The 144179-nt window shown below is 42.1% G+C and overlaps 1 protein-coding gene across 1 annotated transcript; it reads left to right on the top strand.

Annotated features, from left to right (window-relative positions):
* Positions 1-26316: 26316 nt before the first annotated feature.
* Positions 26317-122696, top strand: LOC127427228 (serine-rich coiled-coil domain-containing protein 2-like). Its single transcript, XM_051674689.1, has 5 exons — positions 26317-26391; positions 48075-49245; positions 50019-50121; positions 50621-50831; positions 122439-122696. Exons 1-5 carry the CDS (start codon positions 26317-26319, stop codon positions 122523-122525), a joined length of 1647 nt encoding a protein of 548 aa, XP_051530649.1. The 3' UTR covers positions 122526-122696.
* The last annotated feature ends 21483 nt before the right edge of the window (positions 122697-144179 follow it).

Here is a 144179-nt window from a genome sequence, read left to right as displayed (position 1 = left end):
ATTTAATTATATAAATATATAGTCTGCATGTGCTGCACGCTTCAAGTTTAATGTGCGCTCTGCTGTCTGTCATCTATTATAAACACAGAGCACACATGATGCTTTTGATGAGGTGTTATCAGTGTATGAGCTCCATTATACACACACTTTAAAGCATGCAGCACATTCAGACTGTACATTTATTTAATTAAATATGAGCCTTTTGTGGTTTAATCATCACACTAGAAGATATCACAATTTAAATCTGATTAATTGTGCATTCTTACATTCAATTTATTCATATGTCAAATTCCGTGACATTAGTGTTTTATATTTAATTCCATTTTTATGATTGGATTCTGTTTTTTCCACATCGTAGAAATCATAGTAGCCTTATTACTATGATTTTACTACAAATACCATGGCTAAACAATGGTTACTGTAGTAAAACATGGTTCATTTTTATTAAGGAATGTCACCCTAATTAAATATGTAACATCAGGTGATACTGAATTATATTGAATTCTGCAATCAGAACTGACTGAAATATCTTCTTTAAATAGGTACAATATACAGGGATGTGATTCTTCCGGATTAATCCGGAATTAAGTTTTTCCGACCTAAAAATTTGAAAATGTGGTTTATTTTAATTCATCAAGAGAAATAAAGTGGTTGGATATAAAATGGGTTTTAAATGTTGCCACTGTTTCTGACAGGTTAAAAATCGCTAGCTGCAATTCCAGTGTTACTGACGTGATATTTGCTGTGAAATCCTGAAATGTATCTTCACGTATATTGAACCCGGTACGGCTGTTCACACTGTGCATACCATGAGCGCTCCGACTGACCTGAGAAACATTTACTCTCAGAATATTTTATCAGTCATGAAATATGTCCCGTATTTCTGTTGACAAATGAATAATTATTTTGAGTTGATTCTTTTCAGTGAATTGGCCAAACGAGCTTTCAAAGCAGTCTGAATTGTCGTATTTCACTACAATTAGTTCAGAGTGCTCTCTCACTGAATCATTTTGAGTAGTTTCTCACACAGTAAAACAGTATCGGGATATTTACGAACACAGAACAAACAGCGCTGAATACAGTGTAAATTTACCTACAATCAACTGAAACAAAAGGCTGTCTTTTTGAGCGGTAACTTTGAGAAACTTCAGCTAGTGCTGTGTCATGTGAACAAGGGGGTGTTCAAACTGAACGCGTTTTTGCACCTGCTCATGCTGTTTTTCAGTTTTTTATCATGTAAACATTCGCTAGACGGATTTGTCAACTGCGTCATGTTTCACTGTGATTTAGGATCTCTCATGGGAGCGCTGCATTTTTAGAAGCCGATTTAAGTTAAAAAGAACTTCAACTGATAAAAAACGCGTCTTGAGACAATTGTGTTTTGCACTATTCGTTGTGGTGTGTTTCGCTTTTTTAGCACTGTCTGAATGGTTACTGGAAGAAATGCTTGAGCCAACAGTTGCAAAAATGCTTCTCTCAAAGACACCAGAATTGATATTTGGTTCTATTAGGCAGATTTCCGTGCATACTGCAGGTGCCCATGGCCAAGGCAATAAAAAAAAAAGTCAAATAGGCCTAATTTTCATCTTTCTCATCTTTTTCTGTTAATTGTCACTGCAACGTAAGGCTATATGTCTATTTTTCTTAAATGCTCCAACTCAGACTGCCTAATGTTAATTTGATTGCTTGTGTGACGTGAGCAAATAAATTTTTTTTTGTCTACCTGATGTAGATTTATTTTAATGAGCGTGCAGTTCAGATCACTGTCTTCATGTTAAACGGGTCAGGTTGGGTACGGGTGTTTTGTTAAAGCTACACTATGTAACTTTTGGCCCTCTAGCGGTTAAAAAATAAAACTGCGGGGAGTCACGTGACACCATGCGAGGATTGGATGTGTGAACGGCAAGCTTTGCGCACTTTGTTAGTTTTAATACTTTTAATGAAATAAACCGGTCAGATTCGATACACTCTGTTCCATAACTGTTCTAAGAGGACAATTTGTCAAAGAATTCAAAATCCTCAGGCTCTGGAGACATTAAAAGACACTTACGTGCTCAAGCTGATGCCCCTGAGCAGGCCGCAAGCCTGGGAGTCAACTTAGTCCGGGAGGTGTGGGAAATGCTGCGAGAGATGCTGAACATGTTGGCAATGCTGATGAAGGATCTTGCTGTGATGCGTCGATCAATCACTGCCATGGAGGCGAAGTTCACTGATGTGAATACAAGAGTGGGGGATGTCGAGAAATGGATCAATTACCTGGAGTCATCGAAGAGGGAATTATCTGCTAATCCGCTAGTGTGTCTGGGAGAAGTTGGAGGACATGGAGAACCATAGCTGGCGGAATAACGTCCGTATTGTTGGAGTTCCTGAGGAAGCAGAGGGACAGGATATGTTGAAGTTCCTGGATGGGCTCTTTCGGAATCTGCTCAACATAGAATGCCGTAAGCTGGAAATCGATCAAGCTCACAGGGTTCCTGCTCGGCGATCCGTGGAGGGAGACAGGCCCCGATCAATTCTGGTCAAATTTCTGAGATCATCCGATAAAGATCTTGTGTTATGCGAGGCGAGGAGTAAAGGCAGGCTTTCTTGGAAAAATCACAGCATTTTCTTGTTCCCAGACTTTGCGAATTCGATGAGAGAAACAAGATCAATTTAAGGAATGCAAGAAACTTTTACATCAACGGAAGATCGCTTTTGCACTGATATTCCCGGCCAAATTGAGAATAGATGCTAAGGATGGCTGTAAAACATTCACGTGCCCACAGCAAGCAATGTCCTTCATAAAGTCAATGGAGTATGTCATTTTGTTGCACTCACGTTGCAGCCAAGTGGACCGGCTCACTGAACATTTGCTTGACTGTTTGAGGAATCTGTGCGCTTTTCGGCTGGAGTTTATATTGTAGAGTAACACACCTTCAGGACCGTTTTATGGATGAATCTATATGCTCTGTGCTTATTCCGCCTAATGGCTGGAGTTTGTTTTGTGGATAATTTCTTGCAAGTCATTGGAGTAAATAATTTGTATGCACTCATGTTGCAGCCGAGTGAACCGGCTCACTGAACATTTGTTTGACTGTTTGAGGAATCTGCACGCTTTTTTTGCTGGTTCCGCCTATCGGCTGGAGTTTATTTTGAAGAGTAACACACCATCAGGACAGTTCTATGGATGAATCTACATGCTGTTGTGCTTATTCCACCTATTGGCTGGAGTTTGTTTTATAGATTATCTTTTGCTGTGCAATTTTGTCTCACAAAATATGTATAGAAACACCGGACTTGAGCATTCCGACGGCAAGGCTGTTGCGGGGGTTCTCATAGGCGTGCATGGACTGTTTGTGTTTGGAGGGATGGACGCCAGTTGGCGCTGTCGTGCGCGGGGTTATGTGCACATTTTTATTTTTTCTGTTTTTTTTATTTTTTTTTATTCTACTGGACTCCTCAGCTGGCTGGCACACTGCTCCAGCACCACCGAGTCGAGCACTGCCTCATGTCGTGATCCTCCGTCAGCGGCGAGGGCTCTCTGACGCCGTGTCTACCTCCAACTCCCGGGTTTTAGCACCACTGTGGCAGACCTCTGCCTTCCCTATCGAAAAAGGGAGTGGGAACCCGGTGAACACTTCAGTGAAGACTTTTAATGTCGGCACACACACACATACACAGCTCTGTGTGAAGCTCACACTGTTGGCTGTCCTGGCCCAACGTAGAATGCACACGTTTAGACAGCTGTGTGCACCTCTATGTCTCTCTGGCTCTCCTGCTCTCTCTTTCTCCCTCTGCTGGCTGATTGAGGCAACTCAGCGGCAGGCGTCCATACTTATGGCCCGGTCAAAATGTGACCAAAATGATGAAAAAGTAATAAAATATAATTAGTATAAATTAATATATTCCTAATGAACCTAGTTTAAAGATCCCCTGTATAATTAACAGCATTAGCTGGGAGATCATTTCTTTTACATGTAAGAAAAAGTGACATTATAACTGAAATAAACCCATATAAATCGATATTTAATTTAATTGAAATATAATCGAATCATGGATAAACAGTGCGACATCAAACGGCAATCGTGAGTACACAGCTGTCTACTGCCGGGAGAGAGCTGGCGAGTCGTGACTGCACGATCACAGTATACAGCACGCAACAACGCACAAGTTATTTTGGATTAAATCCAAGAATGTTCATATTAATTCAGATGTGTTTAGTATGAGACAGAGAAACACACAGACTAAAAGTAACAAAACAGAAGATAGATAAACATCTTCAGTGTGAAACAGCAGCACTTAATAAACAAACTTCAGTTTCCAGGACAACAGGTGTCGGTGTAGAGTCCAAAACCACAAGTACTACTGGGACTGACGGGACGAGTGAGAGCCAGCTAAAATCTTACTGAGTGCACCTTTAAGCCAGACGTGGCATTATTCAGGTGGCTATAAACAAATCCAAAGTTTAACTATCTTTAACTATCTTTAACTAGTTTACTCTGTGTGAAATTGAGCTTATGCAACTGGACATGTTTGCATTCTTGTGCTTGTGTTGAGAACATTTCAGGTCTTATTCTGAGTTCAGACTGGTGGTGGGAGGTCGTACCTGTGACCCTGTGTGCTCCCGACCATCTTTTTGCACAGAAGACCCCATCACAGGTGATCATTAGGTCGTGCTCATGTTCAGTAAGTTCCTTTTCTTGTAATATTCCTCACCATTACTGTAGCATGCCTTAAGCTAACCTGTAACCTTTGAACTTGTAATTGTAGAGCAACTGTTTGTGACAGCAGGACTTGTAACTTTATATGTCTCTTTGCACTGATTAATATCGATGTTCGTTTTACCTCAGATCCTTAGACAATGACCATTTATCCAAACATCACCTATAAGAGCATGAAGAGGAAATGGTGGCAGACATCCCTCCTTGACTTTGTTTATATCGCAGGTGCTTGACAGAGTATGGACTATAATAGGACACAAACAGTGGAAATCCCTGAGGGGAACCTTAGAATTCAGTTGGAATTCGTTGAGCAGGCGATTTTGTCAAACCCACTTGCGCCTAGACTTGGCGCACGCTTGTTCGAGAATACCAAAATTCCATGGCCATGCCCACTGACTTTTCGCTTATGACTCATGGCAGAGCGCTGTGCTTAATAATAATCTAAACAAATAGCACACAACTTCACAGAATTTCCTATTAAGTTTGAACAATTTCCTGTCCATTTTTGTGTGTTAGATACAGACTTTCAGTCAGACAGCACATTCATAAGAAGTTGTTGTGTAAATGGACTGTATGCAATGAATTAGAAGATTAAAAAATATGCATTAACTGCATCCTTGATGAATGTCAGGCATATTTTATTACAGTGACTCGCTCCTTTTATATGCATATCAAATGTGATTCTCTTCAGGATTTGGATGTACGCTCAGTTAAATTATAGAGAAGTAAGTATTATTAATCATTTTCATCTACTGACACACAGATCATGGCTTGTATAAACGGTGATTGTATCAGAATGCACTTGACGTCTAACAGTCGATTTTGATTATAAAATATTAAATTCACGTATTCAAACATGAAAAAAATATACCAAAAATATTTCTAAATTCAAATTACACTTTAAACAAAATGAAAATATAATCAAAATAACAAAGAGCTACAAAAATCGTACCCAATCCAAACATTTTAGTCTCTCTTTTTTCCACCGGCCCCTTTTGAGTGACTTAAAAATCAATCTCAACAACAGGTGGAAAATTACTAGTAGGGTACAAATTAAACCATAAATACAATAATAATAATACATACTAGTGTTGTCACGGTACCAAAATTTCAGTAAATTTAAAAACCAGTGAAATTCCATCGTTCTCGATACCAGTTTCGATACTGCAGCAAAAATATGCTAATATTATAATGTGCTATTGAACACACCAGTTTAGTTATTTTTATATGTAATAATTATTTTAATAATTATAGTTTAATAATTATTATTATTTTCCAGAACTTTCCAGACATTTTTTTATAACGTTTAATTTAATTTCATCATCAAAATTGTGTCTAATCAATAAATTCTTAAAACGTTTAACAAGTGAAAATAGAACTTTTCAACAAGTCATTGCATTTTTTTGCCAAACTTTTATTCAGCAGCTGTCTTGCTTGTGATATTTTGATTAATTAATTTTATTACAGTGAATATTCCATTTTACTATATTTACTATATTTTTATTGAATTTCAGGTATCTAGATTTTATTTTGAATCGAGCTTTTATAATGATGTGTGTTTTTTGCCGGATGCTTCACTTTCCCGGATAAACAGTTCGTGACAGGCCCAGTGTGATCATTGAAAACTAGGGATGGGCGATACCACTTATTTTCTTTTCGATCCGATACCAAGTACTTTTAGGCCAGTATTGCCGATATCGATACCAATAACGATACCTCTAATAAATTAAATTTTTATATGGTTTATATGGTTACTATTGCTAAAACCAAGTTACCATATGGATACTACAGAAATGCTGTAGTAAAACCATGGTTAATTGTATCAAAACCTTGGTTACTGCCAAAAAGAAAAAGAAATATATGGTTACTACCATCGTGGTTATTACAATATATAATATTACTACAGTAAATCCATGGTACGTTTTCATAAGTGTATCATTTATTAACGAGGATTACAGATAATTATCAATGTTTTAACTACTCTGAATTTAAATAAACCTGTAAAAATTGTCAAACATGTCCATTATAATACATGTCACGTCTAGGTTTCATAACTTAGTGTGAATAACTCCAGATGCTGTTTTTCTGTCATTACACAGGAAAGCACTGCTCCCTCTTTGAACGAGTGCTATGACTGAAAGTGTGAGCATTGTCTGTATGGAGCTAGAATGATCTCAGAAATAATATATATACAAAATAAAATTCATAAATGCACAGCACAATTCACATTCTCAAAATCAGATTCATAAATTCAAAATACAATTCATAAATACACAAGTGATGGCACAGATATTTCCCCGATTGCCCACACAAATACATCTTACTTTAATCAATTAAAAATGCATAAAATTAGTGATAGTGTATTTTAACATTTCTGTGCATCAAGATGAGCAGAAGAAAAAATAGTTCCGGTGCCATGCAACTATTCGCTCATATAATCTTTTTTTCCACTTTAAAGCTTATGAGATGCATTAATATTCATGTAATCTAAATAATAAGATCACTTATTAAAAAACTTCAGAATCGATAAACTATATGTGAGGATCGATATTCTTCATACCACAACAGTATAGGAAGTATTGATACTTTAGTATCGATCCGCCCATCCCTGTTGAAGACTTACAAGTCACGTCTGAAATCTCATTTCTTTACACTGGCCTTTGAGTCTGACAAATAAAACAAAATCTATGTTGACTTTTAAAGACAATTTTTGTATTGTCTGTATGTCATGTATTTTAATTATCTGAATTAGGTTATATATTATTACATATTACTAGTCAAAAGTTGGACACACCAGCTCTTTTTTATTAGCCTTCTATTTTCCACATTTTAGAAAAATAGAAAAGCTATGGAAGCCTGATTATGTATAGTGACTATGTAAAAAATGTTAAACAAATAAAAACTATCCTACATTTGAGTGGCTTCAAAGCAGCCACACCTCGATGACAGATTTTGCACCCACTGGGCACCTCTCAACCAACTTCATGAGCTCCAATTCAACCACTTAAAAAGGGAAAATACAAAGTAAAAGTGTGGTTTTGTGAAGAATTTCCTACATAGAGACAATTTATATTTGTCTACAAAACTAATGACATAGACAACAAAGGGCTCTATTTTCGTGAGTGCATAAAGCTCTAACAAGGACAGAAAGAGATGTGGAAGGCCCAGATGTACAACTAAACAAGAGGATAAGTACATCAGAGCCTCTAGTTTGAGAAATAGATGCCTCGCATGTCCTCAGCTGACAGCTTCATTGAATTCTACCCGCTCAACACCGGTTTCATGTACAACAGTAAAGAGAAGACTCAGGGGTGCAGGTCTTATGAGAAGAATTGCAAAGAAAAAGCCACTTTTGAAACAGAAAAACAAAAAGAAAATGTTAGAGTGGGCAAAGAAACACAGACATTGGACAACAGATAATTTGAAAAGAGTGTTATGGATCTTAACCCCATTGAGCTTTTTTGGGATCAGCTAGACTGTAAGGTGTGTGAGAAGTGCCCGACAAGACAGCCACATCTATGGCAAGTGCTACAGGAAGCGTGGGGTGAAATGTCACCTGAGTATCTGGACAAACTGACAACTAGAATGCCAAGGATCTGTAAAGCTGTCATTGCTGCACATGGAGGATTTTTTGATGAGAACTCTTTGAAATAGTTTAAGAAGTTCTGAACATTTTTTAAAATTGTAATAGTAATTTAATGCCCTGAATATACATTGTGATCAGTTAAATGCCACTTTGGAGAATAAAAGTAATAATTTCTTTCCTAAAGAGCAAAATCTGCACATTATTCCAAACTTTTGGCCGCCAGTGTATATTTGAGATTACTGGTGTTTGTGTATGTGTTAATTTTTGAAACGTTATGCTTTATATTGTATTATTGTGAAGCACTTTGGTCAGCTCTGTTGTTTTAAATGCTGTATAAATATAGTTGAGTTGAGATTAAAGTGAAAATGCTGTGAATTAATTATATAAATATATAGTCTATATGTAATACGCTGTGGAGTTTCCATTTGTATGAGCGGTCAGATTTATAGATTTATTTAAAGTATGCAGCTCATCCACACTAAGGGTGCTTTCACACTGGGCACGTCTGCTGCGTGATTCCGAGTGCGATTGTTCCCGGTGCCCCCTGCATCTTTGGTGTGGTTTCACACTCACTTGATTCTGTCGAACCCCGGTCCATTTACGTTCATCTTACGTCATCACAAACACACATGGAGAACACAACGCGACTCATCATACTTTTTGTTTTTTTGTTATTTTGGTGCCATTATGCACAGCAGAGTGAACGACAACTGTGTATTTGTGCGCTTCATGGTGTAACTCTTCAGATGTCCAGGGGAAGGTGGCTTGCTGCTGCTCGCAAATGGCGTTTTTTGAGGAGACAGCTTTTTGCAAGGAATTCATTTGCATCTTTGTTTACACTGCATGCTTACTCACGCTCGTGTCCAAGGTGAAGTTATCGCCACTGTCATCTCCTATTATACCCTATATTTATAACCTATAATAGTATTTATATATAGTATTTATAAGGTGTATAGATAGATAGATAGATGTCGTCATCGGCTAAAATGCATGCGCAGGTTACTTTACTTCCTGAACGAGTGCGCACCCGAGTCCGAGTTGCTTTCACATTCACGCAAATTGCACTACAGTTCCATTGCAACCGAACTCAGACCACCTCTCAGGTTCAGTACCATGGTGCGCTCCACGGTCCGCATGACAGCTTTCACATTACCAATTTTTCATGTGAACCATGCTGTGTTTGAACTAGACTGCCAGTGTGAAAGCACCCTAAGATTGCAGCCTTTAGCAGTTTAATAAATCACACTAGGACATGTCATGATTTTAATTTGATTAATTGTCCATTTCAGTGTAAGGAGTAACAGAGCACATGCTCAAAATGAGCATTTTAAAGCTGTTGTGTGTCAGTCATACTTCGCGCTGGTACCAGATAGTGTTGATGCTCGGTACTACCGGTACTGCAGAAACACTGGTATCTTACATCTTTTTTATTGTAGGATCGACTTGGTACCGAAGTACCAGTACTTTTGACATCACTAATACATACTGTAAACTTGACATATAGACAGTTTAACACAAATCTCATGAATATTTGTTTCATTAAACGGCTACAACTGTGATTGTCAGGGACATAATTTGATGTTCCACTATATTTTCAGAGTTTGGACATGAACTTTATTAACACCTGCTGGTGGAATCTCCAAACTGTAAATGAAGGAACTGAGTTTAGACTTTGCACTGAAAACAGACATGGTTTTCAAACGTCTTAATGCAACGCCCTATTTCTCAGAAAAATAGCAAATTGCCCTTTGTGCCACTTCATTCAATTACAGTACACACACAGCCACTTGTGCTTTGCACTGGCATGAAAATTGGACTTGGAATTAGTGCTCTCACGAAAATTGGATAAGACGTTGCACACGGTTGTAGCGCGTAGCGCTGTGCTTTATGCACTCACGAAAATAGAGCCCTTTGTTGTCTATGTCATTAGTTTTGTAGACAGATATAAATTGTCTCTATGTAGGAAATTCTTCACAAAACCACACTTTTACTTTGTATTTTCCCTTTTTATGTGGTTGAATTGGAGCTCATGAAGTTGGTTGAGAGGTGCCCAGTGGGTGCAAAATCTGTCATCGAGGTGTGGCTGCTTTGAAGCCACTCAAATGTAGGATAGTTTTTATTTGTTTAACATTTTTTACATAGTCACTATACATAATCAGGCTTCCATAGCTTTTCTATTTTTCTAAAATGTGGAAAATAGAAGGCTAATAAAAAAGATCTGGTGTGTCCAACTTTTGACTAGTGATATGTAATAATATATAACCTAATTCAGATCATTAAAATACATGACATCATACACATTGTGGCAACAGGCAAGCATACAGACAATATAAAAATTGTCTTTAAAAGTCAACATAGATTTTGTTTTATTTCCAAATCATTGAACAAAGCTCTATTATTGGCTTACATCCCTTTGTGCTATTCTTAATTATTGGTTTATGTACTCATGCTTCTCACAAGTCTCACTAGTTTTCAATGTCTCTAGTCAGAAATGCTACCTGTGCTGTGTCAATTAAACATGGTTTGAAACTTTGAAAAGTGCATATAAAGATCCCTGCATTCTGTTGCTCGGACTTTGAGTGAAGAAGCGTGTCTGTGGAAGACTGTGTTGCATGTAGTCTGTACAGCTGGAGTTGCGCTGGCTTCCCCCTGCTGCCACAGATTGGCAAAAACATCAATGTGCTTCATCAAGCTCAAATTGCTGTGAGGAACATTCCTTATTATGGAGATTCCCTACAAAAGGTCTATATGGGTGACACTATCGTGATATGATATTATCACCTAAATTAACATGTTTAATCGACTGCCCTAATAATAAACAATGAATAATTAAATCTATTTAAACTAAAAAAGATGTTTGAGGAAATGTTTTGAAAAAGAAGTGTTCATTTCTGACCAGCAATGTTATTTGCTGTCATTAAATTATTATATAATAGTTATTGGGGAGACCAGGGCTAGTTGTCAAAGAGAAGGTCAATTTCTGAAAGTCAGTTCTGCATATCCAAAAACCTTGAAGTCTTGGCTACAAATGTTGCAAAAAAAAAAAAAAAAAAAAAAAAAACTACAAATAAACACCAGTATTGCTTAGGAAAAAACATACAGTTCACTGAACACACGTTTACCTTTTGTCACAACATGCCCCAATAGCAATGCATGTTGTCACACTATGTGGGGTAAGTTGTCACAGCGGAACCTGTAAGTTTCATTTGAACATTGGTGGGGACACGTTCCACCTTCACCCCACCATCATCACCACCAAAACAAATCTACACCTCTCTTTGACGCTACACTTGTGTTAAACGTCCTGTTATAGGCTTTTCAGCTAAATGTAAATTAAAACAATTATGAGGCACAAATTTATTCATAAAACAACATAAATGGAAAAGGTAATGTACATTGCCAACAAATTTAGTAATTAATAAATTGTATAAATACTGTTTATGACATTTAAAACACATGTGACAACCTGCCCCAATAAAATATGACAACATGCCCTGACTAAAATTGCCTTTGTCCAAAGAACACATGTAAACGTTTTGATCAAAATATGCCTTCAGAATATAGTTGAGCCTTATCTTAATGTATGCCAGTGTGGTTTGATTATGTTCGCTTGTTTCCCCAAGAGCTACAACAGAAAATATTATGAAAATGTTTTATTTTATAAAAGTGAAAATGTAGGGTAGAATTCACAAATGTTGTTCTAAGTTAAGGTTTTGAACGAAACATACAAAACCATTACTAGAGAAAAGACATTTGCACAATGGGACTTCTGACTTTAAATATTATCGTTACTGAGAAATAGCACTTGTGACAACTAGCCCCGGCAGTCTCCCCTATATAACAACAGCCACCTGCTCTCTAGATTTCCACTGAAAACCCATATTTCTGTCCAGATATCGTTAGTGTTCAGTGAGTGTGTTTGTCCTTCCTGTTTTCACCCGATGTCTGTCAGTCACACACACATGCGCACTCACACATACACACAGTGGGGTCTAAAAGTCCTTTCAAATACTTCCTTTACATGCACATCAGTATTCCTTTATTAGGCTTCCCTCTGTTTTTGCTGATGCATCAAGTAAATGCCTGATTCATTTTAAGCCTGTTTTCTGATTCCCAAAAGATTCCCACCTCTGACTTATGCCTGTAATAATCAGAATTATGGATCATGTATTCAGGAAATCCACCAGATCTAAGCATACATCTGCACATGTCCAAACTAAGTTAATTCTGGGTGTTGTTAGATAATTCTAGTGCAAAGTCAAGATTTTGAAGAAACAAATTTTTTGGAGCAAGGAGGAGACTAATTTGAACTGTTTACAAACATTAAAAGTAACTTCATGGTCTACATTTTGAAATTCATCAAACTTTTGTTGACATGAATGAGAATTAAAGAGTTTGTTATTGTCCAAGATTATTAAAATTCATCATAATAAATGGAAAGAGCATCTCTAGTATTTCCTGAAAAGAACAGACATGTCTTAGTTTATTCAGAAAGTGATGATTATTCCAATAGCTTTGGAGCATGTAAGCATATTTTTTTCCCAGAATAAAGGCTTACCAGATCATGGACCTTATTCAGAAAATGATGTGCATGCAAACATAGTCACTGTTTCAAAGAGCTTGTGTGCTTTAACGGAATCCAGGAAATCTGACGTTTTGTAAGCATATGGATGTTAATCTGAAATCCTTGATATAAAGTTGTTTGTGTGTGTCTGAGTAACCTCACGGTCATCACTGTAATTAAGGGCAACTTCCTCAAATCCATTAAGTACTGGAGAAATGACATGGTTTTTGAAAGTAGGTCCAGCATACAACCCCCCCCCCCCAAAAAAAAAAAACTCCTCTAGGGCATCTGTGAGGGGCAGCCACAAATAATGCATTACCATGGAGACATGAATGAATGAATGTTACATTTATATAGTGCTTTTCTGACACTATATTCAAAACACTTTACACAGTGAACTCTCCTCAACCACCACCAGTGTGCAGCCTCCACCTGGATGATGCAACAGCAGCCATAGTGCACCAGTACACTCACCACACATTGGTGGAGAGGAGAGATAGAGCCAATTAAATGGATGGAGATTATTAGGAAGCCATGATTGATAAGGACCAATGGGGGGAATTTGGCCAGGACACCAGGGTTACACCTCTACTCTTTTCAAGAAGTGGCCTGGGATTTTTAATGACCACAGAAAGCCAGAATATCAGTTTAACATCTTATCCAAAGGATGGTGCCTTTTTACAGTATAGTGTCCCCACTCACATTAGGACCTATGCAGTCCACAGGGTGAGCACCCCCTGCTGGATACCTCTTCCAACAGCAACCTTAGTTTTTCCAGGAGGTCTCCCATCCAGGTACTGACCAGGCTCAGTCCTGCTTCGCTTCGGTAGGCAATCAGTTTTGAGCTACAGGGTGATATGGCTGCTGACATGTATGATGTGCTGGAAATGCGGGTCTTGGGTTGGGCTTGGTTATAATGATGGCTTTGATAGTTTTGTGCTGTGTTCAGGTGCGGCCATAACCTTCTTTGATGTAATTGCATGTGACATAACAAATGCAGTAGGATTGCTAAAGGTTTGGTTCAATAGGAAGGGGAGATTTTGAAAGGATTTTCATTGCCATCGACTTTATTGAACCTGACCGCCGGTGCTCTCGGTGAAACCACAGAAAAAAAAGAAAAAAAAATTATCTCTGAGTCACGCTGTCCTTTGATCTTCGTTATCTAACTAATAGTGGTGTTTGCTAAGGCAAGAAAACTGCTTTTGCTCATATTATTATAAACCCTCTAATCCTACGCATTACATTTGTAAGTCATCCTGCACTATTTATGCTGCAGAAATGAATGATACGTGTCCTGCAGATTGTTGAGGAGATGTGTGCTTTTACTTTTATAAGCGATCATACTGCAAAAAATCTTTTTCTTAATCACAGTTTTTGTCTTGTTTTCCATTAAAGATGTCTGAACATGCTACAAACAAGATATATTGAGGCCTATTTGATAAACAAAAGTACATAGTACATGTCTTGTTTTCAGAGAAATCTAACAAAAGTTTGAGAACTTTATGCTTAAATGTGCTGTAAGCGATTATAGCTGTTCTAGAATTTCCACGAGAATGAGCCGTTGAATATGCCATGCCCCTCTTTCTAAAACCCCGCCCTCCAAAGATACCAAATGAGATTTATTGAGAGCAGAAACAGTTTTTAAAAACAACAGCAGCAAAATATCGCCCTCAACTGACAACTTTTATGAACAACATGGCATAAAAATGGCATTTAAGCCTCAATAATTCGCTGCAACTACAATACTAACCCTAACCCCGTTTTAAAATATAAATGAGACGTTAAAAAAGACAACCTTATATTATCAATGCCTAAATCTAACCATTAGTGTTGAAGTCAGAAGTTTACATACACCTTAGCCAAATACATGTAAACTCAGTTTTTCACAATTACTGACATTTAATCGTAGAAAACACTCCCTGTCTTAGGTCAGTTAGGATCACTGCTTTATTTTAAGAATGTGAAATGTCAGAATAATAGTAGAGAGAATGATTTATTTCAGCTTTTATTTCTTTCATCACATTCCCAGTGGGTCACAAGTTTACATACACTTTGTTAGTATTTGGTAGCATTGCCTTTAAATTGTTTAACTTGGGTCAAACATTTTGAGTAGCCTTCCACAAGTTTCTCACATTAAGTTTCTGGAATTTTGGCCCATTCCTTCAGACAGAACTGGTGTAACTGAGTCAGGTTTGTAGGCCTCCTTGCTCGCACATGCTTTTTCAGTTCTGCCTACAAATTTTGTATCGGATTGAGGTCAGGGCTTTGTGATGGCCACTCTTACCTTGACTTTGTCATCTTTAAGCTATTTTGCCACAATTTTGGAGGTATGCTTGGGGTCATTGTTCATTTGGAAGACCCATTAGCGACCGAGCTTTAACTTCCTGGCTGATGTTGCTTCAATATATCCACATAATTGTCCTTCCTCATGATGCCATCTATTTTGTGAAGTGCACCAGTCCCTCCTGCAGCAAAGCACCCCCACAACATGATGCTGCCACCCCTATGCTTCATGGTTGGGATGGTGTTCTTCGGCTTGCAAGCCTCACCCTTTTTCCTCCAAACATAACAATGGTCATTATAGCCAAACATTTTTAGACAAAAATATATTGTTCATAGGTGGTGCAATACAATCGGGTGTTGACTGCTGAAGACCAAAGCTACAGGTAGAGAGTTTTGATAGTTTATTTTTCAAGATTGGTAGAAAATAGATAGATATTTGATTTGCACATGTGGGTGGGCATGAAACGGGCCAACCCGCATCATCATCAGTTCCTCAGTGCCGTGCAACAGAATAATTATCCACCACTGCTCGATTTTTAATGCAACTACATATTATCTCTCTCTCATTAAGAAACCGGACCAAGAAATGCCTGTCACACAAACCGTACTAGTTAGGGAAGGGTCTATAGACACAAAGCCCTGTCTATAGAGAGGGCTTTGTGCTAACATTCTTCTGCGTATGCATGGGTTCTGCAACCTACGTGTGCCAGAGAAATATTAGTTGTCTGTTTTAGATATAGCCTATTGATGTCCCTCGCATCTGCACTCAAAATTACTTAGCCTACTTCTTAGACACACAGTCTGTTTTATTTAGCTGTCAGCTATCAAAATCTCTATCAAAAGGTGTGGTGAAGGATGCATTTATGCTCTAGTGAAGCGCAGACCAGTATGTGGAATGCATTGGCTTTTAAAAATGTTTTATAAAAAGATTGTCGATACATTGCCCAGGTTCTTACATAACTCTGATGTTTGAAGTGCTGATTGTTGGTAGGCATTATAATGTAGTAGGCTTATAAATCAACCAGTCACTAAACTGTAAGTTTTTTGTTGTTGTCTCATTTCATTTGTCCATGGCTGGGTTTCCCGAGGCACTATAAACATTAGTACCACTAAAGTAGTAGCCTACTTAATCTCTACAGCTTGTTTCCCAAAAAGCATTGCTATAATAACGAAAACTTTTTGCGAGGGCTTTGAACCGCTCTAAAATCATAAGTGCAACTTAAATGTATCTCTCGCATTTTTCACAGTTTATCAGAGAATAAGGAACATTTAATAACTTGTAATAATATATTTGGGTCATTGGAAAGCCATAGCCAGAAACAAGGCTTTGGGTCTGCCAAGGGAAAACTGTGTGCAAGGACTGAAGCACAAAAAATAGTGACATTTTTTGTAACTTTAACAACAATTGCCATTCAAAAATGTAACCATTTTTAGTGCTAAATTTCTTTTCTATTTAGCCCTGTGTTACATTATAATGAATTTATTAGCCTAAACAAATTAATGACACTTTTATCATTGGAGTTGGTAGGCCTGTTAATATATCCAAATATTAGGCTTAATAGTAATAAAATTTGATTCAATTATTTTAGAACATTACCCATTTATTTTCCAAAATCCAGAAGACAAATGCACAGGTAAATGAAGGGACAATTTGCACTAACTGACAAAAAGTACTACACCAGGTTCACTGATTCAACACTGATTCAAGAACTTAGTTTCAGCAAAAGAAACAAACTTTTGACAACATTAGAGACCCTCATCATGATTCACATTGACATCACATACATACATTGCTATCATTAATCTCTATAAAGTTGAGCATCAATCTGAAGCCCCATCTTACCAAAGTCATCATTATTTATTTAATTGCTGTGATCGTCATTGACTTTCGGCGTCTGGACAAGGTTACATATCATTTCCATGCTTGTCAGTATTTCTGCATTATTGTCATGTTGAGAAGACAAACTCCTGGACACGTTCAGTGTTTAAGCGTTGGACTGGACAGCTCCCGTAATGAAGCATTTAAGTTCTACTTTATAACAAGCAATCTAAGTGCTGTTTTGGGAAACAGGCGTTACTCTTTGTTGTTACAATTTTTTCCTGTCTAGGGGCTGGGGAGAGAGTAACAAGGTAAAAATACATTTAAATAAATCAATAAATGGAGTAAGAAATTAATTTCTAGTCTCCGGCCCCAGCACAATACACACAAATAAACAACGGTCAGCTCAAATATTGAGTTATTTTGTATAGCAATAATGGGAATATCATAAACTTCAGGAGGGGATATAAGCCAAAACAACAAATATAAAGAATGTTCTCGAGGGAAAATAGTAACTTACCTAAAAAGAAACAAAAGAAAAACACACTTCCCTGTCTCCCTCTCTATGAATAAACAGGAGAAAACATTTATTTATTAAACCTGCACCCGCCTCCCCACAGAATTTCCCAATATAATAAATCTTCTAACAAAAGTTTACTTAGATAAACGAGATAATTCGAATATCGTTTGTCAACAACAGACTAACACCAGCACAGCTGAAAAACACATCATCTGGGTCAGGAGAGACAAAACTCTCATATGAAGGATAAATGCTCAACTCTACTCTTGCGGTCGCTCGCAATGCAACCTCTGCAGCTCACAACCGATGCTGCCAACGCGCGCCTCTCTTCTCTCCTTCTGCCTTCCTTTTTATGTGAGCCACAGTCCTCTTAGCGGCCAATCACAGCAGGCAGGACTGTGCGATGGTAACGGGAAACAGTTGGCAGTAATTAGTACCTGCTCAGAGGAAAGTGGGAGAGACAAAAGGAAAAACTGACAGGTAGAACACACCCAAATAGTGACAATTCACACACCACAAACACTGATGTAAATAAATACATCCAGGGATGTAGAAGTGTAAAATAACGAGCAGCGTTATTTAAGATGATCATAAAAGTTGAAGTTGCAGCTTGTTATCGGGAAACTCAGCCTATATTATTTTTATTGTTGTAAAAAAAAAAAAATAATTACACATTAATTTATTCCCACTTATCCTATGTTAGGTTGCGAAGGTACTGGAGCCTATCCCAGGAACATGTATTTTTTTTTATCTAACATTAGAAAAGCTGAAAATGAGCTTTGACTTTTACAAATGAAGATAGGCAAATATCTCTGCTAGTAATACGTTAGCCTAGAGAAGATTATCTGAATGTTTATTAAGCTTATGTTGGTCAATTCATTTCAGATTTTAAAACTCCTCGACTGTGTTGAAGTCTTTTTTTTTTTTTTATTTACTTCAGCACCAGACATTAATACGCAGATATTGACGTAGTTCAGGAAACACAATCAATAAATAAACAAATGAATTAATAAATAAAGGTTGTTTTCACCATGGTACAATGTTAAATAAAAAAAAAATATATGTTCCAGCAAATCATAATAGAATAATTGCATCTTACATATTAATTTAATAAACTGTGGTCTGTCTACCTACACAGCAACCGTGATTCAGGGCCGGTTCTAGACATTGAGAGGCCCTAGGCAGAATTTCTTTTGGCGGCCCCACAAATATTAGTTTTTTTATTTTATTTTATTATTTTTTGCTTTTTATTATTTAATGTGGCATGACATACAACAAACTGGTAGCTCGTTCAAATAATCACTTTAACAATCTGTTTAAAGCAGTACTTTTGTTTTGTTTTTTTGCAAGCTTTGGCAAATCTAATCAAAAGTCAAGTAGTTTTCGACTATAGTTCTTCAACAGAGGTGCTCATTGTTTTAGCCTGGTAACTTCTAAACAACACTTTGTTATCTGATAAAGTGATAAAAACCTGTGCACCTCATTAGAGCTGCCAGCCAATCAGAATGGATTTTCTGACAGCCCTTGCAGATTTCATGCTGTCCGAGACTGAGACTAACCCTTAGCATTGACCAAATTAAATTCACCTTCCAATATTAACTTAATTTTTTAGTGTTTTATAAGAACAGAAACTAAAATATAGAGAGTGCAAAATAATCAATCCCATATCCATACCACGCTTTGAAATAATAATGACATACTTGTAATATTAATATTCATGTTCAAATAAATTCTAACCATTTCTGAAAATCAAACACAAAAAATATGCATTTTTCTATTTCCTGTTTGTAGTAACACTACAAGAATAAATACAACCATTTGAATACATAGTTTTATTAACAGGATACATTATATTCATTATAATGTTATTATATTAATTACATGATCTTTCAACTACTAATATGGGTGCGTTTCCCGAACAACGACGTAACTCCCTGCTTAACCACCATAGTAAGATGCATCGTTAGAGAAATTAACTAGCTAGTCACGACTGTTTCCCGAAACCCTAGTAACTATGTCTCACATCCATCGTTCATACCACGTTGGTTCAACAATATGTCATTAATGACGTTACGCAGGGGCTGGAGTAATAACTTCAGGGGAAATTAAATTATAATAGCTCGTTTACATGTACACCAGAAAGACGTTTAATGCGAGAAAGCTGCTGAAGACACGAAATCGCCGTCCACCGTGTGATGAGAGATGCATTGCGCTGCAATAGATGTATTTCTCTCTACATCAGACTTCGGGGTTCTCCCGATGCACTTGAGCACAAAGGCACGTACGCGCTCTTTAAATGGGCGCATTCTATTCAGAAGGACATTCCCTATGCCCTACTCCCTTCAAAGTCTTTACCATCCACTGTGACAGCAGTGTAGGGTGGAAAGATGTGGGGCTCCAAAGTAACAGCCATTTGGAAGTCACTTAAGCCATTTTTATTGAAAATTGGGATGCAGCCAAAACTGCCACATGTGCGTTAACATGGACACAGACTTTTTTTAAATGCATGTAAACGTGATTAAAGTCATCACAGAATGAAACATATATATGAAATAAAATATATAGAAGCCTCAGCGAAGTCAAATGATGTCCACCAAGCAAAATAACTACCACATGTAAAGAGCTGTGAAACTATGTAGTTTCAACCACAATTTTGCGATGCTGTTTGTGAATGTTCGTTTGAACTACGGTTTCAAGAAACACCAAATCGTTTAACCATGTTGGTAACGATGGAACTTACGACCATGATGCTTTTGGGAAACGCACCCCATTGAATAGTCTAGACACATGGCATGGGGTTTCTACAAGAAACATGTTGAATTCGTTAGGCTACTGTCAAAGTTCAACATCTTTAAGCTTGTTCTCTTCAAGTCAAGCTTAAAAGACTCACACGCATGATTTGTCGGGCAAACAGAATAATATTTTGCATTTTATTTGATCGCCTCTAAATGTCTCCTGCTCTTGTTTTTGCGTAGGCTACAGCTCATTAAATTATGGATTTCGTCTGAGTGCGGCTGCGTGATTCAGCGCAGAGGGAACATTACCTCCACCCAAAAGACGTGTCTGAAATGTTGCGATGGCAAAGTGACATCAGATGCAGTTTTTTGTTGCAACGCTGTCAATATGCTACACTTTGATTTTCCCAAGATAGAAACAAAGATTATCGCTCACATGTGAATGGGTTCAAATTTGTAATCGCAAGTTTTTATTTGTAGATGTGAGAACACTGCGTAATGAGCCTTGTTTCCCAAAAGCATCGTAAGCCAGGTAACGTGAATGTACGCAATGTGAATCATAAGGGGCTCTCATGTAGGCTAAAGTTTTTTTGTCTGGAAACTGAACAAATGCACACAGAACAGGATATTCAAATGACGGACATCAGTATTGAACTACTCAAAGACCGGTCTAAATATTAATAAATCATCTGGTTAAGAGTTCAGTGTACTTGTAGCCTTGCTGCCATTATGCATCATGCAGTTTGTTACTGCCTTGTAAAAGACTATATGTGAGCAGATTTGAACCAGCCAATGGAGGAAGAAAGAGGAGGAGGATGAAGAGAGAGAAGGATTCTCTCATTGCACACACTCACTCCAATCTCCTCTGTTAACCATATTTTAATGATTTATTAAGGCATATTTGAGTATTAAACTGCGTGGTCACATTACTCACAATGTCTAAATCAGTTTAATAATAATAGATGTTATTCATAATAAAACAACAACAACAACAACAACAACAGGCTTAATAATAATAATACATAAAATAGATATATATCTGGATGAATAGATAAAATAAAATCAGAGAGAGCAGAAAAATGTCAATGGCTGGGTTTCCCGATAACGTTGCAACTTAAGCTTTTACGATCATCTTAACTAATGCCCTGGAGAGAATGTGATCACAAATAACCCACTTCACACAGTGAAAAGGTCAGCGTCAAGTTAAACTCGTTCAGATAGATATTACAAATTCAATAATTTAAAACACACAATTACAAAATTCCCACACACACTCATTCTTACAACAAATAATGCATTTTAAGATACCTCCCCTTATGCAGACGAACAAGACCCCACTACGGGGTCTGAAGGGAGAGGATGACTGTGTCGATGCCCTCCCGTGGGAACTGGTTGTTCTTTCTCCACGGTGTTCGTGTTGTGTTTTTTATTATTTTTTTTATCCTCTTTTCTCCCCAATTCAGAATGCCCGATTCCCACTACTTAGTAGGTCCTCATGGTGGCACGGTTATTCACCTCAGTCCGGCTTCTGAGACAGTCAATCCGTGCATTTTATTACGTGGCTCGTTGTGCATGACACCACGGAGACTCCGCATGTGGAGGCTCATGCTACTCTCTGCGATTCACACGAAAATTACCACATGCCCTGTTGTAAATTCTCCTGTCATAGATGTCCCAATGCGTGGAGTTTGCTCTCAGGTCAAGAACGCATTGAATATTATTTTCACTCTGTGAAGGTCCCTCCTTCCCCCGAGAACCACTAATCGCCCGAGAACCACTAATCGCGACCACAATGAGGTTACCCCAAGTGACTCTACCCTCCCTAGCAACCGGGCCAATTCGGTTGCTTAGGAGACCTGGCAGGAGTCACTCAGCACACCCTGGATTCGAACTTGCGACTCAAGGGGTGGTAGTCAGCGTCAATACTCGCTGAGCTACCCAGGCCCCCCGGATGTGGACGGTGGAATTTCCAACCAAATTTGAACCACTGAATTTGAGGAAGCGAATTTTGTTAAGTGAAATAAAATGGGCTGAATTTTACCTGTCAAAAAATCTAGATGGTATTTTCAAACGAACTGAATATTTTGGAAATTATCTTTGGAAGGTGAATATTTATTATTTAATTTTTAATAATGAAATTAGTTGTGAAATGATTCCAAATGAAATATTCAATGCTTAAAAATACAACTTTGTTAAAATTCAGCCTCCCAAAATGTAAGCACTATAAATACAATGGATTTAAATGCAAACATTGTAAATTCAAAACATTTAAATGCAAGCACTGATAATACAATGCATTTATTTTTTCAATTAGAGCAATTCAACATGCTTTTATGCTCCACAAGTTGTTACACCTGCGGCAGCTGCTACCTCTCCTGTATGCCGCCAGAGGTCACCATCCCCAGAGTACTACCTTCTCATTAACTACATTTCCCATAATCCTTCGTTCAGACTGATTACTCTCACACTTGTTTCAGATTTAATCCTGTTATTTAATTAATTAAATTTGCATTCAGTGCGAAGTCTTGTTTGCCTTGTCAACATTTCTGAGCGTTATTTACCTATCCTGTTTTCCCTGTGTTTTGACTCCTGCCTGTTCCTCGTATTTCCCAGCCTGCTTGTGAGTTTTGTGGATGTATTGCCTGTTTATTGGATTACCCCTCTGCCTATTGGATTTACTTGGTTTGCCTTTCTGGACTGTCAGCCTGTGTACCGAACCCTTGCCTGCCTTTTTGTTTACTATTGCCTGCCTTTCTGTTTTTCCTTATATTGCTACTTTGTTTTACTATTTATACTGTTATTAAAACTGCACATCTTAACACACCTGCCTCGGCATCCTCGCTACATTAGTCATGATTTTAGCTTCATACCTGAAGCAGCAACTGCTCCACATTAAACTGTATGCTTATTATGATCTTCTTTTAAGTGTTTATAAAGTGCTCTCGTGCACTGGAAAACTTGGGTCATGTTTGTCCCACTTCAGATTGTCTTTGTCGTTTTTCAAACGAGTTTCAGCATGCAACACATTTTCTCTGGGCTGTAAAGTGACGTAACTGGTGGAGCTTCTCCGTGCTCATGACATATATTCAACTAATCGATAATGAAATTCATCATTGATGATTTCCATTATCGATAATTATCAATGTTATCAAATAGTTGTTGCAGCCATACATCAACTGTGCTGCCGTCTTGGAGAGCATAAGGAGAGCTGATTGAATGTAAGTCAATGGAGGAGATGCATAAACTGCTTTAGTGTGGAAACAGTTCATTTTATAATAAATTAACTGCATGGGTGCTAATTTGTTTGTCATTTATTTATTTGTAGAGAACTTTATTTTAAGTTTGCTACAAAAAATAGCTGTTTTAGAATCAAAGTTGAGGTATTTTTGTAGGAATTATTTACGGACTATGGTTTTAATTCACAGAATTAAAAGACTGGCTAACTGTAAGGGGGTTCAGTGGAAAGGAGGAGGCGAGAACCGGCTTGACAACTTAAATAATAATTTAATAAACAATTTAAACAAAACACACAACCAAAAACACACAGTACAGCTGCCTGCAATTCTCTCTCTCTCGAACTGTCATCCCCGGCCGCCTTTATCCCTCGCACGCCCCATCAGGCTGATTGGGGACCGGGTGTGTCTCATTCCAGCCCGGCCCCGCCCTCCTCGACTCTACACTCCTCCCGGCGTTGCCTCAGGCTGGGGAGCCCCCGGCATGATGTACATCCCCCCACCCTTCCTCTTCAGGGGGGGAGTGCCTTATGCCCCGACTGCCGGCGGGTCATCCCCGCCTTCCTCGACCTGGGAGGAGATAGGAGGGGAAAAACAAAACAAAATGGTGAGGGAAAGGCCAACACGGAGCGACAGAGAGAGAGAGGAGAGAGAGAAATAGAAACTCACCGGTTCTCTGATGCGCCGTCGCGTGGTCCTCGATCATTACTCCACCCTCTCAGGCGGACTGCAGCCGCTCCTCCCCGGGTGGACCGGAGTCAGACCTCCGACCCCCAGTGGACAGAACGCCCCTCCGCGTTCCCGGCGTCCCGTGGGGACACTCCTCCGCCCCTGGCAGCGGCCCTACCACTCCAGGCGGTCGGGGAGTCGCTTCCCTCCTCCCCCCGTAGACGGCGGTCTTCTCTCGACCCCTCCGCGTTCCCGGGGGACGGCAGGGCACTCCTCCGCCCCCGGCAGCGGCTCCCTCGCTCCAGGCGGTCGGGGAGTCCCGTCCCCACTCACCTCACGGACGGCGGCCGTTCCCCGCGTCCGGGTGGTCGGGCTACTCTGTCCCCCGTCGGACGGCAGCGGCGCTTCCCTGGGTGGACGGCAGTGTCAAGGACTCTGCGACGGGAATCCCTCCTTCCCGGGTTTCGGCACCAGTGTAAGGGGGTTCAGTGGAAAGGAGGAGGCGAGAACCGGCTTGACAACTTAAATAATAATTGGGGACCGGGTGTGTCTCATTCCAGCCCAGCCCCGCCCTCCTCGGCTCTACACTAACTTAATGTAAATTATGAATACTGCACTGTAATTATTTAATATCTGTGTAATACAAGCACATTTTATGGTAATATAGATGTACTTGTAAATTGTAAATTATGAATTGCACTGCGTCTAAGTTTAATTAATAATTTAGTTTCATAGATTAATAGGCCAGTTTATGGTTTATACTATATGAATATAACTTACCATACTCTATGTATGATTGGTGCTATGTGATTTAATAACAAATATGATATTTGAATAAATACTGTATATTATGGATAGTTTGGAAGCTAGATTCATTTATGTTTATGATTTATCCATCACTAGTCCCACCACTTTTATTAGAAGCTTAAAACATCAGGTAGCGCTCAGATTATCAACATTATAATTTTTATACCAGCGTTTTACTAATGCTTTGTTTAATTGGAAATTTTATATAATCTACAATACTGTCCAATGTGTTGTGGAGGCGAGGGCGTGGTCGAGTGTTCGTCTGGGGAGAGAGGAAGCGGAAAGGGTTTTCACTTGAGATTAATTGCTGGTAATTGCTGTTTCTATGTTCGCATTGAGAGACGGGGAAATAAAAGGAGCCCAGTCCATAGAGTGAGAGAGAGAGAAACAGATGCCGCAAATCTGTGTGTGTCGCAAACCGTTACACCTTATGCGAACGTGTTTGTTTATGAGAATAAAGAGTGACATACCTGAGTTGGAATCACCGTCTCCTGCTTCCCCGTTCATTGAACCTTGTTACACTGGTGACAAAACCCGGGAAAAGAGGAAGAAAGATACTTTGCCACTGGAGGAAGTCTTCCGGTCCCTCACCAGCATCCACCAGGGCCAACACCAGGCCCTCATGAATCTTCAGAGAGAGTAGCAACAATGTTTCGAGATGCTCCTTCAGGCCCAGGAGGATGACCGGCAGGTGCTGCAGAGATTAGTACCCCAGGAGCAGCACACCCCCACGTGTTGCTTATCAAGATGGGGTCTCAAGATGATCCGGAGGCATACCTTGAGCTCTTCGAGCACATTGCCATTGGTCTAGTGGCCACAGGAGCAGTGGGCAGTGCATCTTCTACCACTGCTGATTGGGGAAGCCCAGATCACTGCGCAACAGCTTCCGGTTGCCAACATTCTGGACTACTCGGTGCTGAAAAAGTCCATCTTACAACAGGTCGGCCGCAGCCCAGAAGAACACCGCCAGCACTTCCACTCTTTGACGCTGGATGAGGTCGGCCGACCGTTTGCATTTTCCCAGCAGCTCTGTGAAGCTTGCCGATGATGGGTGCTGGCTAAGGTGGACAGCGACGCCGATGATGTCATCAACCTGGTGGTGCTGGAGCAGTTCGTCTCCCAGTTGCCGAAGGGGACAGCAGAGTGGGTCCAGTGCCACTGACCGGCGTCGCTGGATGAAGCGGTCCAGCTGGCGGAAGACCATCTGGTAGCGTATCTAAGGGCCTCCGTGCCCCACGTCCTTTCTCCAGCTAATGTCTCCTCCCCTGTTCTCTCCCCCCCATTCCTTCTGCCCTATTCCGTTCCCCCAGAAATGGGGGAACATTCCCTCGAAACCGGCTTGGGGGTTTGCTAACCCTGTCTCTCCCCTCTCTTCATCTCAGGTGAAGGAGTCCGTTGCCATGATTGTGGGCGGGAGGCTTGGGCCTGTCTGCTGGAGTTATGGGGAGCCGGATCATGTCCGAGAGCAGTGCCAGGTAATAGAGGTGGGGGCCTTGATCCGGATCCCCAACACCCCACAGACTACTTCCGATCAAGCAGGGACGTAAAAGATACCCGTGAGTATTAAGGGTGTATATACCAAGCCTTGGTGGATTCAGGTTGTAATCAAACCTCCATTCATCAATACTTTGTACAAAATTGGGCACTGGAGGCGAATAATCGGGTGAAGGTGAGGTGTGTGCAATGATTATCCTGTAGTGACTGTCACGGCAATGTTCCAGGGATAAAAGCATAATATTGAGGCGGTTAGTCCTCGCCTCACCCATACGCTAATTTTGGGAACTAATTGGCCGGATTTTCGATCATTATTGAAGGGGTTGTGTGTGTTTGGTTCCTGTGAGAAAGTGAATCGGTGTGGGATGTACGAAGCGCTGGCTGGGGAGGTGTGGCCTGGACTGTCTGCGGCTGCTCCACATCAGGCTGATTCTGACCTCGTTGGGCCATTAGAACAGACAGCATGCAGGCATCTCTTTGCATTAGTCCTGGTGGATTACGCAAAGCGATATCCAGAAGCAGTGCCACTGGGCGATATCACGTAGTGTTGCGGAGGCACTCTTCAAAATTATCTCCCAAATGGGGACTCTGAAAGAAATCCTCACTGATCAAGGCACTACTTTAATGTCACGTACACTTTGCAAACTTTACGAATTACTGGGGGTGAAGTCGATTCGGACAAGTGTATACCACCCACAAACAGACGGCATGGTCGAACGATTTAATCAGATCATAGAAAATATGATACGTAAGTTCGTTCACGAAGATGCTCGGAATTGGGATAAGTGGCTCGAACCCCTGTTATTTGCAGTATGAGAGGTCCCACAAGTCTCCACGGGATATTCTCCGTTTGAATTGTTGTTTGGGCACAAGCCCTGTGGCGTGTTTGATGTCATGAAGGAAAACTGTGAGGCGGGACCTTCACAGAGTAAAAATAATATTCAATGCGTTCTTGACCTGAGAGCAAACTCCACGCATTGGGACATCTATGACAGGAGAATTTACTACAGGCGCAAGAACGTCAGTCCCAGCTGTATAACAGGAGAGCTCAGCTATGGGAATTTGCATGGGCAGATAAGGTCCTTGTATTGCTGCCCACATCGAGCTCGAAATTATTTGCAAAGTGGGAAGGGCCCTTTGAGGTCACACGGCGAGTTGGGGAAGTCAACTATGAGGTAGTCCGTATGGATGAAAGACCGTCAGATTTACCACCTCAACCTCCTAAAACCATGGAGAGAGGCCGTCCCCGTGTCATTGGCAATGGTAGTTCCGGAGAGGGAGGAGCTCAGACCGGAGGTGAATCTAAAAGCCAATCACTTCACCCCGGTCTCTTGTGGAGACCAGCTCTCGCAGTCGCAACATAGGGAGGTTGCCAGGTTGCAAAATAATAATGTTCTCACCTCTCCCTGGCCGCACTGATCTCATAAAACACCACATCAAGACAACCCCAGGGGTAGTGGTACGTAGTCGTCCCTACCGCTTACCCAAACACAGGAAACGGGTAGTGTGGGAAGAATTAAAGGCCATGCTTGATATGGGGTTAATAGAAAAATCCTACAGTGATTGGGCCATCCCAGTGTTTCTGGTACCTAAGAGCGATGGCTCGGTCCAGTTCTGTATGGATTATAGGAAAGTTAACGAGGTGTCAATTTTATGCTTATCCAATGCCTCGTATTGATGAACTGCTCGATCGGTTGGGTGCGGCTTGCTTTTATTCGACACTGGATTTGACAGGGATATTGGCAGATCCCCTTAAGGCCGATGTCCTGTGAAAAAATGGCCTTCTCCACACTGTTTGGTTTATGCCAATTTGTGACCCTTCCGTTCTGTTTGTATGGGGCCCTGGCTAAGTTTCAGAGTCTTATGGACAGGGTCCTCAGGCCGCGCGCTGTGTATGCCGCACATGCAGCATCTAGGGGCCATTCTGAGGTCGCTGCAATGAGCGGGGCTCACAGCAAACCTGAAGAAGTGCGCAATTGGGCAGGTGGAGGTACGGTATCTGGGGTTCCACTTGGGTCATGGTCAGGTGTGGCCCCAAATTGATAAAACTGCAACAATTGTGACCTGCCCAAGACCCCAAACCAGACGGATCCCCCGGCCCGAGTTGGGCGGGCGAGGGAGGTGAGGGCGTGGTTGAGCATTCTTCTGGGGAGACAGGAAGCGGTAAGGGTTTTCATCTGAAATGAATTGCTGTTTCTGTGTTCCCAGTGAGAGATGGGGGGAAATAAAAAGTGCCCAGTCCATAGAGTGAGAGAGAGAGAGAAACAGGTGCCGCAAAGCTGTGCGTGTGAGTGAGAGAGACACCTGAAGCTATTTTGTGTGTTGGCCATTGCCGTATTTGACTTGCCTTTGAAGATTCACTATTGTGCTTTATGCGTAATGTGTTTATGAGAATAATTGCAGTAGGAATAGCAGTCTTCTGCTTCCTCATTCATTGAACCTTGTTGCATGTGTATAGCAAATCAGATATTTTGAAAATTGTCTGGAAATTTTCTTCTGTCATTTCGCTTCCATGTTGCTGATGTATCACGGCCCATAGGAACAGCTGCTAATGCGGCATCTACATAAATATATTTATAGTTCTGAGTTGTCCTAGGTTGTTTGTCAGGTGATTGGATGGTTGCTAGGTGGTTGTCAAATGAGCACACCCCCAAGTCTCTCTGAGCTCTGGTAAGGAATTATCATCTGAACTTTCATGTGGTGTCATAGTGCTCCCTCACACAATACTAGCAATAGACAGCAAATATTAGCTTAATGATTCACAAGAGACATGAATTGTATGTCACAACACAACACAGACAAATGAGTTTTAAGAATATAAAACATCTGAAACATGCACGCGTTTCCACCCATTTTTACCCATCCTCATAATGTAGAAAGCTTGTCTGGACAGGAGCTAGAGCTCCAAATGCACACTCAAGAGGAAACTGACTGAGTCTGAATTGCACCTACTGATAGTGGCATTTATTTGTACACATTGTCTGCATTGTTTTAGCACACCGATTCACTTCTGAAATCATGCCATAAGGTAAAGGCGTGAACATATCCACAAAGTTATGATAAAGATTGATGAACTTCAAGCAAGCGTGAGTCATCTTCATGAGTATAGGGATGCTTGTGTGTTGGCATTTATAGAAACCTGGCTCTCTGATTCAGATGCAGGCTCTACTCTGGAAATCGACGGATTTGGAGCTTAGCCAGCACTTTCTGACTCCTCCTCCATGTGACGCATGACCTTACCAATGAGCTTACGTCATCCCTCTCATGAGCGCGAGTCACAGAGATATATGGAAGCGAACATTTGTAGTTAAAAATATATAAGTATTTTGTTTCTAAAAATAATCAATTGTTTGGGTTCAGAAGAACTTTATTTGTTGACTGGAGTCGTGTGGATTATTTTGATGCACCCTAAATATGCATTTTGGACCGTCAAAAAATGGAGTACATTCACTTGCATTGTTTAAAGGAGGAGACCTGAAATGAAATCCAAAATGTCTTAAATTCTGTTTTGATGAAGAAAGAAACTCAGATACATCTTGGATGGCCTGAGGGTGAGTAAATTATCAGCAAATTTTCATTTTTGGGTGAACTATTCCTTTAAATTGCAGAAGGAACCAGGAAACCATTGTTCCGGTAGCTAAGAATCATCCGAGTGAGTTGAATGACTTTAGACCAGTAGCGTTAGCATCCTTGGTAATGAAGACATTTGAGAAGCTGGTTAAGAAAACTATTACTACTCAAGTGGAAAGTGCTTTAAACCCCCTACAGTTTGCCGAGTGGATGATGCACTTAACATTGCTTCATTTTATGTATAGATATCTAGAGGGGGCCCAGTCCCATGTTAGGCTTTTTTTTGTTGACTTCTCTTCTGCTTTTAACTGTATTCAATCATTTAAACTAGCTGAGAAGTTACTGAATAATTTTAATGTGGATTTGAATATTGTGGGGTGGATAGTAGATTTTTTAATTGTTAGGTCCCAGAGGGTTATTGTTAATGGTACCCTGTCAGAGTCATTGGTATCTTCCACAGGCTCACCACAAGGCTGTTTACTATCCCCACTTTTGTATATATTGTATACAAATGATTGCAGCAGCATGGATGAAAATAGACACATTGTTAAGCTTGCAGATGATTGTGTCATTGTTAGTCTGTTAAGAGAAGAGGAAGATGACCATGGCATTATTTTGGATGATTTTGTGTCCTGGTGTGGAACAAACTATCTTGAACTGAATGTTTCTAAAACCAAGGATATGGTGATTGATTTTAGAAAACATCCATGGTACCTAAGCTTACCACCATTAGAGGGAATGATGTTGATCTGGTAGATAACTACAAATATTTGGGCACCATCATTGATTCCCGGTTATGTTTTGAGGAAAGTACTAATGTTATTTGTAAGAAGGTCCAACAGCGGTTGTTTTATTTATTTATTTATTTTAATTAAAAAAAAAATGTTTTTTTTTTATCCCCTTTACTCCCAATTTGGAATGCCCAATTCCCACTACTTAGTAGGTCCTTGTGGTGGTGTGGTTACTCACCTCAATCTGGGTGGTGGAGGACAAGTCTCAGTTGCCTCCGCTTCTGAGACCATCAGTCTGCACATCTTATCACGTGGCTCATTGTGCATGACACCTTGGAGACTCACAGCATGTGGAGGCTCATGCTACTCTCCGCGATCCATGCACAACTTACCATGTGCTCCATTGAGAGTGAGAACCAGTAATAGCGACCACGAGGAGGTTACCCCATGTAACTCTACCCTCCCTAGCAACCAGGCCAATTGGGCTGGAGTCACTCAGCACACCCTGGATTCGAACTCCAGGGGTGGTAGTCAGCGTCAATACTCTCTGAGCTACCCAGGCCCCAGTGGTTGTTTTATTTGAGAAAAATGAACTCCTTTAACAATTGTAGAAAATGTATGTCAATGTTTTATCAGAGTATAATTGAATCGGTCTTATTCCTCTGTATGGCAGCATGGTTTGATCAATTGAATCTTTGCAACCAACTCTGACTTGAGAAACTGGTTAAAATAGCCAGTAAAATTACTGGGGTGAGTCAGACAAAGCTGATAAACATTTTTGAGAAGCAGGTTATCAGGAAGGCGAGTACCATTGTCATTTAACCTGTACACCCCCTATCAGGAGAGTTTGAACTTATGCCCTCTGGTCACCGTTTAAGTTCACTAAAGTTAAGGACCAGGAGGGTAGGAGATACTTTTTTCTCTGCACCTTGTTATTTTGTTTTGGGGCTGATTTTAATCATCTGCTGGAAGTAACGATGGCATTTCCCATATTCTGTTTGTTTCATGAGGCAATAAATGAAATGCGACAAATATGTACACTGGTAGCCAAAAGTTTGGAATAATGTGCAGATTTTGCTTGTATGGAAAGAAATTGGTACTTTTATTCACCAAAGTGGCATTCAACTGATCACAATGTATAGTCAGGATATTAATAACTTGAAAAATTACTATTACAATTTGAAAAATGAACTTAAACTTAACTACTTAAACTACTTCAAAGAGTTCTCATCAAAAAAATATTCCATGACAGCTCTGCAGATCCTTGGCATTCTAGCTGTCAGTTTGTCCAGATACACAGGTGACATTTCACGCAACGCTTCCTGTTGGACTTGCCATAGATGTGGCTGTCTTGTCAGGCACTTCTCACACACCTTACAGTCTAGCTGATCCCACAAAAGCTCAATGGGGTTAAGATCCATAACACTCTTTTCCAATTATCTGTGTTTCTTTGCCCACTCTAACCTTTTCTTTTTTCTGTTTCAAAAGTGGCTTTTTCTTTGCAATTCTTCCCATAAGGCCTTCTCTTTACTGTTGTACATGAAACTGGTGTTGAGTGGGTAGAATTCAATGAAGCTGTTAGCTGAGGCATCTGTTTCTCAAACTAGAGACTCTCATATTTATATTTATGCATTTGGCTGACGCTTTTATCCAAAGCGACTTACAGTGCCCTGATTACAGGGACAATCCCCCTGGAGCAACCTGGAGTTAAGTGTCTTGCTCAAGGACACAATGGTGTTGGCTGTGGGGATTGAACCAACAACCTTCCACTTACCAGTTCAGTGCTTTAGTCCACTACACTCCACTCTGATGTACTTATCCTCTTGTTTAGTTGTACATCTGGCCTTCCACATCTCTTTCTGTCCTTGTTAGAGCCAGTTGTCCTTTGTCTTTGAAGACTGTAGTGTACACCTTTGTATGAAATCTTCATTTGTTTGTCAATTTCAAGCATTGTATAGCCTTCATTCCTCAAAACAATGATTGACTGAGTCTCTAGAGAAAACGGTTTCTTTTTTTTGCCATTTTTGACCTAATATTGACCTTAAGACATGTCAGTCTATTGCATACTGTGGCAATTCAAAAACAAACACAAAGACAATGTTAAGCTTCATTTAATGAACCAAATAGCTTTCAGCTGTGTTTGATATAATGGCAAGTGATTTTCTGGTACCAAATAATCAATTTAGCATGATTACTCAAGGATGAAGTGTTGGAGTGATGGCTGCTGGAAATAGGGTCTGTCTAGATTTGATCAAAAATGACTTTTTTCAAATAGTGATGGTGCTGTTTTTTACATCAGTAATGTCCTGACTATACATTGTGATCAGTTGAATGCCACTTTGGTGAATAAAAGTACCAATTTCCTTCAGAAACAGCAAAATCGGTACATTATTCCAAACTTTTGGCCACCAGTGTATGCATGTTACATGAGGGCTATCGTTTTCACTTACTACTTCATGAAACAAACAGAATGTGGGAAATAGCACATTGTTACTTACATCACATCATAGGGATTTAAACAAGTTCAAGCACAACCTAAAACAACACATTTCAAATCAAATCAAATCAAATCACTTTATTGTCACACAGCCATATACACAAGTGCAATGGTGTGTGAAATTCTTGGGTGCAGTTCCGATCAACATAGCAGTCGTGACAGTGATGAGACATATACCAATTTACAATAACATCAAATTAACACAACGCAATTTAAACATCTGTTATACACATAATTACACTCAACTTAAAACATCAAATTAACACAACACAATTTAAACATCTGTTATACATAATTACACAACTGAAAACATCAAATTAACACAACACAATTTAAACATCTGTTATACACATAATTACACTCAACAATATACAAATAATAACATACACTGTACAGTATACAATATGCTGTTTTTGTTTTTTTGTTTTTTACTATATAGATACTATATAGATACACATTATTCAATAAAAATTAAAAATTAAAATATATATAAAAAAAGTATATATATATATATATATATATATATATATAGAATGTACAGTATTGTACTGTATTGACATTCAGGCTGTCGGTTGATAGTCAGTTGTTAAGAGAGACATAATATAATAACAGTAATATAATTTATGACAGTCCGGTGTGAGATAAAATAGTAATAAAGTGCAGGGCTGATGTATTTTGATCGTGGGAGATCAAGAGTTCAGAAGTCTGATTGCTTGGGGGAAGAAGCTATCATGGAGTCGGCTGGTGCGGGTCCTGATGCTGCGATACCGCCTACCTAATGGTAGCAGTGAGAGCAGCCCATGGCTCGGGTGGCTGGAGTCTCTGATGATCCTCCGAGCTTTTTTCACACACCGCCTTGTATATATTTCCTGGAGGGAGGGAAGCTCACCTCCGATGATGTGTCTGGCAGTTCGCACCACCCTTTGCAGTGCTTTGCGGTTGTGGGCGGTGCTATTGCCGTACCAGGCGGAGATACAGCCAGTCAGGATGCTCTCCACAGTGCAGGTGTAGAACCGTGTGAGGATGTGGTGGTTCATTCCAAACTTCCTCAGCCGTCTCAGGAAGAAGAGGCGCTGATGAGCCTTCTTCACAACGACTTCAGTGTGGACGGACCATGTGAGTTCCTCAGTGATGTGGACACCCAGGAACTTGAAGCTGCTGACTCTCTCCACTGGTGCTCCATTGATGGTGATTGGACTGTGTTCTCTGTCTTTTCTTCTGAAGTCCACCACAAGCTCCTTTGTCTTACTGATGTTGAGGGAGAGGTTGTGCTCCTGACACCAGTGTGTCAGAGTGTGCACCTCCTCTCTGTAGGCTGTTTCATCATTGTCAGTGATCAGACCTACCACCGTCGTGTCATCAGCAAACTTAATGATGGCATTGGAGTTATGTGTTGCCACACAGTCATGTGTGTACAGGGAATACAGTAGTGGGCTGAGAACACAGCCCTGCGGGGCTCCAGTGTTGAGGGTCAGTGATGAGGAGATGTTGCTGCCTATTCTAACCACCTGGAGTCTGCTTGACAGGAAGTCCAGGATCCAGCTGCACAGCGAGCTGTTTAAGCCCAGAGCCTGGAGTTTCTCATCTAGCTTGGAGGGCACTATGGTGTTGAATGCTGAGCTGTAGTCTACAAACAACATTCTCACATAAGTGTTCTTTTTTTCCAGGTGGGAGAGAGCAGTGTGTATTGTAGATGCAATGGCATCATCAGTGGAGCGGCAGTTTGCATACCGCAACAACAGCGGGTCAAGATTGAGTGGTAATACAGAGCAGATGTAATTTCTGATTAGTCTCTCAAAACATTTGCTGATGATGGGGGTCAGAGCAACAGGACGCCAGTCATTTAAACAAGTTATTTTTGATTGTTTTGGAACAGGCACAATGGTGGATGTTTTAAAGCATGTGGGGACTACAGACAAAGAGAGGGAAAGGTTGAAAATGTCCGTAAAAACACCAGCCAGCTGGTTCGCGCACGCTCTGATGACGCGGCCCGGAATGCCGTCTGGACCCGCGGCTTTGCGGATATTCACCCGTCGGAAGGATCGGGTTACATCCGCTACAGAGACGGAGAGTGAACTAACCTCTGTAGCTTCGGCCGTGAGAGCTCTCTCCGCGAGGGCGGTGTTATTTCCCTCGAAACGAGCATAAAAAGTATTTAGCTCATCCGGTAGAGAGGCAGCGGTGTTCATGGCGGAGTTTTTATTCCCTTTAAAGTCCGTGATGATGTTAATTCCCTGCCACATGCTTCTAGAGTTGGTGGTGTTAAACTGTCCTTCAATCTTGCTCCTGTACTGGCGTTTTGCTGTTTTGATAGTTTTTCGGAGGGCATAACTGGCTTGTTTATGCTCCTCCGCGTTCCCGGAATTAAAAGCGGAGGTCCGCACATTAAGTGCCGCGCGAACATTGCTATTGATCCACGGCTTCTGATTCGGATAGATTCGCACAGTTCTGGTCGGAATCACTTCCTCTACGCACGTTCTGATGAAACACATTACGCTATCAGCGTAAAGCTCGATGTCGTCATCAGAGGCGGACCGGAACATCTCCCAGTCCGTGCGATCAAAACAGTCTTGTAGCGTAGAGTCTGATTGGTCCGACCAGCACTGGATCGTTCTGAGGGTGGGTGCTTCCTGTTTCAATTTCTGCCTGTAAGCGGGCAGAAGCAGAATGGAAGAGTGGTCCGATTTGCCAAATGGTGGGCGGGGGAGGGATTTGTAGCCATCCCGGAACGGAGAGTAGCAATGGTCCAAAACCCGGTCCCCTCGTGTGTTGAAACTAATGTGCTGGTGATATTTTGGTGCGACTGATTTTAAACTGGCTTTATTAAAGTCCCCGGTCACAATGAACGCGGCCTCAGGGTGCGCGGTTTCCTGCTCACTTATACTCCCATACAGTTCCTTGAGTGCCCGGTCTGTGTCGGCTTGTGGGGGAATGTACACAGCAATGATAATGACCGCTATGAATTCCCTCGGTAGCCAGAATGGTCGACACAGAAGCATAAGAAATTCCAGATCAGGAGAACAGAAAGACTTGATGGAATGTAAGTTCCTCTGATCACACCAGGATTTGTTGATCATAAAACATACACCACCTCCTCTAGTTTTACCTGAGAGGTCTTTCGCTCTGTCCGCTCGGAGCATGGAGAACCCTGCGGGTTCAATGGCTGAGTCTGGAATCTCCGCAGACATCCAAGTTTCCGTAAGGCAGATAATGCAGCAGTCCCTCGTCTCTCGTTGGAAAGAGATCCACGCTTTCAGCTCGCAGAGCTTGTTATCCAGAGACTGAACATTTGCCAGTAGAATAGTGGGTAGCGGGGGTCGATTTGCGCGGCGTCTTACTCTGATGAGAACGCCGGCTCTGTTTCCCCTTTTCCTCCTGCATTTCCGCGGCCGTGCTGCCCAGACAAAGGGCTCCGCTTGCGTGTTTGTAAACAGCGGGTCGGCATTGAGGAATGTGAAGTCCGGTTTTCGGTGTGAGATCGCTGAACCAATGTCCAAAAGTGTTTGTCTGTCGTAGACAATAAGGCAGACAACATCCAAGACAAAAAACATAAGAATTGTAAACAAAACAAACAAACCATTGCTATGTTGTGTCGGAGCTCGCAACGCAGCAGCCATACTCGGCGCCATCTTGAGTCCGTCTTTTTTAATAAGTTATACAGTGGAACTGTCACAGATGAGCGCTGTAACAAGCATCTGTGAATGAGATGCGCATAAGCACAAGCACACACATTTATAACACACACAAACCACCGCTGCACTCGCAGTCCGGCTGCTGACACTAATAATACACCATGAATACAGAGATTAGGGTTTGTTTTGTAGTTTAATATTCGTTACATGCAGTTTATCGCCTCATTTTGGTTTAATGGATTACAGCTGTTTGAAGTTCATTATTCACTCTCTGTCACCAGGATTACCATGAACACATAATAAAATTAATGACATGATATAAGAAATATTTAAGATTCCACACAATTATGTGATCAGTAATCAAACAAGCAGATTTGTGACATTAACTGTGTTAACTCATTTCTACAAAAGGACAGGTTTTCTTTCATTAAAGCACTTTCACAAGATGCTATGTGAAAATTCACAGGCAGGATCATGATTATACCATAATCATCTGGTTTTGCACACATTTTTCAGTCAAACTGTTATGCTGATAATATAAATTTGTAATGAAAAATAAATAATTAAATTAGAAAAATGCAAAATAGAAAAATTTTCACAAGTGGACAGCCATTGACCAGGAAAATAAAAAAATGGCACTCCATGTCAAAAAGGTTGCTGACCCCTGCCTTAGAACACGAGGTCAGGACTTACTGTGTATGTTGATAATTATTTACTATTAACAAACTTAAAGACTGATCCCTTTCTACATGTAGTCGGCTTGGCTTGTGTCAACACTCGAAGTGGTGTTTAGGCCTATTTGTTTTTTTTTTATTTTGCTTTCCAAGGCCACACTAAATCTGGAGCTAATGGCTGGTTTCATACCAGTACTTAAAGCTTTCTCACTCCCTTTTATAAATAGAGCTGGGTGGTGTACTCATCCAGCCAGACAGGATTACATAATAGCAGATGGCAAATCTGTTTTCTAAGCTCCATCATCTCACATATTCTACTCACAAATGTTCCCTTTTTCAGTTATGTTGAGTTTCACCTTTAGTGGTCATGCTTTATCCTTCCAGTGCATTGATTAATACGAAGCACGCTTTTGAACATTCATCATCTCTTGAAGAATAATGCCTTGTGTCCCTGCATCAGGATACAGCACAATACCCATGTGGTGCTGTTTGTGTAGCAGGGTATTAGTTTTCTCTTTTTTTGGCCCTCGGGTGTTGTGCTAACCTCCCTTAATCAGAGAATTTTTTAGAGTTGGGGTACTCGAGTTCGGACTCAAGTCCGAGACACGAGTCCAAATTTAATGGACTTGGACTTGTCACGGACTCGGATGCATTTTTACTCGGACTCGAGCCTTTCAGATTTTTTTCAGAGTCCAGCCAAGTCCATGGCATTTGTGATGCAATGAAAAACAAGCAAACAAACAAAAAATAATAACGTAACATAGGGTAACCATACGTCCTCTTTTCCCCAGACATGTCCTCTTTTTCAGACCTGAAAAAAGCATCCAGCCGGGATTTCCAAATTGCCTCTAAATGTCCGGGATTTGTCTTTGTCTTCATAATGATGTGCTCTCTACAATTAGTACTATCATACATTCTGTGTAGTTGGTACTGCACATCAGTTTTCATGCTTATATGTCCTTATGTGCGATTATTCTGGCTGAGAGCAGCAGCGTGCACTCTTTCAAAGTACTTTTTTAACTGTCTCGCCTGCGCGCCCATGCTGTATTTGTGTGCGGGAAAGAGATCGGCATTCACCAGACGTACTCTGCCGCACTCATACTGAAATATTAATAGCGTAAATACAAAGTACATTCCCCAACTCTGTTATTAAATAGAACACATTTTACCAGACTCATGCTTACTACGCAAAGTCATTTCTAACTGAAAATGTTGACTATATAGAGACAAAATCAAATTTACTACATATCAGAGACATTAAAACTAATATGACAGATGAAATAGACCATGATGGAAATTGTACAACTCAGTCCATCACATATTTGTAGTGCAACCTCGGTGTGTTACCTGTAAAGCTGGCACTTGCATTTCAATGGCAAAAAAGTCAGAAAATACAATGAAGAACGCAAGTGAGGGGGGAAGTCTCTATTCACATATTAACATACTAAATATGTGAAAAGAACAAAACTTCAGTCCAAGATGAGTTTGATCTTGACTTTAGGGAAGTAGACTACACCTGGACACAGTAGGAGGACTGAAAAGTGTGAAGTGTAGTACTGTAGTATATAAATGTTTTTTTAATGGTATCTGATGTTTTCTGTTTTTATTTTATGTTGTTGTATTTAATTTTATGGGCATTATTAAATGTTTTAATATTACCATTTATTAAACATTAAATTTATTTAATCTATCATTTTAGATAAAACTAAACTAAATTGAATGGACAAATTGAAAATGAAGTAGAAATAAAAACTAAATTAAAATTCAAAATAATAATAACTCTGGTTGTAATGACTAACGCAGCTTTCGCTTTCTTTAGTCTATGTTTGAGTGGAGGGGAAAAAGGAACAAATAATTGAAATGTCAACAGAACGCAATAAGAAGTGTGTTGAACGTCATGGTTACTGGTGTAACCTCCGTTCCCTGATGGAGGGAACGAGACGTTGGTGTTGATGTAGTGACACTAGGGGTCACTCTTGGGAGCCCGAGACACCTCTGGTCTTTGATAAAAGGCCAATGAAAATTGGCGAGTGGTATTTGCATGCCACTCCCCCGAACATACGGGTATAAAAGGAGCTGGTATGCAACCACTCATTCAGGTTTTACGCTGAGGAGCCGATATAAGGTCCGGCCATTTCAGCGGGTAGTTCAGCGTTGTGGCAGGAGGGACCAACGTCTCGTTCCCTCCATCAGGGAACGGAGGTTACACCAGTAACCATGACGTTCCCTATCTGTCACTCACTCGACGTTGGTGTCGATGTAGTGACACTAGGGGTCCCTATACAAAACGCCACAAGGCTGAACTGTGTTACGTGAACTGGCGGTGTGTGGTGGGCAGACTTGCTGTGTGCCTCATAGCCAGCACACCAGGTCGACACGTAACCTCCCCCAACACAGTTATGAGTGTCGAACGGCCCTTTTTGGGGACAAGTCGACTACCCAGAGATAGAGACAGGCTTAACCCAGTCATGGCCTCTTTCCCCTTCTCTTTTTCCACTCCCTAAAAAAGAAGGGGGATTATCCGACTGGGCCGCCAGGTCTAGTCGGGGGGTGTCCCTCCCAAGGGGAGGGACCACACCTCGCCCCAAGAAAGGGGGGGATATTTAAGTGGAAGAATACATCACATGGTCTTTCCAACCATGTGGAGAGCCTTCAAGGTAGATCCTACCCAATGGGGGAGGAGTTACTACAACATGGAGACTGAGGGGCTCTGCCCAAGGAAGACGCAGTTTGCCAGTAGGGAAACGAACTAGCGGAAGATATAGATCGCATGGGGTTAGCCTTACAGGGAACCGCCACATGCGGAGCACCTACCCCAGAACCGGGCTCTTAGTTAGCGCGTGTACTGGGCCGGCAGCGAGTCTCTCCGAAAACTCGACTGCCACAGGGCTCGGAGGAAGTCAACCAGGGAACAACTTTTGTGAACACTACTGGGAATTAACAGCGCACGTCTTCAGCTCAAAAGGAGGTGGAAGGCGCTATGTGCAAGCGATACACCCGGCCGGCTATCCCGGGCTTATCCGCTTGTGTTGCGTGCCACTACCTAGGACGAAACTGGTTCCACCCGGAGGTTGTAGAACCTTGCAAAGGTGTTGGGTGTTGCCCAGCCCGCTGCTCTGCAATGTCTGTTAGAGAGGCACCTCTGGCCAGGGCCCAAGAAGCCGCTACACCACGGATAGAATGGGCTCGTAGCCCTACCGGGGGCGGCATGTTTTGGGCGAGACATGCCATAGTTATGGTGTCAATGAGCCAGTGGGCGATCCTCTGCTTGGAGACAGCGCTTCCTTTCCGCTGTACACCAAAGCAGACAAAGAGCTGCTCAGAGATTCTAAAGCTCTGCGTGCGATCCAAAAAGATGCGTAAAGCGCGCACCGGACACAGCAACGACAGGGCTGGGTCTGCCTCCTCCTGGGGCAGCGCTTGCAGGTTCACCACCTGGTCCCTAAAAGGAGTGGTGGGAGCCTTGGGCACATAGCCCGGTCGGGAGTCTCAGGATCACGTGAGAATAGCCCGGACCGAACTCCAGGCACGTTTCACTGACAGAGAACGCTTGCAGGTCACCTACCCTCTTGATGGAAGTGAGCGCAGTCAGGAGGGCAGTCTTCAAGGAGAGTGCCTTAAGCCCGGCTGACTGCAAAACTCAAAGGGGGCTCTCTGTAGACCCTGAAAAACTACAGAGGTCCGATGAGGGAACAAGGCGTGGCCTGGAGGGATTCAGCCTCCTGGCGCCTCTTAGGAACCTGATGATCAGATCATGCTTCCCTAAGGACTTACCGTCGACTGCGTCATGGTGTGCTGCTATGGCAGCAACGTACACCTTCAAGGTGGAAGGGGACAGCCTCCCTTCCAACCTCTCTTGCAGGAAGGAAAGCACTGATCTGACTGCACACCTCTGGGGGTCTTCCTGATGGGAAGAACACCACTTAGCGAACAGACACCACTTAAAGGCATACAGGCGCCTCGTAGAGGGAGCCCTAGCCTGAGTGAACGTGTCTACCACCGCAGGTGGGAGACAGCTTAGGTCTTCCGCGTCCCGTCCAGGGGCCAGACATGGAGATTCCAGAGGTCTGGGCGCGGGTGCCGGATGGTGCCCCTTCCCTGAGAAAGAAGGGCCTTTCTCAGGGGAATTTGCCCGGGGGAGCTGTCACGAGGAGCGTGAGGTCCGAGCACCACGTCTGGGCGGGCCAGTAGGGTGCTTACCAGGACGACCTTCTCCTCGTCCTCCCTGATCTTGCACAGGGTCTGTGCGAGCAGGCTCACTGGGGAAAACGCATATTTGCGAATGCCAGGGGACCAGCTGTGTGCCAGCGCGTCTATGCCGAGGAAGGCCTCGGTGAGGGTGTACCAGAGCGGGCAGTGGGAGGATTCTTGGGAGGCGAACAGGTGCACCTGTGCCTGACTGAATCGACTCCAAATCAGCTGGACCACCTGAAGGTGGAGTCTCCACTCTCCCTTGAGGGTAACCTGTTGTTACGGCGCGTCCGCCGAAGTGTTGAGGTTGCCCGGGATGTGAGTGGCTTGCAGCGACTTGGTGCTGCTAACTCCGTTGGAGGAGACGGCGGGCGAGTTATGACATACAGCGGGAGCGCAGACCGCCTTGGCGGTTGACATATGCTACCGCTGCCGTGCTGTCTGTCCGAACTAGCACGTGCTTGCCCTGGATCAACGGCCGGAACCTCCGCAGGGCGAGCAGAATTGCCAGTAACTCGAGGCAGTTGATGTGCCAACGCAGCTGCGGACCTGTCTAGAGGCCGGCGGCTGCGTGCCCGTTGCCAACAGCGCCCCAGCCCATTTTGGAGGCGTCTGTCGTGACCACGACGCGCCTGGAGACCAGTTCTAGCGGAACACCTGCTCGTGGAAACGAGAGGTCGGTCCAAGGGCTGAAAAGACGGTGACAGACTGACGTAATGGCCATGCGGTGTGTCCCGTGGCACCATGCCCGTCTCGGGACTCGAGTCTGGAGCCAGTGCTGAAGCGGCCTCATATGCATCAACCCTAGCGGGGTGGCCACCGCCGAGGACGCCATATGCCCCAGGAGCCTCTGAAAATGTTTCAGTGGAACCGCTGTTTTCTGTTTGAACGCCTTCAAACAGGCCAGCACCGACTGGGCGCGCTCGTTCGTAAGGTGCGCCGTCAAGGAGACTGAGTCCAACTCCAAACCGAGAAAAGAGATGCTCTGAACCGGGAGGAGCTTGCTCTTTTCCCAGCTGACCCGAAGCCCTAGTCGGCTGAGGTGTGAGAGCACCAGGTCCCTGTGTGCGCATAACCCATCTCGAGAGTGAGCTAGGATTAGCCAGTCGTCGAGATAGTTGAGAATGCGAATGCCCACCTCCCTTAACGGGGCAAGGGCAGCCTCTGCGATCTTCGTAAAGATGCGAGGAGACAGGGACAGGCTGAAAGGGAGGACTTGTACCGATACGCCTGACCCTCGAACGCAAACCGCAGGAAGGGTCTGTGTCGAGGAAGGATCGAGACGTGAAAGTACGCATCCTTCGGGTCTACCGCCGCGAACCAATCTTGATGCCGGACGCTCGCTAGAATGCGTCTTTGCGTCAGCATCTTGAACGGGAGTCTGTGTAAGGCCCGGTTCAGTACTCGCAGGTCCAAGATTGGCCGCAACCCACCGCCTTTTTTCGGTACAATGAAGTAGGGGCTGTAAAACCCCTTCTTCATCTCGGCTGGAGGGACAGGTTCTATCGCGTCCTTCCGTAGGAGGGTAGCGATCTCCGCGCAAGGTAGCAGCGTTTCCATCTTTCACCAAGGTGAAGTGGACACCGCTGGACCTGGGCGGATGCCCAGCGAAGTGAATCGTGCAGCCGAGTCGGACGGTCCGGACCAGCCCTCGCGACGGACTGGAAAGCGCAAGCCATGCATCCGAGTTCCGCGCAAGGGGGACCAAAGGGACAACGTCATCGGATGTACCGGCGGGTGGGGCCTCACGGCGGGGCGGAGCTTGAGGTGCCACACCACATCGTGGCCGTGCTGAGTCCGAGGACATCGAAGTACTTACCTGGCTCCTTGTGACCACCCCCGGAACAGCCTGGGACAGGGGAGGAAGAGGCCTGTCCTCATGACCCGTGGAGACTGTCACATCGGGGGTGGATTTGTGCCACAGCTGGGCGCTCAGGGCGGGAGACCGCCGCTGGAGCGCCAACCTGCCAAATGGAGTGGTGGACGGTGGTCGTGATGCCAGCCGTACACACCGAATATGTGACCCAGGGAACAAGGAAACCACTCTTGCGGAGCTCTTGAGTACTGCAGCCACTTGGGCATGCAGCGCAATTAAATGCAAAAGGTAACAAAAAGAAGATCTGCTTACCAGCTCCAGAGCAGCGGGTTTCGTTGTCCCTGGGTCGCCCGTCTCAGGGGCGCTTCGAAGACCTCCATGGGTTCTTCGGTGCCGGCTGTGAGACGGGTGGCGTCGGCTTCCTGCGGTGGGCTCCACGCCGGGGCCGGGCCGTAGGGGCGGGCTGCGGCGGAGCCCGTGCAGTCACCGCAGGGGGACGCCCTCGGCGATGAGTAGATGGGGGGATCTTGAGCCACACCGGGGCAGGACAAGCCGGCTAGCATCCATCTACTGCTCTACCATCGAAAACTGCTGGGCAAAGTCCTCGACGGTGTCGCCGAATAGGCCCGCCTGAAAAATGGGGGCAGCAAGGAATCGTGTCCTGTCGGCCTCACCCATCTCGACCAGGTTGAGCCAAAGGTGGCGCTCCTGGACCACTAGTGTGGCCATCGTCCGCCCGGGAGACCGCGCCGCGACCTCCGTCGCTCGGAGAGCGAGGTCGGTCGCCGAGCGCAGTTCCTGCATCAATCCCGGGGCGGAACTACCCTCGTGCAGTTCCTTTAGCGCCTTGGCGGACTTGCAGGAGAGCCATGGCGTGCAGGGCGGAGGCGGCTTGTCCAGCAGCGCCGTAGGCTTTGACCGTCAGAGACGACGTAAACCTACAGGCCTTGGACGGGGCTTTGGGCACCCACGCCAGGTGGCGGCGCTCTGCGGAGCCCAGGAACCAATTACAGAGCCGCGAGGGTTCAGGGAAGAGCGGTGAAATCCACTCTAACCGACGCTCGCGGCTGTCTGGGAAAGCATGTCGTCATCTCCGCGTCAGCCTGTGACTGGGCGATCGACCCCGAAGGGAGGAGCCCAGCCGAGGCTTCCGACTGGACGAGCCCACTCTCCGATGCTGCGCTCGAGAGCTCATCACTTTCGCGGGCTCCGAATAAGAGGTCGAACTCGCCGTGAGACGAGCCGGCGGACTCACCCGGAAGCCCGATCGGGGCAGACGAGCGTGCTGGGGAATGGGAGGTCCGCGGGGGGATACCCGGCGGAGGCGGTCCCATTGGGGTCCCCAAATCGCCCCCAGTGCTAGCCGCGCTGGCCTCAAACCCGTGGGTAAAAGGACCGAGGCGGGAGCCTCTGGGGTGGCTCGCTTCCTTACGAAGGCGAGCCGCGACCGCAACGTTGCCATGGACACATTCTCGCAATGAGAATGTGACCATCCACGAACGCTGTCTCCGCGTGAGCAGTGCCCAGACACGAAGTTAGACGAAGTTGCGCGTTAGAAGGCGAGAGATAACGAGCACTACCAGGAATAACACACAATCGGAAAAGCATCTTTAAAAAGACGCGTCTTTAAAAAGACGTTCCGTGTGTGCGCTCTTTTAGAGAAATATATACTCTTTTAGAGGGGAAAAATGCTCTTTCAGAAAATATACTCTCTAGTTTTTCTGCCGAAGCGCCCAGGGGCATTCTCTGCAGTGCACCAGTGCAGAGGAGGGAGAAGCCGCTGAAATGCGCCGTCAGATCCAGCAGGTGAATGAACAGTAGTATTCAGCTCAATGAGCATGACCGTTCGGCTCCGAAGAGAAAATCTGAATGAGTGGTTGCATACCAGCTCCTTTTATACCCGTATGTTCGGGGGAGTGGCATGCAAATACCACTCGCCAATTTTCATTGGCCTTTTATCAAAGACCAGAGGTGTCTCGGGCTCCCAAGAGTGACCCCTAGTGTCACTACATCGACACCAACGTCGAGTGAGTGACAGATAGGGAAGGACAGTTTTGTCTTCATACACCTAAAGCATATGCTTTTGTTCTGAAACCACTTTGAAATTTGTTCAGTAGGATATTAATCATTTGTTTTTTGCATTTATCTTGACAATTGTGTTTTCTAGTTGTGAAAGTTCAAATAAGCTTAAAATATTGATGTTTAGTTTATGGTTACAATTTTAATTCAGATTCATGAACAGATTCATTCGGGAACAGACTCAGCCTGTTATAGACTCGGTCTTGAGACCTCTTTTGGACTCGAACTCGATTGTTTAAAGATTTGGACTTGACTCGGACTCGACTAAGAGGGACCTGAACCCAACACTAGTATTTTTGGGAAGATCAGCTGCTCATATGATGTTTCCTTGTGTTGAAAATGTCACATGACTCTTTAAGTTGTCTTATTATTGGCTTGCAACTTCAAACCCAAAAGGACTGCATTTTACAGCATCTTCATATTGTCCGCTTCAAGCAAAAGGAGATCTTAAAACAAGGTCTGAAGTTTTTGTTTCTCCTTAGTCTCAGCTTCAGATGGATTTATTTGTAGGATATGAGCAATTGTTTTTTGGGGTGTGGCCCATAATCACCCTCTTGATTCATGTCTGCAGAAACATTATTTGTCATGACCATCTCTAAATGATACATACTAAATTTGGTGTTGCAGATTCTTAATAATAGTGTATTTTTGCTCTCTCAGAAATGGAGATTTTAATATTGTTTTTATGTGAATAAATAAAGGTACAAGTTTCAACATTATTTGTACATCAGACCTTTGTTTTGTTGGACAAGAAAAACTAGCTTCATACCTTGTGACCCACATTTGGGTTTCTACCATTCAAAATGGGTACAATGTAACCGTTTAGGTGTGGAGCAACATTGAGAGCCCTATATCTCTGGGATGTAACCATATAGTGCCATAAAAATGAAAATACAAAAAGGAAAGTTTCTTCTGAATCAGAATCTAAAAGGATATTAAGATATCTTTGATACTTCTGGATAGGGTTGGGTGAAATGATGATATATATATAGTGGTGATATAAAATGTCAATCGACAGAGATTTTGACAGAAAAATTCAGATTCTTGAGGAAAGTTTATAGTAATACTGGTCAACAACGGATCAGACTGAAATGTGGCATAAGGTGAAATTGAGTATTATGGTAAGGTTGTTTATTTTATTTTTAACTTTGTCAAGTCCTTAATAAAGAGAAAATGATATAAGAGGAAGTCATTTTCATTTAAAAAGTATTTATTTCACTCACTATTTCCAACAATAGGCATTACAATATGGTTATTTATTATGTTAACCAATTTTTATTGGTTTTCAGAAAATGTTATACTATATCACAATATATATCGTTATTGAGATATAAAATTACTCATATTGTGATATAAGATTTTGGTCATATCGCCCACCCCTACTTTTGGAGTTAAAGGCACTCTAACTTTGGAAAAACAGCACAAAAATTTGTTTGTTTTTTTTCCCCATTTTTGGACTCTAATCAATCAACTGATTTTACTAACAGACCTACTTATCTCTCTGTAAAAATAAAATAATGACACTACAACCTTTGGAAGCTTATTTTTTACCTGTAGTTTTGCCCCAAAAATGGTCATGTTGACATTCCTCTACAAAATAATGGATTACTCTGTAAATATTGATCCATGGCATTCAATATTTTGGCTTTCAATGTCATGTGTGTACTTTCACCAGTAAAAAAAAAAAAAAAGATCAAACCCTAAATTGGCAGCTTGGGACCTCTGGTTGAGTAGACACAGAATTAACCCTAATTAATTACATACATTTCTTATTTCTTGGTTTTGGCCCATTTATTATTGCAAATTGGGCTTTTCTTGGCCAGAATATACTGCAAAATGGACTAGACTTTATACAGAGAGTCAAAAGTCTGGATATGTGAGAGCAGGTTTGTCTAGAACTAATTGTTCAATCTTAAGGGTGTGGTAAGGCCACAGCTTGTGGTAGGATTTGTGGTGATGTGATTGGTTGGGATAAATCAGGTGATGTGTTAGATATGGGAATTTCAACTGAGCTTTGATGTCCTTTATCCTCTCCACCTTGCAACAGCTACCTAAAATGCCCATGTTACATTTTAATGCTGATAATATGTGCTGTTTGCTGGCTCATGCAAAATATTGCTTACAAATGGGGAGATTACATCACAGTGAGTTGTTGGAACAGTTTCTGCTGTGACTTTTGCTGGAGTCTTCTCTGTGTTATGTATGGCATACTGCACATGTAGCTGACAACATGTTAATGCAATGCTGCAGTTTGCTTTGACTCATATTGCATCCCTCTTTTCCTGCAGATCAGTCCTTAAATCCATGGTGGTGCAGCTTGCTGATCGAAAGGAAGGTCGGCAAACAGCTTAGCATGGTCTCTAAGCTGCCCAAGTTTGCTTCTCACCCCTCAGCTACCACCACAACCCCCCTACCCCAAGGATCTGCCCTCTCTGTCTCCTCTTTGGGATGTAAAGTTGCACCTCCAGGTGTAGTTTGACAGGAGTGCCATTACTCCTGCCATTACTGAAGTGGAAAAGGCTGAAGAGGACAGTGGAAAAAATGTTCAACACACTGACAGCTGGGAAGAGGAGATTAGTGTAGCTGTATTCCCCCCTGTGATGGTGGTTAAAATGCCATCTCCCACAGCCGTGGTTAAATTAAAGTGTGCAGTGCCCACTTCACAAAGTAGTAGCCCAAGGATTATACCACAGCCCAACAAAACCTATCTCCGCATGACTGCTCCCACTGGGCATGCCGTCTATAATGGCAATGCTACTTTGAAAGTCAGTGGTGTTAATGGGCGTTGTGGGTCTGGCCCCTCAGGGTCTTTTCTGGAACATTTATCCCAACAAAAAAACCTGGAGAGCACACTGTCCCTATCCAACGACAGCCTCATGTCAGCCTCTAAAGAGAACATAGTGCGCTCACAGAGTTTGACCCACTTCAGGAGTTTAGCATCCCCCACCAACCTTCCTATGACCCGTTCCTTCTCTTTTAACAAAGCTTCAGAGCTTACTAAAGAGCTTCCCAGACCCATAGCACAATCTCCAGTGGCTAGGTCACCCCTCATTCAGCCAAATCTGCTATTAGCTGAAGGAAAAGTGGACAGGTACAGGATTGCTAGTGGCCCTTTGCTAACAGGCACAATAAAGAAATCTCTTTTACCCAGCTTTACAGGTTACGAGCCCTCGGCGCTCAGCTACAGACTGATACGTCCATCACTAACCAAATATCCCCATCCTGTTGTAGCTGGGACTGTCCAGAATGAAGCAGAATTGAGAAATGTCAAAGACCCTACAAAGGTAGTGGAAATCAGTTTAGAACCAACTAGCAATGCTGAGAGTGCTGGAACTACTCCAGACGAGACCCCATCTGAAACAAAGGAGGTGGATCTGGGCCCCTCCTTGGAGGTCTTGGAGGACATGTCGCTATTGTCCACCTCGATATATGACGACACTAGTGAGGAGTACATTGATGACTTTGATAATCTAGGGAACGGAGGTGAGATCTTACTGTTGCCCATCCACCAAGATGGGTTAGACCACTTAGGACTATGTGAGGATGAAAACGCTCTGATCTCTCAGTGCAATGAGGAGTCATCGGTAACCAGCCTGCACAGCTTCCTGTCTGAAACTGTTGATTGGGCAGGGATGGGCCTCACAGGTGTGACTAAGAATTGCTCTTTTTCCATTAACACCTCAAAACAACTTTTCCCAAATTCTAAAATGTTTTAAGACACTCTTATCCACTAGTGAGCTGCCTCATTGTCTATTGCCTACATCGGCAGCTACCTTCTAAAGAGGCTTTCACATGACTTGTGCCAACGTTGCTGAATAACTTGAGCTTTCTGTTGCCACTAACCAATCGAAGTGGCAGCCTATATTTACTGTACAACAGATGCCATATTATGTGGGCAATGTCACTTCTACAGTAACATCAAAATGATGCTGGCATTGAGCGGTGCAAAATAATCCAAAGGCAAAGAATGTTTGAGGCAGCAACTCCCTAAATGGTCACTTCTGTGCAACACACAAATAGCGCTCCTCATGCGAGAATGCAGAGAGAGTCGTCTAATGCTTTGTTCCATTCTTGAAGTCGGAATTTCCAACTTCCCACTGGGAAAAGTTCAGTGGAATGCCACTTGGAAGTCGAACCTCCAACTTAGAAAATCAGATTTCATCGAGATGGGGGGTGCATGACCAAACAAACATGGAGATGTAAAAAAATATTGATAAACAATCACTTTTATCCAAATAAAATGCATCTTTGAGTCCAAGTTCCTACATTTATTGGTCATGAAACTTATTTAGCAAACATTTTCAGGAACAGCTGAGTAAAATACCATACTTAATACTCTCTTTTTATAATTGTATACCTGTAGAAGAAAATGCCACATGTAACGTTGCAGTTTTTGTCCCCTTATATGTAATCTTCAGAGCATTCGGCAATGGACTGCCTTTTTGGTTGGAGATTGAGATATCAAGTAGGAATATCCCACATTCGACTTTCAATGGAACACAGATTAATGCTCACAGTTAAGTTCCAAATTATAGTTTGACATTTGCATGTTGCTAAGCTAATGATGTGATACACTAATAAGCATAAAAATACATTGCACAAATAAATATAGGGTAAAAAACGTTCCTTAATTAGACTGAAGTAAATTAGACTGAAGTAATTTATATAGATACTTTACAGAATTAAATGAAATACAAGTATATTTATAATCTGCATTTCTTTTTACTATGTCTACCATTGTGAATTTTTTTTCACCAGTCACGTCACTTTGCATTCTGAGATTGTCTTCCCTGCAAAGGATTCATGCGATGCTTCTTCAGATTGTGGCCAAAGTGTGTTATCTTAGAGTGCTGCTTTATTTGGCTACCTACCTTTTGGAAAAGCCTTTGCATGCCAGTGATGCCTTAAAATGTGGTCTAGTTAGGTAGCTCACTAGGTTTTGAAAAGAGCCTCTGTATTTAAAAAACAGTCCATGGCTGATATTACTTTTCATGATCAGCAAGTCATCGTGTCTAAATAGCTGTAACTTGTATCACTCTTTTTCAGCTGGTAAAGATGGCTTTGAGTGCGAGACTTTGGCTGCTGTAGGAGATTTTTGTCATGGCTTGTCTCTGGACCTGTCACCCTCGGTCAGCTCCAGTGGAACCTACATGTGGGATAAAGAGGGGCTGGAAGCACTGGGGGGATCTGGACACCCATGTGGGAGTTATGACTCTGATCTCAACAGCATTGTGAGTCAATGCCTTATATTTGTCACAAATATATGAAGTGGGCTGTGCCAAAACAATTATATATGGATATCTCGTGATACTTTTTCTCACAATTTTGTATTGATACTTAAGATTCCTGTAGCAGTATTTTTATTCATCTGTTTGTGTATTCATGTCACGTCAGACAGTTCAGTAATTAGCTGGAGGTATAATTATGCGTAAACTCTGAAACCACCGTTCCTTAGTGCGGTCAGAATAACTTTAATGAGGCACAAGAGAGATTGAAACTTAACGAGCAGGTTCACTTTTTCTCTTGCAGACACAATGGGTCTCTCATGTGTTCAGTGTGATCCAATTATGATATTTTGATGTATTGCAATATATTGGATCACAACATACAGTATTTATCGGGATTTGTATCGTGAGGTGGTTGGCAATACCCATCCCTGATACGAAGTACATCAAAGTGCTGATGTTAAAAAAAAATTTAAAAAATGACTTTTTACACAGAGGCGGCAGTAACATTCAGACTTGGATTGGGTTGCAAAAGTCTTTGACCCTGCGTTTAAGGAACTATAAAAGTGTTTCCCAACCTTTTTTGCTGTAAGTATTCCCACAGAACCAACAGTATGGCTCAAGTACACTTTTATCAACACAAACCCAAAAATGTATACCAAAGACGAAATATTATTGATCATTATCATTCATTTTGAAATATCTTACATGCACAAAGGGTAATTTAGTAAAATATGAATAGCTGATGCCAACCTTTATAACATGTTATTATAGGCAATTTCCTTAATTGGAACACCGAACACCGTCATTTGTTCAAGGTGAACACCATCGCTGCCGCAGCAAATGCAACCTTTGTTTCATACGTGAGGTTGATGGTAGAAATCATGAGATTAATCACGATTCATTATTTTGATCTATTGACATCACTTTTCTTTTTTAAGACATACATTTTGTTTTATAGGTGAAACAAAGAAAAATCCAAATCTGTTCTCGTTACCCCCTGTAACCTGCTGTCAGACCCCCAGTTGGGAATCACTCTTCTAGGCTGCTCTCATACACTGCTGAAGGAAACTATGGGTTCTAGTATCTGCTGTCATCTTTGCACAATGCTGAATTTCCCAGTCAAAGCAACTGTAGATCAGTGTTCTTTAGGGTGGACATTTACATTCTCAGTGGGGTTGTTTTGTCATTAGGTCTATCTGACTGCATGAGGAGTCAGAGCTTGACTTATCGGAGCGCGTCTCTGATTGCGCATCATAGCACCGGCAGTGCTCTAATTGGCTCGTGCTGATGGTAATTTCTCTATCTACTGGAAGCAGCCAATCAGATTGTCATTAAATGGTGAGATGAAATCAAAATAAAAAGATAGGATGACTGTGGACTTGTGTATAGCACTGAGCTGAGTACTCACTAATAATTTTTACAGTATGTGGACATCTTAACTGTCACCCAAAACAAATAACTAAAACACTCTTTAACAATATGAATAAGGCCATAGTTTACATATCTGTGCTATGTAGTTTCTGCTTTTTAAACTGCAGCATACTTGAGGTTTTCTAGCTGTATTTCTGTGCAAACAAGACAATTATTTCCTAAGTGTCTGTAATATGTTTATGCAGATCCGCCCTGGGTGACCTGTACCTGGATCCATTTTGAATGCAGTGTGATGGGAAGGTTTCTTCTAAATTTCAATGAGACAGCCATCAGCATTTTTTCTTTAGTCAGATTCCAAATCAACTTTCATGCTGTAAGCATTATGAAACAATAATTGCACACTATCTGATGTTTTTATTTGGTTCTGGTGTGTAAGGAGTGTCAGTGGCTGGTGCAACAGCGACATCTTGTGGATGTTTCATGTCAGAGCTGGATGTTCATACAGTATATCATGGTTGTGCACCATTCAGAATTGAATAAAAAATGTATTTAAAATGTGAAATACATTTCACTTCAATTCATTACCTTTTTAAATAATACATTTCATTTTTCAGTATGAAGTACCCATAAACGTTCTCATACAAACTATATATATATATATATATATATATATATATATATATATATATATATATATATATATATATATATGGCGCCATCCAGTGGTCAGATATAGCTCTGTAACTAGCACACATCCGGGGATTAAGACTTATCAGACTGCTCATCCGGGTTCTGCGAGCCATCTCTCCTGCTTCTTGGCTCACTGTATGATCTCTATAAGTAAGCTAATGAAATAATTTCAACTCAAATCAATGTTTTATGTGCATTTATTTATTTATTGGCAAGTAGTTGGTTGTTATAGCGAAAGAAAACCCTTCAGTCTCTGCTTCGCGGAGTTTATTGTGCGATAACAACCAGCTGACTGTACATTATCCCATATATATATACACACACACACATTACATTTAATAAATTACTTTTCATTTTATGACCCATGGAGGACAAATACTGCATTTCCCAGAATGCTTTATAATTTATCCCAAAGTGGAACCAAACAACATGAATAATGTTTCAAGAAATCAATAGACATAATTAGTCAAAATTAAAGATGCCGTTATTAATTTTTTCATAAAACATCAACAAAAAACTTTTTTTCTATGTGACCTCCTGTCTGAGTGTAATATACAGAAACAAGTAGTTGTATAGTCGTGTGTAGGTTCATGAGCAGGGTTGGGAGGGTTACTTTTTTAATGTAATCCATTATAGATTACTGATTACTTAACAATCAATGTAATCAGTGACATAATCAAATGACAGAAATATGAAAGTAATGTAATCAGATTACTTTTCATTACTTTTGGATTACCACAAGGGCACATATGTAAATAAAGTCAAGGTAAAACCAATATAATCTTTAAAACATTGAATTATGCCTTGAATGCAAACAGAACATGTTTGAGTAATATTATGAGTACTTTTGTAGCTGTTATTATATCTAAGGAAAAGAAACATGGACACTGCACCCTACTAAGAAAACAGAAAATGAGCTGTTAATTCAGTTGATGAGCTGTTGTTGGAACAACTCAGTATTTTTATAGAAAACAGGTGAGTTCTCTGTCTGCAAAATTTCTTATAAAGGAAATATAATCAGAACAGATACACTGAATTATGTCTTGGTTAACATTAAACTAAATCTGACTGGATATACCTCAGATTCAAAAACACTACAAAGTGTAATTCTACCATGTATTGCAGTTAGTGTGTATAGGCAATTGCAATTTACAATATTCATTAACTTCAGACTGTATTCAATAGGTTGATTACATGTTATTATCATCATTATTATTATTGTCATATTTAAATGCTGGAGAGTGCCTTTCCTCTGCTTGCTCATGATCCAAACATCACCAGCTAACAGTTTATGGCTGATTTCTATGTTTCTGTTTCTGTTTAAGGAGGATTTTAAAGAGGAAAAAAAGTTTTGATTGAACAAAGAAAACAAAATCTAGTTTTAAAGAACAGATTCAAACTTTTAGTGTGTCTTTTCAATTACTTATGTTCAACACTTATAGTAATTAGGAATGTTACATATGCCAGAATGTGTCCCTCACCCAGACATTTGAACTGTTCTCAACAATTGATCAAAATCAGATAAATTCTTCATTGAACTTTCTTTCTTAAAACATATTTTCAATTAATTTGGTATTTATATGTATAGTTTGGATTTGTTAATAACGATCAGGGATGCAAAAAAATTTTTTCAGTGGATTTTTGTTGTTGTATTCAAAACTTTTTTTCTTAAATGAAGGTTTAAGTACCATTCACCTGAGGGAGGGGTCATTTTTTCAGCTTCAATACGGAACGGAACAACATACTGGACGTTCTGGCTAATATAGTACAGTTTGCATTTGCAACCATGCAAAGCAGGGGATTTGTATGCCGTACCAGCAAAGACGCAAATCGTGCCAGTATTGTCAGCTATTCCTGCTCCCACCAAATGATAAGGGCCGTGGATTTCTTTGAGCACTAAGGCTAACTAATTTTAACACATTTTAATATTAACTAATTTTAGCTAACCTAGCTATTGTGATTTCTATATGGCTCTTATTACCTTGAAATTCTCAGGTCGTTGGATAATGAGAGCATCATCACAGCTGAAGGCATAAATTCCACTGAACTTTCATATTGTTTCGCTTTTCTCTTTTAAAAAGCGAATAATGTCGAAAGTTCCACGACAATAATGCATGTTCTTCCGTGGCCATCGCGATGAAGCAGCTGTTTGCCTCGAGAGCAGAGTGCTGATGTGAGACAGGTGTTATGTGCACATGTGACTCAAGTGAGTCATGAGAACCCGAAGAGAACACGCATCTAAACCATCTAAACAGCTGTCTGTATCACTTTATGTCAGGAAAATTCACTCAGCAGATCTATGAGCTGGGACTCTGTGAGCTCGCTCAATTTCCAGCTTGTGGCCTGTTATGTTGAGCAGACTCGGGAAAAGCTCGTCTAGGAGTTTCACCATATCTCTGCCCTCCTCATGCTCAGGAATTCCAACAATTCTGACATTATTCCTGCGGTTTCTATTCTCAAGATCTTCAAGCTTTTCAAGAATACGTTACAGATCAACTTTGGTCACGGGCGGATTAGCGGTTAATTCCCTCTCTGAAGTCTCCAAATAATCGATTCGTTTCTCAGCATCTGATACTCTTGTAACTAACTCAAAGAATTTTATTTCTATTGCCTTAATCGATCGACGTATTACAGCAAGATCCTCCAAGTCAGCAAGAACCTTCGTCAACATCACCGACATGTTGGACAACTGACGCTGGATCTCCTCTCCCACCACGCCATCCAAAACGAGTCACCGGTCTGTAGGTCTGTCGGGGCTTTCATCCTGAACACGTAAATGTCTTTTAATGTCTCCAGAGCCCGATGATTTTGACTTCTTTGCCATGTTTTACCTCAAAGAGCAAATGTGCAACTGGGTGTATCGAATTTCACCAAATTTTAACATGAGAATAATAAAAAAAATTAGCAAAGTGCGCAGAGCTCGTTGCTCACACGTCTGCTTCTTGCATGGCGTCACGTGACCACCATCATGCTTCACTGTAGGGATGGTATTGGCCAGGTGATGAGCAGTGCCTGGTTTCCTCCAGACATGATGCTTGCCATTCAGGCCAAAGAGTTCAATCTTTGTTTCATCAGACCAGAGAATTTTGTTTCTCATGGTCTGAGAGTCCTTCAGGTGCCTTTTCGCAAACTCCAGGCAGGCTGTCATGTGCCTTTTACTGAGGAGTGGCTTCCGTCTGGCCACTCTACCATACAGGCCTGATTGGTGGAGTGCTGCAGAGATGGTTGTTCATCTGGAAGGTTCTCCTCTCTCCACAGAGAAACGCTGGAGCTCTGTCAGAGTGACCATCGGGTTCTTGGTCACCACCCTGACTAAGGCCCTTCTCCCCCGATCGCTCAGTTTGGCCGGGCGGCCAGCTCTAGGAAGAGTCCTGGTGGTTCCAAACTTCTCAAGGATGATCAGTGGAAACAGGATGCACCTGAGCTCAATTTTGAGTGTCATGGCAAAGGCTGTGAATACTTATGTACATGTGATTTTTTTAATTTATTTTTTTTAAATAAATTTGCAAAGATTTCAAAAAACTCCTTTCACGTTGTCATTATGGGGTATTGTTTGTAGAATTTTGAGGAAAATAATGAATTTAATCATCCATTTTGGAATAAGGCTGTAACATAACAAAATGTGGAAAAAGTGAAGCGCTGTGAATGCTTTCCGGATGCACTGTATCTGTACTGGTCATACAGTTGAAGTAGAGCTGGGAAACCAAACGGCTACCCAGTTGGAGAAATTTCTATAGTAATTGATGTATTCAGTGCCAAGGAAGTGAAACTAGAAGTAAACAATAAAAACAGATGCATCTAAACATCCTCTATAGCAGTGTTTTCAATCCTGTCCTGGAATACCTCTAACACTACACATACTCAATTCATATCCAGGAGCATTCTACTAATGAGCTAATCAGTAGAATCAGGTGTGTTGGATAAAGGAGACATCCAAAATGTGCTGTGTTAGTGGTACTCCAGGACAGGATTGAGAAGTCTATAGGATCTTCATGAGCCACACGGGGGCAGAAGAATCTCACAAATTCACCCTAAAGTCAAGTGTCTTCCAGTTCACGAACATCTTTAAGGAATAGTTCAACCATAGATGAAATGTCATCATTTACTCACCCTCATGTCATTCCAAAGCTGACTTCTTTCTCCCATGAAACACAAAAGATATTTTTTGGAGCTGTAAAGCACCATAAAATAATATGATAAAAGATAAAATTTATGTGATAACTTTGTATGAGGAACAGACTGAAGTTGTTACTGGCACATGACTGTGTTGTTTATTTGAAGGCAGACTTGTTTGTGTGTGTTTAAGATGCTTCACCTTGTGTGTGTGATTCATTGCTTCTGTGAAGGTGTGAATCAGGACGAATGTCCTGGGGCTCTGTGTACTGCTGACAGAATGTACCTCACTAAGGTTCGGCTGACACAGATGGTCTCTTTCACACCTGTTCTTACCCTTACTGTCCTTGAATGTGAGGCCCGTATCCTTTAAAGACCTCATGAAATATCTTGACGAGCGCTGTTTTCTGTCCTGTGTTGACATATGTCCTTGTGGCAGCGGGGGCGTGGTCAAGCTTCTCTCCGGAGAGAGAGAAAGTGGTAAGGGCGCTTACACCTGAGTTAAATTATGTCTAACACCTGTCTCTAATTTCAGTGAGCACGGGGAGAGCAGCATAAATAGAGCCACACCGCAGGTATATGCGAGAGAGCCTGGGCACCAGAGACACGAGTGTGAAGCGAAGAGTTCATTATTGCAATGCTGAGAGTTTATTTTGTGAAGTGGTTTGTGTAGTTTTAGACTAGCTTAGTGAACAACATAAAAGCTCTGAGAGTGTATACCTGCTGCAGAGAGGAAAATAAAAATCCTTACCTGAACCAGGAAATCTGCTTCTCGCCTCCTTCCACTGAGAAGTGTTACAGTCCTATATTGAATCAGGAAGTTTGGGCGGAATATGATGAAGAGCTTGTTGTCCTTGTAGCCTTTAGTTTACATTACAGTCGTGAACAGTGATGTACTTCCTGTTATTGGTATCGGTTGCAGGTGGGTTATCCCTGTATAGCACCGTGTAGCCATAAGGCAACAACTTATTTAATTTTCTCACCTTTCAGATCAAACTAAAATGTTGTGCTTATTGGAAGTAAAAGAGCAGTCTAAAAGTAACCAATTAACACATTTTAGTTAGTTTCAACCAATCAGCTTTATCTAACATACTTTTTTCAGATAATTGAGAAAAAAATGGACCATACCACAATGGAAAATTGCTCTGTTGCCAAATGACAACTGCACTTTCTTTTTGGGATCTTTTATAGATAGTGGCATCAATTATATTATTTATTCATTCATTTAGAAATGTTTACCAATATTTAAATGTTTAATGTAAATTGCATTAATGCATAAATAACACAATCATGATTTTATTTAATTCTTTTCATTAATTAAAGACATATTAATTTAATTCAAGGAGAAATACAGACTTGTGCACTACGAGCACTGCCATCAGATATATATACACCACGAAAGTGCCTACAATGGGCACATGAGCATCAGAACTGGAACATGGAGCAATGGAAGAAGGTGGCCTGGTCTGATGAATCACATTTTCTTTTAGATCATGTGGATGGCTGGGTGTGTGTGCTTCGTTTACCAGGGGAAGAGATGGCAGCAGGATGCACCATGGGAAGAAGGCAGGCCGGCGGAGGCAGTGTGATGCTCTGGGCAACGTTCTGCTGGGAATCCTTGGGTCCTGGCATTCATGTGGATGTTACTTTGACATGTACCACCTACCTAAAGATTGTTGCAGACCACGTACACCCTTCATGGCAACAGTATTCTCTGATGTGCCCTGCCACAATGCAAAAATTGTTCAGGAATTGTTTGTGGAACATGACAAAGAGTTCAAGGTGTTGACTTGGCCTCCAAATTCCAAAGATCTCAATCCGATTTATGGGATGTGCTGGACCAACAAGTCCGATCCATGGAGGCCCCACCTCGCAGCTTACAGGACTTAAAGGATCTGATGCTTGTATCTGTGTTAACGCAAAATTCGTTTAACGGCGTTAATGCGTGATATGACCCTTTTTAAAAAAACGTAGTTCATGAGAAGCGAGTCAATTTGCGTGAATCCCGCTAATGTCACATGCATTGACGTTGGGAAAACAGAAGGTGGGAGACATTATGCTGATACCTGCGGCAAGCCTTTTATCAATGTAGCACAGCAGTAGAACATGCCCGCAAAGCACAGATAGAGCTTCTAACATTGCAACATCACTGCAGCGGAAAGACAGCTGCCATTTGAACACCAGCCTTGCACTGCGCTGTGCGAGCATGAAGCATAAGTTGCAAGGCACGAAGTAAAAGTGCGAGCGCAAGGCGATTGTCTGTGTTCTGTGAAAGCTTATTTTAATAAAGCAAAAATGACTAATGATTATATTGTTACTGATTTATATTGTTCTGAATATAAGCAACTTGTGGTTGGTTAAAATTTTGTATATTATTTTAATGAAAAAGCATGTTGAAATGACCTGTATCAAATATGATACAACAAGCATTTAAGGTATATCTCTCAATCACCATTACATTACATTCATGCCCACTATAAATAAAATAAAAAATAACAGAGCTTGAAAATTCTGACATATACTTTTTATAAGATATATTTAAAGTGTGAACTAATATTTCTGTGTATTTTCATATATGCAGCCTGTCATTATAAAGATCTCATTATTTTACATTACAAGCTATTATAATGTCATCTTACCATACAGTAAGTTCCTGAGATTTACCACTGTAGCATGTATGGGCTAAGAAAAACTTCAATAACAAATGTCCTATATAAAATGAATCCTCTTTAGGAGGAAAATGACCTTTAAAGTCTAATGTATCAAATATGATACATAAAAAAAAAAATAAAAAAAAACGTGCACATTTTTTTTTTACGATTTCTTTTCTATAGTTTGTCTAGTGGTGCTAAAAACAGTTTAATGTAAAAACATTCTTGCATGTATCAGGCTTTACAGGGTTAAAGGCTCCTGAAAGACTATAAAACACTTTTTATAACATGTTAACAGATACATGTTGCACAACTGAGGGATTTTTTTTTTTATACTAATTTCTTCCTCTGGGTTTGAAATCTATGATACGTGAACGATAAGTGAAAATAAGGTTAAAAAAAAAAGGTAAGTGTTAATTATTCATGAGAGGGTGTGGCTTAGTTAGGTGACTGATGCATTTTCAACCACTATGTATTTGCATGGTCTAAAAGTACTTTTATCACACTAAAGTTTTTTTTGTCTTTTTCATTAAAAGAACTGTCTCAAAAGAGGCATTAGTTCAATTCGGACTGCAAACTCATGCAGTTATGATGCCGTAGATTCAGTAGCAATGCAGGAAACACTGTCATGAGCATTCAAAAAGGGTGAGGCAAGTCTCTGGCATGGATGTGTCACCTTTTCAACAAAATATTAACATATTAAAATGAATGGTTTTGTCATTTTTCAGTTTTGGTGAATCCTTGGACAAACAGAAGTTAATTAGCAAATGCATAACCTCATACACACACATACACACACACACACACACACACACACACATACTGAAAGACGTGTCAAATCAAGTCAAAGAAGTGACTGGGGATCCAGCCAAGCGAGAGATCTCCTCTCGTTCATGTCGTGCTGGAGCCTCTGTCACACTCACATATCAGCGCTCCTCATCCGATTGGCTGCGTCAGAAGCGATGATTTCCTGCCCAGTGTCCGTGTGTATGTCTTCAGACAGTTGAGCTGACCCAGTGTCCCCGCACGTCTGCACCTGCTGTCTGATTCACGTATGCTGAGCACACCGTCTCAAAGTCAGGCAACTTAGTTTCAAAGCGATGTTGCTCATGGGGTTGACGTGTATTGTTTGGATGTCTATATTGATGTAGACTACATACTGCTGGGTCATATCAGTGTTTTGATTTGCTTGCTTTTATGAAAATTGAGACCTGTTTTCTTGGTCTGAGGCACTGTGGAGAAATAAGCCAAGCTAATAGTGTGCATCAGTGTCCTCCCATTTTTTTTTTAGCTGTCTTGGTTCCAGAAATATTTTCCCATTCATTTTTTTTTCTCCCCATAAACTTTCATAAAATCCTTCATAAAAGAGTTGCAAGTCTTGAACCAAACCAATGTTACAAAATTTGATTTGAAGCAAAAAGTAAGGTACAAGACTGTGTACTAAACGTCTTTCATCAGGGAATAAACTACAATCCCATGAAGCATTGCGAACAACAAAATCAAATTAAAAATGAAAGAAAAAATCTAAAACTATTGATTTAAGTTGTCAATTTTAATTATAGATCGCTGTCATGGCCACTGCAGAGCTCTTTTGGTGCACTTTATTGGCCCCAGTTCTCTGCTGAATAGTTTTCATTCAGGGTCATGGGTAGTGTTGTCCTTCACCAGCAATTCTGCTATTGAATGCGATTTTTAACTGTCAAAACCAAAAAAGTTTGCGGGCATTGTTATTCTCTATTACAGAAATGATGACACTTTCCAAACAGGTTTCCAAAACACTACACCTGTCTTCCATTGGTCAAAAAAAGAAAAATCAAAAAAGAAAACAGATTGTACTGCCCCAAACGTATGCCACTGTTAAAGCCAGTATTGCTATGTTGGGCTGGTTGGATACTGAAACAAACAGCGCAATGTTTTGATAGAGCCACCGAGTGCATTTGTTTACATTCTTCATAAATTCAACCTACTAATTGCTTGACAATGGCACATTAAACGAGGACAGGAGAAAGTATTTCTCCAAACATTACACACTTTACCTTTAGATTTGAAATCCTGGGTGAGTGAGATGAGACAGAGCTCCACTAGGTGTCAGTGTTGCTCCAACATGGTGAACTGGTATGAGGCGTTGTCTGCAAGAGACATGCTGTGGCATTACAGGACTTATCTCTCTTTCTTTTGCCCTCTCGTCCTGTCTCTCTTGCTTACACTCTTGTCCTTTGTGCTTTCATTGTAACATTCTCAACGGTGTCTAATTGTGTGGGCTGTTTAGAGGCTCTGAAGCTCCTCAGTTCTCCAGGAGCGTCTGTTGTTGTTGCTTGCCAAGCATCACTTGAGGGCCATTACTGTGGCACCAAATCCATTAAGGTAACACGTTTCTCAGTTTTTTTCTTCCGTGAAGGCAAAACCTAAACTAGAGGCACTCCCAGAAGAGACGTGCAAGACTGTTACAGCATTAGATCATACCTAATTATAAACAGCAACGTTAAAATTGGCCCTAATTACTTTATAAATGCACCTTTCTGGTCTAACTGTGCATGATTATTCAGTGCAAGTTATTTCAAATTATTTTGTCATCACAGTTTTTCTTGCTCTGTCTCTGAAATGACTGTCATGCTGTTGACATCACACATCCCCTCCTACTGTTATTCCTGAAGGATGAGATCAAGTCTTGTCCTACATTTTTCAAGTAGAATGGTTTGTTGGATTGTAAAATAGGTTTCACATGGACCAAGTAATTTTTTTTTCACAAAAAAATAAAAGGTTTACCTGTTAAAAATGGTACTTTTCACAAAAGTTTATATAAAATTATATTCTCACTTGAGATGACGACTCACTGTCAGATCAGTATTCTAGAAAAGCTGTTTTATTCTACATAAGAGTGCTTCCCCATGGTGGCCACCATGTAAAGATCACTTGCAGTTCGACATGTTAATGAACACAAACTTACCTAAAACAATATTTTCCCCAGAACATTTGTCATTTTGCACATTGGATTGGGAATGGAGAGCCAGTTCTCATTCAGAACCGCTTCCATTTAAAAAAAAAAATTGTTTTTTTAATTAATGATTTTCGTTTCCATTAATAGTTCACAAAAGACTCCCACTGATGCAGAAGAATAAAATAATATAGTGTTTCCTGTGTTACCATTCAGCAGCACTGTACACCGCTACTAAACATAAAGTGAAACATAAAGCACGACCAGTGTAGTCCGATCCCCGAACAAATACTCTTATGAACCAGTTCTTTTGAATCTACAACGCGAAACATACAGCATGACCAGTGTAGTCTGTTTCTCGAACAAATGATTCTTATCAGACTTTATTTATCCAGTGAATGAAAAACATACTAAACCACAAGTCATTAATTTTGTCATGTCTAACTCCAAATGAAGCAAGAATTGTTAGTTAAAAATCCACATCCAGTGATCACAAGCAACTTGAAAATTGATTGGAAGTCCATTTGGTCAAAAGGTGTATGAACCCTACTTAGTGCACCTTACAGAGTAAACAGAAACACAAATACAAGTTGCCCGTCACTTTCTGTTTATGAGCGTAAAGACACTTTGATCTTCCCGTTGATGAAGGCTTTTCTCTTCACTCCTGTTCATTCCCATTTATATTAGCCTTACAAACCTCAGACCTCATTTCACGTTAAAAAACATCCACCGTGTCTTTTGTCAAGCTTTTCTGTGACGTGTGCCTCGGCGCTGGACTATTTGTTCTCTATCCCATTGTGAGGGCTCTCTGGATTGTTCATTAGCTCGCAAGATGAGCTTGGCTTTTAAGTTGCTTTATTTTGAGTCATTAGGACATGTTTGAAGCGACCCCAACCTCTGGAACAGCGCTAAATGAAGTATATTTACGAGGCATAAGGGAGCTGAGAGAGCAGAGCAAATGATGCTGCATACAGTTGTTTTACAAGCTCTGCTGAGCAACCATTTAGGGTCAAAACTAAAACTAGTCAGACTAAATAACTCTCCTTAAAAATACAGGTAATAGTGAGGATTTATGAAAGGAATGAGGGAAGAAACCTCCTTTAAAGGAATAGTTCACCCAAAATAGAAAAATCTGTCATCATTTAATTGTGTGAAACACAAAAGATGATGTTTGGCAGAATGTTTCGGTTTCACATCTCTGTTAGATGTCATCATGCCCTCAGTATTTGTGTGGCTGTTGGAGTGTCATCCAGCTTGTGGATTTACATTCTCTCTGATCCAATCACACGTCTCTCCACTTTACTGATGTTGTTTGACAATTCCATTACCCCTCCCCACCCTCCTCCACATCCTGACCATCTTCAGCAGTCATCATGTGCCGTGAGGACGACGTGTGACATGCTTCTGGGTGACCTTGTCTTGATTCTTCTGATCTGAGGATCTAGTTTGCTGTTTCTGGATTCACTCCTCTTCTACTTGTTCTCTTTTATAATCATCTTCTTTTTTGCCCTACCAACTTCAGTCCTCAGGTCTGGATATGAGGGACCTCCATGTATCTACAGTATATATGGGTGTTTCTTCAACTTCTAGACTTTTATCATTTAAAGAGTTCCGTAAAACATTTTTACATTCTCACTATTTCTTTTTTTATTTTAATTTGTCTACTAAAATTGTTCAACAGTGTTGGCGTGCATCACAGGATGTTTATGTCATTTTCAGGATGTTTGTGTCATTTCCAGCACATCTCAAATTCTGTATGGAAATTATTCTGTGGAAATTACGCAACTGTGAGACAGACGTAATTGATAGAAAAATTGATAGAAATAATTTTCACACAATAAATATATAAATAGTTTGTTTATTTCACTTTGTTTAGATTATCATAGTTTTTAACATGTAATAATGTGTATTTATGTAAAGGATTTTCATAGTTAAATATTATATGGTCTGGGACAAGAATAAAACACGTCAAATCGATACGTAAATGACTTCTGAAAACACCAAAAATAAATGATAAAAGGCCTGGTGAAATGTTTCCATGTCAGTTTTAATGTCATATAACCAGGGTTGGGAGGGTTACTTTTTAAATGTATTCCACTACAGATTACAGAATACATGCTGTAAAATGTAATTTGCACTACGTATGTGTATGTATGTATGTGTGTATGTATGGACAGGTGCATCTCAATAAATTAGAATGTTGTGGAAAAGTTCATTTATTTCAGTAATTCAACTCAAATTGTGAAACTCGTGTATTAAATAAATTCAGTGCACACAGACTGAAGTAGTTTAAGTCTTTGGTTCTTTTAATTGTGATGATTTTGGCTCACATTTAACAAAAACCCACCAATTCATTATCTCAACAAATTAGAATATGGTGACATGCCAATCAGCTAATCAACTCAAAACACCTGCAAAGGTTTCCTGAGCCTTCAAAATGGTCTCTCAGTTTGGTTCACTAGGCTACACAATCATGGGGAAGACTGCTGATCTGACAGTTGTCCAGAAGACAATCATTGACACCCTTCACAAGGAGGGTAAGCCACAAACATTCATTGCCAAAGAAGCTGGCTGTTCACAGAGTGCTGTATCCAAGCATGTTAACAGAAAGTTGAGTGGAAGGAAAAAGTGTGGAAGAAAAAGATGCACAACCAACCGAGAGAACCGCAGCCTTATGAGGATTGTCAAGCAAAATCGATTCAAGAATTTGGGTGAACTTCACAAGGAATGGACTGAGGCTGGGGTCAAGGCATCAAGAGCCACCACACACAGATGTGTCAAGGAATTTGGCTACCGTTGTCATATTCCTCTGTTAAGCCACTCCTGAACCACAGACAACGTCAGAGACGTCTTACCTGGGCTAAGGAGAAGAAGAACTGGACTGTTGCTCAGTGTTCCAAAGTCCTCTTTTCAGATGAGAGCAAGTTTTGTATTTCATTTGGAAACCAAGGTCCTAGAGTCTGGAGGAAGGGTGGAGAAGCTCATAGCCCAAGTTGCTTGAAGTCCAGTGTTAAGTTTCCACAGTCTGTGATGATTTGGGGTGCAATGTCATCTGCTGGTGTTGGTCCATTGTGTTTTTTGAAAACCAAAGTCACTGCACCCGTTTACCAAGGAATTTTGGAGCACTTCATGCTTCCTTCTGCTGAGCTTTTTAAAGATGCTGATTTCATTTTCCAGCAGGATTTGGCACCTGCCCACACTGCCAAAAGCACCAAAAGTTGGTTAAATGACCATGGTGTTGGTGTGCTTGACTGGCCAGCAAACTCACCAGACCTGAACCCCATAGAGAATTTATGGGGTATTGTCAAGAGGAAAATGAGAAACAAGAGACCAAAAAATGCAGATGAGCTGAAGGCCACTGTCAAAGAAACCTGGGCTTCCATACCACCTCAGCAGTGCCACAAACTGATCACCTCCATGCCACGCCGAATTGAGGCAGTAATTAAAGCAAAAGGAGCCCCTACCAAGTATTGAGTACATATACAGTCAATGAACATACTTTCCAGAAGGCCAACAATTCACTAAAAATGCTTTTTTTATTGGTCTTATGATGTATTCTAATTTTTTGAGATAGTGAATTGGTGGGTTTTTGTTAAATGTGAGCCAAAATCATCACAATTAAAAGAACCAAAGACTTAAACTACTTCAGTCTGTGTGCACTGAATTTATTTAATACATGGGTTTCACAATTTGAGTTGAATTACTGAAATAAATGAACTTTTCCATGACATTCTAATTTATTGAGATGCACCTGTATGTGTGTGTCTGTATATATATGTGTGTGTGTGTGTGTGTGTGTGTGTATGTGTGTGTGTGTATGTATATATATATATATACACACACATATACATACACACACACACACACACACTACCGGTCAAAAGTTTTGAAACACTTAGTCATTCTTTATTATGCTTTTTGTTTTCACATTTAGAATAATAGTAAAGTCATCAAAACTATGGAATAACATAAATGGAACTATGGGAATTATGTTGTGACTAAACAAAATCCAAAATAAATCAAAACTGTGTTATATTTTAGCATCTTCAAAGTAGTCACCCTTTGCCTAGAATTTGCAGACATATTCTCTTGACATTTTCTCAACCAAATTCTTGAGGTATCACCCTGGGATGCTTTTTAAACAGTATTGAAGGAGTTCCCATCTATGTTGGGCACTTATTGGCTGCTTTTCTTTATTATTTGGTCCAAGTCATCAATTTCAAAAACTTTTTTTTTAAATTAAATTTTAGTTTTATAATGAAATAAATTAATATGGTGGCAAAATTATATTTTTGTCTACAAAACTAATTTCAAACATTTAAGCATACGCCTTCAGATCAAAAGATTTTTAAGATCATGAGAAACATTTCAGTCAAGTGTTTCAAAACTTTTGACCAGTAGTGTGTATTCTATTTTTTATTCAATTTTTAATTATTTTGTACATTGTTGTTTCTAAACCAAGATAAATCAAATTGATCTTGTTTTAAGGATTTTTAGATATTTTTACAGGAAAACAATAAAAAGTTGTTGTCAATAATACGATTTTTGCGCTAATATCAAAGGTCTTACTAGAAAAAAGAAATTATCTAACGTGAATTTTCTTGATAAAAAAATATGATTGCGCCTGGTAACATGTGCATGTAAAATGGCTAGAAATAGCATTTTAACTTAGCATAAAGCTGACAGTTTACACAAGGTTTATTTTTATTTCTTGTGCTCCAAACTTTACTTCTCTGTCTGCTCGTATGAATGTAACACATCATAAGAAAGTGTTTCACCGCTGTTTAAATGCACTATGGATTGCATCATTTATATTGATACATGTTTTCCATCTGAAAGGTCTAAATATTAAATGAAACAAATAACAATAAAATGCAAAGTAATTTTTTCAGTAATCAAAATACATTTTTAATGTAACTGTATTCTAATTACCAAAGATTTAATTGTAAATGTAGTGGAATACAGTTACTTATATTTTGTATTTTTAAATACGTAATCCAGTTACATGTATTCCGTTACTCCCCAACCCTGCATAGAAGAAAAATAAAAATAAAAAAAAATTGAAATTTGTTGGTTTTAACCCTCTGGAGTCTGAGGGTGTTTTGGACCCTGGAGAAGTTTTGACATGCCTTGACATTTGTGCTTTTTTCAGTTGCTTAAAAACATATTAATGGCTGAAGTCTGATAACACTGTATTCAGCACAAACTGGGCTACAATAATATGTGAGCAACATGTATGTACATGTTTGTATTTTTGAGAAAATAACATTTATGCTTGGTTTTTGAAAAAAACTAACATTTTAAGTCACTGAAATAAGGCCATATAACACATACTAAACATTTGTTCCCAAGACTTTTGAGAACTGGATCTTGTAGCCTAGAGTTTTGCTACAAAAATGATGTGAAAACCATCCTGATCACTCATTCATATAAAACAATATAGTCATTTAACTTTTGTAAGACACTTTTAGTGTTAGAAAGGCCATATGCGAGGAGATGTGAATGATCATGAATCTTGATGTGATTCACACCTGAGGAGACAAAGACCCCTCCCCTGAGAGAGAATGAATGTGAGGAGACTTAATGATTGAATGTATTGTTTGTAGCTTATACACAAAATCAAGTTTAAGTTAAAAGAAGTAATCTGACTATACATTTTCTTTACATAAAGACTTTACATAAAAACTTTAGACCTACACTACCATTTAAAACTTTTACATCGGTACAATTTTTTTAATGTTTTTAAAAGAAGTCTCTTCTGCTCACCAAGGCTGCATTTATTTGATCCAAAATACAGCAAAAACAGTGATATTGTGAAATATTTTTACAATTTAAAATAATTGTTTTCTTTTTGAATATATTGTAAAAAAAAAAAACACATTTTACACATTTACACCCGAACAGATATTTGCGAGCACAAGCTTCATTGATGATAATGAGGCAGCATAAACACTAGTTAAAATATAATCTAAACATACATATTATTTTTATATCATATTACATATCATATTTATATCATACAGCATACAATTTAAATACCTGCTTTCACTGAAACAACATTTAAATGTAACTAAAACTTGCCTATTAGGACATATTTCAAATTTCAGTACTCTAAATGCTGGCTGGCAAGTCTGGAAATAATCCAACTAGTAAAATATGTACATGTGTATATAAAATAGCATGTCAACTAATGTAAGTAAAGACTTACTCATCCGAAATTGTATCCTCGGCTGGATCAAGTCGCTCTTCAAAATGCAAACGTTCATCGTCGGAGTCCCGCTCTTCTTCTGAGGAAAATGTGAACTCTTCGTCACAATCCATGAGCTTCCTCACCTTTGTAACGTGCCATCTTCCAAATGCACAGAAAAGTACTGTTGGGGGCATTTACCATTTGCATTGATTGCCTCAGCACATTACTGTATGAATAGCGTGCTCTGCTGGTGGGTGTGATCACATTAGCGATAATTAGCTGAGCCAGGAGAAACTGTACAATGCTTTGTTACATACAGATTACATTGCAGGAGAATATTTGTTTTAAATTTGACATATGTTTCATGTTTGTCTGAGAAGTATTCACTGAGTTTCAGTTCATTTTTGTGACGTGTTTCAGAAAGATGCTCGCGGAGACAGAGACGGCTGAAAGTGCGCCCTGTTTATTTTCTTTATTTTACAAAAGCACAAAGTTTTGTTGTTATTGTGAGTGTACACAAAAGTAGACCCTTTATAGTCTCTAATGATGTCTTACACTTATCTGTATGCCCACAAATGAAGGAGTATTTTAAAGCCGGCACGTCCATCAACCCCTGAGGGTTAATAAAAATTCAACCCCTTGTGCACGAAATTGCCCAAAGTTGAAGAAACACCTATATGTTATTATTTCAAAACATCACGTTTAATTGCAGAGTTCTGCACTACCCAAAATCCTAAAGAGACTCAACCAATCAGAGATATTGCTGTTACCATGGAAATGGAAATTGTGGTAACAGAGCTCAACAGCTTAATTTTAACTCCTAAAATATTAAATTTCAGTGTGTAACATGTTCCACCCTTTTTGTGTTTTGAAGATCCATGATACCTAAAATTGTCCAAAGTGATTGGACTTACCTGAGCCAGAGACCGGAATATCATAGAGACTTGAGAGGGTGGGCTCTTTCGACCTGAGCTAGTAAACAACCACATACTAACCACCAAGAACAAGTCAGAACAATCGCTTCCTGTGTCAAGAATGTGGACAAGACTCTGCTGACAGGTTTATCTGATTTGAATCCACTCAGTTTTATTCCACTTTAATTCTGCACCGTTATAGGGCAATCCACTCAAATGCATCCGAGCGCGGGAGACCGGAAACACAAGCTCATGCAAAGAAATTTAGAGCTACGCCTCATATTGAAAGTTCAAGTTTGGTGAACTCTGAACCGTGAATCTGTACGAGAGGACGCATGACCAAAAGAAGATTGAAATGTCACACACTGACCTCTTGGCTCAATACAAAGAATACATATTTTAAAGCTGTGTGTTTTATTTTTGCAGGAAAGTGAGCAGACAATATATTTTAACACGAGTTATGGGCAAGTGTGTGTGTACACTTGAGATTCTTCATTAAACTATGGACTGTTAGTCTGGTGCAAAATGGCTATGTTAACAAAGAGTTGCTGAACTAAATACAACAGGCATTATACTCGATAAGTCTACTTTTCACCCCCCCTCGCCGAGAGCACTGCAGAATTACAACAGTGTGTTCAGACCATCACACATCAGTGGCACAAGCACCGCTCTGAAATATTGATGTGGGACTTGCTCCTTCACTCTCTCTGCTTCTGAAAGAATTTGTATTTATTTATTTATTTATTTATTTGTTCCTCTCTAAGGTAATCCTTATCTAATCCATTAGCTTGGTCATATTTTCTGTTTTGTTTCTCTTTGCTGACGGGACTCAAAACAGCATACAATAGCTACACCAGAATGTTTTAAAAGCACGTCCATGTCAGGAAATCATGACATGAAGAGATGTGTTTTTTATCTGGGCTTTGATTGTCCCTAAAGTAAATCAAAATGGGAGTTTTGTGGCTTTTAGTTCATGTCTAAAAAAAAAAAAAATTCAACAAAAACAGAAAGTATTTTCAGCTTTACTTAATCTGAGTTGGGACAACAATATGTTAAGATTTAGAAGAATTATGGGGTCACCATCATGTTGAAGAATGGAGCTTGAGCCAAGTTTGAGGACCAATACATTTTGAGTATTCAACATATTCCTTTATCCATTGCATGGAATGCTGTCTTAACCACTGCAAAGTGACTAAGTTGCACTCAGTAGTGCTGCCCACCAGCATTTGTTTAGCATGCTAACATTTTCTGTCACTAGCTAGCATATCACTAAAAAAGTTTCATTTGAGTGAGTTATTTTGACATATTATATTTTTTACTTGATTCAATTAGGTTTCATCCACTTGAAGTATTTAAATTGAAATTACATGGTAATTTTAATTTATGAAAACTCATTTTAAACATGTGGAACCATGATTAGCCTAAATAAAGTACTATTTTTTGAATGGCCAAATATAGGCATTTAAAGTTTATTTTCTCTTCTGGCAAAAAGACCACTAATATTGATGACATTTGACTAATTGTTGTCCAATAGAGTGCAACAGTGGCCATCCACTTTTTCTTTGATCTAGAAGTATTTTTCCCGTTCATTTATTTCCACCATAGAGATATAATAAAATATTTCATTAAAACATTTGAAGCCACAAACCAAACCAACCAGTGAATCACACCATTGAGGTATTTAATGAGGGAATGAACTACAATACCATGAAGCATTGAGAATGATGTAATCAAATAAAATAAAAAAATGCAGGAAATATTTTAAACTATTGATTTAAAGTTGTTGATTATAAGTATAGAAACAAAATGCTTTAGGTTTATTGCTAATTATTCAGATACATACAAATATAATAGTAGTTTGAGAGTGTAGGGAGAGCTACTGGATTGCATCACGGAAGTGGACGGAGCTGCAGAGCTCTTTTGACGTGTCTTGTTGGCCGCAATTCTCTAATTGCTGGATCGTTTCTCTTCGGGATCATGGGTAATGTAGTTCTTCACCAGGAATTTCACTGTTAAGTTGAAGTTGAAATAACGCGGACCGATGACTTCAACTGAAGTACCATTGATTAACAATCTCGGAGCTCACAGTAGGTCTGTCTTTAACCCTCAGGGGTCGACGGACGCGCCGGCGCGTCCTCCTGGATTTTTTTCCTCATAACTGCAGAAACAATTTAAAATACTCCATCATTTTTGGGCATACAGATACAGAGCATTTGGAAAGTATTCACAGCGCTTCACTTTTTCCACATTTTGTTATGTTACAGCCTTATTCCAAAATGGATTAAATTCATTATTTTCCTCAAAATTCTACAAATAATACCCCATAATGACAACATGAAAGAAGTTTGTTTGAAATCTTTGCAAATGTATTAAAAATAAAAAACGAAAATATATCACATGTACATAAGTATTCACAGCCTTTGCCATGACACTCAAAATTGAGCTCAGGTGCATCCTGTTTCCACTGATCATCCTTGAGATGTTTCTACAACTTGATTGGAGTCCACCTGTGGTAAATTCAGTTGATTGGACTTGATTTGGAAAGGCACACACCTGTCTATATAAGGTCCCACAGTTAACAGTGCATGTCAGAACACAAACCAAGCCATGAAGTACAAGGAATTGTCTGTAGACCTCCGAGACAGGATTGTATTGAGGCACAGATTTGGGGAAGGGTACAGAACAATTTCTGCAGCATTCAAGGTCCCAGTGAGCACAGTGGCCTCCATCATCCGTAAATGGAAGAAGTTTGGAACCACCAGGACTCTTTCTAGAGCTGGCCGCCTGGCCAAACTGAGCAATCGGGGGAGAAGGGCCTTAGTCAGGGAGGTGACCAAGAACCCGATGGTCACTCTGACAGAGCTCCAGCGTTTCTCTGTGGAGAGAGGAGAACCTTCCAGAAGAACAACCATCTCTGCAGCACTCCACCAATCAGGCCTGTATGGTAGAGTGGCCAGACGGAAGCCACTCCTCAGTAAAAGGCACATGACAGCCCACCTGGAGTTTGCCAAAAGGCACCTGAAGGACTCTCAGACCATGAGAAACAAAGATTGAACTCTTTGGCCTGAATGGCAAGCGTCATGTCTGGAAGAAACCAGGCACCGCTCATCACCTGGCCAATACCATCCCTACAGTGAAGCATGGTGGTGGCAGCATAATGCTGTGGGGATGTTTTTCAGCGGCAGGAACTGGGAGACTAGTCAGGATCGAGGGAAAGATTATGCAGCAATGTACAGAGACATCCTTGATGAAAACCTGCTCCAGAGCGCTCTGGACCTCAGACTGGGGCGAAGGTTCATCTTCCAACAGGACAACAACCCTAAGCACACAGCCAAGATAACAAAGGAGTGGCTATGGGACAACTCTGTGAATGTCCTTGAGTGGCCCAGCCAGAGCCCAGACTTGAACCCGATTGAATATCTCTGGAGAGATCTGAAAATGGCTTCGCACCGACGCTCCCAATCCAACCTGATGGAGCTTGAGAGGTCCTGCAAAGAAGAATGGGAGAAACTGCCCAAAAATAGGTGTGCCAAGCTTGTAGCATCACACTCAAAAAGACTTGAGGCTGTAATTGGTGCCAAAGGTGCTTCAACAAAGTATTGAGAAAAGGCTGTGAATAATTATGTACATGTGATTTCTTTTCTTTTTTTTTTCTTTTTTTTTTTTTTATAAATTTGCGAAGATTTCAAAAACTTCTTTCACGTTGTCATTATGGGGTATTGTTTGTAGAATTGAGGAAAATAATGAATTTAATCCATTTTGAAATAAAGCTGTTACATAACAAAATGTGGAAAAAGTGAAGCACTGTGAATACTTTCCAGATGCACTGTAAGTGTAAGACATCATTAGAGACTATAAAGGGTCTACTTTTATTTGTGTACACTCACAATAACCACAAAACCTTGTGCTTTTGTAAAATAAAGAAAATAAACAGGGTGCGCTTTCAGCCATCTCTGTCTCCATGAGCATCTTTTTGAAACACGTCACAAAAATTAACTGAAACTCAGCGAATACTTATCAGACAAACATGAAACATATGTCTAAAGAAAGCTTAAAATGTCTACTTATAAATAAAACAATTCAAATTTAAAACAAATATTCTCCTGCAATGTAATCGGTATGAAACTAAAGAGATGTACAGATTCTCCTGGCTCAGCTAATTATCATTAATGTGATCACACCCACGCGCAGAGGGCGCTATTCATACGGTAATGTGCTGAGGCGATCAATGCCAATGGTAAACGCCCCCAACAGTGCCTTAAAAAGCATCAAGTTCATCATCAGATTCATTCACTTTCCTGCGCGTTTGGAAGATGGAACACTACACAGGTGAGGAAGCTCTACAGATGGTCCTGGATAGTGATGAAGAGTTAACATTTTCCTCAGAAGAAGAGCAGGACGATGAATGTTTGCATTTTGAAGAGTGACTTGATCCACCCGAGGATACAATTTCAGATGAGTAAGTCTTTACTTACTTTATTTGACATGCTATTTTATATAAACATGTTCATATTTTACTAGTTGGACTATAAATTGCATTTTACAATATATTCAAATAGAAAACAGTTATTTTAAATGTTAAAAATATTTCATAATATCACTGTTTTTGCTGTATTTTGGATCAAATAAATGCAGCCTTGGTGAGAAGAGATTTCTTTTAAAAATATTAAAACTTTTAAACGGTAGTGTAGGTCTAAAGTTTTTAAGTCTTTATGTAAAGAAAATGTATAGTCAGATTACTTTTAACTTAAACTTGATTTTGTGAATAAGCTACAAACATTTACATTTATGCATTTGGCAGACGCTTTTATCCAAAGCGACTTACAGTGAACTTATTACAGGGACAGTACCCCTGGAGTCTCCTCACATTCATTCTCTCTCAGAGGAGGGGTCTTTGTCTCCTCAGGTGTGAATCACATCAATATTCATGATCATCCACGCCTCCTCGCATATGGCCTTTCTAACACTAAAAGTGTCTCACAAAAGTTAAATGACTATATTGTTTTATATGAATGAGTGATTAGGATGGTTTTCACATCATTTTTGTAGCAAAACTCTAGGCTACAAGATCCAGTTCTCAAAAGTTTTGTGAACAAATGTTTAGAATGTGTTATATGGCCTTATTTCAGTGACTTACAATTTTTGTTTTTTTCAAAAATCACACAAACGTTATTTTCTCAAAAATACAAACATGTACATACATGTTGCTCACATATTATTGTAGCCCAGTTTGTGCTGAATACAGTGTTATCAGACTTCAGCCATTAATATGTTTTTAAGCAACTGAAAGAAAAAAAAAAAACATAAATGTCAAGGCATGTCAAAACTTCTCCAGGGCCCAAAACACCCTCAGACTCCAGAGGGTTAAAAGTTTGTAAGTGTAACATGGGAGTCTTTGGAGAGGAAACGCAGGAGTAGATTCCTTTTAATTATAAACGTTAGAGTAGGACAATTGCAGGAGTGGAAACAGAAGAAAGGCTCAACAATAGTAAACGCTGGAGTGGACCGAACACAAAATCTTTAACATTCAAACTAAGCACAACATAACACCTCATAACAAAACACTTCAAGGACTGAAAAATACTAAACAAAACTAGAGGGTATTTATACACTGAGAAACTAATGAGGGAATAGAAGTCAGGTGCAGATGATGAAGAATTGATAGACGCGATTAGGGCAGTGAATCCTGGGAAATGGAGTCCGGGGGGAGAACTTCAAAATAAGAGTCCTTGAAGAAGAATGAGGGAGACAGACTGTGACAGTAAGTTATTGTTAATAATCAATTCTTCTATGGAGACAATGATTGTGTTCTCTTCTGTTTAGATTGAGAATGTCCCCTAATCCCACCTGACTCACAATAACATATCATAGTTCATGGCTGTGATGGAAACTACTGTATATATTTTATTGGAAGATATTCACTAAATGTGTTTCCACTGTAGTTTTTTTGTGCATGTCTTCTTACCAAATAAAAAATGGATCCACCTCAAACGAAAGTTTTTTTTAATGCACATTTTGGAGTTTTTTTTTTTTTGTTTTGTTAGCATCTTGGTGTTTCCATCCAGCATTTTTTATTCACTATCTCAAAATTTGCATAAAATACCTGGATGGAAACCCATCTACTAATAGTGTTGCTTATTGGGACGTGTTGTCTGTGCTGGAGCACTGCAGACAAACCACAATATAAGCTGTATAGCAGCATCTCTGCTGGTTGAGTTTTAATGTAGCCCATCTTGCGATTCTCTATAATGAAAAGTGGAAGGTATCCTCGATAACGGTGCCTTTCCATAATAAATTTGAGTCTATCACCGTACAAATAAACGGGTCAACACCTACTATTTTTGCCAATGTGTATCGTCCTCCGAAGCTGGATACTAATTTCTTAAGTGAATTCTCTTCATTTTTAACATTTTTATGTTCTTTGTTTCCTAATGTAATACTGTTAGGGGATTTTAATATACATGTGGATAATCTGAATTGTGCCCTTACAAAGGACTTTCTATCATGTCTGGACAACTTTGGACTCAAGCAGTTCATTGATTTTTCTGCCCATACCAGAGGACATACTCTTGCTCTTGTCTGCTGTTCTGATGTAATACCTGTTAACTGTACTGTATCAGATTTATCTATATCAGATCACAAATTAGTATCTTTTAATGTTGATCTACCAGTATCAAAAGTGAATGAATGTCGTGACATTTAATTTCGTAACATTAAGAATATTGATCTGTCTGTGCTCTCGAATCAGCTTGATAATCTACCAGTTAATGAAAATGTAACTACTCTTGATGAACCAGTCTCCCATTACAATGATAGTCTTTAAAATACCCTGGACATTCTAGCACCTTTAAAAACACATACTGTTTCTTTCTCTCACTCTGCACCTTGGTATAGTTCTGAATTACGTCAGCTTAAAGCTCTTGGTTGTCGCTTAGAATGTCTTTACATTAAAACCGGTCTCAGTATCCATAAAAGCATGTATGATGACCATATCTTATTATATAAGGAATCTCTTCTTAAGGCAAAATCAGACCACTTTACTAATTTAATTAGGTCTGCTGAGGGTAATACTAGAACTCTCTTTTCTATTGTAAATAACTTTCTTCGGTCCCCTGATACTCTTCCAGCTCACATGCAATCTACAGCTTATTGTAACACTTTTCTGAACTTTTTTAAGGATAAAATCTCTAACATTCATTAGCAATTGAATGCCATGAGTAATTTAGCTCGTAGTTCATCTTATCCAATATCTCAAGAACATCCTCAAACTAGTCTTATGAGTTTTGATCTCCCGACAGATATTGAAATATCTAATTTTATTTGTAATTCCAAATCATCTACTTTTCAGCTAGATCCCCTCCCTACATATTTGGTTAAAGCCTGTTTACCTTCCCTACTCCCAATTATAACTAAAATTATACACTCATCTCTTATTTCAGGGTGTGTACCGTCATTTTTAAAAACTTCTGTGATCAGTCCTATACTGAAGAAACCTGGTTCAGATCCTCAAATACTTGATAATTACCGACCTATCTCCAATTTACCATTTCTTTCAAATTTTTTTGAAAGGATAGTTGCTTCTCAGGTTCACACACATCTTCAAGCTAATAACCTTTATGAACAGTTCCAATCAGGTTTCCGCCCACATCACAGCACTGAAACTGCTTTGGTCAAAATCACTAATGATCTGTTAATTTCAGCTGATGCAGGACTTCTGTCTATACTCATTCTTCTTGATTTAAGCGCAGCTTTTGACACTATCTCACACAATATTCTATTAGAGAGATTATTATCCATTGGTTTTACAGGCACTTCTCTCGCTTGGTTTAAATCTTATCTCTCTGGTCGCACTCAGTTCGCTAAATTGAAAAATTTTCGTTCACAGTGCTCTCCAGTTACTTCTGGAGTTCCACAGGGATCAGTCTTAGGCTCTTTATTATTTATAATCTATCTCCTACCTCTCGGTTATATTTTTAGGAAATTTGGAATCCACTTTCACTGCTATGCTGATGACACTATATGTCCACCAGCCAAATTCTTCTCTTCCACCATTTTCCCTTCATAACTGTTTACTTGAAATACAATCATGGTTTACTTGTAATTTCCTCAAACTCAGTAGTAATAAAACTGAGGTACTTCTTGTACGTACTAAGCATAATCTTGTCAATTCAAAAAGTTTTGCTCTGACCATTGATAATTCCACTTCCCTGTTTCAAAGTTAAGAGTCTGGGTGTCATTCTGGTTAGTACTCTTTTGTTTTTTTTAAGCACATGGTAATAATATTACCCGGACTGCTTACTTCCACTTGCGCACCATAAATCGTCTTCGTCCATCTCTTTCAACTCACAGCACTGTCACCCTTGTACATGCTCTGGTCACGTCCCATTTGGATTATTGTAATTCCCTTCTATTTGGTCTACCACAAAAAATTCAGTATGAATTACAGCTGGTACAAAACTCAGCTGCACAGATTATTTCACAAACTTCGAACTCTGTCCATATAACTCCTATTTTTCAACAACTTCACTGGTTTCCTGTTAAATTTCGTATCGAATACAAGATTCTGTTATTGATTTTTAAGGCTCTTCATAGCCTAGCATCTTCCTATCTTCTAGATCTTCTTCATATACAGGTGCATCTCAATAAATTAGAATGTCGTGGAAAAGTTCATTTATTTCAGTAATTCAACTCAAATTGTGAAACTCGTGTATTAAATAAATTCAATGCACACAGACTGAAGTAGTTTAAGTCTTTGGTTCTTTTAATTGTGATGATTTTGGCTCACATTTAACAAAAACCCACCAATTCATTATCTCAACAAATTAGAATATGGTGACATGCCAATCAGCTAATCAACTCAAAACACCTGCAAAGGTTTCCTGAGCCTTCAAAATGGTCTCTCAGTTTGGTTCACTAGGCTACACAATCATGGGGAAGACTGCTGATCTGACAGTTGTCCAGAAGACAATCATTGACACCCTTCACAAGGAGGGTAAGCCACAAACATTCATTGCCAAAGAAGCTGGCTGTTCACAGAGTGCTGTATCTAAGCATGTTAACAGAAAGTTGAGTGGAAGGAAAAAGTGTGGAAGAAAAAGATGCACAACCAACCGAGAGAACCGCAGCCTTATGATTGTCCAGCAAAATCGATTCAAGAATTTGGGTGAACTTCACAAGGAATGGACTGAGGCTGGGGTCAAGGCATCAAGAGCCACCACACACAGACATGTCAAGGAATTTGGCTACAGTTGTCGTATTCCTCTTGTTAAGCCACTCCTGAACCACAGACAACGTCAGAGGCGTCTTACCTGGGCTAAGGAGAAGAAGAACTGGACTGTTGCCCAGTGGTCCAAAGTCCTCTCTTCAGATGAGAGCAAGTTTTGTATTTCATTTGGAAACCAAGGTCCTAGAGTTTGGAGGAAGGGTGGAGAAGCTCATAGCCCAAGTTGCTTGAAGTCCAGTGTTAAGTTTCCACAGTCTGTGATGATTTGGGGTGCAATGTCATCTGCTGGTGTTGGTCCATTGTGTTTTTTGAAAACCAAAGTCACTGCACCCGTTTACCAAGAAATTTTGGAGCACTTCATGCTTCCTTCTGCTGACCAGCTTTTTAAAGATGCTGATTTCATTTTCCAGCAGGATTTGGCACCTGCCCACACTGCTAAAAGCACCAAAAGTTGGTTAAATGACCATGGTGTTGGTGTGCTTGACTGGCCAGCAAACTCACCAGACCTGAACCCCATAGAGAATTTATGGGGTATTGTCAAGAGGAAAATGAGAAACAAGAGACCAAAAAATGCAGATGAGCTGAAGGCCACTGTCAAAGAAACCTGGGCTTCCATACCACCTCAGCAGTGCCACAAACTGATCACCTCCATGCCACGCCGAATTGAGGCAGTAATTAAAGCAAAAGGAGCCCCTACCAAGTACTGAGTACATACAGTAAATGAACATACTTTCCAGAAGGCCAACAATTCACTAAAAATGTTTTTTTTTATTGGTCTTATGATGTATTCTAATTTTTTGAGATAGTGAATTGGTGGGTTTTTGTTAAATGTGAGCCAAAATCATCACAATTAAAAGAACCAAAGACTTAAACTACTTCAGTCTGTGTGCATTGAATTTATTTAATACACGAGTTTCACAATTTGAGTTGAATTACTGAAATAAATGAACTTTTCCACGACATTCTAATTTATTGAGATGCACCTGTATATTCTCCTACCCATACTCTTAGATCCTGCTCCTCTCTCTCTCTCTCTTGTGATACCTTCGGTTCATCTGACTTCTGTGGGGTCCAGATCCTTTAGCAGTGCTGCTTCTTTACTGCCAGATATCCGTAATTGTGATTGTCTTTCCACTTTCAGGTCTCTCCTCAAAACCCACCTTTTTAAACTGGTCTACTACAAATAACTTTTATTTATGAATGCATTCATTTTTATGATTATTCATATTTTTATTTGTGATTTTAGATTTGTATCTTTTATGTTCTTATTGTAAACTTGATTATGTATGTAAAGTGTCCTTGAGAGTCTTGAAAGGCGCTTATAAATAAAATGTATTATTATTATTATTATATACCATAATGCCCCCCAGCCCTAGTGCAGACATGTTCAAACACACACACACACACATACATACAGTTATCAAAAGCCAAGTAATGAAAAGCAAGCATCCTTGGTGTAAGCAATGAGCAATATAATTGGCTGAGCGAGAGTGTGTTTGAATAGAGCGGGTCACGTCTGTGGCGTGTTTGAAAGGCTGCGGCTCTATTGTGTGAAGAGCTCTATCTGCAGGCTGTATGAGAAATGGCCTTTTGTTGTATTAATGAAAAAAAAGCGCCATGAAATGGCAAATGACTGTCTGCAGGGAGAAAAAGGCCAAAACTGGAGCAAAGACAGTAAAGTTCACTCAGCAGCACTTCCTGTGTCTTGAGCAGTGGAAAAACAAGGAGAGCTGGTGAAAAGAGAGCAAGTGCAGATAACGATGTATTCTTTATGAGATGCAGAAAGGTTTGTTATTTGGTTTCTGTAGGCAAGGCCAGCATGTCTTTTCCTGTGTATGCTCTCAAGAATGAGACTTCTTTGGTTAAGCTGATAGACGTACTTCTTATAATGTCTGCTGTCCCAGTTAATCCACAATTCCAAAACTCATTTCTATAGTCTTTGTTTTGCATTCTAACAGTAGTTTGCCAATCTAAGCTACTCATAACTTAAAGTAGTTAGACTACTGTCATGTAGACGCTCTTAATTATGTACACTTCAAGCTACTTATAAAAATTAACAAAATACATTGAAGCTATATCTTTTCAAATATATATACTATAGCATGCAAATCTTTTAGATAACATGTATAATCAGATGATGGATGAGGATCTCCATTAGCAGCAAAAAACAGTATTCAGACAGATCAGTTTACAGTTATTGCCACCAATAAATGTGGAAACGCCCTGATATAATTGTAGAGATAGCCGAAAACAGTAATCAGCAGCTTATGAAGTCAGGACATGCTGATGTAAGATGAATGCTTTGTAAGTAGTACTGAATTACTCCCAATGTTTAACATGTACTCATCAATGTACTTTTCAGTTGCAGGTGGCATCTCTACCTTTGGATGCTAGTGATAGCATTTTGTTTCCTACAGTTCATCAGTTCCGTTTGAAGTCGAAGAGTACCATATCATTGGATCACGAGCAACTGCATAAACGTAAAAATTCACCAGAAAATTAAAACATCAACAACATGGTTGCATGGCACCATGCGGGGGTTGGACGTGTGAATGGCAAGCTCTGCGCACTTTGCTAGTTTTTAATTCTTTTTGTGTCTTAAACCGGTGAGATTCGATACACCCTGCTACATAACTGTTCTATGAAGTCAACATGTCAAAGAATTCAAAATGCTCGGGCTCTGGAGATATTAAAAGACACTTATGTGCTCAAGCTGATACCCCACACAGGGCCGCAGACCAGGGACTCAGTTTGGACAGTGCGGCGGGAGAGATTCAACGGCAACTGTCGAGCATGTCTGAATTGCTGCCGAAGGTCGTGGCGGACTTGGAGGATCTTCGATCGATTGATCACTGTGATGGAGACGAAATTCTCTGAGTTGGTTACAAGAATCAGGGACATTGAGAAACGGATCGATTATCTGGAGTCATCGGGGAGGGAATTAGCTGCTAATCCGCTAGCGACCAAAGTAGATTTGGAACGCATTTGGGAAAAACTGGAAGACCTTGAGAATCGTTATTGGAAAACAACGTCTGAATTGTTGGAATTCCTGAGCAGGAGGAAGGCTGAGATATGGTAAAGTTCCTAGACGAGCTCTTCCCGAGTCTGCTCGATATAACAGGCCATAAGATGGAAATCAAGCGAGCTCACAGGGTTCCGGCTTGGAGATCGGCTGAGGGAGACAGGCCCTGATAAATTCTTTTCAATTCAATTTGAGAATAGATACTAAGGATGGCTGCAAAATATTTACATGCCCACAGCAAGCATTGTCCTTCATAGAGACAATGGGTGAGTAAGTCAGTTGGTGATTTTCATGTTGCTCCCAAGTGAGCTTGACTCACTAAACATCCACTTGACTGTCTGAGGAAGCTGGGCACCTTTTTTGTTTCTTTTTGTGCTGGTTCTGGCTAGCGGCTGGAGTTTGTATTATGGAATAACACTCCTTCAAGAAACCTTTGCATCGACGGAATGCAAGAAACTCTTACATCAATGGAAGATCGCTTTTGCACTGATGTTCCCGGCCAAATTGAGAATAGATACTAAGGATGGCTGCAAAATATTTACATGCCCACAACAAGCGATGTCTTTCATAAAATCAATGGACTGAGGAAGTCATGGTGTGTTTCTCATGTTGCTCCCAAGTGAGCTTGACGCACTGAACATTCACTTGACCGTCCGAGGAAGCTGGGCGCCTTTTTTGCTGGTTCCACCTAGTGGCTGGAGTTTGTTTTGTGGAATAATACTCCTTCGGGACAGTTGTTGGTGAATCTGCATGTTCCTTGTGTTTATGCCTCCTATTGGCTGGAGTTTATTTTGTGGAGTAGTTTTTGCAGGACATTGGAAGGTCATTTGCTGCACTCATGAACAGCCGGCTCACTAAGTATTCGTCTGACTGTCTGAGGAAACCGAACAGATTTTTTTTTTTTTTGGTGTTGGTTATGCTAGCGGCTGGAGTTTGTTTTGTGGAGGAACACACCTTTGGGACAGTTTTGTGATTGGTAATGCGCACGTTTTTCTTTTTTCTGTTTGTTTGGTTCAGGGGGAAGTTTGGGGTTTGACTGTTGCACTAATGTTGGAATGTGGTCTTTATAATTTTATTTTTGACACAGTCTATTTTTTCCGATTAAAATATTTATTGATTCACATATAAGTAACTCATAAGACAAAACATATATACATAGAACCAAACTTAACCCCAACTATTACCCCTCCCAATCCCACCCTAACCCCAACAACATAACAATGGTCCCAAATGACATAGACACACACATGCACAAAAAATGAAATAAATATATAAACAGATAAACGCAACAACAATAATCACATATCCACAAATGACAAATACCCACCCCATTTCTCCACGAACACTTTATACCTCCCCGTTCCTCTGAATGTTATTTACACAAAGGCCGCCACCCTTCCCATCTCCGAGCACCACTTCTGAAAAGAGGGCGCTCCAGCCGACCTCCAGCCCCTCAAAATGATCTGCCTGGTGATCATGACACTAGTTAAGACACAACTCTTTATGTGTCTACTTTCATTGTCAATGACCGCCCCATCACCCAAGATACAGAGTCTGGGGCAGAAACCAAAACTTTTGAATTTCAACACACCCCCAAAAGACATGGGTTATATCTCCATCTGCTGATTGGCATCACCAGCAGGTGGGTTTAGAGGGGGTCCAAAAGAACCAATGTAAAATCTTGAATTGTATAAGGCTCACCCTTGCATCTCTAGATGCAGTTTTTATATTTTTAAAATCCTAGCCCATTCTCCCTCATCCAATTCTAAGTTTAAATCTTTCTCCCATAATCTCTTGAGAGTGGTTGAGACTCCATCCCCCAGACTCTGAATTAGCAGGGAGTAATACACTGATGCCTCATGACCTTTTCCAAAAGCAGAAATCACCTCTCCCAGAGTATCTGCTGCTTTAGGTGGGTGTATGCTATTCCCAAAAATAGTAAAGAGCAAGTGGCATAGCTGAAGATACCTAAAAAACTGAGATCTGGGGATCCCAAAATATTGAACCAAATTTTCAAATGATCTCATCACACCACTCTCATAAAGATCACTGAGTGTATTAACCCCCCTCGCAATCCACTCCGACCAACAAAAAGGGGACCTATTAATGCATAGTTTGGGTTTTAGTCATAGGCTCGAGGCAACATTTAGATAAATATCTGAATTAAACATTCTGGACACTTTTGTCCATACTGAGTGCAAAAGGCTTTGCAATGGCAAAATAGGGGCAAGAACTTCTTGTTCAATGCAGAACCGGGGAGGGGCTCTTTCAGGTGGAAGCGACCAATGAGCCAGATGCCTGAGACATGATGCTTGAGATAATAATAAAACAAGATCTTGGGTAGGCCTAGCCCACCTTTGTCAATCGGCCTATGTAGCTTACTAAAATGTAATCTGGGGTGTTTGCCACTCCAAATAAAAGACTTCACTATGCTCTCAAATTGCTTGAAATAAGAGAGGGGGACATCTACCGGGAAAGACTGTAGCAGGTAGTTAAATTTTGGAATACAGTTAATTTTAATAACATTAACCTTCCCAATCATGGATAAATGTAATGAAGCCCACCTGTCTACATCGCTCGAAATCCTTTTTATTAAAGGGTCAAAATTAACTCTAACTAAATCAGACAAATTTGTTAGGAATAAAATACCCAAATACTTAATGCCCTGTTTGGGCCACTGGAAGGCGACTGGCTTGAAGGCCGTTACTGGACAGTATGCTGTCAGAGCCAAAGCTTCGGATTTAGACCAGTTGACTTTGTATCCTGAAAATGTGGAAAAGGAATTAATTTACACAGCTGGCCTCGGGGGCTACACAAGTATGTGTTTCCTCCTGTGAGCCTCATTGCACAGACTCTGTGCAAAGTCAGGCAGGACGAGCAGCAAGTCCTGTTCGTTGCACTGTTCTGGCCCAACCGGACTTGGTTCTCGGATCTGATGCTCCTGACCTAGCAGGTCTTCTGCCAGCAGTGGTAGACATGATCACTCAGGCCAGGGCCCCCTCTACGAGGTGGCTGTATGCCTTGAAGTGGCGTCTTTTCCCTAATTGGTGTTCTTCCCATGGGGAAGACCCACAGAGATGCGCCGTCGGGTCTGTGCTGTCTTTCCTTCAGGAAGGGCTGGAGATGGCTGTCTCCCTCTACCCTGAAAGTGTACATGGCTGCCATAGCAGCTCACCATGATACACTGGACGGGAGACCCTCACGACAGCACGACCTGATCAACAGGTTCCTCAAAGGCACGAGGAGGTTGAATCCTCCTAGACTGTGCCTGATCCCCTCTTGGGATCTCTCTGTGGTCCTACCTGCCCTACAGAGAGTCCCCTTTGAGCCCCTGGAGCAGGCCGAGCTCAGCACTCTATCCCTGAAGATGGCCCTCCTGGTGGCGCTCACTTCCATCAAGAGGGTGGGGGACCTGCAGGCACGCTCTGTTACCAGTGAATGCCTGGAGTTCGGGCCAGTACACTCTCATGTGATCTTGAGACCCCGGCCCAGTTACGTGCCCAAAGTTCCCACCACTCCTTTTCGGGACCAGGTGGTGAACCTGCAAGTGCTCCCTTCAGAGGAGGAAGACCCAGCCTTGTTGTTGCTGTGTCCAGTTCGCGCCCTGCACATCTATCTGGACCGCAGGCAGAGCTTTAGATGGTCAGAGCAGCTCTTTGTCTGTTTTGGAGGACAGCAGAAGGGGAAAGCTGTCTCCAAGCAGAGATTAGCCCATTGGATTGTGGATGCCATTTTCCTCGCATACCAGTCTCAGGACTTGCCGTGCCCCTTGGGAGACAGGACGCACTCCACTAGAGGTGTTACGTCCTCCTGGGCACTGGCAAAGGGGGCCTCTCTAGCAGACATATGCAGAGCTGCGGGTTGGGCTACACCCTATACCTTTGCGAGGTTTTATAACCTATGCATAGACCCAGTTTTGACCCGAGTGTTACGCGGTAACAGCAGGTAGACCGGGCGGCCGGTTGGGTGTACTGCTTGCATTGCGCCTTTCCCCTTTTTCAAAGGTGATAATGTGTGCCTTTTTGTCCACAACAGTTCCCTATACCCGGTGAACTCCGGATGCCACATTAATTCTTAAGCACTGTTCGGTGACGAACTAGGTGGAGGAGTAATGCCACCAGGCCCAGTACTCATGGTATTCCCCTTTTTCAGGTGAACCCATGTGCTCGGGCTCAGTGCTCCATGTTTGCTGATTCCCCCTTGGTAATCCTGTATGATGAGTTTCCACTGTTTGGTTTCCCCATAGGTGAACCCTGTGTTTCCCGTCGTCAGAGCTTTCTCTGCCTTGGCCACCGTGCTGCGTACACTCTCTGTAGATAAGGTCTTCCTGTGGTATCATTCCATATGTAAACTTCCCTGTTGGTAAGTCCATGTGAGGTATGCTCCACATGTTAACCTCCCTCCAGCAGTATGCGGTCTCCGTTGTGCTCTCCTTCCTGGAGAGGGAAGAGCACTTCCCAGCACTATTCTAAAAAGTGCTCGGCAGAAGATTGCTTAACAGCAAATTAAAAAAGGCACCGCCGTTAGCCTACTTGGGTAAGTGCCTCCTCCCCCCTTAATGGGACTAGGGAGATGCCTTACCTAACTTGCTGAAAGGTCACGACATGGTCGTGTCACTCTTCCATACCTCGTGACACAGTTCAGCGCCTGCAGTGTTTCCTATAGGAACCCCTAGTTTCACTACATCGAAACAACGTCGAGTGAGTGACAGTCAGGGAACGTCTTGGTTACCCTGATGGAGGGAACGAGATGTTGTGTCCCTCCTGCTGTGGCACTGAACCGGCCGCTGACATGGTCGGGACTCTCTATCGGCTCCTCAGCATAAATCTGAATGAGTGATGTACGCCATCTCCTTTTATATCCCTATGTCTGGGGCGGAGAGTGGCATGCAAATTCCACTCACCAATTTTCATTGGCCTTTTCTATTTTAAGCAAAGGTGATTGGGGCTCTCAAGATCGAACCCCTAGTGTCACTACATCAACACAATGTCTCATTCTCTCCAGGGAACAGAGGTTACATCAGTAACCAAGACATTATAGGGTGTGGCTTGGGTGGCTTGGTTCTTAGGGGTCGGATCAGACAGTATGCCTCATTCATCAAAAATCAATTCGTGGAGTGGAAGGGAATATTAAAAGTGCCGAGGTAGAGCTTAAGCGCCGAATGTCGTCTGATGGCCTCAGAGAATTGACCTGATTGAAATACAGATATAGTACTATTTTGTTGCAGAAGGTGGAGTTTTGGCTATTCAGGGCAAGACAGTCATACTATGAGTTGGGGGACAAGGAAGGAAAGCTTTTGGCTAGATCAGGTGGGGTTTATTCGGGGCCACAGCTCTTCTGACAACATTAGGCGTCTCATCAATGTTATGTGGTCAGTGGCGAATGATCAGACTCCGGTCGTGGCCATCTCACTTGACGCTGAAGAGGCGTTTGATATGGTAGAATGGGATTATCTTTTTAAGATTTTGGAAATATACGGGTTCTTGAATACTTTTATTTGATGGATTAAGTTACTTTATAGACACATGGTAGCGGCAGTACAAACAAATGGATTAATTTCAGATTATTTTACTCTGGATAGGGGCACCCGGCAGGGTTGCTCTCTTTCCCCATTATTGTTCTGTCTTGCCCTGGAACCATTCATAAGAAGGGAAGATGATTTTCCAGGGGTGGAAATCCCCTTTCTGCTGGTCAGAGTGGATTGTGAGGGGGGTTACTACACTATGTATTTACATCTGAGCCACCTGCTCAGTATTGTTTTTGGGAGTAGCATACACCCCCCTAAAGCGGCAGATACTCTAGGAGAGGTGATTACTGCTTTTGGAAAAGGTCATGAGGCATCAGTGTATTACTCCCTGTTAATTCAGAGTCTGGGGGACGGAGCTCTAACTTCTATCAAGAGATTTAAACTTGGTATTGGAGAAGGGAGTGTGGGCAAGGATTCTAAAAAATGCAATTCAAGATTTTACATAGATTCTATTGGACACCCTCTAGGTTGTATAGGCTTGGTCTTAAAGACACACCCACCTGCTGGCGATGTCAGTCGGAGGATGGAGACACAACCCATGTTTTTTTGGGGGTGTGTTAAGATCCAAAGGTTTTTGTTGAGGGTTCAGAGTTTTGTATGTGATGTCTTGGGCACTCGGGTTTCGTTGTGCCCCAGACTCTGTATTTTGGGAAATGGGGCGGTCATCAATGTGGGGATTTAACATGTGGAGGATTGGTTCCTAACCAGTGTTATGGTCGCCAGACAGGTGATTTTGAGGGTGGATTCTGCCCCCATTTCAGGAGTGGTGCTCGGAGATGGGGAGGGTGGCAGTTTTAGAAGAAGGGTCATATAGAAGACTGGAGAATTTGGATTTGTTTGTTGGGAAATACTTAGCATTCTTGGAGGGTTCTCTGAGTGGATCAGTGGAGAGAGAGGGATAGTTATTAATGTGTGTGATTTTTATATATTTTTTTATTAGTTGTTTTGTTTTTGTTTTCTTTTGTTTGTGCTCATGTATGACCACATGGGTGTTTGTTGAGGGTCGGGGTGGGGTTGGGGTTGGGGATGGGGATGGGGAGGGGTGGTAGTGGGTGTTAAAAGTTGATTCTGTGTATATATATATATGTTTTAATTTTCTGTGTTTGAATAAAAATGTTAATCATAAAAATAAAAATAAAAAAAAAAAACAACACCATTTCAGGCAATGTACTGTTCAGACACAAATAAGTCATATCCCAGCATGTTTTTAAAATAGAAGCTTACTCTTCCGGCAAATTATATCACAGAGTTTAACGGCATTTTGGTGTTGATGTGTGAATGATAGCAAAACAGATTAAAGACGGAAAGCTGTTTTATGTGTCAAAAACAGATGTGGTACGTTTACCACAAAAGACAATTTGGCAGTGTTTCTTGTAATTTAACGGATTTGTGAGTGAAAGTGTCTACTGCTCTGTTTTGAAACAGAAAAATTAAAATTAAAAAATGAATTGTATACAGAGTAAGTAGCGTCACTACTTTTAATTAGTTACTCCAACACTGGTGTTATGCTTCCAGACTAAAAAGGGCAAATGTAGAAAGCCCCTATCCTTTATGGAAATCGATAGATTTGAGACTGATATCTTCTATCAATCCAACATAAGTTAAAAGTCACTTACACTACAGAAAGCGTCAATGAAGTATTTAATGTATAGGAATGGAAAATTTGTCAATTTTTCAAGTAACATTTGGTAACACTTTACAATAAGGTTCCATTAGTTAACATTAATTAATCCATTAGGTATCATGAACAAACAGCATTTTTTCAGCATTTATGAATCCTTATTAAAGCTACACTATGTAACTTAGTGCTCTCTAGCGACATCTGTGGTTGAAACTTAAAATTGCACACAATAACATGTAAACTAAAAACATAAAACGAGGATTCAATAATGATGGGGATAAAATATACTTTATGAAACTTAAAAATGATATGCTTAAATATGCAATATAACAATTACAAGAAGTCAATTTCAGAAGTCATACATATTAAACATGTCACAGTAACTTCACCGGACAACATAGATACATCGCGATCGGTTAACACACGAGTAATGTTCGATTCATAAAAGCATGACAAACAATATAAGCTTCAACAACCCTATCAGACAACATATCCAAGCATTATAGCAGGTAAACAACTTCACCAAACGGATAACAGATAAACATCCATCAAGACTGCAACAATGCTGTCCTGAACTGTGTGAGTGTTAATGAACTGAGCTGAACAGTTGTTAGTTTCTCCAGCTGGAACACGAGACAGCCGATACTTCATTCCTGTGTGTGCAGACATGATGTAATGTCGCAAGGATGAACATCATAAACCAGCGATTTCATGCCAAATCGAACCTGACAGCTCAAAATACAAATAATTTTTACAGGCTAACAGTAATGAATTGGGGTAAGGTAAGGACATTGTTTTGAAAACTGATTGTTGATGTACTCAATTAATAATGGCAATTTGTTCATTTTTAACAAAAATATCTTATGTAGTGCAGCTTTAATGTTAATACATAAAAATACAATTGTTCATTGTTAGTTCATAGTGCATTAACTAATGTTAACTAATACACATAACACATAAAAACATAACAATGTGTAAGTATATGTTGAAATGAACATTAAAAAAGATTAATAAATGCTTTAAAAGTGTTGTTCATTGTAAGTTCATGTTAAGTAATCGTTTCTATCACAGTTATGCAAAATGCCACCGCATGGTAGGGAATTCTCATTCCAATTTAGTTGTACTACAAATAAAATGTGATATTTTTCACAGTCTTGGATGAACACACACATATAGCGCTGTAAATAAAGTAACTAATACAATTTTAAAAAGATAACTAATTAAAAAAAAACAAAAAAAAAAAAACAATTGTATTAAAGTTGACAAGCCTACAATTTGGACATCATTTTAAATAAAAAGTATATTTATTTATTTAGATTTATGAATAAAAATGTCTCTCTCTCTCTCTCTCTTTCTCTCTGTGTGTGTGTGTGTGTGTGTGTGTGTGTGTGTATATATATATATATATACATACTGTATATGTACACTGTATATAGTGACACGACAACCTCCTTCCCTGATGCCAGCGACACCCCGCCCTTTGGACTAGCCAACAGGAGTAAGCAGTAGAGAGAGGAGGGGCGCACTGACTATTCTCCATTTGGCAGCACGTGATGGGGCACACCTGAAGTCATTGAACAGCCTCATCACCGCTGCATTTAAAAACCAAGTATGCCTCTCATTGGGAGACCGGTCTCACGCTGGCATCCTTGTTGGTCCAAGAACGGAGCAGGACAGGTCTGTCGCAGAGGCGTCATGACCATTCAGACTGCCCCCCTCAGACTTTTGAGCCAAGAGGATTTTGAATGGTTTATTTGAACTTCCAAAAACATATTAATTTGTACCTTCGATAATTAAATGAACTGATTATTGCATGTACAAACGAATGCTTTGGGAGAAATCGTTTTTCACATGTCTAAACTTTATCAATTCACATCAAATCTATTCACACACATTCCACTATATGAAGCGTCAATTGCTGCTTCGAAAGTCGTGTTCACGAGGAAGATCGAGCACCAAGGGAAGCTGCGGTGTTATTGTAAAAATAATAATGATAATAATTTATTGCATCAACTTCTGTGCAGTGCATGTTTGCTAACTATGCCTGACTTCTGTGGAACAGTCGATCTCATTCAGATTGCCTCATTCAGAGATAGGCTACATGTTTTCACTCTATTGAGCTGAAGCAGTTGTAGGCATCGTTGCGTATGTGCTGGCAACTTTTGCACCACCTCTCGTGTCGTGTATAGAAATTTCTTGTGAAAAGAGGTGGCAAGATAGCAAAAAATTATGTGAAACTGCCTGAAGGTGTCAGACATGCACTGCACCTTATAAAATGTAACCAAATGCAACCATTACAGATAGATATTTATTGACAAACAGCTGCAAATACTGTATGCGACGGCGGGGGAATGGAGCATGCGTCGCATGTGAGGGGAATGGCGGCCCGGCATCCTGGCCCGACTGCTGCGACACATGCTCCATTCCCCTGCCGTCGCATCTAATTTAATTTATATATACATATATATATATATATATATATATATATATATATATATACACACACACACACACACACACACACATATATATATATATATATATATATATATATATATATATATATATATATATACTGTATATTTTCAGACAGACAGCACACTAGAGGTTAAGTCATTCACTAAATAGGGAGTAAGGGTGCATCATATAGCTTTCCTATGCAGCTAAGTGCATTCACTCCTAAAATCTGACCAAAAGTTCAGTTTTAAGCTGCAGATGATGTTTGGACCACTCAACATGTATGGCTCAGGAAAACTGTGGATAAGCCTAAAAACTCCAATTTTGATTTCATGCTGTCTTTAAAGCAGAATTCTGAAAATTACAGTGGGTAGCATCACTTAATCATCATATTCTAATTATTATTTTTTTTTTTTACTTTTTACAGTCAAAAGACAGCCAGTCTATTCTGGGAAAGCTTTTGATGTGTCTAGCACTATTTTCTAAAAGGTCTATTTCCCTTCTGAGTATTCCTCTATTGTCATGCCATGGGTAGATGAGGGTCGGTCATGGGGAAAAGTCATTTAGCACAGGTCCTCAGCTGGAACTAAGCCTTCTCTGAGAGAGGGGCGGATGGCTTCCTTCAGATATGATAACTGCTCCCCGATTGGATACACATCAGTTGTCTTCCTCCCATGTTAAAATGTGCACTGTCTATGGCTGTCTCGTCCTGAGAGTACCCGAGTTTATCTGAAATTTGTTTCTCTTCCATCTTTGGCTCAAGGGCTTTCCCTGAAACAGTTGATAATTGAAAAACAATCCCAAGCATATTATTTTTTCTTGTGTCAAAACTACAGAATGATTTTATACGAATGGTTGGAACATATTGTTTAGTACTACAGTCTTCAGTAACTGTGGCAGTACCATGGTTCAGTGATACTGTGTTTGATATAAGTGAAGGAAAATGTACAGTCAGCTGATTATCAATAATGTTAACCAGAAAGCGCTCACTTCATCTTTAAATTTAAGTTAAATGGAGTTAATTTGATGTCTACCCTTTTCCTTTTGCGTTTCCATGGCCGTGCTGCCCAGACAAAGGGCTCCGCTTGCGTGTTTGTAAACAGCGGGTCGGCATTGAGAAATTTGAAGTCCGGTTTACGGTGTGAAATTGCTGAACCAATGTCCAAAAGTGTTTGTCTGTCGTAGACAATAAGGCAAACAACATCCAAGACAAAAAACATAAGAATTGTGAACAAAACAAACAAAACACTACTACAGGTGCATCTCAATAAATTAGAATGTCGTGGAAAAGTTCATTTATTTCAGTAATTCAACTCAAATTGTGAAACTCGTGTATTAAATAAATACAATGCACACAGACTGAAGTAGTTTAAGTCTTTGGTTCTTTTAATTGTGATGATTTTGGCTCACATTTAACAAAAACCCACCAATTCACTATCTCAAAAAATTATAATATATCATAAGACCAATAAAAAAAACATTTTTAGTGAATTGTTGGCCTTCTGGAAAGTATGTTCATTTACTGTATATGTACTCAATACTTGGTAGGGGCTCCTTTTGCTTTAATTACTGCCTCAATTTGGCGTGGCATGGAGGTGATCAGTTTGTGGCACTGCTGAGGTGGTATGGAAGCCCAGGTTTCTTTGACAGTGGCCTCCAGCTCATCTGCATTTTTTGGTCTCTTGTTTCTCATTTTCCTCTTGACAATACCCCATAGATTCTCTTGGGGTTCAGGTCTGGTGAGTTTGCTGGCCAGTCAAGCACACCAACACCATGGTCATTTAACCAACTTTTGGTGCTTTTGGCAGTGTGGGCAGGTGCCAAATCCTGCTGGAAAATGAAATCAGCATCTTTAAAAAGCTGGTCAGCAGAAGGAAGCCTGAAGTGCTCCAAAATTTCTTGGTAAACGGGTGCAGTGACTTTGGTTTTCAAAAAACACAATGGACCAACACCAGCAGATGACATTGCACCCCAAATCATCACAGACTGTGGAAACTTAACACTGGACTTCAAGCAACTTGGGCTATGAGCTTCTCCACCCTTCCTCCAGACTCTAGGACCTTGGTTTCCAAATGAAATACAAAACTTGCTCTCATCTGAAAAGAGGACTTTGGAACACTGAGCAACAGTCCAGTTCTTCTTCTCCTTAGCCCAGGTAAGACGCCTCTGACATTGTCTGTGGTTCAGGAGTGGCTTGACAAGAGGAATACGACAACTGTAGCCAAATTCCTTGACATGTCTGTGTGTGGTGGCTCTTGATGCCTTGACCCCAGCATCAGTCCATTCCTTGTGAAGTTCATCCAGATTCTTGAATCGATTTTGCTTGACAATCATAAGGCTGCGGTTCTGTCGGTTGGTTGTGCATCTTTTTCTTCCACACTTTTTCCTTCCACTCAACTTTCTGTTAACATGCTTGGATACAGCACTCTGTGAACAGCCAGCTTCTTTGACAATGAATGTTTGTGGCTTACCCTCCTTGTGAAGGGTGTCAATGATTTAGTCTTCTGGACAACTGTCAGATCAGCAGTCTTCCCCATGATTGTGTAGCCTAGTGAACCAAACTGAGAGACCATTTTGAAGGCTCAGGAAACCTTTGCAGGTGTTTTGAGTTGATTAGCTGATTGGCATGTCACCATATTCTAATTTGTTGAGATAGTGAATTGGTGGGTTTTTGTTAAATGTGAGCCAAAATCATCACAATTAAAAGAACCAAAGACTTAAACTACTTCAGTCTGTGTGCATTGAATTTATTTAATACACGAGTTTCACAATTTGAGTTGAATTACTGAAATAAATGAACTTTTCCACGACATTCTAATTTATTGAGATGCACCTGTATGTTGTGTTGGAGCTCGCAACGCAGCAGCCATACTCGGCGCCATCTTGAGTCATATTGAGTCATCAATGCGTATTAAATGGTTTATCAGGGTAAGGTCATAATGTTTTTAAGCAAAAAACTGCAGATTTCTTTCACCATTTCTGCATCACATGTAAACACCTTTACCGGCACTCCTACTGGCTTTCATGCCTGGTTATGTTTTGACATCAAAAGCCGAGAAGAATGTCATGGTTTCTTGCATAACCTCTGTTCCCTGATGGAGGGAACGAGACGTTGTGTCGATGTAGTGACACTAGGGGTCACTCTTGGGAGCCCGAGACACCACTGGTCTTTGATAAAAGGCCAATGAAAATTGGCGAGTGGTATTTTCATGCCACTGCCCCGGACATACGGGTATAAAAGGAGCTAGTATGCAACCACTCATTCAGGTTTTATGCTGAGGAGCTGAGACAAGGTCCGGCCATTTCAGTGGGTAGTTCAGCATTGTGGCAGGAGGGACACAATGTCTTGTTCCCTCCATCAGGGAAAGAAGGTAACGCAAGTAACCATGACGTTCCCTATCTTTCACTCACTCGACGTTGTGTTGATGTAGTGACACTAGGGGTCCCTATACAAAACGCCGCAACTGGCTGAACTGTGTTACGTGAACTGGCGGTGTGTGACGGGCAGACAACTGTGTGCCTCATAGCTAGCGCATCAGGCCGACACGTAACCTCCCCCAACATAGTTATGAGTGTCGAGCGGTCCTTTGGGGACAAAAAGATAGAAAAAGACAGAAAAGATAGAGTCAGACTAGCCCAGTCGTGGCCTCTTTTCCCCTTATTTTTTTCACTTCCTAAAAAAAAGGGGGATTATCCGACTGGGCCGACCAGGTCTAGTCAGGGGGTGACTCTCCTAAGGGGAGGACACTGCGGAGACCACACTTCGCCCAGAGAGAGGGGGGGATATTTAAGTGGAAAATACGTCACATGGTCTTGCCAATCATTTGGAGAAGTCTCATGGTAGATCCTACCCAATGGGGGAGGAGTTACTACAAACATGGAGACTGTGGCAGAGGGGGCTCTGCCCAAGAAAGATGCAGTTTGCCAACAGGGAAACGAATTAGCAGAAGATATACATTGCATGGGTTACCTTACAGGAAACTGCCACATGCGGAGCACCTACCCCAGAACAGGGCTCTTAGTTAGCATGTGTACTGGGCTGGCAGCTAGTCTCTCCGAAAACTCGAGCCACAGGGCTCGGAGGAAGTCAACCAGGGAACATAGTTTGTGAACACTACTGGGAATTAATGGCGCACATCTTCAGCCCAGAGGAGGTGAAAGGCGCTATGTGCAAGCGATACACCCGACCAGCTATCCCGGGCTTATCCACTTGTATTGCATGCCACTACCCGGGATGAAACCGGTCCCACCTGGAGGTTGTAGAACCTCGTAAGGTGTTGGGTGTTGTCCAGCCTGCTGCTCTGCAAATGTATGTTAGAGAGGCACCCCTGGCCAGGGCCCAGGAGGCCGCTACACCCCTGGTAGAATGGGCTCGTAGCCCTACTGGGGGCGGCGCGTCCTGGGCATAATATGCTATAGTTATGGCGTCAATGAGCCAGTGGGCGATCCTCTGCTTGGAGACAGTGCTTCCTTTCCACTGTGCACCAAAGCAGACAAAAAGTTGCTCAGAGATCCTAAAGCTCTGCTTGCAATCCAAATAGATGCGTAAAGTGCTCACTGGACACAGTAATGACAGGGCTGGGTCTGCCTCCTCCTGGAGCAGTGCTTACAGGTTCACCACCTGGTCCCTAAAAGGGGTCATGGGAACCTTGGGCACATTGCCCGGTTGGAGTCTCAAGATCACGTGAGAGTAGCCCGGACCGAACTACAGGCACGTTTCGCTGACAGAGAATGCTTGCACATCTCCTACCCTCTTGATGGAAGTGAGCGCAGTCAGGAGGGCAGTCTTGACTGAAAAGGCTCAAAGGGGGCTCTCTGTAGACCCTGAAGATCTACAGAGAGGTCCCATGAGGGAACGAGGCGTGGTCTGGAGGGGTTCAGCCTCCTGGTGCCTCTCAGGAACCTGATGATCAGGTCGTGCTTCCCTAAGGACTTACCGTCCACTGTGTCGTGGTCTACTAGGGTGCTACCAGGACGACCTGCTCCTCGTCCTCCCTGACCTTGCACAGAGTCTGTGCAAGTAGGCTTACTGGGGGAAACGCATATTTGCGCAGGCCAGGGGGCCAGCTGTGTGCCAGCGTGTCTATGCCGAGAGGTGCCTCGGTCAGGGCATACCAGAGCAGGCAGTGGGAGGATTATTGGGAGGCGAACAGGTCTACCTGTGCCTGTCCAAATTGACTCCAGATCAGCTGGACCACCTGAGGGTGGAGTCTCCACTCTCCCCTGAGGGTAACCTGCCATGACAGTGTTGAGGTCGCCCGGGATGTGAGTGGCTCGCAGCGACTTGAGGTGCTGCTGACTCCAGAGGAGACGGCAGGTGAGTTGTGATATACAACGATAGCACAGACCGCCTTGGCGGTTGACATATGCTACCGTTGCCGTGTTGTCTGTCTGAACTAACACGTGCTTGCCCTGGATCAACGGCTGGAACCTCCGCAGGGCGAGCAGAATTGCCAGAAATTCGAGGCAGTTCAAGGCAGTCCGCGGGTCCATCCATAAGCCGGTGGCTGCATGCCCATTGCAAACAGCGCCCCAGCCTGTTTTGGAGGTGTCTGTCATGACCACGACACACCTGGAGACCTACTCTAGGGGAACGCCTGCCCGTAGAAACATGAGGTCATTCCAGGGGCTGAAGAGGTGGTGACAGACCGGCGTGATGACCACGCGATGTGTCCCGTGGCGCCATGCCCATCACGGGACTCGAGTCTGAAGCCAGAGCTGAAGCGGTCTCATATGCATCAACCCAAGCGGGGTGGCCACCGCTGAGGATGCCATATGCCCCAGGATCCTCTAAAAAATTTCAGTGGAACCGCTTTTTCTGTTTGAACACCTTCAAACAGGTCAGCACCGACTGTACGCGCTCATTCGTGAGGCGCGCTTTCAACGAGACTGAGTCCAACTCCAAACCAAGAAAAGAGATGCTCTGAACCGGGAGGAGCTTGCTCTTTTCCCAGTTGACCCGAAGCCCTAGTCGGCTGAGGTGCGAGAGCACCAGGTCCCTATGTGCACACAACACATCCCGAGAGCGAGCTAGGATTAGCCAACCGTCGGGATAGTTGAGGATGCAAATGCCCACTTCCCTTAGCGGGTCAAGAGCTGCCTCTGCAACCTTCGTGAAGATGCAAGGGAACAAGGACAGACCGAAAGGGAGGACCTTGTACTGATACACCCGATCCTTGAATGCAAACCGCAGGAAGGGTGTGTGTCGAGGTAGAATCGAGACGTGGAATTACGCGTCCTTCAGGTCTACCGCCGCGAACTAATCTTGATGCCGGACACTCGCTAGAGTGCATCTTTGCATCAGCATCTAGGATGGGAGTCTGTGTAAAGCCCGGTTCAGTACTCGCAGATCCAAGATTGGCCGCAACCCACTGCCTTTTTTCGGTACAATGAAGTAGGGGCTGTAAAACTCCTTCTTCATCTCAGCCGGAGGGACAATCTCGTCAGACCTACCGGCGGGTGGGGCCTCGCGGTGGGGCGGAGCCTGAGGTGCCACACCGTGTTGTGGCTGTGCTGAGTTCAGGGACATCGAAGTACTTACCTGGCTCCTTGTGACCATCCCTGGAACAGCCTGGGACAGGGGAGGAAGAGGCCTGTCCTCGTGACCCGTGGAGACTGTCACATCTGGGGTGGATTTGTGCCACAGCTGGGCGCTCAGGGGCGGGGAGACCGCTGCTGGAGCACCAAACCTGCGAAATAGAGTGGTGGACGGTGGTCTTGGTGATGGCCATACACACTGGATACATGACCCAGGGAACAAGGAAACCGCTCTTGCTGAACTCTTGGGTACTGCAGCCACTTGGGCATGCAGTGCAATTAAATGCAAAGGTAAAAAAAGATTCTCCTCCCGGCCCTCAACCGGGGGATGGAGTGGTCTGCTTACCAGCTCCAGAACAGCGAATTTCGTCGTCCCTGGGTCATCCGTCTCAGGGCGCTTCGAAGCCTTTCGTGGGTTCTTGGTGGCCGCGAGACAGGTGGCATCTGCTTCCTGCGGTGGACTCCACGCTGGGGCCGGGCTGCAGGGGCGGGCTGCGGCAGAGCCGGTGCTGTCACCACAGGGGGATGCCCTTAGCGATGAGCAGATGGGGTGCAGGATCTTGAGCCGTGCCGGGGCAGGATGTGCCGGATAACCTCCGTCTGCTGCTTCACCACTGAGAACTGCTGGGCAAAGTCCTCGGTGTCACCGGACTGGCCAACTTGGGAAATGGGGGCAGCAAGGAACCGTGCCTTGTCGGCCTCTCCCATCTCGACCAGGTTGAGCCAAAGGTGGTGCTCCCGGACCAACAAGATGGACATCGCCTGCCTGAGAGACCGTGCCGTGACCTTCGTCGCCCGGAGAGCGAGGTCGGTCACCGAGCGCAGCTCCTGCATCAATCCCGGGGCGGAACTACCCTCATGCAGTTTCTTTTGAGCCTTGGCGGACTTGCAGGAGAGCCATGGCCTGCAGGGTGGAGGCGGCTTGTCCAGCGGCACCATAGGCCTTGGCCGTCAGAGATGATGTAAACCTACAGGCCTTGGACGGGAGCTTTGGGCGCCCACGCCAGGTGGCGTCGCTCTGCAGGCATAGGTGCACCGCGAGCGCCTTTATCCACCGGGGGATTGCAGAATAGCCCTTGGCCGCCCCACCATCAAGGGTAGTGAGGGCGTGGAAGCTGAAAGATCGGGACCGGGTAGTAAAAAGTGCCTCCCACGACCTTATCAGCTCTTCATGCACTTCTGGGAAGAAAGGAACGGGGCGGGGCGTGGCTTTGAGAGGTGCCGCGAGCCCAGGAACCAATCATCGAGCCGCAAGGGTTCACGGGAGAGCGGAGGGTTCCACTCTAGCCCGACTGCCCGGGAAAGCATGTCGTCATCGCCGCATCAGCCTGTGACTGGGTGACCGCACCCGAAGGGTGGAGCCCAGCTGAGGCTTCCACGTCCGATGCTACGCTCGAGAGCTCATCACTTTCGCGGGCTCCGAATAAGAGGTCTAACTCGCCATGAGACGAGCCGGCGGACTCATCCGGAAGCCCGATCGGGGCAGACGAGCGTGCAGGGGAATTGGAGGTCTGTGGCAGGATACCCGGCGGAGGTGGTCCCATTGGGGTCCCCAAATCGCCCCCAGTGCTAGCCGTGGGTAGAAGGACTGAGGCGGGGAGCCTCTGGGGTGGCTTGCTTTCTTACGAAGGTAAGCCGCAACCGCATTGTTGCCATGGCATGTTCTCGCAATGAGTACATGACCCATCCACGAACGCTGTCTCCGCGTGAGCAGTGCCCAGACACGAAAGACAGTGATCATGACCGTCAGAAGGCATCTTTTTATAAAGATGCGTCTTTAAAAAGACGTTCCGTGTGTGCCCCTCTTTTAGAGAAATGTACTCTTTTATTTCTGCCGAAGCGCCCAGAGGCATTCTCTGCAGTGCACCAGTGCAGAGGAGGGAGAAGCCGTTGAAATGCGCCATCAGATCCAGCAGAGGTGAATGAACAGTCGTGGGAATTCAGCTCAGTGAGCAGGACCGTTTGGCTCCAAAGAGAAAATCTGAATGAGTGGTTGCATACCAGCTCCTTTTATACCCGTATGTCCGGGGGAGTGGCATGCAAATACCACTCGCCAATTTTCATTGGCCTTTTATCAAAGACCAGAGGTGTCTCGGGCTCCCAAGAGTGACCCCTAGTGTCGCTACATCGACACAATGTCGAGTGAGTGACAGATAGGGAACTTGAATTTAAATCTCATGTAAATATGGGTTTCTTGCATTGTCTTTAACATTATTTATTTATTTATTTTTGTTGATTTGTGATAGCAATCAGTGTATTGCCATGCATGAAAATGCATTTAGTGACTCCAAACACCATTGGATCCAGCCAATTGTCATTGGTGTCAATTGTGGCGCAAATTTAGATTTGAGAGCTGCAGCGGAGAGAGCGATTTTCAGTGAATAATGACTTTAATTTCTGTCTCTTATAGCGAGTCGTATCGACTACTTTCATGATACTTTTATTGTGCTCTTTCGAGTCATGACCGCATCTGTCACCATTAACTTTCATTGGATGGAAAAGAGTGGCATGAACATTTTGCTATACATCTCTTTTTCACGAAGAGAGGAAGTCATATGGGTTTGGAACATCATGAGGGTGAGTAAATCATGACAGAATTGTCCTGTATGGCTGAACAATTCCTTCTCCTCCTGTTAAATATATTGATGTACTCTTGCTGAAATGAGATTTAAATGTCCCAGAAAACATGGAGTGTTTTAAAGACCAAATATATCCATTTCTGACCTGCCAATTAATTAATTCCTATCATTGTTCCTGAGACTTGTGAAAGAGTGTGTTATTGTGATGCTAAATATGAAATTTTGCAGAGCCATATGATTAAAGTGTAAAGTTTTGATTATTAAATAATTAATATTAACAGTCCTTAATGTTATGTTTAGAGATTGCTGAAGTTTTTCTGCCATATGTCTATCTGCTGTGTGTGTGTGTGTGTGTGTGTGTGTATCAGGGTAAAGTGCAGTGTCTGTAAACACTTTAATTAATTCAGTCATTATACTGACAGTGCAGCTTGAATAACTCTTCAGTTTTACCACAGATAGGATTGCAGCGTGTCAGTAACATGTACCTTCGTGAATATGAGAAAGAGAAAGAGACATTTGTTGTCATTGTCCAGTGGTTTGAGCTGAGTTGGAGATATCAGGCTGAGTTATGAGCTTTTATTGGTTTTGACATATTTTTCTGCAATGTCTTAACAGCTTGAAGTAATATATAACTAAATATATAGCTCACAGTATTTCTGCCAATGTTCACTTGTGGATCTTCAAATCAGGCAGACTTTGTATCGAACTACAGCTCTGTACTATTAACTATTGTATGATTCTATAAAAAAATAGGCTAAAATACTGTAAAGTGATTATTAGCGAATACATAAGCTGCATGAGCTGTCAGGCTCGATTTGGTGGGAAATTTCATGCTTCTGTTATTCGTCCTTGAGTGTTTACGTCACTCCTGTAAACAAAACAAAAAAAAAAAATCAGGCGGCAGACTACTTACTTGCTCAGACAACATTTTTCAGATTTTAGTGTTTTTTCACAGGGTTCCCGTGAAATTCAGCTCAGCTCAGGTCCTTAAAACTCTTAAAATGTCTTAAGTTCAGTTTTCAAAATTTAAGGCCACTAAAACTCTTAAATATCTGAAATGGTATAACAAAAGTCTTAATTTTCTTGTAAAGAGGTCTTGGATTTGGGAATGGAAAGAAAGGAATCAGGATATAGCCTTAGGTGATTATTAAACTGCAAAAGGCTGTAATTTAATGAAATAAACATGCAGTCTGCAAGCACTGTGTGCTTCCAAGTAAGACGCACCACTGCTGCACATTCTTCAAGCACGTGGGGTGCATGATACAGTGTTTCAGCGGTTTTAGAGTGGTTCACAATCAGTGAGTACTAAAACATTATGACAAGCTGTCACCGATGATCTACTGTTGATGAATTTCTGCTTGTATTTGTTGTATGACAATGTTTACTTGACAGTGTTTATATTTGAATACATTGTATATTTTTGTAAGAGTGCATAATTTATTTCCCTTATATGATTGCATGAGCTGGGAGCACAGACATTTCAAAATAAGAGTCCCAGGTGGCTTTCAAGCTTATTTGTTGGTAAAAGTCCATAGTTTTTCTAGTTTTTATTGGTATTGTGGTTGCACAATCTGCACACTAAAAATAAATAAATTAATAAAATTCAAATATCGGTCAACCTTTAATTAATATGTATTGATATATTGGTACATAAACCCATTTTAATATGATATATAAATTATTAAATATTATTCTTCTATGAACTCATTTAATGAAAAATTGTTAGTGGAAAACGTCTCGGTTAGGTACGTAACCTCAGTTCCCTGAGACGAAGGGAATGAGACATTGCATTTATTAATGCATATGGGAATATGGGGAGTACCTTCTTACATGACCTAGTTGAAACCTCTCTACAATAATGCCAATATTCTAATATTGGCTATGGTGTTTGAACCCTGCCTGTTTTGGCGTGAAGCTGTCTGCTATAAAAACAGGTGCACAAGCACCATTTCCTCAGAATTTCTGACTGAGAACAAATAGCACATCGCTCGTGCCTCAAGAACTCTGAGTCTTGTAGTGCAGCTAACATTCACAATGTCTCATTCCCTTCATCTCAGGGAACCATGGTTACGTACGTAACCGAGACGTTCCCTTACGACTCAGTACACTTGACATTGCATATTTTAACGCATATGGGGAACAGAATCCCATCATGCCGCACTACACGACATAACCTCCCAAAAAGGAAGCATGACGCCGCAGTCTCGTGGGACGGGACCGAGTATGCCGCAGTGAGTGACCCTCGTGTTGGTCCAGGAGAGGAGCACTCAGAATGAATATATGAACAATAGTCATATAGTATGAATTAACTCCTTCACGAACCTAGTTGGGAAGGGAGTTTATTTATAATGTAAGTGCTTGTGACTTATGGTAAATTACAACGGCCTGAATGCTTAATGTGCTTAAGGAATTAGCTAGCGCTCTAAACATAGAGGACTTGTGAAGAGAGAAATGTTATGTCTAGGTTGTAAAACCTTGTGAATGTGTTTTGAGAAGACCATCCTGCTGCAAAACATACAGTATGCCTCTAGTTGAGTGTGCTTTAAAAACAACTGGGCAAGTCTTACCCTGCAAATCATAAGCCAGGGCAATTGCATCGACAATACAGTGAGAAAGTCTTTGCTTGGAGATGGACTTTCCTTTCGTGCGTCCTCCATAGCATACAAAGAGCTGATCAGACAGTCTGAACTGGCATGTACACTCAATGTATGTGTGTAGTGCCTGCACAGGCCATAATAAATTAAATGATTGTTCCTCATCCCAATTAAATGGAGGAGGGAAGAAGGCCTGAAGGTGAACCACCTGCCCTCTGAAGGGCGTGGTTAGGACCTCACGCACATAGCCTTTTCTGGGTTTGACAGTGGCTTTTGAAAGACCAGGGCCAAACTCCAGGCATGAATTTTCGATTGATAGTGCATGCAGGTCATCGACCTGTTTTTTTGAGGCCAGAGCCAGCAGTAGTGCGGTGCGCAAATCAACGGAGTCCAAAGGCTCGAAGGGGGGCCCTGCAAGAGCTTTTAGGACTTAAGTTAAGTTCCAAGTCAGGATTGTAGCCGGCTGAGGTGTGTTTAATCGTCTTGCTCCTTTAAGGTGCTTGCCTATAGTGGTGCGGCTTCATGTGTGTGATATGCAGATATAGTCACCACCTACACTTTGAGCATTGACGGAGAGATTCCTACGTCTAATCGCTCTTGAAGAAATACACTATATTGCCAAAAGTATTCGCTCATCTGCCTTTAGACGCATATGAACTTAAGTGACATCCCATTCTTAATCCATAGGGTTTAATATGACATCGGCCCACCCTTTGCAGCTATAACAGCTTCAACTCTTCTGGGAAGGCTTTCCACAAGGTTTAGGAGTGTGTTTATGGGAATTTTTGACCATTCTTCCAGAAGCGCATTTGTGAGGTCAGACACTGATGTTGGACGAGAAGGCCTGGCTCGCAGTCTTCGCTCTAATTCATCCCAAAGGTGCTCTATCGGGTTGAGGTCAGGACTCTGTGCAGGCCAGTCAAGTTCTTCCACACCAAACTCGCTCATCCATGTCTTTATGGACCTTGCTTTGTGCACTGGTGTGCAGTCATGTTGGAACAGGAAGGGGCCATCCCCAAACTGTTCCCACAAAGTTGGGAGCATGGAATTGTCCAAAATCTCTTGGTATGCTGAGGCATTCAGAGTTCCTTTCACTGGAACTAAGGGGCCAAGCCCAGCTCCTGAAAAACATCCCCACACCATAATCCCCCCTCCACCAAACTTCACAGCTGGCACAATGCAGTCAGACAAGTACCGTTCTCCTGGCAACCGCCAAACCCAGACTCGTCCATCAGATTGCCAGATGGAGAAGCGTGATTCGTCACTCCAGAGAACGCGTCTCCACTGCTCTAGAGTCCAGTGGTGGCGTGCTTTACACCACTGCATCCGACGCTTTGCATTGCACTTGGTGATGTATGGCTTGGATGCAGCTGCTCGGCCATGGAAACCCATTCCATGAAGCTCTCTACGCATTGTTCTTGAGCTAATCTGAAGGCCACATGAACTTTGGAGGTCTGTAGCGATTGACTCTGCAGAAAGTTGGCGACCTCTGCACACTATGCGCCTCAGCATCCGCTGACCCCGCTCTGTCATTTTACGTGGCCTACCACTTCGTGGTTGAGTTGCTGTCATTCCCAATCGCTTCCACTTTGTTATAATACCACTGACAGTTGACTGTGGAATATTTAGTAGCGAGGAAATTTCACGACTGGACTTGTTGCACAGGTGGCATCCTATCACAGTACCACGCTGGAATTCACTGAGCTCCTGAGAGCGGCCCATTCTTTCACAAATGTTTGTAGAAGCAGTCTGCATGCCTAGGTGCTTCATTTTATACACCTGTGGCCATGGAAGTGATTGGAACACCTGAATTCAATGATTTGGAAGGGTGAGCGAATACTTTTGGCAATATAGTGTATGAGAATTTCATGTGTGGGGCAGTTTACTGTGTCTTTGCCATGTGAGAGACACCAATAAGTGAACACATTCCATTTTAGCGTGTAGAGGCGTCATGTGGACGGCGTTCTGGCCTGTGAAATGGTGTTCATGACTGAATGTGACAGTTCTGGCGTGTTTAGCACACTCTGTTCAGGGGCCACACATGCAGGTTCCACACATGCAGGTTCCACAGCTTGGGCTGGGGATGTCAGATTGTGCCTTGCACCTGAGAGTGGAGATACCTCCTCAGCGGTATTTCCCATGGAGAGCTGTACAGCATCTCTATCATTTCCGGAAACCATGGCTGGTTGGGCCATTTCGGCGCAACCAATAGAATCGTTTCCTTGTCCTCTCGGACTTTGCATATGACAGAGTCAATCAGGCACACCGGGGAAGCGCATACTTGCATTTCGCAGGCCATATGTGGGCCAGCGTGTCATGGCAACATATATATGCCACTACTTGTGTTGTCCGAAGGAATCAGAATGTGGTGATTCACAATATCGGAGCTAGAAAGACAGCCAGTAGCTATAGGCGGTTGACATGTCACGGCCGTTTCACACCTGTTTCCAGGTGTCGGAAGTCAGGCATTCATTACACACTGTGCCCCACCTGTGTTGTATGCACTGTGTTGATTCCGCCTGCTGATTCGTGTATATTGATGGCGAAGGGTAGAGAGCTTCTAGACAAGAGATGATCACTGTCTTGAAGGAAGAAATTCTGAGGAAATGGTGTTTGTGCACCTGTTTTTTTAGTGGACAGCTACGTGCCAAAACAGGCGGGGCTCAAACACCATAGCTAATATTAGAATATTGCTATTATTATAGAGAGGTTTCAACTAGGTTGTGTAAGAAGGCACTCCTCATATTCCCATATGCGTTAATAAACACAGTGTCAAGTGTACTGAGTAGTAAGGGGACTTGTTTTGAGAATACTGAACTTCCAGATACCCTGTTTTGCTGATATGCAATGTTAAGGTCTTGTTGAATGTGTGCCCGATCCTAAAAAAGGAAACAGATTTTAACTTTTTTCTTTTCATTATGTGAAAGTCTCATCAAAATTTATTTGTAATCTCTTTCACCAGGCTTTCATCATTGATTTTTTTTATGTATAAATTTGACTTTTATTGTTGTCCCAAACAGACTTTTAATATTAAACTATGAAAATCCATTATAAAAATACAAATTATCACATGTTTAAAACTATTATTATTTAAAAAAATCTTTATTATTAAAGAAACCTTTCCAATATTTATTGTGTGAAAATTATTTCTAGCAATTCATCAGAAATTACCCGTCCCACAAGCGTAATTTTCACCACACCAAACAATTTCATCCCTAATAAAGTTTTTCAAAAGTTAGTGTAATTTTTAACCAAGTGGACAAAAGTGTGAGAAGAGCATGCTTCAGATTAAATATGAGACAAAACAATGAAAAATCAAGGGAAATATCACTTGAGAGCTGAAGAGTTTTATTGCCCGTACTTTTCCAGTCAAGCTGTAATTTTGCCAAATTGTGTAAAAATGTGTGGAAATATTATTTAATAGTGTTTTCTAGATAATTTCTAGTATACATAAAATTATATATATGAAATTAGCCTTAGCAAGATAAAGGAGTTGCTCATTTTATTTCTAAAATGTAAAAAAAATGTCATTTGGATCAGTGTAATTTCCAGCACAGAATTCTATTAAACACAATACAGAATTTGAGATGTGCTGGAAATGACACTGTGCTGGGAATTTTCATGACAATTATGACATAAATCTCCTGTGATGCATAAACAGACAGTGTGTGTCATTATCACACTGTGACTAAACAAAAAAACTAGTTGCAGTGTGAAATGTTTTAATGAGACTTCACTTTCTAGAAGCTCACAGTGCTAAAAGTGCCTCAGTGTTCTTGTTGTTGTATGTCTGGTAGACACTGATGGGATGTCACCTTATGAGTGCTCTGAAACAGGGGGTCAGCTGATTCAGAGAAGGAATCGACTGCAGCACTGGGGCCGTCACGATCAGTTCCGCTGTGAAAACAGGTGACCTTTTCATTCATGTGTTTTGACATTTGGTGAGATTGCATTAGATTTCATGTCAGGGCTTGTCACACTGTGTAACAGTAAGCAGCTACATTCTCTCTTTTTTTTTTTTCTCAGATTAGCCCTACCCTTTTAACTGTCAGCATAAAATCTGGTCCGCATGACTTATTCTGGCCAAGAATTGACAGGAAGAGCGACATGTAAAGTGACCAACCACAGTAAAATCTGAAAACAGCTAGTCTGAGAGCAAAGTGTCTGTTCACAAATATCTAGATTACCTGCCACTTTAGTTTTGTATGCCCTCCTAATATATTTTGTGTCTTGGTAATAAATTTACCATGGTTTTACTAAAGTAACCATATTTTAAACATGATTTCCCTAGTGAAACCAAAGAAATAACACAGGAAAACAAAACTATGGTAATAAAAATGATAATTTTTTGGTTATTATGGTTTTACTGCAAATACTATAGTTCTGGTTACTTTCATAACCTCCGTTCCCTGATGGAGGGAACGAGACATTGTGTCGATGTAGTGACACTAGGGGTCAAACACCTCTGCTTTTTTGAAAAAAGGCCAATGAGAATTGGCGAGTGGAATTTGCATGCCACTCCCCCGGATATATGGGTATAAAAGGAGCTGGTATGCAACCACTCATTCAGGTTTTGTGCTGAGGAGCCAAGACCAGGTCCCGGCCATTTCAGGGGGTAGTTCAGCACTGTGGCAAGAGGGACACATGTCTCATTCCCTACATCAGGGAATGGAGGTTACGAAAGTAACCAGGACGTTGACAAGTAATCTGTCACTTACTCGAGAAGGAATCAGAGAAGGAATCGACTGCAGCACTGGGGCCGTCACAGCATTCGATGTTGTGTCGATTTAGTGACACTAGGGGTCCCTATACAAAATGCCACAACTAGCTGAACTGTGTTGCGTGAACTGGTGGTGTGTGATGGGCAGACTGCTGTGTGCCTCGTAGCCAGCGCACCAGGCCATCACGTATGTGATGTGAGTGGCTCGTAGCGACTTGAGGTGCTGCTGATTCCAGAGGAGGAGACGGCGGGCAAGTTGTGACATGAAATGGGAGCGTAGACCGCCTTGGTGGTTGATGTACGCTACCAATGCTGTGTTGTCCGTCCGGACTAACACGTGCTTGCCCTGGATCAACGGCCGAAACCTCCGCAGGGCGAGCAGTACTGCCAACAACTCTAGGAAGTTGATGTGCCAACGCAGCCACGGGCCAGTCCAGGAGCCAGCGGCTGTGTGCCCATAGCATATGGTGCCCCAGCCCATCTTGGAGGCATCTGTTGTAACCACGACGTGCCTGGAGACCTGCTCTATGGGAACCCCTGCCCCTAGAAATGCAAGGTCGGTCCAAGGGCTGAAGAGGTGGCGACATATCGCCGTGATGGCCACGCGATGTGTCCTGTGGTGCCATGCCCATCTCGGGACTCGAGTCTGAAGCCAGTGCTGAAGCGGTCTCACATGCATCAACCCAAGCGGTGTGGCCACCGCTGAGGATGCCATATGCCCCAGGAGCCTCTGAAAAAGTTTCAGTGGAACCGTTGTTCTCCATCTGAACGCCTTCAGACAGTTCAGCACCGACTGTGCACGCTCATTCATGAGGCGCGCTGTCATCGACACTGAGTCCAACTCCAAACTGAGAAAAGAGATGCTCTGAACCGGGGAGAGCTTGCTCTTTTCCCAGTTGACCCGAAGCCCCAGTCGACTGAGGTGCCGGAGCACGAGGTCCCTGTGTGCGTAAAGCAACTCTCGAGAGTGAGCTAGGATTAGCCAGTCGTCGAGATAGTTGAGGATGTGGATGCCCACTTCCCTTAGCGGGGCAAGGGCAGCCTCTGCGACCTTCGTGAAGACGTGAGGGGACAGGAACAGGTCTAAGGGGAGGACGTTGTACTGGTATTCCTGGCCTTCGAAGGCAAACCACAGGAAGTGTCTGTGTCGAGTTAAGACCGAGATGTGAAAGTACGCGTCCTTCAGGTCTACCGCCATGAACCAATCTTAATGCTGGACGCTCGCATCTTGAACAGGAGTCTATGCAAATCCCGGTTCAGTACTCGCAGGTCAAGGATTGGTCGCAACCCACCGCCTTTCTTCGGTACAATGAAGTAAGGGCTGTAGAACCCTTTCTTCAACTCGGTTGGAGGAACAGGCTCTATCGTGCCCTTGCATAGAAGGGTAGCGATCTCCGCACGCAAGGTAGCGGCATTCTCGCCCTTCACCGAGGTGAAGCGGACGCCGCTGAACCTGGGTGGGTGCCTGGCAAACTGAATCGCATAGCCGAGTCAGACGGTGGACAGTGGTCGTGATGACGGCCGTGCACACCAGATCTGTGACCCAGGAGACGAGGGAACCATTCTTTTGTCAGGCTTTTGGGTGCCGCAGCCTCCTGGGTGCCGCAGCCTCCTGGGCATGCAGCAACAAAATATTCTCCTCCCGGCCCTCCACCGGGGATGGAGTGGTCTGTCGACCAGCCTCAGAGAAGTGGGTCTCCTCGCCCCTGGGTCACCCATCTCAGGGGCACTTCGAAGCCTTCCTCGGGTTCTTAGCGGTCGGCCGCGAGACGGGTGGAGTTTGCTTCCTGCGGAGGGCTCCACGCTGGAGCCAGGCCATGGGGGCGGGCTGTGGCAGAGCCGGTGTTGTTGCTGCAGGAGAACACCCTTGGCGATGAGCAGACAGGGTGCGGGGTCTTAAGCCGCGCTGGGGCAGGATATGTTGTAAGGCCTCTGTCTGCTTCTTCACTGCCGAGAACTGCTGGGCAAAGTCCTCGACGGCATCACCAAACAGGCCAACCTGGGAAATGGGGGCGTCAAGGAACCGTGCCTTGTCCGCCTCTCCCATCTCGACCAAGTTGAGCCAAAGGTGGTGCTCCTGGACCTCCAGGGTGGACATCGCCTGCACGAGAGACAGCGCCGTGACCTTCATCGCCCGGAGAGCGAGGTCGGTCACTGAGTGCAGTTCCTGCATCAATTCCGGGTCAGAACTACCCTCGTGCAGTTCTTTTAGCGCCTTGGCTTGGTGTACTTGCAGGAGAGCCATGGGGTGCAGGGTGGAGGCGGCTTGTCCAGCAGCACCGCAGGCCACAGTCGTCAGGGATGACGTAAACCTACAGCCCCTGGACGGGAGCTTCGGGCACCTCTGTGTACCGTGAGTGCCTTATCCACCTGGGGATCACCGAATACCCCCTGGCCGCTCCACCATCGAGGGTAGTGAGAGCGGGGGAGCTGAAAGACCAGGACCGGGCAGTAAAAGGTCTTACGAAAGCAAGCCGCGACCGCAACGTTGCCATGGTCATGTTCTCGCAATGATCCACGAACGATGTCTCCTCGTGGGCAGTGCCCAGACACGTAAGACAGCGATCGTGGCCGTCAGAAGTGGAGAGATATCGACCACAACCAGGAATAACACACAAACGAAAAGGCATCTTTAAAAAGACGTTCCATGTGTGCCGCTCTTTTAGAAAGAAAATATACTCTTTTTAGAATATACTCTTTTAGTTGTTTCTGCCGAAGCGCCCAGGGGCGTTCTCTGCACTCCACGGGTGCAGAGGAGGAGAAGCTGCTGAAATGTGCAGTAGAATCCAGCGGATGAATTCAGCTTCAATAAATAGAACCGCTCGGCTCCTAAGAGAAAATCTGAATGAGTGGTTGCATACCATCTCCTTTTATACCCATATGTCCGGGGGTGTGGCATGCAAATTCCACTCACCAATTCTCGTTGGCCTTTTTTCAAAAAAGCAGAGGTGTTTGGGGCTCCCAAGAGTGACCCCTAATGTCACTACATTGACACAACGTCGAGTGAGTGACAGATAGGGAAACATGGTTTTAATAAAGAATACTGTATTCATATAGTAACCATGGGTTCTGCCAAAAAAACATGGTTTGCCAACTAAAGTCATGGTTACTACAGTATTACTATAGTAAACAATGATTTCAGCCAAAACGTATTGGCTACTACAGTTTACAATATAACTCTAGAGAAACCATGGTTTCCGCCAAAAAACTGTACGGTTACTACTGTTACCCTGGTTCCCTGAAAGGAGAGAATGAGACACTGCATCGGTTGCTTACGTTATGGAAAGCTCCACCCAGGAGTGACAGGATCTCTGAAGCCCTTTACAATCACGGCAATTTCATTGGCAAATAGCGCTCAACGCTCCATTTCAATACGTGCATCATTGTGAGCATATAAGGTGGAGCGTGGCACTTATCTGATTTTTGACTGATAGGAAGAGAGCGCATCTCTCAAACCCTTTACAGTGAGAAATCAGTAGTGCAGCCAGCGTACGCAGTGTCTCGTTTCATCCGAACCACTGTTACAGTCGTAACCATACCATTCCCTTTCAAGTCGGTCACTTCGACATTGCGTCAGTTGCTAATGCTATGGGAATCGTATACCATCACACCGTGCTACTAATCCACATGCACTAGCAATGCCTAGTTGCTTTTAGCACAGTCAGAGGAAAACACTTGCAAACACAGGGATCTGTTGCTCGCACATGGGCCTCAGAATCAGTTGAGCAAAGGGGGTGTAGGTGCCCAGCCGTTGAGTTTCGTTCTTAGGAATGAAACTCGACTCAGCGATCATGTTGCTGCATCTGACCGATGATCGCACTCAGTATATCCTATAGTGCTTAAAAAATTTCTTGCTAGGGAGAGCTTTTTCACTGAAGAGAGCATGGGGCTGATGGCCACCGTGGCAGCTGTTACCCCTTGGGCTTGTTACATATGAGGCCTCTCCAGTGTTAGATAAACTCGAGAGTTTACTCATGGCGACACGTACTAGAGATTTGGAAAACAGCTGCTTTGTATCAGAAAGACATTGCGCTAGGTCAAGTGATCAGATACAAAGTTGTCACGACGGACCCATCAAACACAGGCTAGGAGGCCCTGTGTGACAAAGAAACCGTGCTGTTGTTTGCACCAGAGAGGCCTAAATGCCCTTGGTTTCCAGAGATGCTGGAGCTGTTTGATGCAAGAAAAAGGCACAATCTGGCATCCACACCCAGAGATGTGAAAGCTTCATGTCTGACACCAGAACGGGGCATGTCTGATGCAGATGGGCTGTCGCAGCCAATGCCTGACACCATATTATAGGCCAGCACTCCCTCTACGAGGAGGTTGTGTGGCTTAAAATGGTCATTTTGGCTAAAATGGCTAAATAAGCAGAAAATACTTGGAGAAAAGTGTAACACGTCAGCAATATGAAAGCATTATTCCCTGAATTAAATAAATACTGAGCTTAGGCTACAACATGAAAATAAATAAATGATTGCACGTTTTGATCACGTTTTTTCTTTACATTTATCATGCATTTTCTTTACAATGTTATTTTAATTACTATTTTACTTTTAATAAATTTACTTTAAACATCTGTAAACTTCTTTAGTTAAGATTCACACCACTCCAATTTTATTTAAAAAATAAATAAATAAATAAAATAGAAAGATTGAACAATTTATACTTGTAAGTATTTATGGGACGTTTTAATCCAAATCAGCAAATACAGTTGGATACAATTATAGAAATATATATTATGTTTGTGCATTATCCATAGGGAATTTGCAAGCGTGATATATTATCAGCCTATATGAGTTTTCGAAATTTATCGTGGCCTATAGGTTACTAATCTAAAAGAGGAGAAAGACGTACTATAACCTACCTTTTTTGTTTTCTCCAATGTGAATGGAGAAGTTTGTAATTTTTCGGGCCACAAGTGTTTTTATTTCCACAATTAATATTTGCTTGTGGTAGCTCATTATTACTGTAGGCTACCTCCCGCACTCACGTTCATTCTCAACATCTGTAATTTTCTGTATTTGTGATCAGGCTATCTTATTATAGGCCTATTTGACAAAATCCATCTTTCTTGTAAATGTTAGCCTATGTTTGTGATGGAGTGGTATAAGAGCAACGGAAATGCTGATGTCCTGACTTCAGGAAAAGCTCCTCCATGGTGGGAAAATTTAGCAGTTTCGCTTCTATTCCGCAACACTCCTGTAACGTGAGTCACATTCACTGATCAAGATGATTGGGACCACAATCGGCTATGATGTGTATTGTGCAGTCTGACATAATGTCGCACAGTGTGCCATGGCGATGTCAATGCGTTCATATCGTACAGTCTGTCAAGCAACTATCTTAAAGGACTTTCCAAAATCGTACAGTGTGCACCCGCCTTAAGACCACGTTCACTCTAATCTGTTTAAGTTAGGTAGCGTCATCATTTTCCTAAGTGCGTTGTTATGGAAAGTGCTTTCAAAAGTCTCTGTTTTCAGTGGAGGAAGACAATGTTCTAGTGTGGATGAGAAGCGTAAACGTAGCAAAATCAATGCGTTTTTAAACAAAAATGTATTCGTGTGGACGTGTCATATGATACATGTTAGTCAGAATGCGTAACTCGCGTTGTGAACACGCCATTTCCTTAAAAACAGGCCACACGTAACACAATATACTAAACTAATATATCACATCTTAACGTGAGGAATTCACAACAAAGGAACTTCTAAAAAGTAGCTAATACTTCAGTATATTTATTAAATGCTGTTATTTGAGGAGCTCAGGTTTTCTCATGCTGTTTAATCTTTAATATGTTTGATTCATGTTTAAATAATTGTAAGTAGTGTGTACACTTTTTTGGTCTGCTACAGTTTTTGTTTTTTTGCACATGATCATTTAGTTGACTATATATGCCATTTTAGTAATTATGACCAAAATGAATGTATATGACATGATGAAATATTGACTAAATTTAAAGAACATTAAGTAACAAAACTGTGAGAAAATAAACATTGACAATGACCCTAAACCCATGTAATTATACAGGACTTCCTTAAGACTGAGCAGTCGTAATGATTTTGCACATCCCTTATCTGAACGTGTCTACTGGGAGTGCAGTGTTTTTTTACCAGTAAGCAGTTTGGCCTGACTTGGATTGGATTGGCTCATGTGATGTGTTTATAAATGTTTTGTCAAACACCAGTCTGAGGTGGAGGAGCTCAAGCACTGGATGTTCTGACTGTAGATCATTGGTGGTGGGAGGACATGTTCTCCAGCTCCTCTGAGGAGACTTAAAGGCTCCTGCAGTCACACTCAGGCTTTGAAGGCTTTTGAAGGGATAAAAGGATGAGAAAGATACTAGTCTGAGAGAGATCAGACAGGAGGAACAGAAGACACTCCCATTAATGCGTTTCTTTCTCTTGGGCACCATGCACACAAATTCACTCTTGCTAAGTTATTCCAGTATGTTTATGTTAAAGGAGTTGTTCACCCAAAAAGGAAATTGCTGTCATCATTTACTCACCCTCATATCATTCGAAACCCGCTGTGTGCTGTTATTGTTTTTCAGTGATATTTTTAAGAATATTTACGTTTTGGAGGTCACGTGACGCCATGCAAGAAGCAGACATGTGAGCGACCAACTATGCGCACTTGCTAAATTTTTGATTATTTTCATGTTATAATTTGGTGAAATTTGATACACCCAGTTACACATTTGCTCTTTGTGGTAAAACATGGCAAAGAAGTCAAAATTACATGTTCAGGATGAAAGCCCTGACAGGCCTACAGACCAGGGACTCGATTTGGATGGTGTGGCGGGAGAGGAGATCCAGCGTCAGTTGTCCAACATGTCGGTGATGTTGACGAAGGTTCTTGCTGACTTGGAGGATCTTGTTGTAATACGTCGATCGATTACAGCGATGGAAATAAAATTCTCTGAGATAGTTACAAGAGTGTCAGATATTGAGAGAAGAATCGATTTTCTGGAATCTTCAGAGAGGGAATTAACCGCTAATCCGCCCGCGACAAAGTTGATTTGGAACATCTCCTTGAAAAGCTTGAAGATCTTGAGAATAGAAGCCACAGGAATAACGTTCGAATTGTTGGAATTCCTGAGCATGAGGAGGGCAGAGATATGGTGAAATTTCTAGATGAGCTTTTCCCGAGTCTGCTCGACATAACAGGCCACAAGCTGGAAATCGAGCGAGCTCACAGAGTCCCTGCTCACAGATCTGCTGAGAGAGATAGGCCCCGATCGATTCTGGCCAGATTTCTGAGATCATCCGATAAAGATCTTGTGTTGCGTCAAGCGAGGAGCAAAGGGAAGCTTTCTTGGAAGAATCATAATATATTCAAACTGAGAATAGAAACGAAGGTCGGTCGCAAAGTAATTACATGTCCAAATCTGGCAATGTCTTTTATAGAATCAATGACTGAGTAAACTGCATTGGCTCCGCCGAGCGGCTGGAGCTTGTTTTGTGAATAACACTTGCCTTAAAGAAACTTTTGCATTGAAAGATTACTTTCGCATTGAAGTTCTCGGACAGATTGAGAATAGACACTACGGATGACCGCAAAATATCTACATGCTCACACAAAGGATGTCTTTTATAAAGCTGACAGATTGTGTAAGTCATGGAATATATGTTTATGCGGCCTCCGAGTGAACTGACTCGATCATCCGGAGAACCGGGATGCTGGTTTTGTTTCTTTTTGTATTGGTTCCTCCTAGCAGCTGGAGCTTGTTCTATTGAATAATACTCCTTTGGAACAGCTGTGGATTAATCTGTTCGTTCTTCATGCTTATTCCTCCTGCTGGCTGTAGTTTGTTTTGTTGAGTATTTTTACTGGACATTGGAATGATTACGTCATTTGCTGAACTCATAACAGCCGGGTCACTGAACATTCGTTTGTCTGTCCGAGGAATCTGAATGGTTTTATGTCAGATGGAATTTGTTTTCTGGAAGATCACATCCTTGAGACAGTTCTGTGAATTAATCTACACGTTCTTTGTGTTCATTCTTCCTATTGGCTGGGGTTTATTTTACAAAGTGTTTTCTGTTATGTAGTTTTGCCTCACAAATTTGTGATGCAAAATTGAGCAATCCGATGGCAAAGTTGTCGTGAGTTTAGAGGGATTGTCGCCGGTTGGCGCTGTCATGTATTTCTGTTTGTTTAGTTTGGGGGGATGTTCGGGGTTTGATTGTTTCACTAATGGGGAATGTGGTCTGTATAACTTTGTTTTTGACACGCAATCTATTTTTTATAATATGCCAAAATGTCAAATGTTAATATGAGTGGATTGTCTCTCTCCACGTGGAATGTGAATGGGTTGGGGCACCCCATAAAAAGAAGGAAGGTTATTACTTTTTTCAGGGCAAGACAGTCATACTTTGAGTCGGGTGACAAAGCAGGAAAACTTTTGGCTAGATATATAAAGCAGAGAGAATCTTTATCTACCATTCCCTCAGTGAAATCTGCTGGTGTTTAAATATTTACCTTGGCCATTGATATTCATAATGCTTTTAAAGAATTCTATTTTGATCTCTATAGTTCCAGGTCTTCATCCACTGATGAAGATATTAGGAACTTTGTGGAACCATTAGATCTCCCTAAACTGACGACTGTGCAAAAAAACTCTCTCGATTCTGAGATAATCTTGGAGGAGCTTGAAGAGGTAATTAAGGCCTTACCTACAGGCAAGACTCCACGGCCTGACAGCTTTTCCTCTGAGTTTTTTAGATCCTATGCTACAGAACTCCACTTTTTTTAAAGTTTATACAGAATCATTAAAGAATGGAAAGCTTCCTCCAACCATGACGCAAGCCCGGATTAGTCTGATTCTAAAAAAGGACAAAGATCCAAGCGAGTGTAAAAGTTACCGCCCAATTTTTACAATTAGATGTAAAAATGTTGTCCAAAATTCTGGCTAATCGATTAAGTAAAGTTATGACATCAATATTAGGTGTCTCATCAATATCATGTGGTCAGTAGCGAATGATCAGTCTCCGGCCGCTGCCATCTCTCTTGACGCCGAAAAGGCATTTGATATGGTAGAATGGGATTATCTTTTTAAGATTTTGGAATGGTATGGGTTCGGGAGTACATTTATTGGTTGGATTAAGTTACTTTATAGACACCCTGTAGCAGCGGTACAAACAAATGGGTTAATTTCAGATTATTTTACTCTGGATATGGGCACCCGGTAGGGTTGCCCTCTTTCCCCATTATTGTTCTGTCTTGCCCTGGAACCATTAGCAGCCACGATAAGGAAGGAGGATGATTTTCCAGGGGTGACGGTGGGAGGTGTGGCGCATAAACTTCTGCTTTACGCAGATGATATTTTATTATTCGTCTCCGACCCTACTAGATCTATGCCTTGCCTCCACAGAATTATTAACTCCTTTTCCAAATTCTCAGGATACAAAGTCAGTTGGTCTAAATCCGAAGCTTTGGATTTGACAGCGTACTGTCCAGTAATGGCCTTCCAGCCGGGTGCCTTCCAGTGGCCCAAACAGGGCATTAAGTATTTGGGGATTTTATTCCCAGCAAATTTGTCTGATTTAGTCAGAGTTAATTTTGATCCCTTAATAAAAAGGTTTTTGAATGATGTGGACAGGTGGGCTTCATTACACTTAACGATGATTGGGAAGGTTAATGTTATTAAAATGAATTGTATTCCAAAATTCAATTACTTACTGCAGTCTTTCCCTGTAGATGTCCCCCTCTCTTATTTCAAGCAATTTGATAGCATAGCGAAGTCCTTCATTTGGAATGGTAAACGTCCCATGTTAAATTTCAATAAGTTATATAGGCCGATTGACAAAGGTGGGTTAGGCCTACCCAAGATTTTGTTTTATTATTATGCATTCACTCTTAGACATTTGGCTCATTGGTCGCTTCCACCTGAGAGAGCTCCTCCCTGGTTTTGTATTGAAAAGGAAGTTCTTGCCCCTATCTCGCCACTGCAAAGCCTTTCGATTAAACTAGCTGGAGAGGTTAAGTTGCATCCCGTTATTTTGCATTTGCACTCGATATGGACAAAAGTGTCCAGAGTGTTTAATTCTGATATTTATTTAAATTCTGATATTTATTCGAGCATATGGCTGAACCCTAAAATATGTATTAATGGGATAAAATATCCATTTGGGAGTAGCATACACCCCCCTAGAGCGGCAGATACTCTGGAAGTGGTGATTGCTGCTTTTGGGAAGTGTCATGAGGCATCAGTGTATTACTCCCTGTTAATTCAGAGTCTGGGGGACAGAGCTTTAAATTCTCTCAAAAGATTTATGGGAGGAAGATTTCAATTTGTTATTGGAAGAGGGAGAGTGGGCTAGGATCCTAAAAAGCATCAGGTCTGCATCTAGAGATGCAAGGATCCGTCTGATGCAATTTAAGATTTTTGCATCGGTTCTACTGGACCCCCTCTAGATTGTACAGTCTTGGTCTTAAAGACTCACCCACCTGCTGGTGATTCCAGTCAGAAGACGGGGACATAACCCATGTTTTTTGGGGTTGTATTAAGATTCAGGAAGTTTGGTTGAGGATCCAGTAAACTGAGACACTCAGTTTTCATTTTGCCCCAGACTTTGTATTTTGGGTGATGGAGGGGTCCTGAATATAGCAGATAAATATATGAAAAGCTGGGTCCTAACCAGCGTGATGATTGGCAGACAGCTAATCCTTAGGGGTTGGAAGTCAACTGATGCACCCTCATTTCGTGAGTGGTGCACCGAGTTGGTAAAGTGGCAGCTTTCGAGGAGATGACTTCCAGATGGCTGGGGAACCTGTCGAGTTATGGCAGAAAATGGGGTAGTTATTTGTCTCATTTGGAGAGGTCCTAGTGTGGGGCATTGGAGGGAGACACATTTTTTTTATTTTTTTTTTATTATTATATAAAAAAAAAATTCCCTAAATGTTGAACTTTGTCTTTTATATGTACTATTTGTGTGTCTGTTTATATGTGGGTATTTAGTTATTTTATATTGTGCAGGCGGGGGGTGGGGGGCTTGGGGTTATAAAGGGTTTTAAGTTGATTCCTAATGTATAATTTTGTGGTTAAATTTATTTTTGTCTGTCTTGGAATCAATAAAAAATTTTAATAACAAAAAAAAAAAAAAAGAAGAATATTTACGTTTTCCATACAACAACAGTTGATAGCGACCACAGCTGTCAAACTATAAAAGTATTATAAAAGTAGTCCATATCAACCATTATATTCTAACTCTCCTAAAGTCATACAATAGATTAAGTAATTATTAAGTAATTATTCACTGATGTTCTTCACCTCTGCTGCAGCTCTTTAATCTCATTCTCCACTCCGGATATTCAAACAGCCACGTTTGTTGTGTCAGTTGTGTGAACCAGTGGTATTAGCCATCAGGGTTGTCAAATGTGAAACTGTAGCTTCCCAAATTACAAGCTACTTATAACTTTCAGTAGTTAAACTACAGTCAAGCTACTCTATTAGTAGTTGCTTATTCTACAAGCTACTAACAAAGACCCCCGTTTACACCTGCTATTCAGATGTGTCTCGAGTGATCCGATCATGTGTTCAGGTGAGACACATCACTGTTACACCTCACTTAAATGAGTGTCCTGTGACCACTTGTAATCGGATTTGGAGGGGTGAGTTTCATGACAACACACATCAATCACTGTGTCAGTTTGTTACTGCATGAAAATAAACTGCAACAAAGTCAGAAAATAAAGCGCAAAAAAAAAAAAAAAAAAAAAAAAAAAAACTGTGTGCTATTTCTCCCTGATGCATCTGAAATTTAAGCACAAAAGCAACATTTAGAGCAGAAATATCAGTTATTTTAGTGGATTACCTGTTTTAACCTGAGCTGCAGATGTTCATGTTCCTCATAAGTGTCCCTGCATGTTGATTTCAGACACACTGAAAAGTTTTGTGAAGTTCTTTTGTCTGTGAATGTGTCTACTTTTTAAAATTTTCCTATCAGACAGCTATTACCTTTTAAACCACTCGTAACCAGCAAATTTTAAACCCTTGTTTTAGGGCAGTGGTTGTGTGGATCGGGACATGGTCATGTGTCTGTCACTGGGGAGAGAGGAAGCGGTAAGGACCATCACCTGGTGATTGTTAACACTAAACACCTGTGTCTCATTACAGTGATGATGGAGACGGGCTTGAAAAGGCTGCCGAGAATGCTGGAGAGACAGAGAGAGTCTGAGACACGCGCACCCAAACTGGAGCTGTATGCTGTAAAGCTGTTTAGTTTGAATCTGATAAGTTTATGTTGACTTATCACTGAAGCCAATATTTGTTGTAAAGCTGAAAAGCCAAAGACTGTGTACGTGAAACTGAAAAGCCATTAAAGGTTAACTTACCTGGACTGCCACCCCGCTTCCCGCTTCCTTCCTTATTATTGTACTCCGTTACACTGGTGCTGAAACCTGGGACAAGGAAGAAGTCTGGTTGCCATGGACCCCTCACCGCTGGACGAAGTCATCTGTGCCCTGGCTAGCATCCAGGAGACCTATTGTCAAGCCCTTCTCGCCCAGGAGCGACGGTTCTGAGGATCAGCAGGCCTTCCGGAGCTGGTTATCTCCAGGCGGACCGCGACCCCGGAGGCACGATGAAGCCGAACATCCTACTCTCTAAGATGGGATGATCCAAAGGTGTTCATGGGCTTCTTTGAGCAGTCAGCCACCACCTCTGGCTGGCCGCGATCCCAGTGGGCCCTCCACTTGCTGCCGCTGCTTTCTGGGGAGGCCCAGCTCGTGGCGCAGCATCTACCAGCTGAGGACCACCTGGACTATGTGAAGCTGAAGACCGCTGTCCTGCAATGGGTTGGCCGCACCCCAGAACAACATCATCAGCGTTTCCGCTCCCTCATGCTAAGCGAAGTCGGCCGCCCGTTTGCGTTTGCCCAGCAGCTCCGTGATGCCTGCTGAAGAATGGTGCTAGCCAGAGAAGGCCCCAATGTAGAAGATGTCATCGAGTTGATTGTGCTGGAGCAGCTGACAGTATGCCTGCCCCGAAAAACCGCAGAATGTGTCCAGTGCCATCGCCCCACGTCAGTGGATGACAGCATCCATTGGTCAAAGCCCACATGGCGGCCTAGCCGGAAGCCGGCGAGCAGTCCAGATCTCTCTCTCTCTCTCTCCCCCTCTTGCTTCTCCTCCTCCTCTTGCACCTCCCTCTCCTCCCTCTCGCCCTATAACCGATGCCCCACCTTCGCGGGCTGCACTGTGTGCCAGCCCCCGCCCCTACCCCTCTCCGTCGTCCTTCCCTTTGAGGTTACATGGCGAGTTGGGGATCTCGATTATGAGGTTAAGCGAACGGATAGAGGCGGAGCACGTAAAATTTACGACCTCAACCTCCTTAAATTATGGAGCGAGGTGGTCCCCGTTTCCATGGCAACGGTAGTTCCGGAGAGGGCGGAGCTCGGTTCGGAGGTGAAGTTCAAAGCTGACCCACGGTCCATTGTGGAGACCACCTCTCACCGTCCCAGCTCATGGAGATGGCCAAATTACAAAACAAGTTTGCGAACGTGTTCTCTCCTCTTCCCGGTCGTACTAACCTCATACAACAACATATCGAGACCCCACCAGAAGTGGTAGTGTGGAGTCGGCCATACCGCTTGCCCGAACATAAGAAAAAAGTGATTCGGGATGAATTAGAGGCATTGCTCAAAATGGGGGAAATAGAAGAATCGCACAGTGATTGGGCCAGCCTGGTTGTTCTTGTACCTAAGTGTGACGGGCCAGTCCGGTTCTGTGTTGATTACCGGAAAGTCAAATTTGACGCATACCCAATGCCCCGAATTGACGAACTGCTCAATCAGTTGGGTGCGGCTCAATTTTATTCGACACTGGATTTAACTAAGGGATATTAGCAGATCCCCTTAACTCTATTATCCCAAGAAAAAATGGCCTTTTCCACAATGTTCGGATTACACCAATTCTTCACTCTTCCGTTCTGTTTGTTCAGGGCTCCCGCTACATTCCAGCGCCTCCTGCAATCGGATAAGATTCTCCGGTCACACGCTGCGTATGCCGCCACCTATTTAGATGACATCATTATATAAGGTAATGATTGGCAGAGGCATATGCAGCACCTGAGAGCCATCCTGAGGTCGCTGAGGTGGGCGGGGCTCATGGCAAACCCAAAAAAGTGCGCAATTGGGTGGGTGGAAGTACAGTATCTGGGCTTCCACTTGGGTCATGGGCAGGTACGACCCCAAATTGATAAGACCACTGCGATAGCTGCCTGCCCAAGTCCCAAGTCCAAAAAGGAGGTGAGGCAGTTCATGGGGCTGGCTGGCTATTACAGAAGTTGTTCCTAATTTTTCTGATGTCACCAGCCCCTTGACTGATCTCACTAAAAAGGAGGCGCCAGATCCGGTCCAGTGGACGGAAGCGTGCCAACAGACTTTCACAAGAGTGAAATCTGCACTCTGTGGCGGGCCGCTTTTACATGCTCCTAACTTCTCTCTCCCCTTTATTTTACAGACGGATGCATCAGAGAGGGGGTTGGGGCCATGCTTTCGCAGGAGGTGGAGGGCTCCGTGCTGTACATTAGTCAGAAGCTCCCTTTGAGAGAGACCAATTTCAGCACCATCGAGAAAGAGTGCCTTGCCATCAAGTGGGCAGTCCTAATCCTCCGCTACTACCCACTAAGTGAGCCTTCATCCTCCACTCGGATCACACCCTGCTTCAGTGGCTCCACTGCATGAGGATGGTACCTGGCACTTCAGCCCTTCAGGTTTAAGGTGGTCCACAGGCCGGGCCACAGATGGTTGTGGCTGATTTCCTCTCCAGGAATGAGGGGTGGGGGTGTTAGCAGGCTGGACCTTGCCCAGAGTCGGGTGGTGGGGGTATGTGGAGCAGGATGTGGTCATGTGTCTGTCACTGGGGAGAGAGGAAGCGGTAAGGACCATCACCAGGTGATTGTTAACATTAAACACCTGTGTCTCATTACAGTGATAATGGAGATGGGCTTGAAAAGGCTGCCAAGAACGCCGGAGAGACAGAGAGAGTCCGAGACACGCACACCCAAACTGGAGCTGTATGCTGTAAAGCTGTTTAGTTTGAATCTGATGAGTTTATGTTGACTGTTATCATTGAAGCCAATACTTGTTGTAAAGCTGAAAAGCCAAAGACTGTGTACATGAAACTGAAAAGCCATTAAATGTTATCTTACCTGGACTGCCACCCCGCTTCCTGCTTCCTTCCTTATTATTGGAATCCGTTACAGGTTGATTGACATGGTGAGGGGTGGCGCTTTGCTGCTGCCAGGACGCTTACAGGACAGATTAGCATTTACACCACAAATGCGATGTGGTCACATTCGTATGTGTTTCCAATCACAAAACGTTTTAGACCCTGTTTAGACCTCTATTTATTTTGGGATAAAAACCAGCTGATTGTACTGAAATTATGTGAGAAGAAATAAATCACTGAACAGCTGAAATAAACCTCCAGTGTGCATCAGAGTTCTGTTGGTGTTTATTTTGTAATTAATGAATGTCTGGCTCCTCAATATCCAGATTATTAAACAAATAAATGGACATGAAACATTGATTTGAGTTTAAATTACCTTACTTGTAGAGATCGCACAGTCATCTGAGAAGCAGGAACTATGGTTAACAATACTAGGATGAGCGGTCTGATACGTCTTAATCCCCGGATGTGCGGATATTACTGAAAAATATCAGACCACTAGATGGTGCCTTTGACCAATTAGAATCGAGTATTCCAGAGAGTCAAGTCATTTTTATTTGTATAGCACTTTTCACAACACACATTGTTTCAAAGCAGCTTTACAGAAAATCATGCATTAATAGAAAATGAAACTGTAATATCTATAAAGTCTTAGAGTGACCATTGTATAGTCTGATTGGAGCTGGATCTTGCCGGCTCTGGTAACCTTGGGATATGAATCCCGAGGTTGAGACCGGGAAACAAATAGAATAATATAAGCATAGATGCCATTAAATAGATGAGTCTTTAGTCTAGACTTAAACTGAGTGAATGTGTCTGCATCCCGAACAGTGTTAGGGAGACTATTCCATAGTTTAGTGAATTTGTATATTCTAGGAACTATCAACAAGCCAGAATTTTGTGATCGTAATTAACGTGATGGAATATAGCATGGTAGAAGGTCATTTAAGTACTCTGGAGCTAGACCATTCAAAGCTTTGTACATAGTTAACAGAATTTTAAAATTAATACGAAATTTAACAGGTAGCCAATGTAACAATGATAAAATGGGGCTAATATGATCATATTTCTTGGTCCTAGTCAGCACTCTAGCTGCTGCAGGACAGATTGGTATCAAATTTGTAACCTAAGTTCTTCGCTGTTGAAGACGATGTAACAGTACATCCATCAAATTATATTTTAGTGTCTTATTTTTAGAGGTTTTTGGTCCACTAACCTCTGTTTTTTCGGAATTGAGTAAAAGGAAATTTCTGGCCATCCAATCTTTGATTTCATTGATACACTCTGCTAATTTGGAGAATTGTGAAATGTCATCTGGTTTCGAAGAAATATAAAGTTGGGTATCATCGGCATAACAGTGGAAACTTATTCCATTATTCCTGATAATATCTCCCAGAGGAACCATATACGTATAAGGAGAAAAGCAGAAGCCCTAAAACTGATCCCTGTGGCACACCATATTTAACTTTTGTTTGATTTCACAATTCCTTGTTTACACATACAAAGTGGTAGCGGTCTGATAAATAGGACCTAAACCATGCTAATGCAAGTCCACAAATGCCAACATAATTCTCCAGCTTATTCAAGAGAATGTTGTGATCTATAGTGTCGAATGCAGCACAAAGATCTAAAAGCACTAGAAGAGAAATGCAGCTGCGATCAGATGATATGTGCAAGTCATTTGTAGCTCTGATAAGTGCAGTCTCTGTACTGTGATGGGGCCTAAATCCTGACTGAAATTGTTCATATAGACCATTTTTCTGTAAAAATGAACATAGTTGGCAGGACACTACCTTTTCTAGTATAATAAGAGCCGTGTAATAAAATGAGAGAAAACCCTATTTTACATAAAAAACAGCTGCAATTACCCTAATATTTTGCCTCAAAACAGGGCTCCAGACTGCGACTAAAATGGTCGTAAAATAATTTATTGTGACTATAATTTAAAATCTAGTTGCCATTGGTGACAGTCGGTTGTTTGCATTCATATGCGGTTTCGTCAGCTATCATCTTGTGAGTTATTGAATACATCTTTAGAGCATGCACTAGTATGTCTCGAGCTGCTTTTCACCCATTCTTTTTCTGACGAGCTCGCTGCCCCAAACGCAACAACTAACCCAGCGCAAGATAGTCATGACCAAATTACTCTTCTGAACCGGATCTTTTTCATGAATCACCCGAAATGAACTGAGGGATTGAACTCAGGAGCTCTGGTTAGCAGTTTGAATTGGATTCACTTTCTCAGCAAATCAACCATCAGTGAGCTCACAACTGGGAGTGCAGACATTTCAAAATAAGAGTCTCGTGTATTTTGGGCTTCTGTATAATTAAAAGTCCCGTATTGTGTACCACCTTTTATTCTTCTGGTAATTATTGCTTGGGATTGGAGTAGCACAATAAACTGCATCTGGGATTTCTTTCAATTTGCACTCTTGTAGTCTCTGTGTCTGGGTCATCTGGTAACGGTAAAAGACTAAGGCAATATTGTAAAAAAAACAATTTATATACATGCATATATACACACACAGATCTAGACCAAGCTTTTCACATTTAGGACAATTGAGGGACTTGTTCACAACTATTACACAAGGTGCAAACATTCATTGATGCTCAAGAAGACAACACACTACTATATGCATAAAATATTTTATGTAATTATCTGTAGTGTAGATTCTGAAGAGCAGTACTAAATAAAAAAAAAATATTTTATATTTGTATAAATTATGAAGGGGGTGTGAACATTTATGAGACAAAAGGGAATGCAAACTTATCTTCTCAACTATATACTTGTAAGGCTGAGGTAGGCTGAGTGCGATCCATTTGCGGATATTTATTAGAGGGGTTGCTCAAACAATTCAAGCAGTATCCTTTAAACGTAGTCAGGTCACAGGCTTGGGTCAAAACACAAATAAATCGGGCCTCAGGCAACAAATCCAAAAACAGTAATCCAGAGACGTAAATTCAGCAAACATAAGCAATGGTCATAACAATAGACAAAACAATGGCAGAGAAACAACACTTGGTAAGGCAGATAACTGGCAATACTTCACAAGGTGATACTGTGGGCATATGGCTTATATACATGGAGAATGTTCAAACAGGAACTGATGTGGCAGTAACAGGAAGTGACAAGAGTTCAATATTCAGGTGAGGGCTCCCACTGGTGGATGGAAGCCTGTTCAGCCGTTACAGATTCCCCCTTTAAAAACACCTCTAGGTGTTCCTCTCCTGGGGCAACCTCGTGATCTGGGGGCCAGGCGATCTGGATGGGCTTGATGAAAGTCTCTGATGAGTGATGGGTCCAAGATGTCTTTGGCTGGTATCCACGATCTCTCCTCTGGACTGTATCCCTCATAGTCCACGAGGTATTGAAATTGACTACCCCTCCTGCGAGAATGAAGAATCTCCCGATCTAGTTAGGCAGGAGCTCCATCGATTTCAAGCGGCGGAGAGGTCCCTCGTCAGTAGCCTCAGGGACACATGGAAAGAAGGAGAGACGCGGTAAGTGGCAGGCAATTCTAAATGGTATGTGACAGGATTAACTTGACATAAGATCTTGAAGGGACCTACATACCTGGGACTTAGCTTTTTGCAGGGGAGTTTGATGCATAGGTCCCGAGTAGAAAGCCACACCATTTGATCTAGATGATACTCAGGATGAGGGCGTCGGTGTTGGTCAGCTTGGATCTTTTGAGACCAAATGGCTCGTTGAAGATGGACGTGAGCACTGTTCCAGACTAGCTCACTTTTCTAATCCAATCGTCCATGGCAGGCACTTCGGAAGGCTCCACAGACAAAGGGAATGGTGGTGGGGGGGGGGGGGGTTGATATCCCAGGACACATTGGAAGGGGGTCAAACCTGTAGAAGAGTGTGTGAGGGAGTTTTGGGCACACTCTGCACATGGAAGGAAGATGCTCCACTTCTCCTGTTCCTTACTACAGTACGACCTTAGATATCTACCAATTTCCTGATTGAGATGCTCCACTTGTCCATTAGCCTGTGGATGGTATCCAGAGGTGAGAGTGACATTGATGTTGAGTAGATTGCAGAAGGCTCACCATACTCTTGAAGTGAACTGTGGTCCTCAATCAGTGACTATGTCATCAGGTATTCCATAGATTCAAAACACTTGATTGAACAGTACTTGTGTAGTTTCCTTGGCAGTGGGTAGACCCTTCAAATGTATAAGACGGCATGATTTTGAGAAGTGATCAGTGGTGACCATGATGGTGGTGGATCCTTGAGAGTTAGGCAGGTCAGTGATGAAATCAATGGACAAGCGAGACCAGGGGCGTTGTGGAATGGGTAGAGGTTCTAATAGTCCTGCAGGTAGTTGACGAGGTGTGCGGGATTGCGCACAGGTCTGACAGGCACTTACATAGTTCTTGATGTCAATGGTTAGTGTTGGCCACCAGAAAGAGTTTCTGACTAAAGTAATAGTACGGTTAATTCCAGGATGTCCAGAGGAGAGTGATGCATGAAACCATTGAATAATGTACACTTTGCCAGTGGGACATTCGGGTGGAGAAGTTTCCTCTTGTTGAACGCGTTGAATCTCCCCCATGATATCCCACCGGATGGGTGCGATGATGGAGGAAGGTAGAATCCTCTCCGGACTAATATGCATCTCAACAGATTCACAGATACGTGACAGAGCATCAGCTTTACTATTCTTACTTCCTGGACGATATGTGACCATGAAATCGAACCAAGTGAAGAAGAGTGCCCATCTGGCCTGGCGAGGATTTAATCTCTTGGCTTTCTTGATGTATTCCAGATTTTTGTGATCAGTGAAGACAGCACCAATTCCAGTATCAGAGGCCTCGACTTCTTTGATGAAGGGAAGTTGAGGGTCGGGATGCTTGAGAATGGGGGCAGAGGTAAAACTGGACTTGAGTCTATTTAGGGTGGTTGATGCTGCCTCTGTCCATGCCAACTTCTTGGGTTTACCGTTAAGAACAGAGGTGATGGGTGCAGCAATGGTACTGTAGTTATGGATGAATCTGCGGTAGAAATTAGCGAAGCCTAGAAATCATTGTAATTCCTTTACCGTGGTGGGTGTGGGCCAGTCAATGACAGCTTTTACCTTGGTGAGATCCATCTCCACTCCAGAGTGGCTAATATTATACCCCAAGAATGTGGTGGAAAGGACATGAAATTCACACTTCTCAGCTTTGACGAAAAGATTGTTCAGGAGAAGATGTGACAAGACATTCCTTACTTGGTCAATATGCTCCTCCAATAGATCAGAATGTTGTCTATGTAGACTATCATACATTGATTCAGGAGGTCTTTGAAGACCAATCATTGATGAAAGACTGGAAGAGGGAAGGTGAGTGGGATAGTCCGTATGGCATTACCAAGTATTTGTAGTGCCCCCTGGTGGTGAGAAAGGCGGTCTTCCATTCATCACCCACTCGTATTCTGATGAGGTTGTAAGCAGATCTGAGGTTCAATTTGGTTAAGTACCTGGCCTCTCGTAATTGTTCTAGGGAAGAAGGAATAAGTGGGAGTGGATGGCGGTTCTTGACAGTAATTGCGTTGAGTGCATGATAGTCAATACAAGGTCTTAAGCCACCATCTTTCTTGCCAACAAAGAAGAATCCAGAAGCAGCTGGAGAAGTAGAGGGTCTAATAAATCCATAAGATAGGGCCTCGTCAATGTACTCCTCCACGGCCTTGGTCTCTGGGATGGACAATGGGTAAACACTGCTTTTGAGTGGAGAAGTGTTAGGAAGAAGGTCTATAGCACAGTCACAGGATTGATGAGGAGGTAACTGGGTGGCCCTCTCCTTACTAAAAACCTCAGCCAAGTCAGCATACTCATTGGGGACATTGTTCGGCAATGAAGGGAGGTTCTCGGTGAGATGAGTTGTGCAGACTGTAAACTTGGGTAGCAGATCCAGACAGTGGAGATGACAGTGAGGAGACCAATGGATTAAATCCTTGTTCTCCCATGAAAACTGGGGTTCATGAGCAGATAACCAGGGATATCTGAGAATCACTGGGTTTCGTAGTGAAGAAATGACGTACAGAATGATTTGTTCAATGTGAAGCAGACCAATTTGGAGTTTTATAGGAAGAGTTTGATGAGTGATATGACCATCATCGACAGCATTTACTGTAATAGGTGGTTCACACTTGGTTGTGGGGATGTTCAATTGCTTCACTAAGTCCTGATGTATAACACTGGCAGCAGCTCCAGAGTCTGTTAACACTGAAGAATGATATTCTTGGTTATCTATGGACAAAATGATGGGTAGTGACAAGCCTTGACTGATTGTTAAAGGATTAAAGATGTGACTCACTCGATAACTTTGTGTAGAGGTGGTAGTAGGTTTGACAGGGCAGTTGGAAGAGTGATGACCTGGTTCACCACAGTAGAAACAGAGGTTATGGAGTAATCGTCTTCTACGTTCATCTTGAGACACACAAGTTTGTCTTATTTCCATAGACTCCGTAGGTTGGTGCTGACTTGGTACCTGAACTGAGGTTGTAGGTACATGACATGGCAAGGAGGTATTGAAACATAGTTGTGATCGTAAGAGATTGTCTAGTCGAGGGAGTTATCTCTGCTCACCAATTCTGCCTGAAGTTTGGCTGACAGACTAGAACAAAAGATGTGTTTCAACGCAATGTCATTAAATCCGCTCTGTGCTACAAGAGTGCCAAACTGTATGGCATGGTCGGAAGCAGATTTATTGCCTTGGCATAACTGAGTGAGCTGAGTTGCTGCATCCATGCCCCCCACAAGGTTTGGAAAACATCACGAATCAATGTAGAAAAATGACTGTAAGATTGTTGAATAAGTGTATCATGATTCCAAACAGCTGTAGCCTACTCTAATGCCTTCCCAGTTAGTAAAATCATGATAAACGAGCATTTCAAATTATCCTGGTTAAATACATCAGGTTGGTTTGAGAAGTAAATCGAGCATTGCTGTAGGAAACCAGTACAATTATCAGGAGAGTCGTCAAACTTATCGGGAAAAGCAAATCTTACCGGATCATGGCGTGGTGTAGGAAGAGACTGACTATATTGTGTTAGCTGATCATTGGTGGTTTGAAGTGTTAGCAGTTGGTGTTGGAAACCCTTGAGTACCTCATTCTGATACCCGATGGTTGAAAGGAGTTGAGAGACATCCGCTGGATCCGAGCCAGGCGAAGTATTCTGTAGTGGGATCCATTTGTGGATATTTATTAGAGGGGTTGCTCAAACAATTCAAACAGTATTCTTTAAACGTAGTCAGGTCACAGGCTTGGGTCAAAACACAGATAAATCGGGCCTCAGGCACCAAATCCAAAAACAGTAATCCAGAGACGTAAATCCAGCAAACATAAGCAATGGTCATAACAATAGACAAAACAATGGCAGAGAAACAACACTTAGTAAGGCAGATAACTGGCAATACTTCACAAGGTGATACTGTGGGCATATGGCTTATATACATGGAGAATGTCCAAACAGGAACTGATGTGGCAGGAACAGGAAGTGACAAAGAGTTTAATATTCAGGTGAGGGCTCCCTCTGGTGGATGGGAGCCTGTTCAGACATTACAATACTGTAGCTATACTGTTTATTAAACCTCTGATTAATGGGTTATCAGCCGTCTTCCTTTTCTTCTGCTTTCTATCTTGTTTCTAATCTCTTGATGATAGGCATTTTTTGTGTTTCCCAGTGATTAAAAAGACACGACCATTCAAAGTTTTGACATTTTGGTTTCTTGATCTTAAAAACCTTTTGATCTAAAGGTTTATTCCTAAATGCTTGAAATGAGTTTTGTCCACAAATGTAAATAGTGCCTTGATGTGAATTTCTTTACAAGACTGTAACTTTAATAAAAAATAGAAATGGATGAGCTGGAGCAGATAGTGATGAGTGTCCAGCATACATCCTGAATCTCCATCCTTCAGTTCTGTTTAAAAAGCTTTATTTTAATACTGTCTAAAAAGTGGCTACTTTTAAGAAGCTGAAATGTAAGAAATTTTTTGGGGTCACTATATAATTCATATCCTTACTTTCGTTTTGTTTCATAGTTTTAATGACAATTTTGGGCCTCATGTGTTCAGATAGAAGACAAAGGCAGGCCTAACACAGTCGTAAAACCTAACTGAGGCCCACACACTCCGTCATAAAGCTTACTGATAAAAACCGCGTCAAAATCAAACAAAGGGAGTCCAAAACAGACTACAAATCCCATGAAGCCTTGCTCACTAAAGGATCGAACTCTCAACTCCTATTGGATGAGGCACACGACAGAATGCCCCTCGACCATGACGTCATCAGGAGTAGAAATACCTCCGAGATGCTTCCAGCAACTTTGCTCGCCTTGCGTAGATGCAGCTCATCGCTGCTCTCAGGTGTAGCCTCGTGGCACAAGGAAGTAACATCCGACTTGAAACTGTGGCCATACAATCTCCATCTCACTGGACGAGTTGAGATTACTCTGTGTTCCACCGAACACTCTTAACGGATCCGAAGGAGACCACCGAGCAATCCGCATCTTCATCCGTTTGCCTGCAGAAGTGAAGAGAAAAAGAGTTCTCTTCCCTCTTCAATCAAGTCGACATCGCTGATTTCTCCGCCAGCCCGCCGAGAATCAGCAGCCGTACCACCTGCCGACAGAGCGAGGAAACGGCCTCCCGTCATCACCCGAGCCTCGAGGAAACGAGTCGGAGTCAAATGACGGATGAACACACATTCTAGCTGCATCCTCATGCGATTCAAGTAAGAAATTTACGTCTGGGCAGAGATAGAATATTATAGTGTGTTATTCTTGTGTATCAAGGTTATTGCTTGTACAGTTTACGGACCGCCAAGTCCGCTCATTGCTGCTAATAATACTCAAGGTATTACTGTAATGTACTGTTATCACGAATGAAATCTGCTGTGTTGTAGTCCAGCCACATTGGACTGTGGTGTATTTCCGCCATCGCGGGTGAGACCGGCAAACTGAGTTTATCCATTAAAGAACCAAAGACTTTAATCTTTAACTTTAACTTTACGAGCCATCAATCGCGTCTCTGAGTGATAAACTAACAGCTGCTTTCTCTCCCATGATCACGAAACCGGCTTTGGTGCCGCCACTTTATTCTCTCTCTCTCGTACTAACCACACACACACACACACGCGACCCCTCACAAACATTCTTGCACACACTTTTGGCTAGTAGATAACTTCGTGATAAAGCTCAGCTTTGTCCCTATGTTATGGTACAAGCGGAGACACGCGATAAATTGGCAGACGCCATTGACCAGTTTCTCTCCGCCCACATTCGCGGCCATATTCTCTGGCCAGAAATCTCGCGTGACGTACTCTCCACGAGAGTCACACACCTTCCTCTCATGTGTTATAGGATTATTTTGGTTACCATATCTAATCGTGTCACTGTTTAATTTGTAGTTGTAAGTCGGAAGTTTATTGACTGCATTGTATTGATTATTAATTGATATTACTGCATAAATAAACTTTGTTATATTTCAAAGAGAAGTGTTTTGGTTTGTTTTGCATATACCTGTGTCAAATGCTGACAGGGGATGTCAGTGCTTGGATTAAAGCCTTCATTGTTTCTTTTTCGAAAATCAATATTCTTCGGATGTCGATTTTCCAAAGAGAACAATCTAATATTGAGACTGTTATACTATTTGGTTATTAGTCCCTGATTCCAGGGTGGTGCCCCGGCAATATTAATCCTTATTAATATTCTATTGATTTTTGATAATTGATAATTATCTTTGATGATTGTTGAATTTGAAGGATCAATAAGATAGTTAATTTTAATCAATGTTTCATCGATGTTAATAATTAATGATTATCTTTGATAATTGTTGATTTAAAGGATTAAAAAAGCTAACATTGATTCTCATCAATGTTCTATTGATTTTAATAATTAATCATTATCTTTGATAATGATTAATTATTGCTAATAACCAAAAGTTAGATTTTATTATTTAATTTAAATATTAATTAATAACTAAAGAAATAATTATTAATTATTTCTGATAGTAACACTGATCTAAACAACCAGAAGAACCTACAACTTCTTGTCCTACTATTATTATAAAGTGTTAAAAATAGTAATAATCAAGCATGTGTAGATGTGAGCAAAGTTTTGATAATGTAAATATGAGGGTAATTTTGCTCCCCGCTCTGTGACTCACTGCAGCTTCCAGTTTCGGGACTGCTTCCCTATGGGAGTAATAATTACTGGGCAAATTGCCTACTGTAGTGCAAACTCTGACATCCCTTTACTTTACTTCCTATAAAAATAGCTATCCACCAAAAACAAACAAAAAGAAAAAAATCATGGTACCCATGGTTTTCTGACCATTGTAAATCCTCATAAGGGTAATCTTACATTAGGTGCATACTTATGATATGAAGACCAAGCACTCAACCATGTCATAACCTTCCAGCGAGTTAGGTAAGGCGTCTCCCTAGTCCCGTTAAGGGGGGAGAGGGCAATTACCCAAGTAGGCTACCGGCGGTGCCTTTCTTAATTTGCTGTTAAGCAATCTCCCACCGAGCACTTTCTAGAATAGCACTGGGAAGTGCTCTTCCCTCTCCAGGAAGGAGAGCACTACGGAGACCACATCCTGTCAGAGGGAGGTTAATATGTGGAGCATACCTCACATGGACTTACCAACGGGGAAGTACACATATGGAATGATACCACAGGAGGACCCTATCTACAGAGAGGGTACGCAGCACAGTGGCCGAGACAGAGAAATCTCTGATGAGGGGAAACACAGGTTTCACCTAAGGGTGGTAGTGTGGAAACTCATAATACGGGATTTCCAAAGGGGAATCACCACCCATGGAGCACTGAGCCAAAGTATACGGGCTCACCTGAAAAGGGGAATACCACATGTACTGGGCCTGGTGGTGTTACTCCTCCACCGAGTTCGTCACCGGACAGTGCTAAAGAATTAAAGAGGCGTCCAGAGTTCACCAGTACGGGGAACTGTTGTGGACAAAAAGCGCACATTATCACCTTTGAAAAAAGAGGAAAGGCGCAATGCAAGCGGTACACCCAACCGGCCACCCAGTCTACCTGCTGTTACCGCGTAACACTCGGGTCGAAACCGGGTCTCTGCGTAAGTTATAAAACCTCGCAAAGGTATTGGGTGTAGCCCAACCTGCAGCTCTGCATATGTCTGCTAGAGAGGCCCCCCTTGCCAGTGCCCAGGACGCAGCAACACCTCTAGTGGAGTGCGCCCGGACTCCCAAGGGGCACGGCAAGTCCTGAGACTGGTATGCGAGAGAAATGGCATCCACAATCCAATGGGCCAACCTCTGCTTGGAGACAGCTTTCCCCTTCTACTGTCCTCCAAAACTGACAAAGAGCTGCTCCGAGCATCTAAAGCTCTGCGTGCAGTCCAAATAGATGCACAGGGCGCGAACTGGACATAGCAATGACAAGGCCGTGTCTTCCTCCTCTGAAGGGAGTGCTTGTAGGTTCATCACCTGGTCCCGAAAAGGAGTGGTGGGAACTTTGGGCACGTAACCGGGCCGGGGTCTCAAGATCAAGTGAGAGTGTGCCGGCCTGAACTCCAGGCATTCGCTGGTACAGAGAGAGCCTGCAGGTCCCCCACCCTCTTGATGGAAGTGAGCGCAACCAGGAGGGCCATCTTCAGAGACAGAGTGCTGAGCTCGGCCTACTCCAGCGGCTCAAACGTGGCTCTCTGTAGAGCAGGTAGAACCACAGAGAGAGCCCAAGAGGGGATCAGGCGTGGTCTAGGATTCAATCTCCTCGCGCCTTTGAGGAACCTGTTGATCAGTTTGCAATGTCGTGAGGGATTGCCGTCCAGTGTATCGTGGTGAGCTGCTATGGCAGCCACGTACACTTTCAGGGTAGAGGGAGACAGCTGTCTCTCCAGCCCTTCCTGAAGAAAAGACAGCACAGACCCGACGGCACATCTCTGTGGGTCTTCCCCACGGGAAGAACACCAGTTAGCAAAAAGATGCCACTTCAAGGCATACAGCCGCCTCGTAGAGGGGGCCCTGGCCTGAGTGATCATGTCTACCACCGCTGGCGGAAGACCTGCTAGGTTGAGGGTGCCCAGAAGGTGAGTGGCTAGCAGAGACTTCAAGGTCTGCTGACTCCAAAGGAGGAAGCGGCGGGCGAGTTGCGACTTGCGACATGGTCGCTGTGTTGTCGGTTCGGACCAACACATGATTGCCCTGAATCAAGCCTCCTCAGGGCCAGCAATACTGCCAGCAACTCTAAGCAGTTGATGTGCCATTGGAGTCGGGGCCCCATCCAGAGCCCCAACACCGCCTGCCCATTGCACATGGCACCCCAGCCCAAGTTTGAGGCGTCCATCGTGACCATGATGCACCTTGAGACCTGCTCTAGGGGAACACCTGCCCGTAGAAATGCCAGGTCCGACCAAGGACTGAAAGTCTGACGGCACTGTGGCATGATGGTCACACACCGGGTGCCATGGTGCCATGCCCACCTCGGGACTCAAGTCTATAGCCAGTGCCGAAGCGGTCTCATTTGCATCAACCCGAGGGGGAGAACCACCACCGAGGATGCCATATGCCCCAGGAGCCTCTGAAATAGTTTCACTGGCACCGCTACCTTCTGCCTGAAGGTCTTCAAGCAGGTCAGCACTGACTGAGCACGTTCGGTCGTAAGACGTGCCCTGAGAGTGACCGAGTCCAACTCCATACTCAGAGAAAAGAGATGCTCTGCACAGTAGAGAGCTTGCTCTTCTCCCAGTTGACCTGAAGCCTGAGTCGGTCGAGATGCTGAAGCTCAAGACCCCTGTGTGCACACAATAGATCTCGCGAGTGAGCTAGGATTAGCCAGTCATCGAGATAATTAAGAATGTGTATGCCTTTCTCCCTTAGTGGGGCCAGGGCAGCCTCTGTGACCTTGGTAAAGACACGAGGGGACAGGGACAGACCGAAGGGGAGGACCTTGTACTGGTATGCTTGTCCCTTGAAAGCAACCGAAGAAAGGGTCTGTGTCGAGGAAGGATCAATACGTGAAAGTACGCATCCTTTAGGTCGATGGCCGCAAACCAATCCTGATGTCGTACTGATGCCAGGATGCGCTTCTCTGTTAACATCCTGAACAAAAGCCTGTGTAAAGCCTTGTTCAAGCAACGCAGGTCCAAGATTGGGCGTGACCCTCCCCCTCTCTGGGCACAATAAAATAAGGGCTGTATAAGCCCTTGTGCAACTTGGTTACAGGGATGGGCTCTATTGCTCCCTTCGCCAGAAGGGTGGCAACTTCCGCCCAAAGGACGGAGGCACCCTCGCCCTGCACCGTAGTGGAGAGGACACCACTGAACCGGGGCGGGCATCTGGCGAACTGGATCGCGTAACCGAAGCGAATCGTCCTGGTGAGCCACCATGAGGGGCTGGAGAGCTCTAACCAGGCCTCCAGTCTCCGTGACAGCGGCACCAGGGGGACGACTGTACTTACTGTGCCTGGGCAGGGTGGTTCGCAGCAAGGCAGAGCAGGCGATCCACCTGGAAGACAGCCCAGGGCTGTGCTGCTTCACAAGCCTGCAACGGTGACTGGTGACTGGGGCGGACAAGCGGCCCCAGAGACCAGCACACTCACTTTTTCGCCGGTTGTCTCTCGATGGAGAACGAGGGAACGGGAGGTACTCGCATTCGCCTGATTGACCAGAAAGACTTCCAGCACCTGGCCGTTGCGAGTGCGCTGGCCCAGGGAATGAGGAAACTGCTCTTTTATTGACCATGTGGGTGCCGAGGCCCAGAGGGCACTCGGCAATGTCATACTCACCACATGCTGGCTCAGGTGGGGCTGGAGAGATGTCCCAGGCCAGACCGGTCAGGAGCGGTCACCTCATCCCTGGGTGGGCCATGTCAGGACCGCCTTGAAGCCCGTTTGGGGTTCTTGGGGGCCGGCTGACGGGCAGGTGGAGCAGACTTCCCGCAGGAGGATCTTTTTCTCTGAGGCCGGCGTGTGGGCTCCAATGGTACAGGAGCCGGGGCCAGCACCACAGGGGAACGGCTCTGGCGAGAAGCAGATGGGATGCATGACCTCGGTGGCCCGCTTCTTTTTTTTTTTAATTCTCGACGATGTCGCCAAAAAGCCCCCCTTGGGAGATGGACGCATCAAGAAAGCGGACTTTCTTGGCGTCAAGCATCTCCGCAAAGTTGAGCCACAGGTGTCGCTCTTGGATCACAAGCGTGGACATCGTCCACCCCAGGGCATGCGCCGTAACCTTCATCACACGTAAGACAAGGTCGGTCGCAGTGCACAGTTCCTGCATCAGACCTGGGTCGGTCCTACCCTCGTGCAGGTCTTTTAGCGCCTTGGCCTGGTGGACCTGCAGGATGACCATGGTGTGCAGGGCGGAAGCGGCCTGACCCGTGGCCTTGTAAGCCTTCGTCATTAAAGAGGAATAGAACTTACAGGCCTTGGAAGGGAACCTTGGTTGGTCACACCAGGTGGCTGCGCCCTGCGGGCATAAATGCACCGCTACGGCGCGCTCTACCTGGGGAAGCTTGACATATCCCTTAGCCGCTCCGCCGTCGAGGGTAGTCAGAGTGGACGAGCCCGCGAGGCCGTGAGTCACGCTCCGAGCCCAGAAACCAATCATCCAGTCATGAACACTCAGGGCAGGGTGGAGGGTTCCACTTCAGCCTGATGTTCACAGCTGCCCGGGCAAGCACGGCTGCCATCTCAGCGTCCGCCTGATCCTGTGCTCTACCACCCATGGGCGGGAGCTCAGAAGATTCGTCCGCTTCCAATAGCAGAAGCCCACCCTCCAATGCCGTGACCAAAAGCTCATCCTTGTTGCGAGCCATGAATGACACATTAAACCCGCCCTAAGGCAGACCGCCTGCATCGCTCGACCGCTCCCATGTCCACATCCAGATCGCCCGCGGTGCTTGCCGACCCGGCTGGCTGAGCTTCAGCCCAGGACGGACCGGGTTGGGGAGCAGCCGCGGTGGCTCCTTGCTTCATGAAGAAGGAAGTGAGCCGCGACCGCAACGGCCTTTTCTATTTTAAGCAAAAGTGATTGGGGCTCTCAAGATCAAACCCCTACTGTCACTACATCGACACAACGTCGAGTGAGTGACAGACAGGGAACACTAGTTCCATCAAATCATCTTTAAATGTAGAAATTCTAAACTTTAAAATTCATAGATAATTTCAATATGAATAAGCTGCACTGTGCTCTCTTTATCAGCGTTGGTAGTAACTGTGAGTAATGGACGTTTTGTGTAATCAGCTTAATTTTTGGAAGAATCAAGTACTTGTATTTGTAAGTGCATTTCTATCTTTTTACTGTGAAAAGCTTTAAGAATTGTTAAGAAAATATTATTGTTACATATTGTTGTATTTTGTTCTCTAAGAAGGAACTAAATACATTTTGACAGGAAAAGAAGCATATACACTGCGTGCCCAATTATTAGGCAAGTGAGTATTCTGATCTTATCATTATTTCCATGCACATTTTCCAACTCCAAACCATATAAACTTGAATGCTTATTGGATTCAATCATTTTCAGGTGGTATGTATTTGTTGTAATGAGGGAGGGTGTGGCGAAAGTGATGGAGAAGAAAAGGTGCAAATTAACTGCAAAATACTTGAGAAGAATTAAATGTGAAGCTACCAGGAACCCATTATCCTCCAATGCTACCATATTTCAGAACTGCAACCTACCTGGAGTGTCCAGAAGTACAAGGTGTCAAGTGCTGAGAGACATGGCCAAGGTCTAGAAGGCTGAAATATGACCACCACTGAATATATTCACAAGTTGAAGTGTCATGATTGGGCAAAGAAATACATGAAGACAGATTTTTCAAAGGTTTTATGGACAGATGAAATGAGAGTGACTCTTGATGGACCAGATGGATGGGCTGGATCACTAATGGACACAGGGCACCACTTCGAGTCAGGTGCCAGCAAGGTGGAGGAGGGGTACTGGTATGGGCTGCTATCATTATGGATGAGGTAGTTGGACCTTTTTGAGTTGAAGATGGACTGAAACTCAACTCTAAACCTACTGCCAGTTTCTGGAAAGTACTTTCTTCAAGCAGTGGTACAGGAAGAAGTCCTCTGCATTCAAGAAGGCCATGATCTTTATGCAGGAAAATGCTCCATCACATGCATCCAAGTACTCCACTGCTTGGCTAGCCAGCAAGGGCCTCAAAGATGCCCAAATAATGACTTGGTCCCCTTCCTCACCTGACTTAAATCCTACTGAAAACTTGTGGGCCCTTCTCAAATGTGAGATTTACAGTGAGGGAAGACAATACACCTCTTAGAACAGCATTTGGGAAGCTGTGGTTGCTGCTTCAGCGAAAGTTGATCGTGAACAGATCAAGAAACTGACAGACTCCATGGATGGAAGGCTCATGGCAGTTTTTGAAAAGAAGGGTGGCTATATTGGTTACTGAATATTTTTGAAAGGCCAAAAATGTTATTTAATTGTCGAGTGGTTTCTCTATGTTAATGAATGAAAATCGATGAATCATTAACAATAACAATAAACTCTAAGTGGTGTACAGCTTGAAACTCAAAAATGCAAGACACATATTTTTATTCAATCAAAGAAATCTTTATCTTTATTTTACAAAGTTTGATTTTTGGCTGATCATCCGTTCTGATGCAAACTTGAAAATGTCAATATCGGAGAAAAATTCCTTACTTTTGAAGGAAATGTGAAAAAAATGAAACAGCCACCAAAGTGTAGCTAACTGTTCAAATATAATTTAAATAATACACTTAATTAATTGGATTATTGATATTTTACTCGTAATATATTTTCAGTGTAGTGTATTTTTAACGTGATTGTCTGTGTGGATGAAACAAGGAGACCGGCGGATCAGCAGTGCTTGTTGTCATGTTTTACTTTAACACACTGTCACAGTTTATGCAGTTAACATAATGTTCATTTATAGACAAACATTCCACGAATAGCAAGGAAGTGAAGGATGCCCATCTCTTTTTTATTCTATTGCTGACAGCGACGAATGAATGTATAGTCAGTCTTCTTTTTATCTGCTGGCAAGATTACTGAACACATCGGTGCTGAAATTGATTAATCGATGATCAATAAGCTTAATCGATCAAATTATTAACAACAAATAATCGATCATCAATTATTTATTAAAATCCCTAGAATGGGATCTTATGTGCAGCATAAATATTTGTTGTTTACAGTTCTTTTTAGTGTTACTCATAATATGTTGTGTTAAATTATGGTGTTTTATTTGAAATGATCATCAAGGCGATTAGTGTTACTTCTAACTAAGGTAAACCTTGTTCTCAACAATTACACTTTCATTTATTAAATGTGTTCAGTAAAGAAGAGAGGATATTTTAGCTCTATTAGTATCTGAAAGAGGAGAATGTGAGACACCAAATTGCCCTACACATCCTGCTTCATTTGTACCCTACTGGACAATTCAGTCAACCTGAAGAGTAGCGGTAGGGATTTAGATTAATCTCAGTTACTCAAGTCTTTTGAATCCACTCACCAAACTTAAATACTTTGTGTTTTAGTACATAACCATTCTAACAACCTAAGAAAGTAGGTCGTATTTTTTGATATTTTGTCAATTGCTGGGCTTGACTTTTATCAAGACAACAAAAGACTGAATATTTAGTTACCCTGTGCTCTAAAGCACAACATTTCCATTCATGATTAATGTCATTTTAACTATGGAAACACTGACGAAACTTCACTACTGAAGAGATCTAATGAAGAATCAAGTAAACATTCAAAATAAGTCAAATGAACATGATTGGATCGCTTTAGATTTACTCACTTTACTCAATAATTGCACTGTTTCAAATAAAAAAAATGAGTATTTTTACCTCATAATATATATCTCAAATGTAGATAAATCAATTATCTAAAAAACAAACAACATGTAAATTGAAAAAGCTTTGAAGACTGCTGTGCCCCTACATGGCACATTAAAATGAAACAAACATGATTGATCACTTTACATGAGTCAGATGTCTCTTCTTACCGAAGTGGACGGTTATTGGTCAGAATAAGCTGCAGTGTGGACCAGAACTAGTGGCTACTCGACACTAAATCATAAGTAACCGAAGACTTTCAGCATAAACTGGAAAAGACCAAGTGGGGTTCGGAAACTATTGTACTCTGTGCAATTCCTAGTTGGTCTCCTGTTGGGTCTTTTAGTGGTCAAGTGGCCAGTAGACATCTGCACACTCCTCAGTGAAGGCACAAGTCCATATGCCAATATGCTCCTCCTGTGGTCATTTCCAGGTCTGCGCCATATGCTGAAAGTGGCAGATCAGTGCAGAGGAGGGAGAAGTCGCTGAAATGCGCCATCAGATCCAGCAGAGGTGAATGAACAGTCGTGGGAATTCAGCTCAGTGAGCATGACCGTTTGGCTCCGAAGAGAAAATCTGAATGAGTGGTTGCATACCAGCTCTTTTTATACCCGTACGTCCAGGGGAGTGGCATGCAAATACCACTCGCCAATTTTCATTGGCCTTTTATCAAAGACCACAGGTGTCTCGGGCTCCCAAGAGTGACCCCTAGTGTCACTACATCGACACAACGTCAAGTGAGTGACAGATAGGGAATGACAATTCTCTCATCATTTACTCACCCTCATGTCATCCCAGATGTGTATGACTTTCTTTCTTCTGCTGAACACAAATGAAGATTTTTAGAAGAATATTTCAGCTCTGTAGGTCCACACATTGCAAGTGAATGGTGACCAGAACTTTGAAACTCAGAAAAGCAGACAAACTTCTTTATTAAGACACAGTGCCATAAACTTAGCAAACTTTGGCAAAACTAGCAACAATTTTTCTTCATAAGTACCTATTTCAGCCTATTTACAGCCTGCTATATTTAACTGTTAATTGTAAACAATGTGTGTTGAACTACGGAAAGGCAAAAAGGGCAAAATAGTGTTGCTTTTTTAAATCCCATTTTAAAGTAGATTTAAAAGCACCCGATTTCTGATCTTCGAGCATATCTGATGCTAAGACAAAAGTTAGTGGGACTTTTTAGTTTTAGATTATTGTCTTTTTTTAATTTTTTTTTTTATGCAACATAAAATATGAAAAGCAATTACTTAAAGTAGATGCTCCCAGTTAAAACAAGCCTAAATACAATATTATGCGATGCGTAGAGCTTGAGATCAAGCATTTGATTGACCCCATCAGTGTACAAACATGACTGTTCAATGATTCTTATCATAAATGTACACGAACATATTAAGAATACATAAATACTTGCATTTACTCAAGATGAGCCCATTATGCTGTATATAAAATTAGTTCAACCACACTGATGTCCAGTTAAAGCTCAGCAATATAGAGAAAAACAAATATTGATGCCTGCGTCTTCAGTCAATGAATTCAGTCAAATGTGCCTAATTACCATGAAAATAATTTTACAGTACAAAAATTATCTTGATTGTGCAAAAGCAGGCTTAATTTTCTTTATGCAAAATATAGTTTCTTTTTTATAGTTTGATTTTTGGAAGAAATATGAGCTAGACATGGTTCTTGACAGGTTTTGAGGGATTCACCTGTTCAATTCGTGTGTATGAAAGATGTGCAAACATTGAAGATCTTGTTGCTGTAATGTTGTATTTTGTGTTGTAATTTTCTCTCTGCTTCCTTATACCTGCAAACACAGTTGAGATGGGCTGTGTGTGCTGTGTTTGTATGTTGTTGATCATACTGTGTGTTATGGGGCTGTAAATGAGTGTTTTGTCTTTTCATAGTGTTCTCCAGTGGAGGTCATGCAGTGTCACTGCCAGCAAAGGTCAGAGGGTCACAGGGGGACAGAGGAGCACCTAGACAAGAGTACTCAAACCCTGTGGAGAGCACATAATGTGAAGATACACACAGAGAGAGAGAGAGAGAGAGAGAGAGAGAGAGAGCATGATCACCTTTATCACTGCTTCAGTACAGTACAATATTAACCTTGCAATACTGATTATCTTAAAGATACAGTGTGCGATTTACAAAAACAGAATTACACAAATCAATACGAACAAATATGAAATTATATTTTGCCTAAAGAAAATCCTTCACTTTGGGCCATTAAGATTTTTTTGCATTGTGACATTATTTTCAGGACCATTATTCACATTTTGTGCTTTTTCAGGTTTTTACTAATATATATATATATATATATATATATATATATATATATATATATATATATATATGTATATATATATATATATATAAATGCTGTTGTACAATTATTTTCTTAATTAAAATCCACAAAAATGAAAGATAGTACCAAGGGAGAACAACTACAATTAATACTAAATACTACAAATAATAATTTAAAATTTAAATAATATTTTTTTGTCGGCATTGTGGTAATAAATATCAGGGGGTTAAAATGTGCAAAACTGTCATGAAAATAATGTCTCAGTGTAATAAACCTTAATGGCTTTAATTTTTCCACAGGCTAAATATAATTTCTTTTTAGTTTCTTTTGATTTCGGAGTAAAATAGGACCAGGGCATTTTCTTGACAGGTTTTGTGAGAATCGCCCAATTAAATTCTACCATACACAGAGTGCAGATGACTTATGTTAAGCGTTGCGCTGCAGCTCCGAGCAGTTCCAATCAGCTCTAAAGGTGCCAATCTATTTTTAGAAATCACACAGAACAATGTTAAAATAGTAATGCATCAATTAGGTTTAATTAATCACTTGTGTTAATGTGCTAACTTTGATAGCGCTAGCTAACATGTAACCAGTCTGATTATGCGATACGGGCCGATCTCATGATGAAGAACTGATTCAACCATCAATCCAAACAGCAAGACTGACACCATGTTGTTATTTCAGAGATGTTTAAAAGACTGGATGTGATGATAAAAAATGTTTTATATCGTAATGTGTTTGGGATAATGACATGCATTAACTTCTAAAAAAGATGGAAATATGTTTTTTGATGCAGAAAAATATAGCTACTTCGGGGCCATGGTTTGTGGTTTCACAGGAATCATGAATGTGTTTTGCAGAAATGGACAGCAACAAGTGCTACATGCAAATGAATTGCTCAATTTGCT

Source organism: Myxocyprinus asiaticus, chromosome 36, assembly GCF_019703515.2.
Source record: "Myxocyprinus asiaticus isolate MX2 ecotype Aquarium Trade chromosome 36, UBuf_Myxa_2, whole genome shotgun sequence".
NCBI classification, from domain to species: Eukaryota; Metazoa; Chordata; class Actinopteri; order Cypriniformes; family Catostomidae; genus Myxocyprinus; species Myxocyprinus asiaticus.
Note: the sequence above shows the minus strand (reverse complement) of the source record. Positions and strands in the feature narration are given on the sequence as shown.

What these genes read in the sequence shown, in the direction of transcription:
- LOC127427228 (XM_051674689.1), top strand. Translation starts at nt 26,317, where the DNA reads ATGATTGTGGGCGGGAGGCTTGGGCCTGTCTGCTGGAGTTATGGGGAG. An exon ending in GGCAGGGATGGGCCTCACAG is followed by an intron (nt 49,246 to 50,018) that starts GTGTGACTAAGA and finishes TGTAATCTTCAG; the next exon opens with AGCATTCGGCAATGGACTGC. An exon ending in AGATTAATGCTCACAGTTAA is followed by an intron (nt 50,122 to 50,620) that starts GTTCCAAATTAT and finishes GTGTCTAAATAG; the next exon opens with CTGTAACTTGTATCACTCTT.